Genomic DNA, 112512 nt, shown 5'->3' on the forward strand with positions numbered 1-112512 from the left:
CCCCAAAAACTATTACCCCAATTACCACCACTCAAGGGCAATCGGGAAGAGCCAAGGCTAAGCTCCAGAATTGGCGCATTTAATGGATGCAACATTTCTGGGGCAGCTGAAGGCTGGTATTATTAGGCTGGGAAAGGGTCAATATTCATGAACCTTCCCAGACTATTAGTATCAACCCCCAGCTCTCTGCTTTGCCTTAGCTATTTATTAAAAATAGGGGGGACCTCACCCCACATCATTTTTTGGGGGTTCCACAATTTTTAATAGCCATGAAAGGCAAAGCAGACAGCTGGAGTCTGATAATGATAAGCTGGGAAGCTTCATGGATATTGGTCATTTCACAGCATATTTAGACCAGCTCACAGATGTCTGCTTTCTTTGGCTGGTTATTAAAAATACGGTGGGACCCCACTTTTTTTATTTATTTATTAAGAAGTACAATAAACTGCACACACAAGATAATGCTCCACTTGGACCTCTGCCTCTTGGTTCCAGTTTATTGTTTTTTATATTTTTTTATTCTATGTTATTTTTAAGTAATTTCCCTATCCACATTTGTTTTCAGCGCAGTTGTCCTGCTCTTACCCCTATTTTGATTCCTTTTACAACCCCCTGGCCCTTAATATGATCATTTTACAGCACTAAAGTTTAGGTCCCTGTTGAGTTATCTGGGGTTCGGGGTCACGTTCGGGTCAACTTCTGGAACCCGAATTGAAATTTGGACTAAAGTTTGTCCGAACCCGACGAACCTGAACTTCCACAGGTCTGCTCATCCCTAGTAACCATGCTTTTAGTAAACCAGCCTAAGTTTATGCAAGTTTTATCATTTTTGTAGGATCCCTTTAAATAGAACTTGGTACACAATTCTCGGCTATGTACATATTTGTATAGGTTTCCTTCGAGCCTCTCTTACAGATTCAATCAGATTTCATGGAAAGAATCACGCTGCATGGATAGCTAGTATTCCCATCAAAATGACATCATCAGATAGTATCACTCTTAAAATACTTTTGTCTTTTTGGGCATAAAAGTAATTACATACTGTACATCAAAGTGCCTTAATCCTTTAAGGATGTACTCACACTGAGCTAGTTTTGTAGCATTTTTTTGCTACATGAAAAATGCATCATGTGAGCAGAATAACATGCATACATTACTACATTATGCATATTTTTGATTTTTTTTATGCCTGCAAATGAGTAGGTAAAAATAACGCAACAAAAAAAGTAAAAAGAATTGACATTCTATGGTATAAAAAAAAACAAAAATGCACCGCAGTTCAAAAAACTCAAGGGGAAAATGCTCCATGTGAATGGGATTTTAGAAAGCTAGTTTATTTTGCCGCAATTATAAAATGCTGGGTGGCATTGCCAGAATCGCGTCAGCTAATTTTTGTAATTTTCTTGTATGTAAAAAGCTGCGTTTTTTTCTGCTCAAAAATGCAGCTAAAACATTGTGTGTGAACAAGCCCTTGGTGTCCTATGAAAGTAGCTTTTTTGGTGACCCCCTACTGACAGCCTGCATGTTACTTTACAGCAAAAATTTGAATACAAATTGTATTTATTTGCCTGAATATTAAGTACAAGGCATGTTTTGACTGATTCTGTACATTTTGCTTTTGTGCATGTGAAAATCTGCTGAATCTATTTCCTCTGACACGACACCTCTTTCAGAACAATGCTGGTGATAATCTACAAAACTGGGCACTTTTGGCTTCGTCAGCTTTCAGGAATTTTAACATCCTTGGATGTTCATTAATATACTGAACCAAGAACAAAGATTTATTCCTTTTAATTGCTGAGAGAATTTCCCAGATCAGCTCTATAATGTCCACCGGGCTCCAATGTTTGCATTTGATGTTTATGGAGCTGGAATTTTACCATTTATATAGCCAGTTTTTATTGTTTGGTTTTTTTTAGCCACGGGCCTTTTTTTTTTACTGCACATAACAATTTAAAGCCTAATTCTACGTTCGTTTTTTCATGTTTTCTATTCGTGTTTTTCATACATAAATGTTATCCATTATAATCTATGGGCTATTTTTGCGAACTGTGTCCACAAAAAAATCTATGAGGCATGTCCGTTTTTGAGTGGAGTCACTTATCCACACGAGTTTACAGGTCCACGAAAATCACGAGTAGGATACGGATGCCATCTTGATACAATCTGTGCACTATCTGTTTTTAACATTGAAATTTGCTGGAAAAGTTTTGTAACTTTCTTCGCGAATGAGAACATTTGTGAGGTTAAAAACGGACAAACATTGACGAAAATCCGGCCACTTTTTGCTCATATAGGACAAAAAAAGGTATTTCTGAATAAAGCCTAAGGTTACACTGAGTATTTGGGTTTGCTCACACGAGCGTAAAACTTGGACGACTGCTATGCGATGTCTTATCTGATGACTCAGACCAATGTTATACTATGGAGCAGTGCTGAATCGGCATGAGGAAAAAATCAGATCACGTGCACCCAGTCAAGTCTACGGGTGCGTGGAAAACATCGGACTGAACTCGGATGTCCTCTCAGGGAAATTATTGGAGCATTAAATAAAAAGCACAGTGGCCATGAGATTTCCATAAATCCACCATGAGCTGCATTCCGATCTCGGTCCAATGTATACGGCCATCTGACTGCATCCCAAGGTTGAAAATTGGACGATTTTTCCTACGTTGTCTAAGTCTGGCCTAAGGCTAAATTTAGAGTTCCCACTGATCGACCGCAGGTTTCCTGACTCAAACCCCAATTCTGATAAGCCCTATAAAGCTGATATTACACCTCCGCAGCCCTGACTCTGACCGGGCCTTGCTGTTTGTGTATGGACCATCAAACACAGATGTCTCATCTCAGGCCAGTTGGTCTGAATTGGCAGATCCTAAAATAAAAAATTTCTGTTCCCTGTAACGGAGATGTGGAATATCTGTCTGTAGTTTACACACTATCGTCATTACGAAAACTGATTTCACAAGCGTGAAATCAGTTTTCATGCAGATTGGACAGATCTCAAGCAGAACAATTAGCCATTTACACACCAATTTATAGTGATAAAGGCTCACTGTGTTTGTGCACTCGGCTGAAAGTATACGCCCGGAAAAGATACAAGTTTATACTTTTATGGTTCCTACAGGTCTCCATTCACCAACCAGATGCCAGAACTGCGTTCTTTTGGCCTCCATCTGGCTGGTATACCATTTAAGTGTATATTAAAAATCAGAAAACTGTGGTTTCCTATATAGAGGGTGGCCACAAAAAAAATACTGTGCTATAGACATTATTTTGCAATGAGTTGGTATGGTAGACAGATGCCTAAGCATCGATCCATACTGTGGCCACTGTGGGGCATATATTGTAGCTCCTTGATACCCCTACGAGAAAGCAAATGTGAAACAGGCATTGGGTCTGTCCCCTGGAATTTTGCACTTGCACTTTAAGATGGGTAAGTGTTGTAGTTGTTATTTGTATGCGCATGCACTTTACTGATACAATGTTTGTTGCTAGTTCAGGAACTTATGGGGATTGCAGGATAGCAGTGTGCCACCCCAGGAGTTCAGGTACCACAGTGGTATTGCCTTCCTCTCAGGGAGGGTGATGCTATGCCTGGAGACGAGGAGGATCCCTTTGACAGGTAATCTGTACATGCAACACTTTCTGGCTCCAGGCCAGAAGGGGGAGCTCTGAACCCAGTTTCAGGGGAGCTTCCCTTGATATACATTATGGTCTGGAGGAGGAGTTAGTCTGTAGCAGACAAGGAACAGTGAAGGTGCACAGGAGTGGTCAGGAGCTAGAGGAGAGCTGCGAGTGAGCTCCCTCTAGGCTAGAGCGCAGGAACCAGGCACCGGGAGCCCGAGGCTGTGTGGAACTACAAGTCCCATGGCAGAACCGGAGGGCAGGAAAATGGATTTGACTTGTCCACATTATACCCTGAGGTACATCAACATCCAGAGCCCAGAGTCACTGTGGATAGAGACCCCAAGGAACGGCTCAAGTTGCCTACCATGCAGGAACTGTCCCAGGACAGAGAGTAAAAGAGGACCTTGTCAGGAAGCTCCAGGCAGCAAGGGACTAATATTCAGCGCATAGTGGATGGCTCACAATCTTACCTGGCAAGGGAGATTCTACTTCGTTTTCAAGCTGCCTGGACTTCACTGTCACCTGTTGCTGGTGCCCTGGACTGTGGCTTACTACAACCAGTAAACCAGGTAAAGAGACTGCAACTCTGTGTCCTCCGTTTATTCTGGCACCACACTATCCTTGCCATACATACCGGGAGCCCTGGGGACTCAGCTTCACTTGTGGGAAGCGTTACCATCTTTGCTGCAGTAACATCGCCCCAGAGGACTGGGCACCACAGGTGGCGTCACAAACTTTTATTACTTTTCATATCCCTTTAAAAACATTCCCTTTTACTTGGGCGTCCAGGGCCACGAACCGGGTCGCCGCCACTGTGACCTCCCCTTTAATAACGACCGGACCCGGTACTGAGTACCCCTAGGCCCTGGCGGGCGTTCCAGGAGCATTAGGACATTGTGTACTATACACTTTGAACCATTTATTTCTCTCCCCCACAATTGGTTCCAAAAACCTTTTTGATAATTGATTTATATGTATATTGAAGTCAGCACTCGATTTTTTCGGTATTTAATTTAGCAATTGATTAGGAGTTTCTTCTACTTACATCCATGTTTGAATTTTTGATAGAGGACCATGCTACTTTTCCAATGACCATGCTCCCAGTTAAATTAATTCTGCGTTTTCCTGTGAATTTCTTAATTGTATCTTCTGAGTGTATACACCTGACACTGCCTAGAAGCGCTAAGACTTAGAGAGAATCTGTCAGTAACATTACCCCTGCCAAGCAGAGGTAGTGTAGGTTTGGGCAATGTTTTTTTTAACTACTGTATATGAAAATTAGTTTCTCTAGTGCATTGGTGGGTGTATTAGTGTACTTGCAGTCTGTGGCTCATCTTTGCTTCTCTCCTCCATCTCTGCTCCTGCTTCTTCATTGAGAGTGATGAGTGGTAGTAATGTTATGCAGCGTATCCTCTCTGTCCACCATCAATCAAGAAGTCGGGGCAGTGCGGAGAGGAGAAGCCACTCAGTAAAAGTTTACCAATCATGCCCACCAATGCACCAAATGGCCAAATTTGCATATCAATAAAATCCATATTTTGGTGCAGCAGATGTCGCCGTATTATGTATCCTTTATAATAGTACACTAGCTTATCCTAATAAGTCATTTGGTAGATTGGTAAGATTTCGAATAGATGAAAAGCCATTTGTCCATGGTGTGCCTGAAGGACAGGACTCCACACTTGCACACGTCAATTTACATCTGTGTTGGTCTGATTGGAGAGAAATTGATAAGATACGTGTAGATGCAGGAAGGAAAACTGCAATAACAATAAGCGCAATAGGGTTTTATCCGAGTGACAATGGGGAGACCAAAGGCAAATGGTACTCACCTGGTATGGCTGTGTCACCACAACCACTAAAAGGCTCAAGGCTGCTGCAGCCCCACAGGCTAAAATAACAGCTGAAATGGAATGATAGGGTTAATTCTGCGCTGCCGGTAGTCAAGGATGGAAGAGGAGAGCGGTATTCAGAAAGGCAGTTTATTTGTCAACGCCTTTTGAAGTTCCGAATTTCTTCATCAGGACAAATCACAGTGATTTCTCCTGATGAAGTTTGTAACTTCGAAATGCGTTGACAAATAAACCGCATTCCTGAATACCGCTCTCCTCTTCCATCCTTGACTACCGGCAGCGCAGAATTAACCCTATCATTCCATTTCACTTTATACGTGTAGAAGTAAGCCGGTATAATTACCAGCACTGATGGAGATGTAGAGTTGCAAAATTTGCAACTGAGAATTATAAATCAAAGATTGCATTGCATCCCTAATAGTGATGAGCGGGTGTGCTCGAATAAGGTGTTATCTGATCATGTTCGTGTCCTCATCAAATATTTTCAGTATGCTCGAAAAAATGCTCGCGTCCCCGTGGCTGCATGTCTCGTGGCTGTTCGACAGCCGCAACACATGCAGGACCTGCCTAACAAACAGACAATCCCTGCATGTGTTGCGGCTGTCAAACAGACCCGAGATATGCAGCTGCAGCGACTTGAGCATATGAGTCACACGGCAGGGCCTGGGGTACTCAGTATCGGGTCCGGTGCTTAAAGGGGATGTCACAGTGGCTGCGACCCGGTCCGTGGCCCTGGGCGCCCAATTTAAGGGGAAAGTCTTTTAGGAGTTTTATGAATAAAGTTTATTGTTCGTGACGCCACCTGTGGTGTTCGGTCAGTGGGGACCGACGCTGCTTAAAGGGGTCCCCTGGTGTGATGGTATGCAGCAAGATGGTGACGCTTCCCACAAGTGAAGAGGGGTCCCCAGGGCTTCCCAGGTGTAGGGCACAGATGGTGTGGTGGATGGTATGGCAAAGAACGAGGACACAGGTTTGCAGTCTTTACCTGGTTTACTGATGATAGCAGCCCTCAGTCCAGGGTACCAAGTGCAGGGTAGCTGTGGTCCGGCCGGCTTGGAGGCAATAGGCGATCCCTCTCCCAGGTGAGGTCCGTAAGCCTTTCCTACTTGTGCTACTTTAGTTGGCGAGGTCCCTGCCGCTTGAAGCTTGGTTGCAAAGTCCCCTTTCTCCTGTCCTAAGACAGATGTCTGTACGATAGGCAGTGCAAGCCTGTTTATAGGGTCTCTATCATGACCCGGGCTCTCAGGTTACTGCTTCATCTCAGACGTGATGCGGGCAATTGACATACAGTTCTAAGCCCTCCGATTTTGTTGCGCATCCTGGAGAGCAACACGACCTCGGGCTCCCGGTACCTGCGCTCTGGCTTTGAGGGTGTCCTTCCGCTGTTCCCCTGCTGAGCCTCTTCCTCCACTGTGCTCCTTTCCTCTAAGCTCCTCCACTATTCAACGTCTTCAAATTCTCACTCTTTCCAGGGGTCGCAGCTCCCACGTGGCTGCTTGGCCCCTTTGTCTGTATCTGACGTCCTTCTATCACGCTCTCCTCTAGACTGCCTGACTCCTCCTCCAGACCAGGAAGCCTATAGCTAAGGGAAGCTCCCCTGAATCCTGGTCCTGAGCTCCCCCCTTCTGGCCTGGATTCAGAATGTGTTGAATGTGAGAGCCTTACCTGATAGAGAGAATCCTCCTCGCCTCCAAGCGTGATATCACCCTCCCAGAAAGGAAGGCAACATCACTGTAACAAACGGTTACCTGGGGTGTTACACATATATTTCGAGCACGCCGAAATACTCGATTAGGACACGAGCATAATAATGCCTTATCCGAGCACGCTTGCTCATCAATAATCCCTACATCTCTCCACAGTTTTTTTTATAGTTATACAGGTCCTTCTCAAAAAATTAGCATATAGTGTTAAATTTCATTATTTACCATAATGTAATGATTACAATTAAACTTTCATATATTATAGATTCATTATCCACCAACTGAAATTTATCAGGTCTTTTATTGTTTTAATACTGATGATTTTGGCATACAACTCCTGATAACCCAAAAAACCTGTCTCAATAAATTAGCATATTTCACCCGGCCAATCAAATAAAAGTGTTTTTTAATAACAAACAAAAAAACCATCAAATAATAATGTTCAGTTATGCACTCAATACTTGGTCGGGAATCCTTTGGCAGAAATGACTGCTTCAATGCGGCGTGGCATGGAGGCATGTGACACTGCTGAGATGTTATGGAGGCCCAGGATGCTTCAATAGCGGCCTTAAGCTCATCCAGAGTGTTGGGTCTTGCGTCTCTCAACTTTCTCTTCACAATATCCCACAGATTCTCTATGGGGTTCAGGTCAGGAGAGTTGGCAGGCCAATTGAGCACAGTAATACCATGGTCAGTAAACCATTTACCAGTGGTTTTGGCACTGTGAGCAGGTGCCAGGTCGTGCTGAAAAATGAAATCTTCATCTCCATAAAGCATTTCAGCCGAGGGAAGCATGAAGTGCTCCAAAATCTCCTGATAGCTAGCTGCATTGACCCTGCCCTTGATGAAACACAGTGGACCAACACCAGCAGCTGACATGGCACCCCACACCATCACTGACTGTGGGTACTTGACACTGGACTTCAGGCATTTTGGCATTTCCTTCTCCCCAGTCTTCCTCCATACTCTGGCACCTTGATTTCCGAATGACATGCAAAATTTGCTTTCATCAGAAAAAAGTACTTGGGACCACTTAGCAACAGTCCAGTGCTGCTTCTCTGTAGAAAAAAAGTGGCTTTACCTGGGGAATGCGGCACCTGTAGCCCATTTCCTGCACACGCCTGTGCACGGTGGCTCTGGATGTTTCCACACCAGACTCAGTCCACTGCTTCCTCAGGTTCCCCAAGGTCTGGAATCGGTCCTTCTCCACAATCTTCCTCAGGTTCCGGTCACCTCTTCTCGTTGTACAGCGTTTTCTGCCACATTGTTTCCTTCCAACAGACTTACCATTGAGGTGCCTTGATACAGCACTCTGGGAACAGCCTATTTGTTGAGAAATTTCTTTCTGGGTCTTACCCTCTTGCTTGAGGGTGTCAATGATGGCCTTCTTGACATCTGTCAGGTCGCTAGTCTTACCCATGATGGGGGTTTTGAGTAATGAACCAGGCAGGGAGTTTTTAAAAGCCTCAGGTATCTTTTGCATGTGTTTAGAGTTAATTAGTTAATTCAGAAGATTAGGGTAATAGGTCGTTTAGAGAACCTTTTCTTGATATGCTAATTTATTGAGACAGGTTTTTTGGGTTGTCAGGAGTTGTAGGCCAAAATCATCAGTATTAAAACAATAAAAGACCTGACAAATTTCAGTTGGTGGATAATGAATCTATAATATATGAAAGTTTAATTGTAATCATTACATTATGGTAAATAATGAAATTTAACACTATATGCTAATTTTTTGAGAAGGACCTGTATTTATTGGCAAATATTGCACCTATAAACCCTTCTTGACATAGGATATTCTGGAACATCTCATGTCGGGTGCAGGTGTATAGAGCACCTACTATACATTTCAGGTGCCGACTGTGCAATACAGCCGGCACCTGCCTGGTTCACAAGTCTGTGTAGTACGGATCAGTCATGGGTTTCTTAACCTGAATTCAACAGTTTCATGAATGCCTGTAAGGCAGACGGTAGAAGAAATGAGACCGAAATTGGAACGCAATGAATGGACTGGCCGGCGGGTATTCCAACCTGAAATTGGAACGCAATGCACGGACTGGCTGGCGGTTACACCAACCTGAAATTAGAATGCAATGCACGGACTGGCCGGCTGTTATACAAACCTGAAATTGGAACGCAATGCACGGACTGGCCGGCAGGTATACAAACCTGAAATTGGAATGCAATGTACGGACTGGCCGGCGGGTATACCAACCTGAAATTGGAATGCAATGCACAGACTTGCCGGCGGGTATACCAACCTGAAATTGGAAAGCAATGCACGGACTGGCCGGCAGGTATACCAACCTGAAATTGGAATGCAATGCACGGACTTGCCGGCGGGTATACCAACCTGAAATTGGAACGCAATGCACGGACTTGCTGGCGGGTATACAAACCTGAAATTGGAACGCAATGCACGGACTGGCCGGCAGGTATACAAACCTGAAATTGGAATGCAATGTACGGACTGGCCGGCGGGTATACCAACCTGAAATTGGAATGCAATGCACAGACTTGCCGGCGGGTATACCAACCTGAAATTGGAAAGCAATGCACGGACTGGCCGGCAGGTATACCAACCTGAAATTGGAATGCAATGCACGGACTTGCCGGCGGGTATACCAACCTGAAATTGGAACGCAATGCACGGACTTGCTGGCGGGTATACCAACCTGAAATTGGAACGCAATGCACGGACTGGCCGGCGGTTATACCAACCTGAAACTGGAACGCAATGCACTGACTGGCCTGCAGGTATACAAACCTGAAACCTAAAATTGGAACGCAATGCACGAACTTGCTGGCGGGTATACCAACCTGAAATTGGAACGCAATGCAGACTGGCCGGCGGGTATACAAACCTGAAATTGGAACGCAATGCATGGACTGGCCGGCGGGTATACCAACCCAAGTGTGACAGCTGCATTGTATTTCTAAGCAGCTGTCATGATCGGGTCAGGAGAGCCACCGGCCAGTCCGTGCACTGCTGTTCGATTTATATGGTCGTCTGACTGTGACCTAAGGATGTCAAGTTCGCATCAGGTCACCCATAGACAATCTGTGCATAGAGGTCCAAGTACAGATGTGTTCATCTGAACTAGCAGCAGCTAGTTTAACCACTTAACTGCTACTGTCAATCTCTGAAAACAGCATTTAAAGGGGTTTCCTGGTTTGTCATGAAAGTCTAAAGTCACTCTGTGACCGCAGACTTCTGAACCACACAGTCAGGATTCTCTAGTGTCGGTGAGATCCGTTGGCTCCGATGTGATACACACACTGTGTGGGTTTAGAAGTCTGCGGTCACAGTGACTGTAGACTTTCCTGACAAACCTGACAATCCCTTTAACAAAAGTGAGACTTCACCCTCTCATGAAGCATAAAAGCCCTTCTGCCCCAGGTTTATGACAGATACGGCCAGAAGATATCTACAGACTCCCTTCAGACATTCAGAAGGAGCGCCCCGATGGATTCCTAGTTACGGGGAGTCTCTCGCCCCCAGAAATGCCAATAAAAATGCAGAACTACTCATATCTGTGACATAGCCCCCTATAAAAATCATACTTAACATAAATAAATCTACTTGTATTTAATGTGCAAATGAGGGCTCTTTAGCCACTCCCAAGGTGCACTAGCTCCCTAATTTGCATATTAAATAAAAGTAGATGTTTCAGCAAACATTAAGTCAAACTGTATATGCCTAGTACGATTTTTATATAAATGCCAAATGTGGACCATCCCTTGAAGGGTTATCCCGGTGACTACACCATGCCCGCACACCCGCCGCGGACTCCCGCACGCCCGAGCCTGACTCCACAGCCGGCAGAATCACATGCAGATATGTAAATGTTCGAATTGCTATTCGTCTAACCACGTGACGTCCACACCAGAACCACGCCCCCTCTATATAAGCCGAGGAGGCGGCGCTGTGAACGCGCTTCCTGTGACATCTCCCCGGCGCGATCTCTGCGGCTCAGTGCGCGGTCCCGTCTCCTCCTCTCAGTGTAGTCGGGGGCGCGCCGGGCCGGAGGAGACGCATCAGTCATAACCCGGTCACGTTACCGCTCAGCGCACCGGCCCGGGGCTCCTCCGCTTCTCGTTGGGTCCGGGCGTTGCCCCCTTCTCTCTGGGGAAGATGCCTGCCGTGTCCAAGGGAGATGGGATGCGGGGCCTGGCCGTGTTTATCTCAGATATCAGGAACTGTGAGTATTCGGCAGAGCTGGCCACATACAGAGGAGACATCATTACATAGCGGGGACCGTTACTGGCGCTGATGCCGGCAGGGGGCGCTCTGCTTATGGTTCTGTGCGTACCGCTGGTGCCTGGAATTAGGGGGCACTCAATGTCCAGGCCATTGCATCCAGTGTGCCCCCCCAGAAAAGGGCAGGGCTGTGCAGTGTGTGTGTGCCCCCCAGAAAAGGGCAGGGCTGTACAGTGTGTGTGCCCCCCAGAAAAGGGCAAGGCTGTGCAGTGTGTGCCCCCCAGAAAAGGGCAGGGCTGTGCAGTGTGTGTGCCCCCCAGAAAAGGGCAGGGCTGTGCAGTGTGTGTGCCCCCCAGAAAAGGGCAGGGCTGTGCAGTGTGTGTCCCCCTAGAAAAGGGCAGGGCTGTGCAGTGTGTGACCCCCCCCCCCCCCAGAAAAGGGCAGGGCTGTGCAGTGTGTGACCCCCCCCCCCCCAGAAAAGGGCAGGGCTGTGCAGTGTGTGACCCCCCCCAGAAAAGGGCAGGGCTGTGCAGTGTGTGACCCTGGAGGAGGGCTGTGCAGTGTGTGACCCCCAGAAAAGGGCAGGGCTGTACAGTGTGTGTGCCCCCCAGAAAAGGGCAGGGCTGTACAGTGTGTGTGCCCCCCAGAAAAGGGCAGGGCTGTACAGTGTGTGTGTGCCCCCCAGAAAAGGGCAGGGCTGTACAGTGTGTGTGTGCCCCCCAGAAAAGGGCAGGGCTGTACAGCGTGTGTGCCCCCCAGAAAAGGGCAGGGCTGTGCAGTGTGTGTGCCCCCCAGAAAAGGGCAGGGCTGTGCAGCGTGTGCCCCCTTAGAAAAGGGCAGGGCTGTGCAGTGTGTGACCCCCCTTAGAAAAGGGCAGGGCTGTGCAGTGTGTGACCCCCCTTAGAAAAGGGCAGGGCTGTGCAGTGTGTGACCCCCCCCCCCCCCAGAAAAGGGCAGGGCTGTGCAGTGTGTGACCCCCCCCCCCCCAGAAAAGGGCAGGGCTGTGCAGTGTGTGACCCCCCCAGAAAAGGGCAGGGCTGTGCAGTGTGTGACCCCCCCAGAAAAGGGCAGGGCTGTGCAGTGTGTGACCCCCCCCAGAAAAGGGCAGGGCTGTGCAGTGTGTGACCCCCCCAGAAAAGGGCAGGGCTGTGCAGTGTGTGTCCCCCTAGAAAAGGGCAGGGCTGTGCAGTGTGTGACCCCCCCCCCCCCAGAAAAGGGCAGGGCTGTGCAGTGTGTGACCCCCCCAGAAAAGGGCAGGGCTGTGCAGTGTGTGACCCCCCCAGAAAAGGGCAGGGCTGTGCAGTGTGTGACCCCCCCAGAAAAGGGCAGGGCTGTGCAGTGTGTGCCCCCCAGAAAAGGGAAGGGCTGTGCAGTGTGTGTGTGCCCCCCAGAAAAGGGCAGGGCTGTGCAGCGTGTGCCCCCTTAGAAAAGGGCAGGGCTGTGCAGTGTGACCCCCCCAGAAAAGGGCAGGGCTGTGCAGTGTGTGACCCCCCCAGAAAAGGGCAGGGCTGTGCAGTGTGTGACCCCCAGAAAAGGGCAGGGCTGTGCAGTGTGTGTGTGCCCCCCAGAAAAGGGCAGGGCTGTGCAGCGTGTGCCCCCTTAGAAAAGGGCAGGGCTGTGCAGTGTGTGACCCCCCTTAGAAAAGGGCAGGGCTGTGCAGTGTGTGACCCCCCTTAGAAAAGGGCATGGCTGTGCAGTGTGTGACCCCCCTTAGAAAAGGGCAGGGCTGTGCAGTGTGTGACCCCCCTTAGAAAAGGGCAGGGCTGTGCAGTGTGTGCCCCCCCAGAAAAGGGCAGGGCTGTGCAGTGTGTGCCCCCCCAGAAAAGGGCATGGCTGTGCAGTGTGTGTGCCCCCCCAGAAAAGGGCATGGCTGTGCAGTGTGTGTGCCCCCCAGAAAAGGGCATGGCTGTGCAGTGTGTGTGCCCCCCAGAAAAGGGCATGGCAGTGCAGTGTGCGCCCCCCAGAAAAGGGCATGGCAGTGCAGTGCAGTGTGCGCCCCCCAGAAAAGGGCATGGCAGTGCAGTGCAGTGTGCGCCCCCCAGAAAAGGGCAGGGCTGTGCAGTGCAGTGTGCGCCCCCCAGAAAAGGGCAGGGCTGTGCAGTGTGTGACCCTGGAGGAGGGCCGGGCAGTGCAGTGTGTGACCCTGGAGGAGGGCCGGGCTGTGCAGTGTGTGACCCTGGAGGAGGGCCGGGCTGTGCAGTGTGTGACCCTGGAGGAGGGCCGGGCTGTGCAGTGTGTGACCCTGGAGGAGGGCCGGGCTGTGCAGTGTGTGACCCTGGAGGAGGGCCGGGCTGTGCAGTGTGTGACCCTGGAGGAGGGCCGGGCTGTGCAGTGTGTGACCCTGGAGGAGGGCCGGGCTGTGCAGTGTGTGACCCTGGAGGAGGGCCGGGCTGTGCAGTGTGTGACCCTGGAGGAGGGCCGGGCTGTGCAGTGTGTGACCCTGGAGGAGGGCCGGGCTGTGCAGTGTGTGACCCTGGAGGAGGGCCGGGCTGTGCAGTGTGTGACCCTGGAGGAGGGCCGGGCTGTGCAGTGTGTGACCCTGGAGGAGGGCCGGGCTGTGCAGTGTGTGACCCTGGAGGAGGGCCGGGCTGTGCAGTGTGTGACCCTGGAGGAGGGCCGGGCTGTGCAGTGTGTGACCCTGGAGGAGGGCCGGGCTGTGCAGTGTGTGACCCTGGAGGAGGGCCGGGCTGTGCAGTGTGTGACCCTGGAGGAGGGCCGGGCTGTGCAGTGTGTGACCCTGGAGGAGGGCCGGGCTGTGCAGTGTGTGACCCTGGAGGAGGGCCGGGCTGTGCAGTGTGTGACCCTGGAGGAGGGCCGGGCTGTGCAGTGTGTGACCCTGGAGGAGGGCCGGGCTGTGCAGTGTGTGACCCTGGAGGAGGGCCGGGCTGTGCAGTGTGTGACCCTGGAGGAGGGCCGGGCTGTGCAGTGTGTGACCCTGGAGGAGGGCCGGGCTGTGCAGTGTGTGACCCTGGAGGAGGGCCGGGCTGTGCAGTGTGTGACCCTGGAGGAGGGCCGGGCTGTGCAGTGTGTGACCCTGGAGGAGGGCCGGGCTGTGCAGTGTGTGACCCTGGAGGAGGGCCGGGCTGTGCAGTGTGTGACCCTGGAGGAGGGCCGGGCTGTGCAGTGTGTGACCCTGGAGGAGGGCCGGGCTGTGCAGTGTGTGACCCTGGAGGAGGGCCGGGCTGTGCAGTGTGTGACCCTGGAGGAGGGCCGGGCTGTGCAGTGTGTGACCCTGGAGGAGGGCCGGGCTGTGCAGTGTGTGACCCTGGAGGAGGGCCGGGCTGTGCAGTGTGTGACCCTGGAGGAGGGCCGGGCTGTGCAGTGTGTGACCCTGGAGGAGGGCCGGGCTGTGCAGTGTGTGACCCTGGAGGAGGGCCGGGCTGTGCAGTGTGTGACCCTGGAGGAGGGCCGGGCTGTGCAGTGTGTGACCCTGGAGGAGGGCCGGGCTGTGCAGTGTGTGACCCTGGAGGAGGGCCGGGCTGTGCAGTGTGTGACCCTGGAGGAGGGCCGGGCTGTGCAGTGTGTGACCCTGGAGGAGGGCCGGGCTGTGCAGTGTGTGACCCTGGAGGAGGGCCGGGCTGTGCAGTGTGTGACCCTGGAGGAGGGCCGGGCTGTGCAGTGTGTGACCCTGGAGGAGGGCCGGGCTGTGCAGTGTGTGACCCTGGAGGAGGGCCGGGCTGTGCAGTGTGTGACCCTGGAGGAGGGCCGGGCTGTGCAGTGTGTGACCCTGGAGGAGGGCCGGGCTGTGCAGTGTGTGACCCTGGAGGAGGGCCGGGCTGTGCAGTGTGTGACCCTGGAGGAGGGCCGGGCTGTGCAGTGTGATCCCAGCCGTGTTATTGAGGATGTAGGTGCCATAATGGGGTGATTGTGCAGATATTTCTGTAGGTCAGTATTGGGGAGCGCTGTGTCCACAAGCTAAAACTCATCTTTACCTTTTATTTTCTGATCTATTTGTTGATATAGTGTTTATTTGCACATTTTCTGTACGCACAGATTTATTGCACATGATGTATCGGTGAAGGATAAGATTTGCAACATTGAGGACGATTTTTATGATCAGTAGTGTCTGATCGCGCTCGTATCCACCGCCAGATATGTAGGGTCTGTATGTGATGTCCAGGCTGTGATTGTGAATAACAGCGGAACGCACAGTGGGTCATCCCAACAGCCATAAATCACGGCTAACATCCTGGCCAGCTCTGTACTCCGCCTCGTGCTTCAGCCATATATCTCTTGTATCTGACACTGGCGGCCTGTGTGGGCGATACTCTACGGTGGTGGGCGATACTCTACGGTGGTGGGCTATACTCTACGGTGGTGGGCGTTCCTCTTACCTGGAGTCCTGACTGCCCGACCTGCATACTGATTAAGACCTGTCACTTTTCTCCATATAGTTATCACTGAATTCCAGGTTTTCATTCAGTCCCATTGCCCCCTGGTATAGAGCATCCAGCCCCATTTTCCCCGGTGTATAACCTCCGTCACCCGCCATGCCGTCAGCCATTACTAACGAGACAGATCGGCCGGTGGTGCAGAGCTCTCCAGTGACAGCGCGGCCTGTAATAGGAGCCACCAGGGTAACAAGTCTGTTTAGGACATTTCTTCCCATCTAAATCTTCTTCCATCACCTGTGTGTGACATTGAGAAGTGGAAGGAACCGCAGCAACTCAGCCACGAAAAGTGGAGACCCCGTAACATTACACAGCGGGGGGGGGGGCCCAGTGCTGAGAAGCAGAGGGCAGAAGTCACCACCGCTCTACTGCATCCATTACTGCAGAGTCCAAACCTTCTTTTGCATTAACTTTACCATAGAAGCTATGCCCTCTGCTAGGAGCTTCATGGCCTGAATTTCCATGTCTGGACAGCTGCATTTAAGCCTTACATTACCAAGCACAATAAACGTCGGATGGAGTGGTATACAGAAGACCATCTCTGGGCTGTGCCGTGACGGATCACACTTCTATATCTGGTGTCTGATGGAAGAGTCTGGGTTTGGCAATTGCCATGAAAACGTTGCCCTCCTGGCAACATTGCGCCTACTGTAGAGTTCGGTGGAGGGGGATAAGCTGGGCTTGGTTTTTCATGCTTCGACTTTTTTTGCTGTTAAGGGAAATCTTAATACTTTGGTAGAAGACATTTTTGACAATTATAGCTTCCATCTATTTGAGAACTGTTTGGGAAGGATCTTTTTTGTTCAAGCGAGACTGTGCCCAGTGCACAAACCAGGGTCCATAAAGGTGTAATTGGGGGATTTTGGTGCAGGAGATCTTGACCGGCCGCACAGAGCTTGGACCTCATCCCCGTTCGACACCTTGTGGATGTCCTAGAATGAAGATTAAAAGCCAGGTGCTCCCATCCAACGTCTGCAGCTGACCTCTCAAATACTTTGCTCGATGAAGCGGCAAAACATCCCACCGAGCGGGAGCTGTTATAGCTGCAAAGTAGAGGGGGATGCCTATGGATTTAATGGAATGTTGTAGATGCCGCACCTCCTGAGAATTATCAAAGAAGAAAATTTGGTCCACCCAGTTTTCCCTGAATCAGCCCTAAGATGAGGACAAGTCCAGGACTTGTGATCATGTTTTATTGTAGAGCTCCATCGTAGTCCTAGATCTATGGTTGGAGTTGATGGAAAGTGCTGCATACTTCTGTGGGTTCTAGTCCTACTGGAGAAACTACAATAGCAGAACATAACCCCAGTCCTCTTGGTGGTGATACATTTTAATAAGGCTGGGAAGGAAGGCTTTTAACAGTAGTAGCAGGAAAAGAGTATTGTTGTAAAGTTGGTTTTATAGTAAAGTTTATTATTGTGCAGTTTTTAGCGCTTTTAGGGTATGTGCACATGTTGCGGATTTGGCCCTGCGGATCCGCAGCAGTTTTCCATGCGTTGTACAGTACCATGTAAACCTATGGAAAACCAAATCCGCAGTGCACATTCCGCGCAGAAAGGCTGCGGTTTATTTTCCGCAGCATGTCAATTCTTTGTGCGGATTCCGCAGTGTTTTACACCTATTCCTTTATAGGAATCCGCAGGTGTAAAAACGCATGTGATATCCACAGAAAACCCGCAGGGAATCCGCAGCTGAAACACTGGTCATTTTACCTGCGGATTCTGCCGAATCCTCACGGAAAAATTCGCAATGGAATCCGCAACGTGTGCACATACCCTTAGGCACATGACCTTTCGCTATAAAAAGAGAATATCTTCCTTTTGCTTTCTTGCATAAATCCAGAAAACCACTTTGATGATTCACACATACATTGAGTTATATGGCAAGCTGTTATGCACCCCATCATATGCTAATTAGCAGGGCTGGTGCATTCGATTTTTGGCAAGCGGCCATCCTTAGATCGGATATACAGTGTGGACACAAGTGTGAGCATCTTCTTCTTAAATCAGCACCTCTGGTATCGCCAGTATTAGATCAGATAGACAGGGAGGACAGCAGTGTGAGCAGCCTCTTCTTACTTCAGTACTCCTGGTATCTCCAGTATTAGATCAGATAGACAGGGTGGACAGCAGTGTGAGCAGCCTCTTCTTATCTCAGCACTCCTGGTATCTCCAGTATTAGATCAGATAGACAGGGAGGACAGCAGTGTGAGTGGCTTCTTACTTCAGCACTCCTGGTGTCTCTAGTATTAGATCAGAAAGACAGGGTGGACAGCAGTGTGAGCAGCCTCTTCTTACTTCAGTACTCCTGGTATCTCCAGTATTAGATCAGATAGACAGGGAGGACAGCAGTGTGAGTGGCTTCTTCTTACTTCAGCACTCCTGGTGTCTCTAGTATTAGATCAGAAAGACAGGGAGGACAGCAGTGTGAGCAGCCTCTTCTTACCTCAGCACCACCGGTATCTCCAGTATTAGATCAGATAGACAGGGTGAACAGCAGTGTGAGTGGCTTCTTCTTACTTCAGCACTCCTCGTATCTCCAGTATTAGATCAGATAGACGGGGAGGACCGCAGTGTGAGCAGTTTCTTCTTACCACTGGTATCTCCAGTATTATATCATGTATCTCCAGTATTAGATCAGATAGCGTGGACAGCAGTGTGAGTGGCTTCTTCTTACCTCAGCACCTCTGGTTTTACCCTTCGCCACGACAGCACCCCACATGAGAGAGAGGGATCCGCCCCATAGGAACAGGAAACCTACAGAATAAAAGGAGGCGGTCCCCTCTCCTCCTCAGTTTAGGTTTCCTGTTCCTACAGGGACCCGGCTTACCTACAGATGAAGAGGATCCCTGGGCCATGCACCCGCCTGCGTCGGTATCTATGGGAACGGCAGGGGCTGCGGTTCCAGAAGCAGCGGCGGGGGAGCCCCTGCTTGCAGCCTCCCCCCTCGTCTGGCCATACATCCACGGTCCGGGTCCGGTCACCGTGGGTCCGCCCGGCACCGTGAGGACGCGCGCGCTGCTGCGGCCGGCTTAATATCCCCAGCCGCCGCATGGTGAGTGAGAGCGGCGCGTCTAACCCGGAAGTCGCTGGAGCACTTCCGGGTTGGTCCGGGGAGGCAGGAGAATGGGCGGCAGTTTTAAAAATGCAGCGCTAGCGTCGGGCCGGTGTGTGTAAGATGGCTTCACCGGCCGACGATGCGCACTTGCCCGCGGTGCAACAGCGTTCTCCTAGCAAGGAGAGGAGCGCTAGGAGCAGCACAAAAAGTGGTGATCGACCTCCAGGGAAGGGTTCTACCACCAAACGAAATCCGCCTCCAGAACCGGTACCTGTCAGCTTCACTGGGTGAGTTTTTGAAAGAGTCTCTACCTATATGCTGATATATGTTCCTCCTGTATCCTTCCTCTAGACTAAGAAAAGGACACACAAGTCCAAGCACAAGGAATGTGCTTTATGTACACAGCCCCTCCCGGATGATTATGTCAAAAAACTGTGTTCGGAATGTATCGTGCAAACCTTACGACAGGAAAACATAATGACTCCGTCAGATGTCCGAGCTATAATCCGGGAAGAAATGCAGGGGTTGGCACAGGCTAGTACCACCAGTACCCGTCAGCCTAGTAGGTCCAAATCTCCGGTCAGCTCACAGTCAGAGGACGTATGTATATCCTCAGGCGAAGCGGAATCCCAGCCGAGCTCATCCGAGGCTGAAGGGGGACTTTGTCTTCCCAACAGCAGTGTGGACAATTTGATAAAATCCGTCAGAAGCACGATGGGGTGCTCAGACGAGAAAGAAAGTAAAACGGCTCAGGACATCATGTTCGCGGGGTTAGGACAGAAAAAACGTAGGTCCTTCCCCGTCATAAAAACTATTAAAGAAATAGTAAAAAAAGAGTGGGATAAGCAAAATAGAGGTTTTCTACCATCATCCTCTAAAAGACGCTATCCCTTCAGTGACGAGGAACTAAATACCTGGTCAAAGGTGCCGAAGGTGGATGCCGCTGTAGCCTCCACAACCAAACAGTCGGTCTTACCGGTGGAAGATTCAGGAGTCCTGACAGACCCGCTGGATCGTAAAGCGGAGGCTTTACTAAAAAGGTCGTGGGAAGCCAACACGGGGGCGTTCAGACCCGCCATATCTAGCACCTGCACTGCGAGGTCACTGCTAGTATGGATGGAGCAACTGGAGGAACAGATTAGAGGTAGAACTTCGAGAGAGTCAATCCTGCCGAAATTCCCTCTAATCAAAGAAGCAGTAGCATTCCTGGCTGATGCCTCTGTGGACTCGCTACGCCTAGCAGCCAGGTCAGCCGGCCTAGTGAACACAGCCCGGCGAGCACTCTGGCTAAAGAACTGGAAAGGGGACGCACAGGCCAAAGCAAAACTTTGTGCGATCCCCTGCCAGGGTGAGTTTCTTTTCGGAAAAGCACTGGATGAGCTCCTAAGTAAAGCAGGTGAAAGGAAAAAAGGCTTCCCTAACCAGTATCTTCCATCCTACAGGAGAGCCTTCAAAAGACGTCCCTTTACCAGGAACAAGCCGTTCGAACAAAGGGAGCGATGGGAGTCGAAGGACCCGAAGCAAAAAGGTGCCTTTTTTAGCGGGTCCCATAACCCGAAACGTAAATACCGCTAACCAGGAGGTAGGCGGCAGATTGAAATTCTTCTTCCCCAGATGGGAACAAATTACATCCAGCCAGTGGATTCTGGACATTGTACAATACGGCCTAAAATTGGAATTTGATCGAATCCCTTGGGATTCCTTTATAGTAACATCTCCAAAAGGTCAAGACCAACAAAGGGCTCTGGAATCAGAGATCCTATCTCTTCTGTCTAAAAAAGTCCTGATAGAAGTTCCCCGAGATCAAGAAGGGAAGGGGTTCTATTCCCCTTTATTCTTGATCAATAAGCCTGATGGTTCATTTAGAACCATCATAAACCTCAAGAGGTTAAATGCCTTCCTGCGTAATCATACCTTCAAAATGGAATCTATTAGTTCAACCATAAAACTCTTGTTTCCTAGGTGTGTCATGGCCGGAATAGACTTAAAGGATGCTTATTATCATCTTCCCATACATCCGGAACATCAAAAGTATCTAAGGGTAGCAGTCATCCTGGGAGGACAGGTTCGTCACTTTCAGTATGTTGCAATGCCATTTGGGCTTTCTATGGCTCCCCGCATCTTCACTAAAGTGATATTAGAAGTAATGGCTCATCTACGTCAACAAGATACCTTGATAATACCCTACCTAGATGACTTTCTAGTGGTGGGAAATTCCATGCTTCAGTGTAAAACTCGTCTATCTAATACGATCTCGTCCCTACAGGAGTTAGGTTGGATCATCAACTTCGAAAAATCCCGGCTGAATCCAGAAACCGTCCAGACATTTCTAGGAATCCAGCTAGACTCCGTAAGTCAGAGATGCTTCCTCCCCCAGGCAAAGAAACTGATTATACAATCAAGGGTATCAGACGCAATACGCAACCCCTACATGACACTAAGGAAGAGCATGTCCTTACTGGGGTCATTATCATCATGTATCCCTGCTGTACCATGGGCACAATTTCATACTCGTCAATTACAGTATGAGGTATTGTCGGCTCAGGATAAAGACGGACATCTAGAAAGCAAAATAACTCTTTCCAAAGATGTCTTAGAATCGCTATCCTGGTGGCTAGACATGGACCACCTCTCAGAGGGTGTGCCATGGATAATAGACCCGTCTAAAATAATTACCACTGACGCCAGCCCTATTGGGTGGGGAGCACATATGAAAAACAGTCTGGCCCAAGATACTTGGGACCAGGCAGAATTGTCATGTTCCTCCAATTGGAAGGAGTTAAAAGCGGTAGAGTATGCCTTAAATCACTTTCTTCCGCAGATTCAAGGAGCAGATGTAAGAATTTACTCGGACAATTCCACCACAGTGGCATATGTGAACCGTCAGGGTGGTACAAGATCAGGAAGTCTAATGACCATAGCTGCAGACATCTTTCAGCTGGCAGAGACTCATCTAACATCCCTAACAGCCCTGCATATCAGAGGTGTAGAAAACATCAGGGCAGACTATCTCAGTCGAAACGAGCTACGTCAAGGGGAATGGACCTTAAACAGATCCATATTCAGTATGATAACAGAGTCATGGGGGATACCACAAATCGACCTATTTGCCACAAGAGACAACCGGCAAGTAAAAAGGTTCGCTTCCCTGAACGTCATGGATCACCCAGATATGTTGGACTCTCTCCACCATCCTTGGAGATTCCAGCTGGCATATGCCTTTCCTCCAATGTCTCTGATTCCTCTAGTGATCAGAAAAATCAGGAGGGAACAAGCAAGAGTGATCCTCATTGCACCATTCTGGCCGAAAAGACCATGGTTCTCTTGTCTCCAGACCATGTGCCTATGCGATCCATGGATCCTCCCATCAGACAAGGAACTGCTGTCCCAAGGCCCCTTTTTCCACCCGCAAGTGAAAGGTCTTCACTTGACGGCGTGGAATTTGAGAGGCAACTACTAAGATCAAGAGGGTTCTCAGCAGAACTAGTTAACACCCTCTTATTGAGCAGAAAAAGATCTACCACCCTAATATATAGTAGGGTATGGAATAAATTTTTAGACTTTCACACGGTACCGTTCACTAAGCAAGTTCCAATCACACCTATTTTAGAGTTCTTGCAGAAAGGCCGAGAGTTAGGATTATCTGTAAATACCTTGAGAGTTCAGGTCTCGGCATTAGGAGCCCTATATGGATGCAATATAGCAGCTAATAGGTGGATCTCCAGATTCATAAAATCTTGTGAACGTAGTAAACCGGTCCATATTCCCCGTCTACCTCCGTGGGATTTAAATCTAGTGCTAGAGGCCTTAACCAGCTCCCCATTTGAGCCACTAGATTCAATACCTTTAAAAGTCCTGACATATAAAGTAGCCCTCTTGGTAGCCCTAACCTCAGCTAGACGGGTTAGCGACATCCAGGCCCTATCAGTAGACCCACCCTTCTTACTGATATTCCAGGATCGGATAGTCCTAAAACCAGACCCCTCATACCTCCCTAAGGTAGCGTCCACCTACCACAGGTCCCAAGAGATATTTCTCCCTTCCTTTTTTGATTCACCTGTAACTCCAGAACAGCATAAATTCCACACCTTAGATGTCAGAAGAGCCATCCTGACCTATATAGAAAGGTGTCACACATGGAGGGAGAGTAGGGCTCTGTTTATCTCCTTTCAGGGCCACAAGAAAGGACATGGGGTCACGAGAGCTACCATATCTCGGTGGATCAGAGATGCTATCTGCTTGGCCTATACATCGAAAGGCGAGATTCCTCCAGTGGGTATTAAAGCGCACTCAACACGAGCCATGGCTTCCTCCTGGGCGGAACAAGCGGATGTCCCGATCCATCTAATATGTAAGGCCGCAACTTGGTCTACACCTTCTACCTTTTACAACCATTATAGACTTGATCTATCTGCATCTTCGGATCTGACCTTTGGTAGAGCTGTTCTAAATACAGTAATCCCACCCAAATAATGAATCTCTGAAAATCTCTCATGTGGGGTGCTGTCGTGGCGAAGGGTAAAAAGCCGGATTACTCACCGGTAATGCTCTTTTAATGAGTCCACGACAGCACCCATTTACTACCCTCCCTAAGTTATGCACAGCTCTTCCTTTTAAATTCACAAATAATGGTTGTATAGAGTTTAAGATATTTTGCTGAATAAGAATTAATACTAAAGCTTTTGCGGTTCCCTTTTTGTACTCTGTAAACTAAACTGAGGAGGAGAGGGGACCGCCTCCTTTTATTCTGTAGGTTTCCTGTTCCTATGGGGCGGATCCCTCTCTCTCATGTGGGGTGCTGTCGTGGACTCATTAAAAGAGCATTACCGGTGAGTAATCCGGCTTTTCTCCTGAATTAGATCGGATATACAGGGAGGACAGCAGTGTGAGCAGCCTCTTCTTACCTCAGCACCACGGGTATCTCCAGTATTAAATCAGATAGCCAGGGTGGACAGCAGTGTGAGCAGCCTCTTCTTACCTCAGCACCACCGGTATCTCCAGTATTAGATCAGATATACAGGGTGGACAACAGTGTGAGCAGCCTCTTCTTACCTCACTGGTATCTCCAGTATTAGATCAGGTAGACGAGGTTGGACAGCAGTGTGAGCAGTTTCTTCTTACCACTGGTATCTCCAGTATTATATCATGTATCTCCAGTATTAGATCAGATTTATAGGGTGAACAGCAGTGTGAGCAGCCTCTTCTTACCTCAGCACCACTGAGCAATCCTTTTAGACTAGAACTTTGAAAATATCTTGATCAAACAACCCCAACATCTCCAGCTGCTTCGCAGAACTGTGTATCTCCATAATTATTCACTAATTACTGTTACGATTTTAACTGTTAAGAGCTGTTTTCACAAAAGTTGCTCGGTTTGAGACAAGGTGCATTTTTTGCGTCCGTTGGACCTCCCAAAGTTTGATTACTTGAGCTAACTGCATGATGGGGACCTATGGTCCTTCCAGCTGAGATCTTCAGACTTGAGATGCGGATCTGTAAGGCTGCATTCACACACAGCTGAGGTACTCGCAGGCAGAAATCACAGGAAGGCTGCTGCGGTGGGCTTTGAACTGTGTGATGCAAGCCACTTAATTTTACCTTATGGATGTTGCGATCAGTCGTGTAGTTCTACGGGTAAAACAGCTGTTATTCTCGAAATTAAGTTCTCCTTGACGCGGAGTTCAAGGACTGCAGAACATTCATTGCATGTCAACTCGGCCTAGAGTTTTGTATGCATGAGCAGAAAAAGATCCTTAACTGCATATAAATATATATCTTATTTAGTTTTGTATGCATTTTGCAGTGTAAGCATAAGTTTCACCACACCATGCAAGCAAGCCCTTGGGCAGTGTTCACACTTCAGTACTTTTAGCTGCAGTCATTTACAAACCATGTGGATCTGCTTGTTGGAATATTTTTCAACTGAACCACATCTGAGTTGTGCCGGTGAGGTGGCCGTGTGAACACTGATTTACAGCCATCAGCTAAATAAGACTTAGTGGGGTAGTTCTGTCTTCATTCTCCCAGTTAAAGGAGTTGTCCCGTTTCATGCACCTTTAGCCCTACCTCTTTGTCGCTGCCCTGGTGTTTGGCTGCAGCCAATCACAGATCTCGGTGGCTCTGATGTAGACAGAATGAGCTCAGTGATTGGCTGACAGTATGATGACAATACTGCAGTTAAACACCGGAGGCAGCACTGAACTGTTGAATCTGCAGCATAGAAAAAAATGCTTTTAATCAAAACTGCAGCAAGCAGCTCAGTAAGTGAGACATCGCTGAAGTCAGGATCTCTGCCCCTGCGGCTCTCATGGGTTAGGAAAAACAAGGTTCCTTTAAGTCTTTGAGGAAAACTTGTGCAAAACCTTGACTGATCAAGCATGCCCTGAAAGCCACACTAACATATTTTCACTGCACTTTGGGAATAGGATCCTATTAAAGGCGTTCCTTACAGTCTGATCTGGTCTTTATGGGTTTGGTACAGTGTCAATTTTAATCCTGACCCCAGCTTTTGGTGGTTCACTTACTTCCGAGGTGTCTCCCACCTCCCCCTCTGTGCAGGAGCAGAGCATGTAGCATAATGCTGGAGTGACAAGGCCTTTCTGTTCTACTAAATATTCTGACTCGTGAAGCATGGTGTAATCCCAGATTAGACAACCTAAACCTTGGCACATTATAGCCGGGCTGACCTGACGCCTGTTTGTGTGAGAAGTAAGCGGCCTGTAAGAACCCGGCAGTCCTCCGGGCCAGAGCTCGACCTTCCGGAGCTTTCTTTCCTTTCTTTCCCACTTGTGCCCTAATATTAGAGGGGATCCAACTTTCCATTATTGCTTTGTGATTCTGCTACCGGGACTGTACCCGAACTTGAACCTGAACCCCATTGAAATCGATGGGGGACCCGAACTTAAGAGATGGAAAAATGTTCCCGTCTGCCCTCTCTGCTTTCGCCTCCCCCCGTTTCCCCCCCTCGCCTCTCCCTGGACTCCCAAACTGTAAAACGGACTCCAGGAGAAGTCGAGTTCAGCATCGGACACAGTTGTGATTCCCTCATCTCTACTGACAAGTGCCCACTCCTTGCCTAGGAAACCGTCCACTTCTGAAGTGGTCGAACACCTTGACAACAGGCTGTAAACGATAGGATCTAATGATTTTTTTTTTTCTTTTCTGTTTTTGGATTTTTAATAAGAGTTAAATTTAAAAAGTCTTTATTTTATTTTTTACAAGCACTTTGAAGTTTTACCAGTTTAAGAAGATGAGGTCCCCACATAAATGAAGCTGAATCTTTGGGGAACAAAAACCTTGGTATAAAACGTGCGGCACAGAGTGTGTTACATAGATCTATAATGCAGCCCTGCACTCATCACTTATTTGTAGTATCATATTTCTCCATTTACAGATTTGGTGACCGGACCCCTGTACACTATAGATTGTGCGTCGCTGAGAATGCCTTTGCACTGTAGGTTGGTCTTTCAGAAACCCATCTGTAGTTTGGGGTGGTTCTCCAGATTGTATAGACGCAGATCAGCCATAGCAATATAATGGAGAAGGTGAATAACATAGATGCCATAATGATGAGGAAACCAACCAGGTATTGGGAATATATCAGGCAGAAAGTGATCAGTCAGTTCTTGAAGTTCATGTGTTGGAATCTGGAAAAATGGGCAAGTGTATGTATCAGTCAGTGAGGCCATGTTCCCCCGTAGCGTAAAAGTGGCGTGCTTTTTTTTTTTTTTTTGCTGAAATTCCCTACTTTTAACTAACCAAACTGGATGTGATTTCATAAATTCCCGCCCACAGTGAAGATTCTGTTGAACCGTTTTAATGTTTTTTCCTGTATAGTTGTTTCTATGAGTAGCCATAAAAATTACATGTAAATGCAATTATTAAAGCAACCACTCCAGTGTTTTTTTGTGTTTTTTTTTTTTCCATTACAGCGCTGGAGTGGTGCTTTCCAATCCAAGTTCCCTGTCCCTAGTCTTAGACTTACCAGCCGCCATCTTTGACCTGTGCCACTCCTGTCGGCCTCCAGCATTTTGTGGCTCAAGTCGCATCTCCATATAGACCTATGAGAGGCAGAACGAGGATCTCAGACTTGCACTGAGCTTGTGATTTCCGGTTAATCATAAGTTGTCACAAGATGGCGGTGCGGGACGGGAGATGCGCTGAAGACGGCGGCTAAGTATAATACTACGCTCAGTGAACGTAGTTTAGTAGCACTGCTCCAGCGCTGAAATTTAAAAATGTCAGTGGTGCTTTAAGAGTAGTCTCCTAGCATCTTGCACTAAAAAATCCTCCATTAAAGTTCTAGTTCAAATCTGCACCAAAAGGGGAAAAATGCAAAAAGTAATCCTAGTAGACTACTGCTAATGTGTATTTTGGTGCAACAAAAAACAGTGGAGGAAATACTCCACTTTTGCACATGAACACATGACCTGGCAAGGGCTATATTGTGATGGATAGATGACTGGGTCAGAGCTGTCCCACAGTACGTAGTGCCAGGTCTTTTGGGCTGGATCAGGTCTTCAATGGATTGTACCTTCCAAAAATGGTCCAAGGAAAGGCAACTGGTGAACCAGTCACTGGTCATAAAGCCCAAGGCTCATCGATGCCCATGTCTGGTCCAGCCCCACAAACGCCACTGTAGCACAAATTGGCCATGATATCAGACCATGTAGTGCCTCACCGCTTGGCGAGAACCTGCAGACCAGACCGAGTACCCATGATGACCCTGTCCACCACTGAAGAGCCCAGAATGTGCCCATCACAACCTGACGGTTAATGGAGGAAGGTGGCCTGGTGTGATAAATCTGGATTTCACTCACTTTGGATGGCCAGTTACATGTGGGTTGATTACTTGAGGAAATGATGGCACCTGGTGGAGTAAATGTGATGTTCCGCTCAACGTTCTGCTGGGAACCCTGGTCCTGGCATTCATGTGGATGTTATTTTGACACAAGTACACCCCTTCATAGAAGTAATATTAGCTATGGCTTCCGTTGGCAGCAGGCAAATGCCCACTGTCAGGATTGATATGAGGACCATGATAGCGTTCAAGGTGATGTCTTGTCTCCAAATCTGACAGAACATCTGTGGGTTGTTCTGGAAAAACAAATTACATCTATGGAGGCCACAGCTTGCCGCTTGCAGGATATGCTCGTAATACTTGGGTGGTATGAGGGAGACTTGCACCATATTAGGCAGTTCTTGGGTTATACCATATGGTGTATCTGGCTACTTGTATGATGGCGCTATGTTCGGTGACCTAGCATGGTGTGACCAGATAGCTCCATATCAGCACCGCAGTAACTGGAGACACTGCAGATCTGCCCGAGAATAGAATAAATGATGCCGCCGCCGTACAATAGACTCTGAACACGTAATCTACATCCAGCAGTCAGCAAATGCCGGCTCCTTCTGCCACTGACATTTACAGCAGAGACCAATTATGGGATATTTGCTTAATTCCTCATAAGTCATTCTATAACTCCCCATCTAACCACTGGCAGCAGAGAAAAATATGGTCTAATTGTAGTAATTTATGAGAGCACTTTATCATTAATCTGTCTTGGAGCAGTATTTGCATGGTTGATTGGCATTACGTGGTGCCCGGGCTGTTGTACCCCGATGACGTTGATCAGAGATAGTCCACCATGTCCTACTTTATAATCGATCGCATGGAGGACCATAGAGACATAGACACCAAAGATGCTGTCAGTACATTAGAGCTGCACATGACAGCAGCGGCTGGCACACTGCCCATTGATTAACTCTTTACCCCCTGCTGTGCCCATTGCTCATTTAGCGACTTACAGTGCTTATATCTACTGTATAATTACAATGAGTGCAGCGTATAAGGCCCATATTAGATGCCACTAGTTGAAAATTACATTGGAGATGATGACCTGTCACAATGTCAAGATTGATCTTGTTTTTGCTCATGGAATATTCCTCCTGCTCCCCTGAGAATTATTATTTTTTAATTAAATCCACTATACCTTTCTAGAGGTATGGAGCTTTTTTATTTAAGGCTTATTTATTGTCTTTACAAATAGGTGTTGATCACAGGATCCTCTTGGGCGTGTCTTTAGGCTTTTCTGCATAATTTCTCTGAGCCATGCCTCCTTGTAAAGGCCAAAAAAAGCTTAAAACACATTACTTAAAAAAAAAAACCATACTCAGTGTTCAGATACATCCTGTACCTGGAAGGTTGGCCCACATGGTATATGAGGGAGGGAGCACAGGTGCAAAATACTGATGAACATTCACTAACTCTCCCATCATCCATGTGGGTGGTGGGGTGATGATTAGTGAATTAAATGCACAGGTAAGGCTTCTACATGATGATGATTTTACGTGTAGTGCACCCGTACTGGCTAACAGTTTGATCACACCTCTACTATTAGATATTGGTGGCTATCCTGCTTTCCTGGGATGGTGGGACCGATAACGGTGTATTGTTTATTCCCGTCCTAACATTTTATGCCATAGTCTAGTGATCTGTTGAGATCGGGGCACTTACTCATTTTGACAATTGATTGGGGTCCAAGTATTCAAATTCTCCAGTACATCGAAAATGGGGAAAAAAATCAAGCAACTCCTTTCTAATTGTTCTTGATTTAAAAATCTTAAAGTATTGGTCCTACAGAAGGACGTATGGCTGCAGAGTCGGACTGTGGCTACATTCACACATCTGAGTGTCGCCATCCGAGAGAGACGGACCGTGTTTTTTTTTTTTGTTTGTTTGTTTTTTTAAATCCTCAGTTACTCTTATTTGCATTTTTTTTTCTTAATGCATTGATCCTTAGGGTACCGTCACACAGTGCCATTTTCATCGCTACGACGGCACGATTCGTGACGTTGCAGCGTCGTATGATTATCGCTCCAGCGTTGTAGACTGCGGTCACACGTTGCAATACACGGCGCTGGAGCGATAATTTCATGACGTATTTGCGATGTAGAAGCCGTTGGTTACTGTGCGCACATCGTATACAACCTGTGTCACACGATGCAATCATGCCGCCACAGCGGGACACTAGACGACGAAAGAAAGTTTCAAACGATCTGCTACGACGTACGATTCTCAGCGGGGATCCGGATCGCAGTAGCGTGTCAGACACAGCGATATCGTAAATGCATCGCTGGAACGTCACGAATCGTGCCGTCGTAGCGATCAAAATTGCACTGTGTGACGGTACCCTTAACAAGGTATGAGTTAAAGGGATTATCCAGGACTATTTTTATTTTGCTATGGGCCTAAGAACTAATTGGACAGGTCGTTGGTACCTACCCGCCAGTTATGCCCTGTGCCAATGACTGCACAGAGTGGTCACGTCAGCGATTCAGCGGCTTCTCTTCTGCTCTGTTGACCTGGACGTTACTGCCAACGCCATGCTAACTGACAACCGGCTCCCTGCTGTCTATCTGCGGGGAGCCAGCTAGCAATCAGTATGGCATCTCTGGGTGGAACAGGCAGGTAATTAATGTTAACGCCCATAGTAGAAATCAAATGGTCCTGGAAAACCCCTTTTAAAACCGGCCGGTCTTGTAATTGTGGATTGTTTCTTCAGTTTATTTTTTAAATGCTCTGCAACAACAACAAAAAAAATAGGAAGGGTATAAACTTTATATGAAAATCTTCCCTATGTCACTTTATTGGTATTCGAGGACCATTCACACTCGCTTACATTGTCTGCTGTAGTAACTGATTGTACTCTACATTAAAAAGTTAATTCTTTTCTAATACTCTACATTTTGTGGCTCCAGTCATTCTTAGTAAATTTTGTGAATAAATTGGCATCCTGGTGCTACCAGTTAGAAGTGTTTCCCTACAGACTGACACTGTCCAGTCACTGCTGACCGTATCCGACTCTGGATGGACACGCAACTTTCGACAAGGGGAATGTTAACACCCACTTGTCAATTTATTCCTACATTTCTAGGAGGAATAACGGGAACGGGGCATGATGCATGGGTCTAAGAAAATAAGATCCAGAATTGTTACTTCTTGCAGAACACAAGCATTTATTAAAACAGTTTAGGAGTGGTGACAACTTCTTGAAGGTAATCTGTCAGTAGGATCAACCCTCCTAAGCCGTCTATATGGGCAAGCAGGTCATAAAAAGCTATATGACCGCTAAATATTGTATATTTCATTCATTCATTAATTCATTCATTCATTATTGGACCTGCAGCTACAGGGTGAAAATAGTGATATTCTCCCTGCAGCCACTCGCTTCCGGTCATGGGGGCGGTGCTGGGGACTGTAACACTCACTGCTCTCTACAGTGAGCGCACTGTAATCACTCCCCTGCAGTTTGACTGACAGCCTGCTCTGTACACACATGCGCTGCCCAGCAGGCTGTCAGTCATTATACAGGAGGGTGATAACAGCACTTTTCTCTCTGGAGAAGTTCCCCCCCCTTTCCCTATTGCGGAGTAAAAGGATATTTCATTTATTTTATCCATTGCTGTAGTGTCACATTTATTTTCTACAGACACGCTGAAAAATAGAATCTGAATAGTTCCCGTGTCCGGAGCACACAAGTGCTAACAGTGCGCTGGAGCAGAAAATGCAATTACACCCTGCTGCCTTGTAGCAGTACGGATCATAAATGTCATTGGACAGCACAGTACTGCGCAGTGCGGCTGTGCTCCAGGATGGCCCAAGGAGCCAGGACGTCAATCTTTTTCATTCTTACGTTTTCTCTGGAATCGAATGCCATGTATTATTCCCCGATGTCTGACAGTGGTGTAATCTACTGGATTACTTACCAGACGTTCCGCTAAGTGCCGGCCCGCATGACCACTGCTTTATCTCGCGGTGTGGGCAGGCCCGCTTGTTTTACGGCTTACTTTAGGTGTGGCGCTCCTTCAGATCTATCCTCTGAGCTTTTGACTTTCTTGCGTTGCCTACATTTTACGCTTCCCTCTTGCTCTCCCTCCTTTTTCATATAACGAGTGACTTAAGGGGAGCCAGAAGGAAGCACTCGGGGCCATATTGGCCCTGGGAAATGATCGCTTAGAGTAGCCGTCTCTTCCTTCAATATTACAAAGTGCGACACAGAGGTTTTCTCTCTATACTGTTTGGTATCCAAGCTATAAAGGAAGATTTCAACAGCCCCAGCTGAATCCTCCCGAAGTTTGACATGTGAAGAATAAAACAGGAAGGACTTGATAAGTTTTTAATAGAATTTGTAACTGCTTCTTTTTTTAGTCAAAAAACACTTTGCCAAAAAGGAAAAAAAAAAAGCTGTTACTTAACTCCATAGCAAATTAAGACTTAATCCAGTATCTGGATTTTCTGGCATCTGTGGGGTCACTTTAAATGGAGCTTTCCCTAGGTATTTACCGTATTTATTTTCCCCCCCCTTGGCATTTCTGCTATAGATTTCATTACCTTAAAAACATGCATTTTTTTTTTTTTTTTTTAAAGGAAACATAATAAAAAATCTTGGTGTAGCTAAAGAGGTTAATCAATGAATACAGCACACCTGGGGATATTTATTCTATGTAGCTACAGAGGACCTGTCACCAGGTAAAGATTGCCTTTTATGGAAGGGGTGTGGCTCATAGGGTCATTATGCAGAGCATCCTAAAGACACACCCCCGAGGATCCTGGGATCCTTTGTAATGCACTAACAGTGGCACTAAATAAACCGTATGGTGGATTAAAGTAAAAACAAACGAAAAAGTAATACTTGGGAGCAGCAGGAGAGCAAAAACTGACCACTTAAGTCCTTGTGAGAGATCTTCTTTTTTTTATAAAGCTGAAAAAATGGATGTATGAAGGCGATCTTAAAGGTGTTTATCAGTTTAACCCTATCCATGGCTCATTGATTGTTTGGGGTTTGACAGCTGAGACCCCTGTCATTCCTGAGAATGGGGCTTTGCCTCATCTCATGAAACTTAAAAGGGATTGGCCACATTCTCCTGTTAATGCAGCTTTCCTCATTAATTGCCCATACAATGGCTGCTGGTGGACAGGTTTGATCACAGGTTTTATAGACCAGTGTTGGCCTGCCTAGGAGGATAATCGAACAAAGCAAGAAAGTGTTCAACCCCCTTAAGTGCTCATTCTCCACCTTTGCTCCATTCGTTCTTTATGGGAATGGCAGAGTGGTGTGCTCTATTTACGTCAGTCTCATTGACTTGGTCTTAGCGTTTGTACCCTAGACATGAGGGCTGTGGAGTCGGTATAAAATGGACTGACCCCTAAAATATATAATACATTGGGTACAGTGGTACAATGCAGGATGTGCGGTAAATGTTTTCATAATTTAGGAAATATATGAAATGTGTTATAAATGTCATTTCTGTTCCTGATGTAAGGATCTGGGCTTTTAGTTGAGATTAATCTGTGCTGCACTTTATGTACATGCTCAGTAGTGACCAGTGCTGTGGAGTCGTAGATGAGATGAATCTGTGCTGCACTTTATATACATGCTCAGTAGTGACCAGGGCTGTGGAATCTTAGATGAGATGATTCTGTGCTGCACTTTATGTAGTGATGTGGAGTCGGCGCTTACTGACTCCACAGCGCTGTCAGACATCAATGTTTTTCTCTAATCTAAAGAAGGGACAAACCCTTTTAATGATCCGATTTTTGAGAATCCCCACTAAGAATAAAGCGTCTGGGGCTCTGCTTTATCACTTCGTCCCCTTACGTTTTTTCCTTCGCAATGGCTCTCCTGTCCACCTGTTACCTTTGTTTGTTTTTGTTACCCTTTTAATAAATTGACCTCCCCGATGCTATGGAGGATTGAATATTGGATTTATTTTTTTTCCTTGACCAATGATGGGGATATTCCTTATTTCTCACTTTGCTGAGATCACTTTTTGGTCTGAGGACATTTTTTAGGTTCTGCATGGTCATTACTATCTACTGGTTGCAGGTCTGTTAGTTGGCACTCCGTCTGCCCCATACAATTGTAGGATGTCTCTTTTGGCTTTCGTCCAATTGACAGTTGACTGCACTTATCTATAGGAGCCTTCATGTTATCTCACATGTACATTGCACGCACCAACAGACGTCTCCTAATATCACATCCTCCAAATACACCTCTCTAGTAGTATCAGAGGCGATAACGCAGCGTTGTACGGAGGTAGTGGTCTGTCTTCTGTTCTGTGGTGGCCTCTCTGGTGGGGACCATGCTGGTCCCTTTGTATACAGAACCGTTTCATACATTACCTGGAACCATCATTGAGGATTGCCACAATACAGCTCTAAGAAAAGACGCTCCAGGGTTGTATATTTATGGGGAACACCATTATCTGCTAGCACCGTCATGTGAGGGGAGTTTTTTTTTTAATGAGTTCATTAAAGGGGTAGTCTGAACTGTGAGGTGAGCAGTGGCGGTGACAGGACGTCTGCTGATATCGGCAGGCTGGTGTGCACGCTGTCTTATTCTGATTCATACAACTGATAAGTGATACTTGCCACCAGTGCACCCGACCTGGCCCGCTCACCTCCCTGTACTCCTGTTAAATTAGGCTCATGACTGATCAGAGTTAATATTTATTTATTTTACATATTTATATTTTTTTCTTGTTTCAGGTAAAAGCAAAGAAGCGGAAATCAAAAGGATAAATAAGGAACTGGCCAACATTCGCTCTAAATTTAAGGGTATGTACTGTGTCACTGACACTGTATGCATATGGCGCTTTCTTTTTTTCATTCTTCGTCTCACGCTTTGTCTTTCTATAGTTTCTTATGTCGCGTGCTCGCTCTTGTTCTCATCTGTTCTTGCTTTTTACTCTTTTCTCTAATTTTTTTTGTTGCACTCTTGCTCTCTCTCGCTCTTTCTAGGTTGCGCTTTCTCGCTCTATGCTTTGCTCTTTTTATGTTGCACGCTCTTGCTGCTCTTTCTCTGTTGCGCTCTTTCTCTGTTGCGCTCTTTCTCTGTTGCACTCTTTCTCTGTTGCGCTCTTTCTCTGTTGCGCTCTTTCTCTGTTGCGCTCTTTCTCTGTTGCGCTCTTTCTCTGTTGCGCTCTTTCTCTGTTGCGCTCTTTCTCGTCAGTGTGCGGTAAACAGATGAGCCTGCGAGTTGCCGGATTAGGCTCTATCCTCTGTTTGTGGTCCTGTGTGTGGGTTGTCGCTGTCCCGGCACTCGTCTCACTATGTACCCTCTGCTTGTATTACATGGTTATATGTATATATCTGCGGTGTGAGCGCACGGTAATGTCTGTCATCTGTTGCCTCCATGACATGTGAGCATTTTCAGCAGCTCGATGGGGAATAGAGGAGTTAATCTGATTCCAGAATAGCAGCATCCTAATGTCGTGACAAGAGATCCCAGCGCCATAGCAACGGCGGATGAGCCATCGGCAGCGCTGCAGTTACTCATCCTCCGCTGTCAGAACAAGCTCATTCCTCCACAACACAGATCATATCTGGGGGCCGTGCAGAGTGGATCCCACACCCGGCTGCCCCCTTGATTCCACGCGTACATCTATTGGCCTCTTGGCTTGTTATAGGCATTGATTACAGTGCAATGTGTTGTGCAGAGATCTGTCGAATCTGTCACTTGGCATCACTATATATGTGTGATGTGTATATACGGTATATATCTATAACATGCCAGCTGTTACGGTGTAAACTGGAGAACGAGTGGATTTTCCAGGAGAATAATTGTGTATAATCTGAGTATCTGCAGCGGATACTGATGGTGGTGCTGATCTGTCATCCTCAGCGCATCAATTTCTGAAGCAGATTTCACCCTTTGTGATTTATGACAGATTTTACCTATTGCATAAGTTTCTGCCCTAAAATCCTCACACATTGGTAAAGATTTTGCTGATGTGAAAATCTGCAGTAACTAACTGTACCCTAAAGTGTCATCAGCCCCTTCCCACCCCGTAACATAGTACTGTGTTATGGGCTCCAGAGCTGAGACCTCTCTACACCAAGCATGTGCCCGCTGTGTTATACAGCCAGCTGCTGCCTCCGATCTCTGCTATTTAACCACTTCAATGCCGCTATCATTTTCTGGCAGCTGTGTTTAAGCGCTGTAAGCATGGGGAGACGCCACTTGGTGCATCTGTAGACTAATGGGGAGATGCCGCTTTAGTCTACAGATTACTAATGTGGAGACCCCGCTTGGGGCATCTGTAGACTAATGGGGAGACCCCGCTTGAGGCATCTGTAGACTAATGGGGAGACACCGCTTGGGGCATCTGTAGACTAATGGGGAGATACACCTTGGGGCATCTGTAGACTAACGGGGAGATACACATTGGGGCATCTGTAGACTAATGGGGGGCGACGCTGCTTGGGGCATTTATAGGACCCCATCCATCCGAATAGCGCTGCATGGCTCTGTTCGATGTGTTCGCTGCAGAGTACGGCACATCAGCCGCCATCCTTTTGATTGGCAATTGATCTACAGTACTTTGCAGCAGCCGCATTACAACTCCATCCAGTATTTACATCTGACCATAGGAGCTAATGTCTGACTAGTGGGGGTGCTGGGTGTCAGACCGCGATCGATGTTGATGAACTATCCGTATGACAAGAGCCCCTTTTAAAGGGGTTTCCGGACGTAGGCTACAAGTGCTGTCACTATGTGACTGCTGATTTGTGAGAACTCATGTGGCACGTGCTATGAAGATGCTCTCGTGCCGGCAGCGAGCATGTGGCTGAAGTATGTGATTTGCATACATGCGGACGTGTGCCGACTAGTGGTGCACAAACTCGCTTAATGCAAGTGTATTGACTAAAGCCAGACAAGTCTAGTTGGAATGTGGCTGTAAGGATGTAAATCGTATAGTTGCGGTTGTCCGCCCTCTACGAGCTCTGGAGGATTCTCAAAGCACGCGACGTGAGGATTTATCTGTTGCCTTTTCTGTTTTGCTCTATGGAAAGATGAGTGCAGGAATTGCATAGCCAGAGGTCAGAGGATGTCCACACAGAAAGCTGAGGTTGTACAAATCGGAGCGACACGCAGAGAAGTCCCTCGGAAAATCAAAAACAGGAAACGCTGCTAGATAACCAAGATTTCCTTTCTGAAAAAGTGCAAAGTGAAGTGAAAATGCTGCCCGGCTCGGCGCAATGTCCTGGAAGCCGAGACACTGATGGCTTCACATTATGGATTTTGAGTTTTTGGAACTTTCAACTGTTTCAAAGATAGACAAAATCTCCCTTTTTTCTACACACACACAAAAAAATTAAAAATATAAATATATATATATATATATATATATATATATATATATATATATATATATATATATATATATATATATATATATATATATATATATATATATATATATATATATATATACACACACACACACACACACACACACACACACACACACACACACACACACACACACACACACACACACACACACACACACACACACACACACACACACACACACACACACACACACACACACCTATCTATACACATCTATTTATAGAGATATGTGTGTGTGTATCTATCTAATATATAAAGCTGAATGTGTGTGTGTGTATGTCCGGGATTGGCATCTGAACCGTCGCAGCTACAGCCACAAAATTTTGCACAGTCACACATCTGGACCCCGAGAGCGTCATAGGCTGTGTTGTGAGGCGAAATTTTAACCCTGCGCTTTCCAATTCACCAAACAATTTTGCCCCGATCTACATAATTGGGGAAAAAGTGAAAGGAAAAGTATTGGAGGCAAATTGACAGCTGCCAGATGTGAACAAGGGGGACTTAAAGAATGAGAGCGATGGCGCCAAAGAGTATATACCATACAGTTGCTAAGGTGGGGCCCCGACATGGGATACTCACCACACACGGGGATATGAACACAAACACAAAATGTGCCACACACTACCACGTGCTTGAACACATATACCACCCTCAGCACATATTTCACCACACATACACCAACCTCGCCACATAAAAGTCGAAACACAAAAGTCGCCACTCAAAACTCGCCACGCGCAAAATTCGCCACATGCAAAACACGCCACATGCAAAACTAGGCTCACGCAAAACTTGCCACACGTGCAAAACTCACCTCATGGAAAACTCGCCACACGCAAAACTTGCACACGCGGAAAAATTGCAACATGCACAAAAGTTGCACCACATGCAAAAGTTGCCTCACACAAAACTTGCACCTACTCAAAACGCACCACACATAAAACTCGCCACGCAGAAAACTCGCCATGCGCAAAACTTGCTGCACACAACTTGCTACACTAACCTGTCACATGCAACTCGACACACAAAATGTTGCTACACGCATGTCGCCACACAAAACTCATCTCACAAAAGTCTCTACATGCATGTTGCCACATGCAACTCAACACGCACAACGTGACACATGAAACTCGCCCTAAAACACACACAAGTCTAGTATTATCCTTCAAAAATAAAAATCTGATTAATAAGCAGACAAATTACAAGAGCAACAACTGTACCATATAGGAAATACGGCAGCTGCCAGTCACATGACCTGTCTATTATGTGTATGTGAGCTAATATATACTGCCAGGGGGGAGGGCTTCCTGTTGGCTGGGGATTTATCAGGCTGCCAATTTAGCTTACAAATACTGAGGTAAAAATACTGACCAAATAACGTGTGAACGCGGTCTAATACAGGAGGAGATGACATACAGATATATACTATATACAGGGGAGATGACACACAGGTATATACTATATACAGGAGGAGATGACACACAGGTATATACTATATACAGGAGGAGATGACACACAGGTATATACTATATACAGGAGGAGATGACACACAGGTATATACTATATACAGGAGGAGATGACACACATATATACTATATACAGGGGAGATGACACACAGATATATACTATATACAGGAGAGATGACACACAGGTATATACTATATACAGGAGAGATGACACACAGGTATATACTACACTGTGTTCCAAGTTATTATGCAAATTGGATTTAAGTGTCAAAACGATTTAATTGTGGTGGTTTTCAAATAAACTCATGGATGGCATTGTGTCTCAGGGCTCAATGGATCACTGAAATCAATCTTAAACACATGTGATAATTAGTTTTTCCAGGTGATTCTAATTAAAGGAAAACTACTTAAAAATAATGTTCCACATTATTAAGCAGGCCACAGTTTTCAAGTAACATGGATCTCTCTGCTGCCAAAAAAGCATCAAATAGTGCAATGCCTTGGTCAAGGGATGAAAACATTAGATATTTCTTGAAAATTTAAGCGTGATCATCTTACTGTTAAGAGATTTGTGGCTGAATCTGAGCACAGTCGTGTTCGTGCTGATAAAGGCATAATGAGGAAGGTTTCTGCCAGGCAAGTTCATCGGATAAAGAGAGCAGCTGCTAAAAAGCCATTACAAACCAACAAACAGATATTTGAAGCCGCTGATGCCTCTGGAGTCCCTCGAACCTCAAGGTGTAGGATCCTTCAAAGGCTTGCTTTGGTTCATAAATCTACTATTCGGCCACGCCTAAACAGTGTTCACAAGCAGAAACGGTTGTAGTGGGCCCAGACATACATGAAGACTAATTTTCAAACAGTCTTGTTTACTGATGAGTGTCGAGCAACCCTGGATGGTCCAAATGGATGGAGTAGTGGATGATTGGTGGATGGCCACCATGTCCCAACAAGGCTGCAACGTCAGCAAGGATGTGGAGGAGTCATGTTTCGGGACAGAATCATGGGGAAACAGCTGGTAGGGCCCTTTAAAGTTCCTGAAGATGTGAAAATGATCTCTGCAAAGTATATAGAGTTTCTGACTAACAACTTTCTTCCATGGTATAAAAAGCAGAAACGTGCCTTCAGGAGCAAAATCATCTTCATGCATGACAATGCCCCATCTCATGCTGCAAAGAATACCTCTGAGTCATTGGCTGCTATGGGCATAAAAGGAGATAAACTCATGCTGTGGCCACCATCTTCCCCGTCCTCAACCCTATAGAGAACCTTTGGAGTATCATCAAGCAAAAGATCTATGAGGGTGGGAGGCAGTTCTCATCAAAACAGCAGCTCTGGGAGGCTATTCTGACTTCATGCAAAGAAATACGAGCAGAAACTCTCCAAAAACTCACAAGTTCAATGGATGCAAGAATTGTGAAGGTGATATCAAAGAAGGGGTCCTATGTTAACATGTAACTTGGCCTGTTAGGATGTTTTGGCGTTAAATAGCTTTTTTGTTCAGTGAATGTGACCTTAATGCTGCAAATTCCACAAATGAGCATTTTCAGTTCTTTAAAACCTATCAAATGTCTAGAAATTCTACTGTGCCTAATAATTTGGAACAGTGCATTTTGAGGTTTTATTCATTTTGGAAATTATACTGTTATCATTGGGAGGTTTCTTCAATAAAATTCGATGTATACTCTAAAGGGTGATAACTTTTATTAGACTGACTGTCATTTGCACCGACCATTTAGGAAAATCCGAGAAAAATATCATTTGCATAATAATTTGGAACATGGTGTATATACAGGAGGAGATGACACACAGGTATATACTATATACAGGAGCAGATGACACAGGTATATACAGGAGGAGATGACATACAGGTATATAGTATATACAGGAGGAGATGACACGTGTATATATATATACATACAGGGGAGATGACACACAGGTATATACTATATACAGGGGAGATGACACACAGGTATATACTATATACAGGAGGAGATGACACACAGGTATATACTATATACAGGAGCAGATGACACAGGTATATACAGAAGGAGATGACATACAGCAGGTATATACTATTTACAGGGGAGATTACATACAGGTATATACTATATACTGGAGATGACATACAGGTGTATACTATATATAAGGGAGATGACAAACGTGTATATACTGAGGGGAAAATGAGAGGTGTGAGGTGAAAATGAAAAGGTGTGAGTGCAAAATGAGAGGAGTGAGGGAAAATAGTGGAGTGATCGGGAAAATGACAGATGTGAGGTCGAAATGACAAGTGTTAGGGGGGGAATGAGAGGAGTGAGGGGGAAAATGAGAGATGTGAGGGGGAAAATGAAAGATGTGAGGTCGAAATGACAAGTGTTAGGGGGGAATGAGAGGAGTGAGGGGGAAAATGAGAGGCCTGATGGGAAAATAAGAGAAGTGAGGTGCTATAACTAACCACAGATATTTACTGTGCCCAGGCAACGCCGGGCTCTTCAGCTAGTATATATATAATTCTCTAAGGGGTACTTCCGTCTTTCTGTCCTCAACTTCCGTAACGGAAATCCCGTGCCGCTGATTGGTCTTGGCAGCTGCCTGTCATGGCTGCCGCGACCAATCAGCGACGGGCACAGTCCGATTAGTCCTTCCCCTACTCCCCTGCAGTCAGTGCCCGGCGTCCGCTCCATAATCCCCTCCAGTCACCGCTCACACAGGGTTAATGGCAGCGTTAACGGGCCGTGGTGTTATGCACTCCGTTACCGCTGCTATTAACCCTGTATGTCCCCAACTATTTACTATTGATGCTGCCTATGCATCAATAGTAAAAATGTCATGTTAAAAATAATTAAGAAAAAACCTGCTATACTCGCCCTCGGTTGTCCGACGATGTTCTCGCGCCTGCTGCCATCTTCCGTTCCCAAAGATGCATTGCGAACTTACCCAGAAGACTTAGCGGTCTCGCAAGACCTCTAAGTCATCTGGGTAATTTCGCTATGCGTCCTGGGAATGGAAGATGGCGGCAGGCGCGAGCGCATCGTCGTAGCTTCGCTGGATCCCAGGGGCTGAGTATATAACTATTTTTTATTTTAATTCTTTTTTTTTTTAACAGGGATATGGTGCCCACACTGCTACATACTGCGTGGGCTACGTTATATACTACATGGCTGCTATATACTACATGGGCAGTGTTATATACTACATGGCTGCTACCGTATATACTACATGGGCAGTGTTATATACTGCGTGGGCTGTGCTATATACTACATGGGCAGTGTTATATACTGCGTGGGCTGTGCTATATACTATTTGGCCTGTGTTATATACTGTGTGGCTGCTATATACTGCGTGGGCTGTGTTATATACTGTTTGGGCTGTGTTATATACTGCGTGGCCTGTATTAACGCATCGGGTACTCTACAATATGTATGTATGTATATAGCAGCCACATAGTATATAGCACAGGCCACGTAGTATTTGTCTGCTATATACTACATGGCTCTTATATACTACGTGGCTGCTATATATACATACATACATACATACATACATACATACATACATACATACATACATACATACATACATACATACATACATACATACATACATGTTCTAGAATACCCGATGCGTTTGAATCGGGCCACCATCTAAAAAAATTATATATATATATATTTTTTTTTTTCCTCTCTCTTTGGGATAATGGCTAACCTGCTGACCGCTGGTGGTCTGAGTACTGTGATTTCGGGAACCCCAAGAACAAAGCTGTGCCCTGAATGTGCGGCGTTTGCTTTATTCATTGTCAGTAAGACTGCCGGAGAAAGCGGGGTACAGGAGTCCCATAAACAATGAATGGAGTGGAGGGCGAACATGCACGCCCCTCTGCTACATTTAGGACAAAGTATATAGATGCTGTAGACATGGAGGGAAACTGCAGAAGGAGAGCCTCTCTGGCGCCTCCACGTAAGGGGTCGCCCCTGTATCCTTGTAGCTGGCCATCACTTCCGCTGATTACTGGTTTATTAGCGGTGCAGTCTGGATGTGCTTAGAACCGCCCGGCTTTATACAAGTTCTTATTGCCGGACTACTAAAGATCTCGCAGTGACTCCTGGAGTCGTGGAAGTGAGTTCTGATGTCCTCCATCATGTATCTCCTCCTCCTCGCAGCGGCACATGACTGTCCGTCAGTGATCGGCGTCCCCTGGAGTCTGTAGACTAATTAGCTCCGGGTTATTTTTAGTCTTTTACTTGTACTTTACTCTCACTTTAAATATTCCATTAAAGCCGTGGTATTTCAGATATGACGTGTCTGATAAGTGCGGTACGTGGCGGCCTCCTGACCTTTGGAACCATAAGTTCATGTAGGTAGTGATGTGTGCTGCAGTCAGGAAGGCTTCCCTATGGTAATGGTGGGGCATGTATATATTACCTTAACCCGTTCATGACAAGGGAATTTTCTTTCTTTCTGGCTTTTTCCTTTTCTTTTTCCAAGAGTTGTAAAAATTTTTTCCCCCCATCCATACAGCTGTACTAGGGGCTTGTTTTATATTTTGTCAGATCTTACTTTTACGAAAGCAGCAGTACCAAATGTATGTAATTCTTTTCTTTTTTTACCAGTGGGGCGAAAGGGGGTGATTTGAGTGAGAGAGTAAAAAAAAAAAAAATTAAACTTTTCTTATTTAGTTCCCTTATGACATTTGGAAACTTGAAGCTGCGATCGTCTGTGTTATACGTAGCAGTGCTTCAGCCCTGCACTATGTAGTATAAATCATGATATTCTATGAATGCCGGCGCAGGTCGCCATTCATAGATTTTATAATGACAGGCGTCTTCTTTAGATCCCTCACCCCCCCCCCCCCCCTGCTGTCATGACAACCCATCGGCGCCCCGTGATCACGTGACAGGCGCCAATGTTATGACATGCTTCCAGTTTGCGACAGTTAAATGTCGCTGTCACAGATTTAACATGATAACAGCCGCAGGTGGATTCACGATCCACCAGCAGTTGTTATAGGCACATGATCAGATCAGCTGTCATGTTCTGATAAAGATTCGGGCTCAGCGCCGGAGCCTGCATCACATGCAGGGAGACTACTGTGGACATACCTATGCATCCAGGGTCGTAAAGGGGTTAAAGTAATATAAATATATTTAAATACTACTGTACTTAATAGTTCCCTTGGGGCACTTGAGGCTGCAATCGTCTGATCGCTTGTGCTATATATAGCGACAATCACAATCTCCTATGAACGCTGGCTTTTACATGAGTACTGTCATGACCAGCACTAAGGTCTTCAGCAGACCCCCGGCTGTCATGGTATATGGGCGCAATGCGATCACGTCACAGACTGCCGATGGGCACGTGGAATTAGCTGCCCCTTCCTGCTGGCACTTGTTAAGTGCTGCAGAGATTGAGAGCGGCATTTAATACGGTAACACACACGGACTGAGCACCACTCCACCTGCGACTGTTAGAGGGAAGGGGTTGAAGGAGACCCGTCCTATGGAGGATACACACCGGTACATCGGGTCAGGTCGGCCCTGATGTCAGAGCTCAGTTATAGGACCAGGGCGGATCACTAGCCACTGGAAGAACCAAATGAAGGGATTGTCCAACTTTTCAAAAAATCTTCTCAGGATGCAGGATGTTATAAAATAATGGTAGTCAAAAAGCTGCCAGCCATAATTGCCATCACTGCGGGGCAGGCCGCTCCAGTGATCTCCTACATCAACTGCTTCTACAAGCCGCCGGCCTCAGCGGCCAGGTGACCAAAGAAGAATAATTGTCTGAATTTTTTTTTTTTTTTTTTAATCCCCCTTTATGATGATCTCCATTTCTGGACATCCCCCTTATCGATGGCCCCAGGATGCTGCATAAAGTCCAAATAGAAAATTCTACACTTGTCTCCCGAACCTTTGGTGCTTCTGTGTGCTGATTTATGAACATGAAAGTGCAGCCAAACTCTGCCATAAGAGTTAGAAGCTCACTGACAGATTCTCAGTTAGCTCAAACTACAACACAAAAGCTATAGAACTGTAAAAGAACTTTTCATTATATAAAGAGCGTTAGTACAAATATTTGCTGACGTTGAGATACCAGATTCTGGGTTTTTGCACAGCACCAGAACATTGTACCGGGGACATTCTGTAGCCGGAGACTCGTGCCATTTCCCGCTATACAAGGAGTATAGTCAGCGCTTTATTTCTGTTAATCAGCCAAGCCGACCTCTCCCTGCCGCTCGGTATGTGAGCCGCTCTGTCAGGGGGGCCGCCTGTAATGTGGAAATGCTTAATAATTAATAGTCCTTAAAGGGGATGTTCTGGCTACTTTCCCATAAACTTGTTTAAAATTCTTCTTGTGTCCCCAGTGCTGGTAATCCAGCGCAGCGTGCGATCTGTGCACCACACTTGTATATTTCCAGACCCCCAACCTGTTATAACGTTCATACACGTGTCCCCATCTTCCACAGGAGACAAAGCTCTGGACGGCTACAGCAAGAAGAAGTACGTCTGCAAGCTGCTGTTCATCTTCTTACTCGGCCATGACATCGACTTCGGCCACATGGAGGCGGTAAATCTGCTCAGCTCCAACAAGTACACAGAGAAGCAGATCGTAAGTGGGATTTTTCCTTCTGCATCTTCCCCGTCTGCTAAGATGTTGGTTTTCTGGCTTACGTCACTGTCACTTGGGATGGTGGGCACCTGCGGGGGCCGGAGGCAGAGGCCGGCACAGCTGCTGAGTACCACTAATACATCCCAGATGTCCTCATGGATGACATGTCACACTTTGGTATAGCGCCACCCAGTGGCGTCACTAGAGTCCAATGGGCCTTGGTGCAATATATGGACCCCCACCCCACCCCCTCTGCATGTTGGTCAGATGTATGAGCCTTTCTAAATCCTATAAGGACTATAGTTATGTAGTAATGACCCCCATTCTTGGTATTTATGTCCCCCATCCTGGACCCATCCTTGTATAAATGTCCCCCATTCTGCCGCTTTTCTTTATAGAAAAAAAATAAATGACTCCTCGACCCCGCCACCCAGCGCCTTGTTCTGAAGCCAGCAGCTGACTTCAGCTTGCAAGCGATGTGAGCGCATGACGTCACTGCCACGCACCCCATGGCACGTGCCAATATCAGCTGCTGGCCTCTGATTGGCTGGCAGCGTGTATCGCCGCTCACGGACCCGATGGGTCTCTGCTCCGCAATACACTTCAGCTGAATGTGCTTCTGAGGATGAACATCCTGTTGAAGTTTGCCCTGTTGTCAGTGGACTCATCACCCGCATGGGCCTGGTCGAGATCTTTGCAACCGTGAATGTTACACCCCCGATGCCACCTAACAGCCTTTGTGCATGAATGCACCCTAGATCCACTCTTGGCACACAGAGCATTTCATTTGCGCAATTTATTTACAGGTGGAGTGCAATATCCATCTACATTTAACACCCCAAGTTCATGGGTGCATGAGAGCCTGAACATCATGTATGAACAGCTTTTCTGCACAATCCTGTCAAATGCTTTCATATGGAATAATTAAAGGGGTTGTCCACTACTTTCAATTATCCCCCCAATGTATCCCCCCGGGGCCCCTGATGAATTGTGTAAATACCTTGCGTTGCCTTTTTCCCCTGTGAGCGGCGCTATGCTGGTGGCTGAGTCCGGGTCACGTGACCCCCAGGCTGCAGCCACCGCTAATTTCCGCCGACGTCACGTCAATTTCCAGACTCTGGAAATTGACGTGACGTCAGTAACAGGCGTGTCCCAGCCGCACAGTCAGCAGTCACTCAAGAGTGACTGGGCTGTGGGCGGGACTGTGCTGTGCTGGGGGCGGGCGGGACTGTGCTGTGCTGGGGGCGGGCGGGACTGTGCTGTGCTGGGGGCGGGCGGGACTGTGCTGTGCTGGGGGTGGGCGGGGCTTTGCTGGGGGCGGGCGGGGCTGTGCACTGCAGGTGTCTGGTGCTGGGATCTGCTTGCTGAGATGTGCTGCGGCGGCGGCTGATCCCGTGGCTGCGACCGGTCCCGCGGCGGCTGGTGCGTCGGCGGCCGGTGCCCTGGCGGCGGCGGCTGGTGCGTCGGCGGCCGGTGCCCTGGCGGCGGCCGCAGGTGCTGAAGGTGGCTGTGCGGTGGTGGTGGCGGCGGCGTTGTCTCTGTGTGCAGGCATGTCCGATGGGACTACAAGTCCCATCGGGCTCTGCCTGCTACAGTGACAGTGAGTGACACATTAGCCAATGATGGGACAGTAGTAGTCCCATCATCCGGCTAATGTGTTGAATGTAAAAAAAAAAAACAAAACAAAAAAAAAAACACATATACAGTACATAGAACACATAGACGACATGCGCCATGCGACGACATGCGACAACATGCGCATACAGTACATACGTACAGTACATACGTACAGTACATACGTACAGTACATACATACAGTACGTACAGTACAGTACGTACAGTACGTACAGTACAGTACGTACAGTACAGTACGTACAGTACAGTACGTACAGTACAGTACGTACAGTACAGTACATATAGACATACAGTACATATAGACATACAGTACATATAGACATACAGTACATAAAACATAGAGTACATACTCACCATCACTTGTCACTTTGATCCCCGAAGCCATTGTCATCTGTAAAAAATATTAAAATAATAAACAAACACTATACTCCCTGATCCGCAGAAATCCAATTAAAACGAGTGTCCCACGACGATCTCCCGTGGAGAGCAGGAGCATCAGCTGACGCAACCACTCACCAGGGGCACCAGGAACACAATGAGGGAAGGAAGGTATCCTTCCACAATGTATTCCCCACAATGTATTCCTACGCCCCTGTGAGAAAATAGTCCCTAGTCTCACTTTATGGCATGCTGTATGAGAAAGTTCCCACGCAGTTTTTTGCCATAAAGTGAGACCAGTGAACTTTAGTAACCTCAGTGATACACTGCAGGAGCCATTGCCTCCTGTCAGTGTGTCACTGAGGGTCCTATAGAGCGGTGACATCAACCCTAACCGTAAACGTGACAGAAATATGTGGCACTGAAATCCGTGGCACTGAAATCCGTGGCACTGAAATCCGTGGCACTGAAATCCGTGGCACTGAAATCCGTGGCACGTACATCCGTGGCACGTACATCCGTGGCACGTACATCCGTGGCACGTACATCCGTGGCACGTACATCCGTGGCACGTACATCCGTGGCACGTACATCCGTGGCACGTACATCCGTGGCACGTACATCCGTGGCACGTACATCCGTGGCACGTACATCCGTGGCACGTACATCCGTGGCACGTACATCCGTGGCACGTACATCCGTGGCACGTACATCCGTGGCACGTACATCCGTGGCACGTACATCCGTGGCACGTACATCCGTGGCACGTACATCCGTGGCACGTACATCCGTGGCACTGAAATATCGTGGCACTGAAATATCGTGGCACTATGACTGTCAGAAAATGTTCATTAAACGGTTAGGGGTGAGGTTAGGCTACGTTCACATTTGCGTTGTGCGCTGCAGCGTCGGCGCCGCAACGCACAACGCAAACAAAAACGCAGCAAAACGCATGCACAACGCTGCGTTTTGCGCCGCATGCGTCCTTTTTTTCATTGATTTTGGACGCAGCAAAAATGCAACTTGCTGCGTCCTCTGCGCCCGGACGCGGGCACCGCAGGGACGCATGCGGCGCAAAACGCAAGTGCGACGCATGTCCATGCGCCCCCATGTTAAATATAGGGGCGCATGACGCATGCGGCGACGCTGCGGCGTAGACCGCAAATGTGAACGTAGACTTAGGGGTAGGGTTAGGGTTTGGATCCCTTTATCACCCTGATGGTGGTGGGTGGTGTTTGTGTTTTTTTCTGTTTTTTTCTATAAAAACGCATGCGTTTTTAACACAAACAAACGCATGTGCTTAAAAACGCATGCGTTTACATAGACAGCAATGCATTTTTTTGCCGCAAATAAACGCATGCGTTTTTTGGCGGCAAAAAAAGCCGCTAAAAATTACTACAGGTTGCATTTCTGCAAATGAACGCGCGCGTACAAAAACGCATGCGTTGCCGAAAACGCGTCAAAACGCATGCGAAAAAACGCATGCGTATTTAATGTTAAGTATAGGAAAAAAAACGCATGCGTTTTTTAGCGCTAAAACGCAGCGTCCAAAAACGCAAGTGTGAAACCAGCCTCAGTGCCGGAATTGGCGCATCTTACAGATGCGCCATTTCTGGGGTGGCTGCGGACTGGTATTTGTAGCAGGGGGGGGACCAATATCCATGGCCCCTCTCTAGGCTATGAATATCAGCTGTCTGAATAGCCTTTCTGGCTATAAAATATAGGGGGACCCCACGTCATTTTTTTGGGGGGGTCCCTCTATTTTAATATACAGTAAAGGCTACGCAGACAGCTGCGGGCTGATATTCATAGCAGGCTACAAATATTGGACCCCGGCCGTCGGCTTTCCCCCTCTTGCGCAGAAAATTGCGCGGGAGCCCACGCCGTTTTTTTCAGTTTTTTATTAAATTAAACGCTCATTAAGGCCTGTTTCACACTTGCGTCGGCAGGGGTCCATCGCTATGCGTTGGGCCGACGTACCGACGCACGTTGTGAAATTTGTGCACGTCGTGGGCAGCGGATGCAGTTTTTCAACGCATCCGCTGCCCATTCTGAAGTCCGGGGAGGAGGGGGCGGAGTTTTGGCCGCGCATGCGCGGTAGAAAATGGCAGATGCGACGGACGTGCCAACGGTCCGCCAAAACACGACGCATCCGTTGCACGATGGACGCGACGTGTGGCCATCCGTCGCGATCCTTCACTAATACACGTCTATGGGTAAAAAACGCATCCTGCGAGCACATTTGCAGGATCCGTTTTTTTCCCAAAAAGACGGATTGCGGAAAACGCAAGTGTGAAAGTAGCCTTAGAAACATCGGCCTTTCTATTATATATCTATGGATATATCTATCTATAGATATATTTATCTATAGATATATCTATAGATACATAGATGTATCTATCCATATATTTGGCTGCTTTCACACATCAGGTTTTTGCCGTGAGGCACAATCTGGCGAGTTTTGAAAAAAACGGATCCATTTTTTTCCATCGGATCCGTTTTTTTCTCAGAGTTTCATCCGTTTTTTGCCGGATCCGTCAAAAAAGCTGTTTCCGCACAGCGACGGATCCGGCAAAAAAAGTATGAAACTGAGCTGTGAAATGATGCATCCGGCCTTGGAATCCGTTTTTTCATGCATGTTTCCATTCAAATCATGCACATTTTCCGTTTATTTACTTATTTCCAAAAACGGCATTAAAACCGCGCATAAACCGCACCAAAAAAAGCATCAAAACTGCACCAAAAACTGCATCAAAACTGCACCAAAAACTGCATCAAAACCTGGTGCAGTTTTGCAGTTTTGGTGCGGTTTTGATGCAGTTTTTGGTGCGGTTTTGATGCAGTTCTTGGTGTGGTTTTGGTGCGGCTTTTTCCGCAGCATGTGCACAACAAGTCTGCGGCTCCCATAGACTTACATTGGTTGTACACTACACTGCGGATTTGATGCAATTCAGTGCAGCAAAAAACGCTGCGGATCTGCAATCAGATCCACAACGTGTGCACACAGCCTTACCATTTAGTGAACCTAGCCAAAAAGCCAAGCAAAAAACAAGTGTGGGATTGCACTTTTTTGCCATTTCATTGCACTTTGAATTTTTTTCACATTTTCTGCTACACGACATGCTAAAACCAATGGTGTCGTTCAAACGTAGAACTTGTCACGCAAAAGATCACATGGCCATATTGACGGAAAAATTATGGCTCTGGAAAGAAGGGGAGCGATAAACAAAAACAAAAAATCTCCAGGGGGTGAAGGGGTTTAGAAACATGGATATGGACATATCTATGGAAATAGACATAGATATATAGATATATCTGTATGTATTCATCTCTATCTATCTATCCATCTGTCTATCTCATATCTATCAGTGTGTAATGGAGTGTGGGTTGGACAAATGTAAAAGAGGAGGTTGGACAGAAATGACATCACAAATCTTTCTGAAGCTAGAGGGGGGAGAGGAGGGAGGGGTTGGGTGTGTTTTGGAGTGGGTGTGGTAGGTTCGTGCTTAGTAGCAGTGCAATGGATCATGGAACTTGTAGTATTAGAGCACAATGACTCAGGAGAAAGGAAGTTGTCGATTAACCCCATGAGAGCTGAATCCAGCACTGAAAATGTGCTGCTACAGCATGATAAAAGGTAATATTGCTAAAATAAACACAGTAGATGTTTTCAGTGGCCCATAATAGCAAGATTTATGAAAAAAAAAAAAAAGGTTATAGTAGTGGACAACTTCTTTAACAAAAGAGGGTTGCTGGGTGGCGCCCCCTGGTGGTTGGGTGGCACCCCCTGGTGTTTGCTTTTTTGCCTTCTAAGAACATGCAATGTGTCCAAGATTAGTAAGAAAGTGTCTTCTGATGCAACAGTTCTTACTGACCAGCCTGAAAAAGGAGCAATCTCTCTGCCATCTGTGTCCATGAGTCCAGGTGTTAGGACTGAGCATGTGCGACCACTGGACACATCGAAGCATAAACCCGTCCTTCGGTTTGCAGTTTATAAAAACAAAAAGCAAACCCTTTGTTCTTCTCACCCTCCCCGGGTCAAGATCTGCTTCCAGTGGCTGTGTCAGAGTTGACTGCACGAGACGCTGAGCTCACGGATTGTCTGCAGCGTTGATCTGACATAATTGCTTCAGACAATAACCCATTACGGAGCAGCTGCAGAGACTTGTTGCTGGACCTGGGGAGGGTGAGGGATGTGGTGTTAAACTACAGCCATGTAATGGGTTTTCAGAAACTGGGAAATCTCTTCTAAAGTGAGTGTTTGAGTGGGAATCCAGATGTATTTTTATTTGTTGAATCAAGGGACAGCCGCTTTAAAAATCTAAATTAATATTAAAGAAGTCTGATATTTTGATATTGAAGGTCTCCCCTTAGTATTGTCATATCAGCGGGGGTCTGCCTCCTCGCACCCCCACAGATCAGATCATTGAAGAAGCTGCGTCCCCTTTATTTTCAGGAACAGTGCCATACATATTTTAGTGGCTGTGCCTGGTACTGCAGCGGAAGCACATTTTATTTCCTACAGGTGTACTAACTGTTCGCTGGCTGCTTCTTTCAGGGTTACCTCTTCATCTCCGTGCTGGTGAACTCCAACAGTGAACTCATCCGCCTCATTAACAACGCCATCAAAAATGACCTGTCCAGCCGCAACCCCACTTTTATGGGACTGGCTTTGCACTGCATTGCCAATGTCGGGAGCCGAGAGATGGCAGAAGCCTTTGCCGGAGAGATTCCCCGGATTCTGGTTGCTGGGTAAGGCCTTCCTTGGTGAAGATGCAGTATTTGGATTTTGGAGATTTTTGGTTCTTTCACATTTGGATCGTCTTGATCTTGTATTTGTATTGTCAGGCTATGCTTGGGGTTTAAACCCCCCAAAATTTGTGCATTTTCTTCCACGTTTTAATGAAGGCATCTACGAGTGTAAAGTTCATAAAGTGCCAGGGGTCTAACTTCAGAAAATATGTAGGTATTGAGATAGTGTGGCTCATAGTATAATCAGTATATTTGTATATGCCAATATGTGAAAAGTTGGAGGCCCAAATAAGAACCCAGAAGTCCTAGAGGCAAGGTGTGGGGTGCAGCCTTATCCTGAGAACCTTGGAAGGATTCTTATGGCCAAATACCGTACATCTTTAAATCTATTGTTGTGAATCAGCCGATGTATAACGGATTAGATGTAGTGATTTGGGTCCACCTAATGTAGGACTTTCAGGACAAATCTGCCGATCCATGTGCCCACGTTATACGAGTTTCTAATGTGCCTTTGTGATGTCCCTTCCTTTAGGGACACAATGGACAGTGTTAAACAGAGCGCTGCTCTCTGTCTACTGCGCCTCTACCGCACGTCTCCAGATCTTGTACTCACCAATGAGTGGACCTCACGGGTGGTTCATCTTCTCAACGATCAGCATCTGGTAAGTGGGCTTTCATTGTGATTAGTGACGAGTGAAGGTGCTCGGATAAGGTGTTATCTGCGCAAGCTCCAGTGCTAACTGAGTGACTTCGGTGTGCTCAAATAATGTTCCAGTCCTACATCTGCATGTCTCACGGCTGTTCGACAGCCCCAACACATACAGCCACGGGGACACGCACATAGTATTCGAGCGTGCCAAAGTCACTTGTTTAGCACCCGAGCATGCTCAGATAATACCTTATCCCAGCACGTTCACTCATCACTAATCCCTATCTCTGAAGAGCCCTGTGTGAATGTAGCGGTGGTCTACCATGTGCACTGCGGCTCCATTCATTCTTAATAGGCCGCTGGAGATTGTGGCGCACAGTGTTCTCCCGCTCTTCGACAATCCCAAAAATTGGTCACTGCATTGCACATGATCTCCCACCGCTCTGTTCACACGAGGCTCTTCAGAGCCCTAATTCGTAGGTTGGGTGGCAGTCCCACCAGTTATACTCTCAGCAATCGGGATGTTGTCTCCTATTGTGTGTTTCGGGGATAACTTGTGAATACCCCTTTAATAAACTGGAATGCAAATGGAGGGTGAATCCAGCATCACGTCCAAGGAAAGTAATTAAAATAAACTTTATTTATCCATATTAAAATTCAAACATTTAAAAAAAAATTAAAAAAAAACCTTCCATGTTTCGAGCACTTCAGTCCTTAATCATAGTACAGTCCCAATAAGTGCAGAATCCATTTTATACCTAAGGAAAGGAGAAATGACGTTCATATATTGGAAGAAAAATCCTAATTACTGGATGTAAAGCGCCATGGAATAAATGGCGCTATAATAATTAATAATAGATGATGGAATAAATGGCGCTATAATAATGGATGGAATATGCTGCTTCAATACATGTACCTGAAGTCTGATCCAATATTTATTCCTTTTGGAATATATGCATGTGTGATCCAAGAAGCCTCTATACTCTAAGTCTAAGGGATGAGATTTATCTCCTCCTTTTTTGGGTGTGGATATTTTTTTCCCCGATTGCGTTAACCCTCCAAGTGCTGACATTCCCTTTTGTGGATTTGCAGAAAGTGTTGGGAGGCACCTGAGAAGCTTGGTGTAGTTTTTGTTCTGACACCTATTGTGAGTAAAACCCCCGTGTTGTAATGTGCAGGCTTCACATGTAGTAGCACCCACACCATTTGTCATTACAAGTGATGCAGGAATTAATTTTAGATTTTTTACTGGTGGAAGTCAAAGTGCAGGTTTTGTGCGTTTCCTATACAGACACACACTGCACCATTTTCTTTTACCACAGTCGAAAGAACCAATTTTCATAAATAATCTTTTTATTGGTGTGATCACTTGGTGAAATAATATTGCCTATAGTGGTTCCACATTTACAGACCATTTCATAACCCTTTGGTAAAATATTTGAGTTATTAGTGTACAAAATGGTCAGATATTTTAATGATATTAGTAATTAGACAATTTGACTACTGGGTAGAAATAATTATAGGTGTATTTTCTGTACTTTTTTTTTTTATTTTTACCGTTGTGTAAACGATTGATCACGAGTAGAGATGGGCGGATTCCTGGATGTTCAGGTTCGGCTGGACAGTTACAAAAAGTTGGGGTAGCAGAACAGTACCCTGACCCCATTCACTTGACTGGGAGGCCCCAACGTCCAGTGTTTGTCACTCTGACATGGGGCCACGGGGACTCGGAACATATTTTTCAAGCACGCTGAAGACACTCTGTTAGCACCCGAGCATGCTCAGATAACACCTTACCCCAGTACGTTCACTCATCACATTTATGTATCCACCGAAACTCGGTATGGATGTCTCAGCCAAGCCAAATGATGAGGACATAATCTGTGAAACAGACGCTTTGGGACTAGAGGTATAGATAGATATATATATATATATATATATATATATATATATATATATATATATATATATATATATATATATATATATATATATATATATATATATATATATATATATATATATATATATATATATATATATATATATATATTATATATATATAATGTATGTGTGTATATATATTTTGAAAATTAGGTGAAAATTTTGTAACAATGGAACATTGGCATTATAGAAAAACTTTCATCGAGCAAAGAAAAATAATTGTTCTTCAATAAAAAAAAAAAAAAAGTAACATTGAGTATAGGTGAAGTTCCTCGCAGTAATCAGTATACTTGCGCATTTGATCAGTCAAAGCAACCAATGCGAGATTGTGTGGTTTTGAGTTATCCATCTTTTTTGAAAGAAGATATTGAAGACAAATGTTAATCCGTGCAAAAAAGAAGAGCCAATTCTAAATCTCATGATCAATACCTTGCACAACAAAGTAAGGGAAAAAATGTACAGAAAATAAACGTATAATTTTATGTTATACCCAGTATAACCATATTATGAAATTACCGGAGATGAATCTCTTCCCTCAAAGTATAGAGAAAGCAAAGAAACCGCTAGACATGGGTGTAAGAGGAGTGGCTATGGGACCAAGGGTGATATAAAACACCTTTTTATAATGAACAGTGGGTGGCAGTAATTGGCACTGTGTGCAACAGAGTGCGCCCGCACAAGCTCACAGTGCCAATTATTGCCACCCACTGTTCAATAAAAGTGTTTTATATCACCTTTTGGGCCATATGCATTCCTCTTACACCCATGTCTAGCGGTTTCTTTGCTTTCTCACGTTTCGAATGGTTTTGCCATTCAACCTTTTAGGATGTACACGCCGGTATTGTTCTATATACCTAATATAAACATTCTTTTTAATTTTGTTTGCTTTGTTACGCCTAATCTTTTTGGTTTGTTTCTTAAGGTATAGAGTAGTGATGAGTGACCGTGCTCAGACGAGGTGCTGTCCGAGTGATTTTGACCTGCTGGAAGAATGTGTCCGAGTCCCCGCGGCTGCAGGTCTCCCCGCTGTACGACAGCCGCAACACATACAAGGCCTGTGTGTTAGGAAATCCCTGCACGTGTTGCCGCTGTCGAACAGCCACGAGAAATGCAGCCGCGGGGACTCGAACATAGTATTTGAGCACACCGAAGTCACTCGGTTAGCACCCGAGCATGCTCAGATAACACCTTATTCAGGCACGTTCGCTCATCGCTTGAATTTTTTAATGTATATACACACATTCCAAAAGGAATGAATATTGGATCTGACCTCATGTTCATGTATTAAAGCAGCATATTCCATCATCTATCCAGTAATTGTGATTTTTCTTTCAATATATGATAGTCCCTTCTCCTTTCCTTGGCTATAAAATGGATTCTGCTCTTTATTGGATTGTACTATGATTAAGAACTGAAGTGTTAGAAACGCGGGAGGCCCATCCCTGATTTTTATTTTTATTTTTCTTACAATTTTTTTTCCATGGATTTTTAAAATTTGAGTTTTAATATGTTTCAACAAAGTTTTTTGATCTTAATTACTTTCCTTGAGCGTGATTCTTACATGCTGACTACACTGCTTGTATCCCTGCACCGTCCCAGGATTGTGTCCACAAACTCGGTGAGCTGGATTTCCACTTTCCCTTCCATAAACTGTATCTGATTTGATAGCATCTGCTTCATAAGGCATATGGACCCTCGGAAGAAAGTCTCCCCCATCCTGGACCACCTTTTTATTAGTCAAAACACAGTGATGCTCAGATTTACGCTTGCTCCCCCCAATTACGGCAGGTTGCTGCAGAATTGGACCACCACCATGCAAAAAAACACAAAAAATCAGATAGCGACTTAAGTCCCAAATATAACAAAACTCTAAAAAAAGAGACCCTCTACTATTTACACCAAGGTTAATTGATCAATATTAAAAAGGGGGGCTTATGTCATGCATGGATAGGTCACAAAAATGGGCAATAGGCCATCTGACCCGAATTTGGCCTAATGGTTTCACTACCTTGCCATGGAGCTTGGCACCCTACAAAGCGATATGGCGCCCCCCGCTCAAAATCTGCCTGTGACCCTACATGACGCCTTTTAAGGAAAACGTATATATTTAAAGGGGTTTACAAGTCCTACTATATTGATGACCTATCCATAAGATAATCTTCAGATTGATGTGTCTGACACCCCCCACTAATCAATTAGACCGAAAACCGGATGTGCAAATTGAATAGAGCCGCACTATACAGCTTAATTCGATGTGTAGCAGCCGCTGCCGGGTACTGCAGAATGTTCTCTCCAAGAGGATCCTATGGAGAGGTCCTCAATATCTGGTGACTGGATAGCCCATGTACAAGCTCCTATGTAGAATATAAGCCTGCCAGGGCGTCACTACACCTGAAGTGTTCACGTTTCTATTGGAATCCAGGGCACCATGGATTTGGAATAGCGTTTTGTAGGCCCATGGCGATGGTGAAAGTATGAAGAGCTTCTAAACCTTTTCTGTGGAGTCCTGGAGCTAGGCGACCAGAACTGGGTGGGCGCCTTCATCTAAAGCTGATGCCATCTGGTCATATGGATGTCGTTATCTGGATTTTTCTTTGACTTGCAGGGTGTTGTGACCGCTGCCACCAGTCTGATCACTACTTTGGCACAGAAGAATCCTGAGGAGTTCAAGACCTCGGTGTCCCTTGCAGTGTCTCGGCTGAGTAGGGTAATGATGAAACTCTACCCCCGGTTTTTGGGATTCGTGAGGAGCATAATTTCTGTACATTCTTTGGCGCAATAAACAAGGGGGTGTGGCTTAGAAAATAAAGGGAAATGGCCTAAAGGGGGTTGCAAAATTGTCCAAAGATGCATCAAATTCATCATCTAGGACAAGCAGTTGTAATGATTTTGGGTCATCTAGTCTTGGTTCGGAGCTGTCCAAATCTAAGACTGTTCATAAGCCTCCTCTGTGCAGTATCAGTATGGTGTCGTCATCACACTTTCTCACTTCATGTGTTTCTCCTTGCAGATTGTCACGTCGGCCTCCACAGACCTTCAGGATTATACGTACTATTTTGTCCCCGCTCCCTGGCTTTCTGTGAAATTACTAAGGCTGTTACAGTGTTACCCTCCCCCAGGTAATAATTAGTTCTTACACAGCCGAAGAACATAATTGGATGTGACACATCTGTATGAGGTGTCTCTGCTGCAAACTGAAAACTAAATCCGTTCTTTCTTTCTTTAATACTCCTCTAACTAGAGTAAAACCGAACATATTTGTGCTGAGCGAGGACCTCTGATCTTGGGATGGCATAAATCCAGCCAGCTGTAGTGGCAGTGCTCTCCTTCTGATAACTGCTTTTGCTTGCAGCATCGGAGAGTGCACAGTTCAGGCCAGCGGGGTGTGATGCCTCTGTCCAATCAATGGGGAGCGCACCGCCCTCACGAAAGTAGTAAGAGCCGAGGGGTTGCGGAGCACTGTGCTCTTAATCGATATAATCTTGTTATACACTGTGATGAGGGAACAGCCGCCATCTTGGACGGGCATACTAACACAGATTGGCGTGACTCCATTTTGTTTCCTGGTCACAGGTCTGCAGAGAGGAGTGCTCCTGGCCCCCACCTTTTCTAATGAACATAGTGCCTATTAGTATGGTAATTGGCTGAGCTCAGTGTAGATTGCAGAAGGTACTTCAAAGCTCAGGGAGGAAACCACACCAGCAGGGGGCTTGGAAATGCATGGGGGCTTAATTAAAGCACGCATGTCAAGTAGCCACTGGATACACATCTAGTATGGTCGTCCAGCCGAACCGTCTCTGACATGGAATCGTGAATTATGGACGCATCGTCCGAGGTACCGGCTCATAAAAAATATTCCCCTCGTCCTAAAGAAATGGTGCATCTAATAGTGCGACTCCGGTATCCGTGGGAGGTCTGAAACCCGAGATATAGAGATCAGCCTCCCACAGGGACCGAATGGGTCCAGGTTTGATCCCAGTACGACCGGCAGAACAAACCACAGGCGCTGGTACTGCCCGTGGGCTGATCCGATCATCCTGAGAGCAGTTATCCCATTTATTAGATATTGGAATAAATCTTGCAGGGAGGCAGAGGGGTGGAGATTGCTAAGCCCACCCAGCTACAGGGGGAGGGACACGGCAGGGTTAAGAGCTGGACCATGTGGAGAGTGGGTGACACACAGAAGATGACCGACTAAGAAACAGGGCACACGCCAGCCAGAGGGGGGCAAGCACACGCTTTCTGGGGGCTGCCCGGCAACTAAAGTTTGGACCTGCGGAACGCTGCGCCCCCCGGCTTCCACAAGCGACCTCTAACCTGGTAAAGTGACCTCCAGCTTTATACCTTAAGCCTTGTATCATTGTTGTTATATTGTACTCTGACTGTAACTCTTGATATATTGTGATTGTATATTTCTTGTAATTACCTAGTGCGCCCTTAAGGCAATTAAATCATAAATTAATTTTGGGCTGATCCTTTTACTCTGATTGCGAATCTTAGAATACCCAGTGTGGGTAACAGGGCAGTCTCCCCGGCGGCCCTTTGCTCTAGGTGCAGTTCCCTTACTGACCTGAGAGACAAAGGGGGCGCCGGAGAGCTGGGCCTGTGTAGTGACGTCACGGATTGGTGACGTGGGAGGAACAGGGGCTTTCTTCACAGCAATTAAATCATAAATTAATTTTGGGCTGATCCTTTTACTCTGATTGCGAATCTTAGAATACCCAGTGTGGGTAACAGGGCAGTCTCCCCGGCGGCCATTTGCTCTAGGTGCAGTTCCCTTACTGACCTGAGAGACAAAGGGGGCGCCGGAGAGCTGGGCCTGTGTAGTGACGTCACGGATTGGTGACGTGGAAGGAACGGGGCTTCCTTCACAGTGGTGGCAGCGTACGTGGGATCAGAGTAATAGTGTGCGTGGGACCCCTACTCCCAGACACTAAAGACTACCAGTGGTAACTTTCGCTGCTGGGGTCTTAAGGTCAGCCCAGCACTAGACGGTCAGAGTGTAAATATAATAAGTTGTGTGCAAGGTCAGGGTTACAGCTGTGTCAGTAACCAGAGGTTCCAAAGATGGCAGAGGGCACCAGGAGTGCAGTGAGGGCGCAGGCCAGTGCTATGGTCGATGAGGAGGTGGTGGTGGACTTTACTGTTCAAGGCGAGGGGGAGCTCAGCCCAGACTCCCCAAGGAGCCAGCCACCCGTGCTTAGTCCGGCAAGGGACTACCCACCACCTACCCGCCCCAGCCTGTCCACATCAGAGGCCCTTGTTGCAGCGGCAGTGGCACGTCTCGAGGCGGGTAATGAAGACGCCTATATGAGACTCATGGCAGCTGCAGAGAAGGCAGCGGAGGCCGAGCGTGCAGAACGCCGTGAAGCGGCGGAGCAAGAGCGTGCAGAACGCCGTGAGGCAGCGGAGCGGGCCGAGAAAGCTGCAGAGCGGGCAGAGAAAGCTGCAGAGCGGGCAGCGGAGCAAGCGGCGGCAGAGAGAGCAGCGGAGCGCCAGCACCGACTGGAGATGGCTCAACACGGGCTCCCGCTGGACGCCCCAGCACCACCAGAGTCCAGGGTTTCCAAAGTCCGGGCCGAGGACTTCCCTCTGCTTGAGAAGGATGGAGACCTGGATTCCTTCTTGCTGGCCTTTGAAAGGACCTGCCTTCAACACCATCTGGCCCCGGATCAGTGGGCAAGATACCTGACCCCCCGTTTGAGGGGTAAGTCCCTGGAAGTTTTGGGGGACTTACCTGCCGGGGCGGAGCAGGACTACAGCAGCATCAAGCGGGCCCTGATCCAGCACTACAACCTCACCCCGGAGTCCTACCGCAAGAAGTTCCGGAGCCTGCAGCGGGGCCCAAAGGACACCTGGACCGACCACATGCGGGCGTTGCTGAGAGCTGCAGAGCACTGGACCTCGGGTCTAGTGCTCACCACCCGTCAGGAGGTCCAGGAACTGTTCGTCACGGAGCAGTTCTTGTGGAACTGCCCAGAGGACCTCCAGCAGTTCCTCCGTGACCGGAAACCAAAGGGGGCTTCTGCTACAGCCGCCCTGGCAGATGAGTATGCCAATAACAGGGCGCCTGAGCCGAAGAAGCCTGCCAGCAGCACCTGGAGAGGGGGTAAGCCCAATCCTGCCCCTGTTTCCCCAGCCCCCAGAGTGCAAGGGGTGTACCCCCCTGCTGCCCTCTCCAGGCCAGGCACCGAACCCAGACGTTGCCATCACTGCAACCAGCTGGGACACTTCAAGTCTGCATGTCCCCTGCGTCTTAAGGCCCCATCCCTGTCCCCGAAACCGTCCACTGTTTTATGTGTGGGAGGGGGTGGTGGGAGGTCCCTGGACAATTACCAACCCGTCACTATCGGCCGCACAGCGGTCATGGGACTGCGGGACACAGGCGCTGAACGAACCCTGGTACGTCCTGAGGTGGTGTCCCCTCAAGACTTGGTACCGGGGAAAACCCTTTCCGTCTCCGGAATTGGAGGCGTGGAACCGGCGCTGCCTGTCGCCAAGGTGTTTTTGGACTGGGGCGCCGGGAGGGGAGTGCGGGAGGTGGGAGTAACGTCAAATATTCCTGCCAATGTATTACTTGGGACCGATTTGGGGCGGATAGTGTCTCAGTATGTGGCCACTGAACCCCCAAGTTGGGCTCCCCAAGAATGTCATGACTCTACTGTGAATGTTGATGTGTTGAATGTGCCTCCAACAGTGGAGGAGGGATTGAAACCTGAGGGTAATCCATACACTGACACCACACACACAGGGCTCACAGGGAGGACAGGTGAGGAGACTGTAGGGGAGAGCTCAGAGGAGGAGGAAGGGGCTGCTATGGGCAGTGTAGGGCTCCTAAGTGAATCCAGCCTGCTGAGTCTAGGGCCCCTGCAGGAAGAGGAACAGGCCATGGGGGGAGGAGGCGTCCCAGGAGAGGAGCCACCAGGTAAGACCCCAGGGCAGGAGTTCCCCACACCCGGGATGTCAGGATGGCAGGGAAGTCTGCCTGACCCGGCGGCTTGGTCAGGAGCCGGGGGGAAGCAGGCGCTACCCATGGGCACAGCGGTCGTGGCCGCTGTCACCAGGAGTGGGAGCGCCGGAGCCCAAGGAGCCTTGCAGAGGTCCGTCGGCTTCCCCCTCTCTGACCAAGTGGCGGCCGAGTCAGACAGCGGCCAGGAGACAGATCCCGGGGAGCTGACAGCGGATGTGGCAGTGTCGTCCATTCTCGCCACATCGAGTCAGGGATTTCAGGCAGCGTTGGAAGCTGATGCTAGCCTGAAAGCTCTCAAGGAGCAGGCGGCACAGCCTCCTGGGGAGTCAGACCGCGAGCAGGTGGTCTGGGACCAGGGATGGCTGTTCCAGGTAACGGTCCAGCAGGGTTCACCGGAGGCGTGGCCCAGGGACCGACAGTTAGGGGTACCCTATCCGCTCAGAAAGGGGGAGGAGGGGGCAGAAACAGCCTCAGAGAGGGACAGAGGAGGAGGCAGGGACAGCCTCAGAGACAGAGAGGAGGAGGCAGAGACAGCCTCAGAGAGAGACAGAGGAGGAGGCAGGGACAGCCTCAGAAAGAGAGAGGGAGAGGCAGAGACAGCCTCAGAGAGGGACAGAGGAGGCAGGGACAGCCTCAGGGAAAGAGAGAAGGAGGCAGAGACAGCCTCAGAGAGAGACAGAGGAGGAGGCAGGGACAGCCTCAGAAAGAGGGAGAGGCAGAGACAGCCTCAGAGAGGGACAGAGGAGGAGGCAGGGACAGCTTCAGAGACAGAGAGGAGGGGGCAGGGACAGCCTCAGAGAGAGAGAGGAGGGGGCAGAGACAGCCTCAGAGAGAGACAGAGGAGGAGGCAGAGACTGCCTCAGAGAGACAGAGGAGGAGGCAGAGACAGCCTCGGAGAGAGACAGAGGAGGGGGCAGAGACCATGGTAATGCTGATGGGTTGTCCCGGCAAGGAGAAAGTGCGGAAGGGCGCACGGGGGAACACAGGAATGTGATGCCCCCTAGCGCCCTCTAAAGCAGGGAGGTGTGATGAGGGAACAGCCGCCATCTTGGACGGGCATACTAACACAGATTGGCGTGACTCCATTTTGTTTCCTGGTCACAGGTCTGCAGAGAGGAGTGCTCCTGGCCCCCACCTTTTCTAATGAACATAGTGCCTATTAGTATGGTAATTGGCTGAGCTCAGTGTAGATTGCAGAAGGTACTTCAAAGCTCAGGGAGGAAACCACACCAGCAGGGGGCTTGGAAATGCATGGGGGCTTAATTAAAGCACGCATGTCAAGTAGCCACTGGATACACATCTAGTATGGTCGTCCAGCCGAACCGTCTCTGACATGGAATCGTGAATTATGGACGCATCGTCCGAGGTACCGGCTCATAAAAAATATTCCCCTCGTCCTAAAGAAATGGTGCATCTAATAGTGCGACTCCGGTATCCGTGGGAGGTCTGAAACCCGAGATATAGAGATCAGCCTCCCACAGGGACCGAATGGGTCCAGGTTTGATCCCAGTACGACCGGCAGAACAAACCACAGGCGCTGGTACTGCCCGTGGGCTGATCCGATCATCCTGAGAGCAGTTATCCCATTTATTAGATATTGGAATAAATCTTGCAGGGAGGCAGAGGGGTGGAGATTGCTAAGCCCACCCAGCTACAGGGGGAGGGACACGGCAGGGTTAAGAGCTGGACCATGTGGAGAGTGGGTGACACACAGAAGATGACCGACTAAGAAACAGGGCACACGCCAGCCAGAGGGGGGCAAGCACACGCTTTCTGGGGGCTGCCCGGCAACTAAAGTTTGGACCTGCGGAACGCTGCGCCCCCCGGCTTCCACAAGCGACCTCTAACCTGGTAAAGTGACCTCCAGCTTTATACCTTAAGCCTTGTATCATTGTTGTTATATTGTACTCTGACTGTAACTCTTGATATATTGTGATTGTATATTTCTTGTAATTACCTAGTGCGCCCTTAAGGCAATTAAATCATAAATTAATTTTGGGCTGATCCTTTTACTCTGATTGCGAATCTTAGAATACCCAGTGTGGGTAACAGGGCAGTCTCCCCGGCGGCCCTTTGCTCTAGGTGCAGTTCCCTTACTGACCTGAGAGACAAAGGGGGCGCCGGAGAGCTGGGCCTGTGTAGTGACGTCACGGATTGGTGACGTGGGAGGAACAGGGGCTTTCTTCACAGCAATTAAATCATAAATTAATTTTGGGCTGATCCTTTTACTCTGATTGCGAATCTTAGAATACCCAGTGTGGGTAACAGGGCAGTCTCCCCGGCGGCCATTTGCTCTAGGTGCAGTTCCCTTACTGACCTGAGAGACAAAGGGGGCGCCGGAGAGCTGGGCCTGTGTAGTGACGTCACGGATTGGTGACGTGGGAGGAACAGGGGCTTCCTTCACATACACTTATAAAGTGGTTTCCCCACGTTCTCGATTTTTAAGAGCGCACTGCTCTTAAATCATTGCTTTGAATTGTTCAAAACCATTTAGTACGTTTCTTAACCCCTTAGGTCATGTCCACACAGTATAAATATGCAGTGGAAAAATTTAACTTTAATTTGTTCAGGGGTCAGTGGCCGAAATCCAAAGCAGAACCTCAGATTTCAGCTGCAGATTTGCAGTTTTACTTGCCGGGACCTTCCTTTGATCAACTGTGATCTTTCTGAAGGATTAGACATCAGAAAACCCCGGATTTCCCATTGAAAACAACTAGATGAATTTTGTAGGTGTTTATAGCTGGATTTTGGATGGTCTTTCCACACTTATGCCATATCTGAACCTAATGTGTTGCCCCCAGCTTCTCTTGGGTATAGAAATGCTACATATGGACCACTGTAAGGCTCGTAATGGAAGTGCCGCTTATAGGCTTTTAGAGCTGCCATTTTGCATAGTAGTTTTGCTGAAGTTGTTACTAGCTTTTCTGTTGTATGGTCATATTCATAAATCCCATAAAGAGGGAACAGTTCTCTAGTGGCAGTGGTCTTCAGATGATGGGGAACCCCTATTCTTGGGATTATGCCTTCTAACCTCTCGACCGATCAAATATGTGACACATCTGTGGATATGCCATGGATGTATGAGATAACTATTTAAAGGGAATTTGTCTCCAGGTTTTTGTTGCCCAATTCGAGAATAGCATGAAGTAGTGTCCGATACCCTGATTCCAGTGATGACACTTAACTGGGCTGCTTGCTGCAGTTCTTATTAAAAACTTCTCTGCTGCTGATCTAGCGAATGAATGGTTGCAACTTATCTCTTGTGTAAAGTGGCAGCAGTCTGGGCACAGAAACCCATCCAGATAACTAAACAAGCGTGTGTACATGTGTCCATACAAATGTTGTGTGTGTCAACACGTGCGTTCATGCAGAGGTTTTGCGTGGGGGTGTGAACACACGTGCGTTCATGCAGAGGTTTTGCGTGGGGGCGTGAACACTCGTGTACATACAAAGGTTTTGCGCTGGGTGTGTGAACACTCGTGTACATGGGTTTTGTGCGGGGGTGTGAACACGCGCGTCCATACAGAGGTTTTGCTCTGGGGCGTGAACACCCGTGTACATACAGAGGTTTTGCGCGGGGGCGTGAACACTCGTGTACATAGGTTTTGCGCTGGGGCGTGAACACTCGTGTACATACAGAGATTTTGCATGGGGGCGTGAACACACGTGTACATACAGAGGTTTTGCGCGGGGGCGTGAACACTCGTGTACATAGGTTTTGCGCTGGGGCGTGAACACTCGTGTACATACAGAGATTTTGCATGGGGGCGTGAACACGCGTGTACATACACTGGTTTTGCGCGGGGGCGTGAACACACGTGTACATACAGAAACATCTGAGGACTCTGTATCAGGTGCAGTCTAGATGGAAACGCTGTCACTTGTTGCCGTCGTAGAGCACATTTCCCCCTCACTGTCATATTTGCTCTCCTCACCTGTGACCTCTAAACCTTTATTACACACAGTGTATGGTCAGGATGCGTTCTGATGCCTGCGTTATGTAAAACCCCTTGTGATCTGTCATTTGCACATCATCGCCGACGCTGCCTGTTTATGTTGGAGACGCTGCCTGCTCATAGTGGTAGAATATTCCTTTCCCAGATTTAAGCTGTAAGGCTGTGTCCACACGTAGGAAAAGAGGTGCAGAATTTTCTGCACAAAATCCGCATCTTCTGGCAGAATCCGCAGCCTCGGATTTGCCACGGATTTTGTGCGGTTTTTATGCAGAATTGATGCAGATTTTGTGCGGATTTTCTGCGGTTTTTGCAACTGCGGATTTTTGTCATGGAGGGGTGCAGAAACGCTGCAGATCCGCACAAAAGAAGTGACATGCACTTCTTTGAAATCCGCAGCAATTCTGCACTGATTTTTCCGCACCATTAGCACAGCTATTTTTTAACCCCATTGATTTACATTGTACTGTACATCACAGTGCGGATCTACAGCGTTTCTGCGTGGAAAAATCTGCTGCGGATCTGCAGCAAATCCGCAACGTGTGCACATAGCCTTACTATATTTGGCCCTGTTTCACGGCACGTTTTCTGGTATAGTTGACAGCTGTATCTTAACCCAACACTTTGCCACCACTGTCATTTCTCATTTTTGCGTTTTTACTTTTTTCTAAGAGCCATAACTTTTTTTTTTTAATTATTTTTCTGTCAGTCGCTATATCAGGTTTTTTTTTTGCTGACAAGGTGAAGTTTTTACTGGCACCATTCATTTTACCATATAATGTATTGAAAAGCAGAAAAACATAAAGGAAATTTTATTTTTCACCATTTATTCGGATATTCATTTTACTGTATTAATTGTGCTCTTAAAATGACAAGCGATTCTTTAGGTCAGTAAAATTACAGCAGTGCCATACTTGCATTTTTTTTTTTCTTTTGGTGATTAAAAAAAAATCATATTTTTTTTCTAAATGTTTTCATACTTATTGACTTTTTTTTTACAGATTACATCATTTTCTATTTTGATAGATTGGACTATTGTGGATATGTTGATATCAAACATTTCCTTTTTTTTTAACTTTTATTTATTTTTATGTTATATATTAATCTCCCTAGGGGCTTTTAACCTGCTTCTAACAACTTTTTTTTTGCACCCATGCAATTGTGCAGCATAAAGAAGGCTATGCTGGCCATCAAAATCCACTGCCTAACTGGATATAGCCAATTAGATGTTGCCGTCACTGATTGACAGTGGAATTCGGTGGTCACACAGAAGTAATCAGAGATGGCTCCAGTCGCTGCTGTTAGAGGCAGGTGCTGGCTGTATAATACGGTCGGTGCTGCTGTGTATGATGCAGGCTCAGCTCCTGAGCCTGCTCCATGCATAGGTGCCTGACTTGCAGTTTACCTATCAGGAAGGGATGAAACCTACCTGATGTAGGAAATGTTATTGGCTAGGTCTTGTGACAGTGACACCTGTCATGGGACGGGATATATTAGGCAGCAAGTGACAGTCTGTTCTTGAATTTAATGTGTCAGGAGCTGGAGAATTGGGCAAAAGCGACTTTGAGGGTTAAATTGTGATGCCTAGCTGACTGGGCTAGAGCTGCTGCAGGCATGTGTTCAGGCATGCAGTGGTTAGCACATACCCAATGCACTCCAATAGCTGTGCAATAATAAGAGGGGCAAGAACACCTGAGACTTGTTGAAGCAAAATCTAGCCGATTTGATAAAGGTCACAGGGTTTTTCCACTGCTCAGACAACCCCTTCCTAAATACTAAATTCCCCAGTGTCTAATAAAATAACTGATGCTCCCCTCCACACGGGCGCTGTTCCAGTGATGTTGGGGCCAGGGCTCTCGTGACGTTACGCCACATGAGCACTGCAGCCAATCGGCGTTATCTAATGGGCTGGTTCACTCGCACTTCCTGTGAAGCCCATTAGCAATCGCTGATTGTCTGCAGTGCTCATTAACCTTTGCAAGAGGGCCCTGGGAGACCCTGGAATGCCATCAGTGCAACGGGTACACTACCGTTAAATTTTGGGTCACTTAGAAATTTCCTTATTTTTGAAAGAAAAGGACAGTTTTTTTTCCAATGAAGCCACCATTAAATGATTCAGAAATACTCTATACATTGTTAATGTGGTAAATGTCTATTCTAGCTGCAAACGTCTGGATTGTAATGCAATATCTTCATAGATGACAACATCACTCCAGTGTTCTTATGGTACTTTGTGTTTGCTAACTGTGTAAGAAGGCCAATGGATAGTTAGCATACCCTTAAAAAACCCTTGGGCAAGTATGTTAGCACAGCTGAAAACAGTTTGGCTGACTAGAGAACCCATAAACCTGACCTTCCTTTGAGCTAGTTGAGAATCTGGAGCATTACATTTGTTGGTTCCATTAAACTCTCAAAATGGCCAGAAAGAAGAACTTTCATGTGAAACTCGACAGTCTATTCTTGTTCTTAGAAATGAAGGCTATTCCATGCGAGAAATTGCCAAGAAACTGAAGATTTCCTACAACGGTGTGTACTTATCTTATCAGAGGAAAGCACAAACGGGCTCTAACCAGAGTAGAAAGAGAAGTGGGAGGCCCCGCTGCACAACTGAGCAGCAAGACAAGCACTTTAGAGTCTGTAGTTTGAGAAATCGACGCCTCACAGGTCCTCAACTGGTAGCTTCATTAAATAGTACACGCAAAACACCAGTGTCAACATCTACGGTGAAGATGCGACTCCGGGATGCTGGCCTTCAGGGCAGATTGGCAAAGAAAAAGTCATATCTGAGACTGGCTAATAAAAGGAAAAGATTTATATGGGCAAAAGAACACAGACATTGGACAGAGGAAGATTGGAAAAAAGTGTTGTGGACAGAGGAATCCAAGTTTGAGGTGTTTGGATCACACAGAAGAACATTTGTGAGACGCAGAACTGAAAATATGCTGGAAGAGTGCCTGACGCCATCTGTCAAGCATGATGGAGGTAATGTGGTGGTCTGGGGTTGCTTTGGTGCTGGTAAAGTGGGAGATTTGTACAAGGTAAAAGGGATTTTGAATAAGGAAGGCTCTCACTCCATTTTACAACGCCATGCCATACCCTGTGGACAGCGCTTGATTGGAGCCAATTTCATCCTACTACAAGACAATGACCCAAAGCACACCTCCAAATTATGCAAGAACTATTTAGGGAAGAAGTAGGCAGCTGGTATTCTATCTATAATGGAGTGGCCAGCACAGTCACCAGATCTCAACCCCATTGAGCTGTTGGAGCAGGTGGACCTTATGGTACGCAAAAAGTGCCCATCAAGCCAAACTTGTGGGAGGGGCTTCTGGAAGCATGGGGTGAAATTTCTCCAGATTACCTCAGCAAATTAACTGCTAGAATGCCAAAGGTCTGCAATGCTGGAATTGCTGCAAAGGGAGCATTCTTTGACAAAAGCAAAGTTTGAAGGAGAAAATTATTTCAAATCTTTATTTCGAACTTTGTCAATGTCTGGACTAGATTTTCAATTCATTTGGCAGCCCATGTGATTAATAAAAGTGAGTTTTCATGGAAAACACAAAATAGTCTGGGTGACCCTAAACTTTTGATCGGTAGTGTATATGTTTTTTTTGTTTTTTTTTAGTTATGTATATGGGATGTTTGGCTGCACATGGGGAAGGCTATGGGGTCTTATTGTGGACATGGGGAGGCTTTGGGGGTCTTATTGTGGACAAGGGAAGGCTGTGTGGGCCTCGTGTACTGGACATGGGGAGGCTGTGTGGGCCTCATACGATAAATAGAAGAGGCTGTATTCGAGTTCAAACAGTATATTGGGTAATGTCAGCATATTTAAAGGGGTTGTCCACTACTTTCAATTAACCCCCCAATGTATCCCCCCGGGGCCCCTGATGAATTGTGTGATTACCTTCCGTTGCCGTTTTCGCCTGTGAGCGGCGCTATTCCGGCGGCTGAGTCCGGGTCACGTGACCCCCAGGCTGCAGCCGCCGCTTATTTCCGCCGACGTCACGTCAATTTCCAGACTCTGGAAATTGACGTGAAGTCAGCAGCAGGCGTGAGCCAGCCTCACAGCCAGCAGTCACTCATCAAGAGTGACTGGGCTGTGGGCGGGGCTGGTGGCTGCCTGCGGGGCTGTGCTAAGGGCGGGCGGGACTTGCTGGGGGCGGGCGGGACTTGCTGGGGGCGGGGCTAGGCAGGGAATCCACGATGTGATGTGCGGGGCTCTGCGTGCCGGCGCCGGTATGTGCGGGGGGCGCCGGCCCGCACATACCGGCGCCACCCGCACATACCGGTGCCGGCATGCAGAGCCCCGGCCCCGCTGCCTGCGGGGCTGTGCTGGGGGCGGGCGGGGCTGTGCATGTGCTGGGGGCGGGGCTAGGCAGGGAATCCTCGATGTGATGTGCGTGGCTCTGCGTGCCGGCGCCGGTATGTGCTGGGGTCTGCTGCGGGGGTGGTCTTTGGGGTGTGTGTGTGTGTGTATGTGTGTCTCTGTGCAGGCATCGTCCGATGGGACTTGTAGGCTATGCCTGCTACAGTGACAGTGAGTGACACATTAGCCAATGATGGGACAGTAGTAGTCCCATAATCCGGCTAATGTGTTGAATGTGTACAAAAAAAAAAACACATATACAGTACATACACACATACAGAACATGCGCCATGCTACGACATGCGACGACATGCGGCATGCGACGACATGCGGCATGCGACGACATGCGGCATGCGACGACATGCGGCATGCGACGACATGCGGCATGCGACGACATGCGGCATGCGACGACATGCGGCATGCGACGACATGCGGCATGCGACGACATGCGGCATGCGACGACATGCAGCATGCGACGACATGCAGCATGCGACGACATGCAGCATGCGATGACATGCGACAACATGCGCCATGCGACGACATGCGCCATGCGACGACATGCAGCATGCGACAGCATGCGCCATGCAACATGTGACATCATGCGACATGCCACATACAGTACATACATACATACAACATACATATAGACATACCGTACATGTAACATAGAGTACATACTCACCATCACTTGTCACTTTGATCCCCGAAGCCATTGTCATCTGTAAAAAATATTAAAATAATAAACAAACAATATACTCCCTGATCCGCAGAAATCCAATTAAAACGAGTGTCCCTCGACGATCTCCCGTGGAGCGCAGGAGCATCTGCTGATGCGACCACTCTCCAGGGGCTCCAGGAACACAATGAGGGGAGGAAGGTATCCTTCCACAATGTATTCCCCACAATGTATTCCTACGCCCCTGTGAGAAAATAGTCCCTAGTCTCACTTTATGGCATGTTGTATGAGAAAGTTCCCACGCAGCTTTTTGCCATAAAGTGAGACCAGTGAACTTTAGTAACCTCAGTGATACACTGCAGGAGCCATTGCCTCCTGTCAGTGTGTCACTGAGGGTCCTATAGAGCAGTGACATCACCCGATGTCACTGATCTATAGGGGAGGTCGTCGTGGGACACTCGTTATTAATTGGACTACGGCGGACAGGTAGTATGCGGTTTATTATTTTACGTTTTTTGCAGGCGCTGGAGTATGGTTAAATGAAGAATATTAAAATACTTTTTCCTAATGTTTGCGTGTTTTATTAACCCTTTATTAGTATTGGATTAATAACGGATAGGCGTCTTATTGACGCCTCTCCGTTATTAACCCGGCTTAATGTCACCTTACAATAGCAAGGTGACATTAACCCCTTATTACCCCATATCCCACCGCTACACGGGAGTGGGAAGAGAGGGGCTAAGTGCCGGAATTGGCGCATCTTACAGATGCGCCATTTCTGGGGCGGCTGCGGACTGGTATTTGTAGCCGGGGGGGGGGGGACCAATATCCATGGCCCCTCTCTAGGCTATGAATATCAGCCCGCAGCTGTCTGCGTAGCCTTTCTGGCTATAAAATATAGGGGGACCCCACGTTATTTTTTTGGGGGGTCCCCCTATTTTAATAGCCAGTAAAGGCTACGCAGACAGCTGCGGGCTGATATTCATAGCAGGCTACAAATATTGGCCGTCGGCTTTCCCCCTCTGGCGCAGAAAATTGCGCGGGAGCCCACGCCGTTTTTTTCCTTTTTTTCCGTTTTTTAATTAAATTAAACGCTCATTAAGGCCTGTTTCACACTTGCGTCGGTACGGGTCCATCGCTATGCGTCGGGCCTACATACTGACGCACGTTGTGAAATTTGTGCACGTCGTGGGCAGCGGATGCAGTTTTTCAACGCATCCGCTGCCCATTCTGAAGTCCGGGGAGGAGGGGGCGGAGTTTTGGCCGCGCATGCGCGGTAGAAAATTGCAGACGCGAGGGATGTGCCAACGGTCCGCCAAAACACGACGTATCCGTTGCACGACGGACGCGACGTGTGGCCATCCATCGCGATCCCTCACTAATACAAGTCTATGGGTAAAAAACGCATCCTGCGAGCACATGTGCAGGATCCGTTTTTTTCCCAAAAAGACGGATTGCTAAAAACGCAAGTGTGAAAGTAGCCTTAGGCTGCTTTCACACTAGCATCGGTAAGGGGCCGTCGCGCTGCGTCGCTAATAAGTCTATGGAGAAAAAACGCATCCTGCAGACAACTTTGCAGGACGCGTTTTTTCTCCACAACGACGCATTGCGATGTGCAGTGCACGACGCTAGTGTGAAAGAGGCCTTAGAAACATCGGCCTTTCTATTATATATCTATGGATATATCTATCTATAGATATATTTATAGATAGATATATCTGTAGATACATAGATGTATCTATCCATATATTTGGCTGCTTTCACACATCAGGTTTTTGCCGTGAGGCACAATCCGGCGAGTGTTGAAAAAAACGGATCCATTTTTTTCCACCGGATCCGTTGTATTAGCGCCGGATTGCGCCTGATGGCCACACGTTTCATCCGTTTTTTAGCGGATCCGTCAAAAAAGAGGTTTCCACCGGATGGAAAACACATACAGAGGAACGTTTTTTTCTGTCCGGTGAAAAAACGCACAGCGACGGATCCGGCAAAAAAAGTATGAAACTGAGCTGTGAAATGATGAATCCGGCCTTGGAATCCGTTTTTTCATGCATGTTTCCATTCAAATCATGCACATTTTCCGTTTATTTACTTATTTCCAAAAACGGCAATAAAACCGCACATAAACCGCACCAAAAAAAGCATCAAAACTGCATCAAAACTGCACCAAAAACTGCATCAAAACCTGGTGCGGTTTTGATGCAGTTCTTGGTGCGGTTTTGATGCAGTTCTTGGTGCGGTTTTGATGCAGTTCTTGGTGCGGTTTTGATGCAGTTCTTGGTGCGGTTTTGATGCAGTTCTTGGTGCGGTTTTGATGCAGTTCTTGGTGCGGTTTTGATGCAGTTCTTGGTGCGGTTTTTGCGCGGTTTTGATGCAGTTTTTGGTGCAGTGTTGATGCAATTATGGTGCGGTTTTGATGCGTTTTTTTCAGTTTTGATGCGTTTTTTATGCAGTTTTTTGCACGGTTTTGATGCATTTTTTTATTCGCTTTTGTTTTGTTGCGGTTTTTGCGCGGTTTTTAGGCGTTTTGGTGCGTTTTTGAAAGGTAAATAAAGATGTATTATTGAACAAAAAAAAAAAAAAATTTGATATTATTGTCCAACCTCCTCTTTTACATTTGTCCAACCCACACTCCATTAAACACACAGACAGATAGATGATAGATGAAATGGATAGACAGATCTACATATAGATAGATCTATAGATGCATACATCTATCTATTCATATATCTATCTGTAGATGTGTCTGGATAGATATATCTATTGATAGATGTATGGATAGCGTAGGGTGTGTGTCCACTGTCCGGATTACATCCGAATAAGCTGCAGATTGGATGCTGCGCACTTGTAGTCCCATCGGATGATGCCTGCACACACACCCCAAAAGACCCCCCGCACACACACGAACAGCCCACAGACCCCGCACACACCTGAACAGTCCCGCACACATCCGAACAGCCCGCAGACCCCGCCCGCCCACACATAGACGCACACCGTCACCGCCCACACACTTCCATCCTCCCGAGCTGCTGCGTTTCTCGGACCCACATCCGCAGCAAAACTGCAGATCTTTTTTACACCTGCCGTTTTGCTGTGGATGTGCCCAAGTCAATGAAAGTCTAAAGGTGCAGAAACGCTGCAGTTCCGCACAAAAGAAGTGACATGCTGCGAGAAAAAAAAGCTGTGTTTCGGTGCGGCTTTTTCCGCAGCATGTGCACAACAAGTCTGCGGCTCCCATAGACTTACATTGGTTGTGCACTACACTGCGGATTTGATGCAATTCAGTGCGGCAAAAAACCCTGCGGATCTGCAATCAAATCCACAATGTGTGCACAGCCTTAGCATTTAGTGAACCTAGCAAAAAAGCCAAGCAAAAAACAAGTGTGGGATTGCACTTTTTTGCCATTTCATTGCACTTTGAATTTTTTTCACATTTTCTGCTACACGACATGGTAAAACCAATGGTGTCGTTCAAAAGTAGAACTTGTCCCGCAAAAGATAAGCCCCCACATGGCCATATTGAAGGAAAAATTATGGCTCTGGAAAGGAGGGGAGCGAGAAACATGGATATGGACATATCTATGGAAATAGACATATATATAGATATATCTGTATCTATCTATCTGTCTATCTATCTATCTGTGTAATGGAGTGTGGGTTGGACAAATGTAAAAGAGGAGGCTTGACAGAAAAGACATCACAAATCTTTTTGAAGAGAGAGGAGGGAGGGGTTGGGGTGTGTTTTGGAGGGGGTGTGCTAGGTGCAGAGTTACAGGCGAGTGCAATGCATCATGGAACTTGTAGTATTAGAGCACAATAACTCAGGAGAAAGGAAGTTGTCGATTAACCCCATGAGAGCTGAATCCAGCACTAAAGATGTGCTGCTACAGCATGATAAAAGGTAATATTGCTAAAATAAACACAGTAGATGTTTTCAGTGGCACATAATAGCAAGATTTATGAAAAAAAAAAAAAGGTTATAGTAGTGGACAACTTCTTTAATTCTGCTCAATATTGAGTGATAATTAATATTAATTATATGCTATTAAAATTGTATAGAATTCATGTCAGCCTATTGGTTCGACCCTCCACAACAGTCACGTTCTCTCATGTGGGCCCTTGGGAAAATGAATTGCCCACCCCTGCTTTAGATCACTCAAGCTTGAGGCGGTCCATACGTGCACTCAAACTTGTTTGCATTTCTCCTCTGGATGCCCCTGAAGCTAGGGTTGGTACTTGCATGCCCGACTCTCTGTACCCTCAGAGAAAAGATGCTTTTATTTAAAGAATAATAAAAAAATTAAATAATAAGTTTAGTTATTCTTTTACTCTATCCAGAATGGAAAAGTTTAAAACTGTGAATTTGTCTTTTCTTTAAAAAAAAAAAAAAAAAAAAAAGCATGTAGGGGATTTTGAAACCCTCGCTTTTATTCCACATGAGTACCTGCTGATGCCCGTGCAGATGAATACTGGGCAAAAGCAGGGGTTTGGAGGCTGCTTTTTAATTCCTGGAAAAAAAAAAAGACAAATCCTCTTTATAAAATGACTTGCAAAGTTTCAGAACTTTTCCATGCTGGATAAAATAATTTAAATGAAAGTTTAGATGCGCTTTAATTCTAACTGTAATGGCTACAATGCTGCCATTTTACTGCTTTGTGTGTACTTTATAGATGATGTCTCTCCCATTGTCCTAGATTAGAGTAAGCCAAGCGTTGAGGATGAATCCTCCGGGTATGGATGGTGTGCGAATTATGTCACACATTGTTTAGTGCTGCTGACACATAACTCCCTTGCAGAGGACCCCGCAGTCCGAGGACGGCTGACCGAATGCTTGGAGACCATTCTCAATAAGGCCCAGGAACCCCCCAAATCCAAGAAGGTGCAGCACTCCAATGCCAAGAATGCCGTGTTGTTTGAGGCGATCAGCCTCATCATTTACCATGACAGGTAAGGGCAGCTTTTAGGACAGCTTCCTATTTTCACATCACTTATAGCGGCTGTTCAGAAATGGCGCTTTCTCTTGGCGCATCACATGGCATGTCTTATATACTTTTCCCTGCAGTTATCACTTACTGTATTAGGTTTTGACACTATATTTGATGTGAGGGCTTTATAAAAAAGCACAGACGCCACTCACCACATTAATCCAGTATAATGGATGATGTCCTGCAGCAACATTTGGTGAGTGGAAGGTTGACCAAAACCACTTTACTCCATAGCAATCAACCTCCTGTAATAGCTTGTAAATGCCACCTGCATTCAGGTCTTTCCAATTCTGCAGCTCCGAAGGGAGATTTCAACACTACAGACTGCCAGGCCATTACACATAGCCCATGTGTTTCTTCTGTCCTGCTCTCCAGTGAACCCAATCTGCTGGTCCGGGCATGCAACCAGCTGGGCCAGTTCCTGCAGCATCGGGAGACCAACCTGCGCTACCTAGCATTGGAGAGCATGTGCACCCTGGCTAGTTCAGAGTTCTCGCACGAAGCTGTAAAGACCCATATTGAAACTGTAATCAATGCACTAAAGGTGAGAACGAGCCGTAATTTATTTATTGTCTAGCTGTTCGAGGATCAGGAGAATTTGCTTTTCAGGCTTCATGGTACTCGATGGCCGCCTGCACCAGTGGCACAAGGGGATAATGTACCATTGACTCAATCTCCTAAAGCGGCACTGGGAAAATCTGGCCAGGTACGCCGCCGGACTAGCTTATTTTCCAACTATGGTCCCCAGCCGGCAGTTGTGCATCCAGAATCTGATTCATGCTGCCTGTGGTTTTGGCAGCATGAATCGGGCGACATGTTTCCTTTAAAAAAAAAAATAAAAAAATAGGAGCTGGTTTGTTGGTGTAGAATAGAATATGTGCCAAAATCCCCTGGAAAAAGAGTCTGCTCTCACCATGTCTAAGTATAGTACAAACATTTGGACACACCTTCTTATTTAAAGATTTTTCTGTATTTTCATGACTATGAAAATTGTACATTCACACTGAAGGCATAAAAACTATGAATTAACACGTGGAATTATATACTTAACAAAAAAGTGTGAAACAACTAAAATTATGTCATATATTCTAGGTTCTTCAAAGTATCCACCTTTTGCTTTGATGACTGCTTTGCACACTCTTGGCATTCTCTTGATGAGCTTCAAGAGGTAGTCACCGGGAATGGTTTTCACTTCACAGGTGTGCCCTGTCAGGTTTAATAAGTGGGATTTCTTGCCTTATAAAGGGTTGGGACCATCAGTTGTGTTGTGCAGAAGTCTGGTGGATACACAGCTGATAGTCCTACTGAATAGACTGTTAGCTGCTTTCTTGCCATAATACAAATTCTAAGTAAAGAAAAACAAGTGGCCATCATTACTTTAAGAAATGAAGGTCATTCAGTCCGAAAAAATTGGGAAAACTTTGAAAGTGTCCCCAAGTGCAGTGGCAAAAACCATCATGCGCTACAAAGAAACTGGCTCACATGAGGACCGCACCAGGAAAGGAAGACCAAGAGTCACCTCTGCTTCTGAGGATAAGTTTATCTGAGTCTCCAACCTCAGAAATCGCAGGTTAACAGCAGCTCAAATTAGAGACAAGGTCAATGCCACACAGATTTCTAGCAGCAGACACATCTCTACAACAACTGTTAAGAGGAGACTTTGGGCAGCAGGCCTTCATGGTAAAATAGCTGTTAGGAAACCACTGCTAAGGACAGGCAACAAGCAGAAGAGACTTGTTTGGGCTAAAGAACACAAGGAATGGACATTAGACCAGTGGAAATCTGTGCTTTGGTCTGATGAGTCCAAATTTGAGATCTTTGGTTCCAACCACCGAGCCTTTGTGCGACGCAGAAAAGGTGAACGGATGGACTCTACATGCCTGGTTCCCACCGTGAAGCATGAAGGAGGAGGTGTGATGGTGTGGGGGTGCTTTGCTGGTGACACTGTTGGGGATTTATTCAAAATTGAAGGCATACTGAAACAGCATGGCTACCACAGCATCTTGCAGCGGCATGCTATTCCATCTGGTTTGCGTTTAGTTGGACCATCATTTATTTTTCAACAGGACAATGACCCCAAACACACCTCCAGGCTGTGTAAGGGCTATTTGACCAAGAAGGAGAGTGATGGGGTGCTACGCCAGATGACCTGGCCTCCACAGTCACCAGACCTGAACCCAATCGAGATGGTTTGGGGTGAGCTGGACCGCAGAGTGAAGGCAAAAGGGCCAACAAGTCCTAAGCACCTCTGGGAACTCCTTCAAGATTGTTGGAAGACCATTCCCGGTGACTACCTCTTGAAGCTCATCAAGAGAATGCCAAGAGTGTGCAAAGCAGTCATCAAAGCAGAAGGTGGCTACTTTGAAGAACCTAGAATATGACATATTTTCAGTTGTTTCACACTTTTTTGTTAAGTATATAATTCCACTTGTGATAATTCATAGTTTTGATGCCTTCAGTGTGAATGTACAATTTTCATAGTCCTAAAAATACAGAAAAATCTTGAAATGAGAAGGTGTCCAAACTTTTGGTCTGTACTGTACATGCTGCTTTTTCTTGGCAATGTATGAAGGAATTGATAATTGAGTGTTACTATAATTTGAAAAATTAATATTTTAGTCATTAAGTGGGAACGGTATTTCGACTGTCAATCGATAGTTCAGGGCAGCATCAGAAACTTTGTAATGTATCTCCGCACACATTTGCTTCGTTCTCCTGTCCTTCCTCTACTCATGTGCCTTAAAAGGGACCCCCAAAATCGAAGGTGAGCTAAGCCCACCGGCATCAGGGGCTTATCTACAGCATTCTGTAATGCTGTAGATAAGCCCCCGATGTAACCTGAAAGATGAGAAAAAGAGGTTAGATTATACTCACCCTGGGGCGGTCCGGTCCAGCGCCTCCCATCTTCTTACGATGACGTCCTCTTCTTGTCTTCACGCTGCGGCTCCGGCGCAGGCATACTTTGTCTACTCTGTTGAGGGCAGAGTAAAGTACTGCAGTGCGCAAGCGCCGGGCCTCACTGACCTTTCCCGGCGCCTGCACACTGCAGTACTGTGCTCTGCCCTCAACAGGGCAGAGAAAGTACGCCTGCGCCGGAGCCGCAGCGTGAAGACAAGAAGAGGACGTCATCGTAAGAAGATGGGAGGCCCCGGATCGGACCGCACGCCCAGGTAAGTATAAGGCCTCTTTCACACTTCCGTCGTTTAGGGGCCGTCGCAATGCGTCAAAAAGTTGCCCGCAGGATGCGTCTTTTGCACATAGACTTGTATTACCGACGCATCGCGACGTATGGACACACGTTCTATACGTCGTGCACTGGATGCGTCAAAATTTGGCGGACCGTCGTAGCGAAAAAACGTTCAAGGGAACGTTTTTTATTTCGTACGTCGGGTCCTGCAATTCCTACCGCGCTTGCGTGGCCGGAACTCCACCCCCTCCTCCTGGGACTACACAGTGGGCAGCGGATGCGTTGAAACACTGCGTCCGCTGCCCACGGCGCGCAGAATTTTCACAACGTCCGTCGATACATCGCGCCGACGCTTTGTGATGGCCCCGTAACAACGGAAGTGTGAAAAGCCTTATCTAACCTCTTTTTCCCATCTTTCAGGATACATCGGGGGCTTATCTACAGCATTCCAGAATGCTGTAGATAAGCCCCTGATGCTGGTGGGCTTAGCTCACCTTAGATTTTGGGGGTGACAGGTTCCCTTTAAACGTACTATTCACTCTGGAAATATACAGCTCATTTGTCTTCCTCATAACAAGATGACGTTTCTGCACATTGAGATATGAGGTTACACCTCCTGTTATGCTCTATGGAGAGAGGAGTGGGGAGCAGAGTGAGAAAACAGGCAATATGTAGTTTACTTTGCACCAGAGCTGGATTCAGATCTGCACTGTTCAGTACAACTGTACAATTTCTTCTTTGCTTCTGCTGATTCTAACAAAGCGATGAAAAGACAATTATAAAATATTCCTAGTTTATTTATGCAAAAGAGAAATCTATTGAAAATGCAGGATACAAGTCATATAATGGACAGAAAGTGTTAATCATGTTCAGAGTATAAGTAACCCTTTAAGTTTCTGTCGGCCTGTCCAAGGATCTGTCTCTAGAAGACTAATCTGCATTTTACTCTACAGACAGAAAGGGATGTTAGCGTGCGGCAGCGAGCGGTGGATCTCCTGTATGCCATGTGTGACCGGAGCAACGCCCAGCAGATTGTAGCGGAGATGCTGAACTACTTAGAGACAGCCGATTACTCTATTCGTGAGGAGATTGTGAGTGATCTTTTTTCTTTTTTTTTTTTTTTTTTTTTCTTAAAGCGCCCCTGTCACTTGCTTAAAGTGGAGTTAAATACCTTGTAAAAGTTCTTGAGCTTCCCTGATTCTTCCACTTTTTTTTCTGCTTCACGCTGCGTCGATGCATTGTAGAGATATTCACATTTATTGCTTTTGTAGCACCATATGTGAAATCTCTGCTTATAGCACAACTGGCATTTTCTTCAGATTTCTCTGGGTGTGTTCACTTTCACTGCTCCCTCTCAATCACAGCTGGTCAGTGCTTGAAACTGGTAGATCAGCTGTTGAGCTGTGATTGACAATGTCTGGAAGGGAGGGGTGAAGAATGCTCCCATTGAAGACTGTGATGAAACCCCTAGTTGCACTAGAAGCAGAGATTTCACATACTACCCTCCTAAACTTATAAATGCGGATATCTACGCAATGGAGTAACGTAGCACAAAACGGAAAAAAGCTGCAAAATCAGGTGACCTAATGGATTTTTACTAAGTATTTAACTGAAATTTTTTGGTGTGAATGACAGGTCCTTTTTACGTACCGTATATATGGTTTTCTACACAGCAATTTTCTTCTTATTGCTTATTTCAATCTTTGACCAGTAGATTGCCTCTCTGTATTGTAGGTGCTAAAGGTGGCAATTCTAGCGGAGAAGTACGCTGTTGATTACACGTGGTATGTGGACACTATTCTCAACCTCATCCGTATAGCAGGGGACTATGTAAGTGAAGAGGTCTGGTACAGAGTGATCCAGATCGTCATCAACAGAGATGACGTACAGGGTTATGCAGCCAAGACGGTGTTTGAGGTGAGACCTATGAATATGTGTAACTGTGGACTTGTAACTTGTACATTGGACGGTATCATTGGGTAATGCACATTCAGGATTTCTTTTTTTCACTGTTGGCTTTTTGTCTGCCTTTTTCTTTTTTTTTTTTTCCTGCTTCTTTCATGATTAATAATTCTTACTTGGGGGTCGTCTTACATTTTTTTGTTTTTCTACCATTGTCTGAGATGTTGTTTTTGGATGCTTCCTCCTGTTGTCAATCTCAACCCGGGAGGATTGTGCATGGTTTCCCGTTTTTGTATAGTAGCTTCTTAGTTTAGTTAATGTTTTCTCTGATGTACCGGGGTGGGCATGCTTAACTGACGCTCTTGGTGAATTGGATGATTATCTACTGGGGGAGATGGGTGATGATAAAGGGCACTTTGCCAGGATCTACTCAAAAGGGCTGTAAATTAGTGAGGTGTCTCCTACTTTCGGGGAGTGCGGTGCTTCTGCCGTCTTATCTGTTTTGTACTGACCCTCTGCTGCATATGCGGTGTGCTAATATCATACCCAATGGATTTACACAAAACTGTCTAGTCCTGTGTTGCACATTGCAGAATCTCCCAAATTTTAACCTCGGCAGGCTGATACTGTAGCATGACGGATGTATAGGAAGTGGGTGAAAGCAATGTTAATAGTAGATCTACCACCTGTGAAGATGCCCGAAAAGAAGCCATCGTTATTCTTCTAGATATATATTTTAAGCTGGTTTTCTTATATTCTTCAGGCTTTGCAAGCTCCCGCCTGCCACGAAAATTTGGTCAAGGTTGGAGGATATATTTTGGGCGAGTTTGGAAACCTTATCGCTGGCGATCCGCGATCTAGGTATGTGGTGCCACTCCACTTACTTGTACCAGTGTTTCTGTAATTCTTCAGAAGACCTTTTCATTGCGATTTATTCTAGATTTCCCATAGATTATCTGTTTACAGTATTACTTGCATGGCTTTTGTGGATGGGCAATGCCAACGGGAGTGTTGAGCTGTACAGAATGCCCTCTGGTTGCAGGCGGTAATTGGTTTCTTTTGTCTCTACAGCCCCCTGATCCAGTTCAATCTGCTGCACTCCAAGTTTCACCTGTGCAGCGTCCCAACCCGAGCCCTGCTCCTCTCCGCCTACATCAAGTTTATCAACCTGTTTCCTGAAATTAAACCCACGATCCAGGACGTTCTGCGAAGCGACAGCCAGCTCCGAAACGCTGACGTGGAGCTTCAACAAAGAGCGGTGGAATATCTACGGCTGAGCTCCATAGCGAGTAACGACATCTTGGTGGGTCACGGGAAGCATTTGGGGATATGAAAATTTGGCTTTTATCTGATTCATTTTTTTTTTTATCAACTTACATTAACCCCCATTTTTTTTTTATGCTATTTAAGGCTACAGTTTTAGAGGAGATGCCTCCGTTCCCTGAGAGAGAGTCATCCATCTTGGCTAAATTGAAGAAAAAGAAGGGTCCGAATACAGTCACTGACCTCGAAGACACTAAAAAGGAGAAGAACAGCTCCGACGTGAATGGGGGCACTGAGCCCGCCCCTGTTAGCACATCGGTATGTCATTGTGTAATTCGTAGTGGATCTTGGTTAGGGTCTATGTTCACTTCTTTTTAAACCATACGCCATGTCTCTAGCCAGAAGTTTAATAGTGATGGTGGGAGAATGAATGGTGATGACCTATCCTGAGAATAGGTCATAAATATCAGATCGGTGGGGGTTCGACACCTGGCACCCCCACCGATTCGCTGTGATTAGCATTGAAAGGAGCAGTACTCTGACGTTCAATGTACAGCGACCACCACTGAGAGCTACTCATCTGGTCAGTGTCCACGTCCGGCCCCTGCTGGAGCTAACGGACAATCGGTGGTGGTGTTGGATGTCGGACACCCAATTGATATGCAAGTAAAAGCATAGTAGTTGCTTTAATAATCACTTTAAGTACAGTTGTGTCCTATCTTACCGTACGTCTAAACCCTACATATCCTGAGATTTATGTTGCAAGGATTTTCTTATGGCTAACAGATGGACCAAAGATGCCTCGACTATTGCATCAGTTTCCAAGAGATTCTCACGTGGGAATAAAAAAAACACTCAGTGATCCCATTCATTATCCCTCAGTCTTCCATGTGCACCCAAAAAAAAAAAGTTAAGGGTAATATTTTCTAAAGGCAGAATTTGGTTAAAGCAGGTGGAATGTGCAGATAGATGATGATGCAGGAACGCAGGCCGGATGTGTGTAAAGTGTGCGTTTGTGCTATTAATCTGTGTACATTTCCTATTTATCGTATGTAACTGAACGGCAGCCTCTTTCATCCATGAGCGTCTCTGAGGAGCATCTGGTATGCACGGTGCGCCCTCGTCCAACCTCCCTCCTGACACCCCTCACGCCCTGCAGCCAATACCCGCATTCTGCAATCAGCCAGCACACAACTGCTGTCTTCCAGGTTCTTTCCATTAGTAGGCATGGATTGGTATACTGAGCACGCCTTTCAGGCTTTATGCCTTACGTTTAGGATGATATATGTAAAGCTATTCGGTTTGGGCTCCTTTTCCCTGCTTTCTAATTGTGTTCTGTGTTTTACTGATGAAACTGACACGTTTTCCAGTGCTAAAATGCTTGTTAGCGGCTTCCTAACCCTGCTTTTCCCCCAGTCACTCTGCCTGTCTTCAACTGCATTGATATCCACACATACGCATTTGGAGTACTGATGCTGGCAGTGATGGGTCAGCTCAGCACCTGTCTCACTAACCCTGGAGATGAGCTGCTATGTGAGATTGTTCTGATAAGTAAAACACTCCGGTGAGGGGACTGGAGCGGACCCATCACTGCCATCATCCGTACTCCTTAAAATAAACCAAAAGAGAGGGTGCTCCATGTGAGGACTATGACCACACATATATGGAGGTGGTATTCCACTCCCCTCTGGTAGCTGTGCATATACAACGCTGATGCTAAACAGTGCGTGATGGCGGTCTTGGAGCGCTGCAGGACCTTCTGCCCACTCCTGGTGTCCTGCTCCGGAGCCATGATGCAGAGAACAATGATGAAAGATCGGCGATGGAGATCCACACGACGCCACGCTCTGAGTCAGGGACCACCACGGTCTGGTAAGAGAAGTCGATTTATTTAACACACAACGCATTTCAGGAACGGTCCGTCCCCTTCATCGGGGTAATTACCTGACGAAGGGGACGGATCGCCACTGAAACATGTTGTGTTGAATAAATCGACTTTTATCAGACGTGGGTGGTTCCAGACTCAGAGCGTGGCGCCCTGTGGATCTCCACCGCCTATCTTTCCTCGTTTTTCACATCATCTGTACTCCAAATGAATATGTTGTAATATCAGTGCAGCTAACGGCTGGCAAATAGACTGGCAGAAAAGCAGGGGTATTGGAAGACGCTCGCATGTAATTTTTGTACAAGAATGAAGACAAATCTTCTAAAGTGATTTGCAAAATGTTATAACTTTCAATGCTGGATCAAATTACCGTATATACTCGTGTATAAGCCGAGATTTTCAGCACTTTTTTTTTTGTGTGCTGAAAACGCCCCATGGGCTTATACACGAGTCATTGTTCAGAAAGCCGGCGGCTGTAGAACAGTGACAGCTGCAGCCGCCGGCTTCCAGAAGACACCAATACTCGTGCCGGCAGCTCTTCCTTGTTCCTGTGCTCAGTGTTCAGTGGTACTGCTCATTAAGGTAATGAATATGCACGCGTCTACACTCCCAAAGGCGTGGAGTGCATATTCATTACCTTAATGAGCGGTACTACCTGACCGCTGAGCACAGGAACAAGGAAGAGCTGCCAGGACAGAGATGCAGGGATGCACGATTAGGGTGAGTAGGACAGGAAGGGGGGTATGAGCCATACGGGACCGTGGCAACCATGCATATAACAGCGGGAACCACACATACCGGGAAGGAAGCCACGCATAGCAGGACAGGACGAGTGGAGCCACACATAGCAGGACAGGAATGAGGGGACAATGCATACCCGGCTTATACTCGAGTCGATAAGCTTACCCAGTTTTCCGTGGCAAAATTGGGTGGGTCGGCTTGCACTCGGGTCGGCTTGCACTCGGGTCGGCTTGCACTCGGGTCGGCTTGCACTCGGGTCGGCTTGCACTCGGGTCGGCTTGCACTCGGGTCGGCTTGCACTCGGGTCGGCTTGCACTCGGGTCGGCTTGCACTCGGGTCGGCTTGCACTCGGGTCGGCTTGCACTCGGGTCGGCTTGCACTCGGGTCGGCTTGCACTCGGGTCGGCTTGCACTCGGGTCGGCTTGCACTCGGGTCGGCTTGCACTCGGGTCGGCTTGCACTCGGGTCGGCTTGCACTCGGGTCGGCTTACACTCGGGTCGGCTTACACTCGGGTATATATGGTTCATTTATGGGGGGGGAAGTACTCCTTTATCAATGATTCGAGAGCTTTCTTTGTATGCCCCGCAGCTCTCTGCGCACGGTGTGTTGGCCCCCACACGTTATGTTTCATAGTTAGTTACATGAATCTTACAAGTTGCTTTCTATTGTTTGCTACTTTCTTTTTGACTCTGCGCGACCATCTATTTCTATAATCCATTAAATGATAAAACATCAATAAAAATAGATCAAACATAATAGGTGTCATCTGTTTCCCTAGACTAGTCCCAGCCTTTCGTTCTGTAATCCTACCCATATGAAGTGATTGACGTCTTCATCACTGTGCTCTATCATGGTGTCCACTTCATCATGAGGAGCCACACAACATCCCGCACTGAGGCTGTTACTGGGCGCAGTGTGGAAAATGTTAGTCACGAGTGGGCAAGATTGTAGCTCTCCAAGCCAGACCGATTCCGGGGCACTAGATGCCTCGCTGGACAAGTCCTAGCTATTCATCATGTCATGAGCCGCGAAGCCAGTGTTTTGCCATTCATAGATCTCGAGTTAGATACACGGGGATAGGGCTGTGTGTGGTATTGGTGGCAGTTTGGGGGCCTGAGGGACACTGATAGATTCCCATTAAATTGTGTTTCTTTGATGGTTGAGGTACAGTGGTGTCACTCACCCATAGATTATTATGGTATTGATTTAGAGGGTTATTCTCAAGTTGTTTCTTGAGGAGATCACAACTGCAGTCTCCATACTTTCTGGTTTCTAGCAGTGTGGACGCTCCTCCTCGAGTGACTGCTCTGGTGATTAGCGTTAGTAGAACTCTAACGCTCAGCATAAGTTTTGCTGTAACACATTCAGCAGTCAGTGGTTTGTTCCTTTTTCTTCTCTGCAATTACACATAGAGATAACTGGGCATTTAAACAAGCGCACCGCTCCGGACAGGGAGAGCCCTGATTAGGAGAGCTGCTTTGAAAGCATCGACTGAGTCCAAAAGTACAGGGTTTTTTGACAGTGCCAGGTTAATGTCACCCTATGGACACTTACGTTTTAGGGGTTGGAGGCATAATTTAATTACATATCCTGAATGTACTAGTGGGGCTATTCGTTTTGTATGGTGCCTAATAACACTGCATGGGTTATTGCTGCTGACCCGGCATGGCTTGTTTGCATTTCACCATTCCAGTTTCTCCATCTTTGTTTCCACAGTCCACTCCTTCTCCTTCAGCAGACCTCTTAGGCCTGGGAGCTCCCTCCACATCCAGTCCTGGCGCCCCCCCTGCTGCCACGTCCGGTGGTCTGCTTGTGGACGTCTTTGCAGATTCGTCACTTCATGCTGATGCAGCCGCTACAGGGCAAGAAGAGAACTTTGAAAGGTAAAGTATTAGTTAAGGAAAAGCACTGAATGTAATGGAGAGGTCAACATGATGCTCTTGGATAACTTTTCGTTGCCCCCTCCCAAAGATTAACAGCATTAATGGCTCCATATGATTCTTAAGTCTGGATGTAATTGGCTAGGGAACTAATGGTACTCCGTGTTGCTGCCTCTTTTCCCCTTGGTTTTCTTTTTTTGCCTCCGATGCCTGATACAGCGATGCCCCAGCGTTCGCAGAAGGGGCATCTGGGGAGCCAGACCCTTCTGTTCAGGAGGCCGACGATCTCTTCTACAAGTAAGCAAACCCACCCCGATCAGAAAGACCCATCCGGTTTCTTTTACCATTCCTCTTCCCTTGCTGAAGTCTGGCCTCCTTATTTTAGGTGTCTGTGGTATTAAAGCAGCAGAGGCATAAAAATGTGTGTTTACACCGAAGGGATCAAAACAATTGTGTATCGCTTTCTCTGCAGAATACAGACATTGCCTCGTTCTCGGCGTCGTCTGACTATACAAGCTATTATTATTATACATTTTTATAGCGCCATTTATTCCATGGTGCTTTACATGTGAAAAAGGGGGCAGATATAGACAAATACAAAAAACAAGGCACACAGGTACATAAGGAGGGAGGACCGTTCCCACGGGGGCTCAGTCTGCAGGGGATGGGTGAGGGTAGAATAAATTAGGAGAGGGTAGAGCTGGTTGTGCGGCGGTTCAGTGGGTTGAGGATCACTGCAGGCTGTAGGCTTGTTGGAAGAGGTGAGTCTTCAGGTTCTTTCTGAAGGTTTCTTTGGTAGGCGAGAGTCTGATGTGTTGTGGTAGAGTTCCAGAGTATGGGGGAAGCACGGGAGAAGTCTTGGATGCGGTTGTGGGAAGAAGAGATGAGAGGGGAGTAGAGAAGGAGATCTTGAGAGGATCGGATGTTGCGTGTAGGTAAGTACCTGGAGACCGTGTCACAGATGTATGGAGGAGACAGGTTGTGGATGACTTTGTATGTCATAGTTAGGGTTTTGTACTGGAGAGTCTGGGTGATAGGAAGCCAGTGAAGGGCTTGGCATGGGGGAGAGGCTGGGGAATAACGGGGAGACTGGTAGATTAGTCGAGCAGCAGAGTGTAGAATGGATTGGAGTGGTGCCAGAGTGCTAGAGGGGAGTCCAGAGATTAGGAGGGTGCAGTAGTCAAGGCGGGAGATAAGGGCATGCACTAGTGTTTTTGTGGTGTCGCGGTCAAGGAATGCGCGGATCCGGGAAATATTTTTGAATTTGAGACGGCAGGAGGAGGCAAGGGCTTGGATATGTGGCTTGAAAGAGAGGGCAGAGTCGAGGATCACCCCGAGGCACCCGGGCGTGTGGGACTGGGGAAAGTGAGCAGCCATTGACACTGATGGATAGGTCTGGTGGAGGGGTACAGCGAGATGGGGGAAAGATAATGAGTTCTGTTTTGTCCATGTTCAGTTTTAGAAAGCGAGCAGAAAAGAAGGCCGAGATAGCAGACAGACATTGTGGGATTTTGGTAAGTAAGGAGGTGAGGTCAGGTCCAGATAGGTAGATCTGCGTGTCATCGGCGTAGAGATGATACTGCATACCATGGGATTCTTTGAGCTGTTCCAGGCCGAAGGTGTAGATGGAGAAGAGTAGGGGTCCTAGAACAGAGCCTTGAGGAACACTGACAGACAAGGGGCAAAGTGAGGAGGTGGCATGGGAGAGGGAGACGCTGAATGTTCCGTCTTTCAGATATGACGAGATCCAGGATAGGGCCAAGTCTGTGATGCCAAGAGATGAGAGGATTTGTAGCAGAAGGGAGTGGTCCACAGTGTCAAGGGCAGAAGACAGGTCCAGGAGAAGGACAGAGTAGTGTCGCTTGCTCTTGGCTGTTAGTAGGTCATTGGTGACTTTAGTTAGGGCAGTTTCAGTTAAGTGATGGGTTTGGAAGCCAGATTGTAATCGGTCAAAGAGGGAGCAGGAGGAGAGGTGGGAGGACAGTTCAAGATGGACATGTTGTTCCAGTAATTTTGAGGCATAAGGGAGAAGAGATATCGGGTGATAGCTAGACACAGAGGATGGGTCAGGGAGGGCTTTTTGAGGATGGGTGTGATCTTGACATGTTTGAAGGATGAGGGGAAGACACCTGTTGTGAGTGAGAGGGTGAAGAGATGTGTTAGGGTTGGGATGAAGACCGTGGCAAGGTTAGGGATGAGGTGGGACGGGAGCTGGTCAAGCGTGCAGGTGGTGAGGTGTGATCGTGACAGGAGGGTGGAATGCCCTCCCTGACCTGGCGGGCACATGTGGGGATGATCTATGGGCCAGGCATTAGGGCCACTACTGGTTCTATACTGTGCTGGTATCTAAGGCTATGTGCACACGTTGCGGATTTCCTGCGTATCCGCAGCGTTTTTTTTCTGCTCAGATTCACTGCAGATCCGCAATTGATTGACAGTTCTATGTAAATCAATGGGAAAAAATGCTGTGCTAATTGTGCGGAAAAATCCGCAAGGAAAACGCCGCAGATTCAAAAAAGGACCATGTCCGTTCTTTTTGCGGATCTGCAGCGTTTCTGCACCCATTCCATAATAGAAATCCACAGGGGTAAAAAATGTATGAAATCCATACAGAATCCACAGCAAATCCGCAAAAAAAAAAAAAAGCGCAGATTTTGACCTGCGTTTTCTGCCAAGAAATGCAGAATTTGCACAGAAATTTCCACAGGCTATATGCACACGTTGCGGTTTAGACTAAAGGTTGTGTAGTTCCAATGGCAGATCACATACAGACGGACTTTGCCTTAATGGGATATTCTGGCTGGGACAAGCTGTTCATAGGATAAGTGATGATGTTTGGATCAGTGGGGGTCTATTCACATGTGGTGGGTGCACGGGAGATTTTTTTATGCAACAGGTCTGCAGTTTTACAGTAGCAGCAAATTGGATCTGATTTTACCAAATTGCATCCTCTGCTGAAAAAAAAAATCAACAAAGAATTATTTCCGTACAATGCACAGATTTCATCCTTTACCATGCTGAGGCTGAAATCGGGGGGCAATTTTGTGGCAACATGCATGAGAAGTCAGCTTGCAAATTTTGACAATTTCTTGCTTGTCCGATGTGGAAATTAGGACTTCTAGGTCAACTTAAAGAGGAGATCTGGAAAAGAAGATATAATCGCCCGTTATAGTTCATTGCTCTCTTGCTCCACGGACCCCAATTTTTCTCAGTGATTTCTCCCCTTTAACGCTAGTCAGTAGGTGACAGATGCTGCATGAGCTGCCCCACAAGGCTAAGCTGGGCTCTGTGGTTCCACCAGTTAAAGTTCTTCAATTGGATTTACTTTATTAAACCACAATCCAGTTATCTTTAAAGTCACTAGAACAATTTGAATACACCCCCAGAATCCATCCGTGTTCCCCCTCAGCATATAAAGCGTTTTAATCCCGCTTTATTGCCTTTCTAGTTGCTTTCCAAGAATCGTGAAGAAATCAGAACTTAACAAGCAATGACTGGTGAAATAATTGACATGATGGATTTTAGTAATGTTTGCAAAGGGCCCTTGGTAATTTTACTTGCTAAGGGCAGATTCACATGAGCATACATTTAAAGAAAAAAAAAAAAATCAGGGTTTTGTCCATAAAACTCAATTTCTCCACACTTGTCATCTGCGTGCCATACGTTTTTTTTTTTTTTTTTTTTTTTTTATAACAGTAGCTATTAATCATACACAGGACCATTTACAGTTTCCAATATTACAGACTGCCATGTATCCGTACAAGCGGTTGTGCCTCCGTACGGATATGTATTTTTTTACATATTTTTTTTCTATTCCCCCTTTTCACCCATAGACTTGAATGGACGAATTTCATCCAATTTCCTGGAGAAACTTGTGCATCCTGCAATTTTTTTTTTTTTTTTTCCCCCCCATACACCGATCTGGTCAGTGGGAGAAAAAAAAAATAGTTTATCTGCACGGCTCCACTGAATAACATTGGTCCGAGTGCCATCCGTTTTTGTTTGTTTTTTTTTTCACCCAGACAGCACTTGGACTGAAAATATGGTCGTGTGAACAAGTGGTTATGAAGGTAACTGGGTTGTGGTACCAGGACAGTGAATCCAGGAAGACAACCTCCTGCTTTAGCGTGCAGGAGCCATCGGTGATCTGTTTATATACAGGTGCTTCTCACAAAATTAAAATATCACCAAAAAGTTACGGAAATTTATTTCAATTCTTCAATACAAAAAGCATCCTGGGCTTCCATAATACCTCAGCAGTGCCACAGGCTGATCGCCGCCATGCCATGCCGAATTGATGCAGTAACTGATGCAAAAGAAGCCGCAAGTAAGTATTGAGTGCATTTACTAAACATACATTTCAGTAGGCCAACATTTTGGATTTTAAAATCATTTTTCAAGCTGGTGTTATAAAGTGTTCTACTTTACTGAGATAATGACTTTTGGGTTTTCATTGGCTGTAAGCCATAGTCATCAACAGTAACAGAAATAAGCACTTGAAATAGATCACTCTGTAATGACTCGATCTAATATACGAGTTTCACTTTTTGTATTGAAGAACTGAAATTAAGTTTTTGATGATATTCTAATTTTGTGAAAAGCACCTATACTTATTTATGACCATTATTCCAGAGCGCACTTTCCCTTTTACGCCGGAGTCCGACATACAGGAGCACCCTGATGAGACTGTTGTAGAGAAATACATTTTCTTGTGAGTTGCTTAGATCAGAGAAGTCCCTGCTGCTTTAACCAGGCAACTGTTACATGCAACAATGCCTCATCCAACCATGTAACGAGCCCTGCACATCGGGGGGGGGGACCCTCACATTCTTCTTGGACCACCTGATAATTTTTTTGCATGCATTAAAGTATTGGTTTTGTTTAACCATCTGTTTGCTTTCTGAGTTCATACCGATCAAGGAAAAAAAACATGGGATGTCTGTCCACCCCATTTTCTGCTGAGTTTGGAATGCTCTCCTGTATGTTCTTTACCTTCACCTCTTCTGATTAAAGTAGCTTTTCCCTTTTTTTTTTTTAGTGGATTTACTAAAGTACGCTTTGGGTCAACATGGACAAATGAGAGACTGCATGTTGATCCCTATAAGACTTTGGTCCCTGTGGGGAATACGGTGATGCTACAGTCCTAATCATGGAGGTACAACCATGCTGGAGGGGCTTGTGGCCCCTGAAAAAGCTCTTAAGGATTTAGTGGAGTTTCTGCCCCACTTTAGTAAATTTAGCCTGGTTTTCTACATTTCTCATCTTCATTGGGGGTCATCCGATGACTTTAGGCTGTACTCTGTAAAAAGTTTAATGCTTATTTTATATATATTTTTAGGTTTATCTGCAAAAATAATGGCGTCCTTTTTGAGAATCAGCTGCTACAGATTGGCTTAAAATCAGAATTCCGGCAAAATCTTGGTGAGCAATTCGTTGTATTGTTTTTCGGTAATTGAAGAAGCGATTCTACTCTGCGGACGGTATCCAATGTGAAAACCGCATTGTGGGAACCATGAGTGCAGAATGGCTGTTTCTGTGCTGTGGTTTTTTAAAGCGTTGGTGAATACGAGAGAGGGCGACTATTCAGTAGCTTTAAAAGTAAAATAGATTTTTGGCCACTTTTGTGACCAGGATCTTAGAAGATCGTTTTTGTGGCAATGTAACCTCAAGATGCTTCACACAACTACTGCAGTGACCTAAACGTAAAGGGTTTAGGGGACTGTACATTTCCCCATGCAATCACATGTATTCTTGATCCTTACATTGGGTGAATTTAGGATTGTTTTAGGAAAATGTTCGTCCTGCCATCATTGTGTTACGGCACATAGGAGCATGTGTCTATCATCCTACTAATGGTTTGTGGAAAACCCTTTAAAATAAGTGATAAATATCTGACCGCTGGGACCCCACTAATTATTAGGACTGGGGTCAAAAAAAACCTGATTGTGCAGAAAGGAGGACGATCATGGCGAGGAGTTGGAATGATATGGCTGTCGACCATGTCCTCTCTCCAATCAATGTCTTTGAGCTGATGTAGATGTAGCCAAGCCTTGGGCGATCTCCGTCAGCCCCATAGACTTTGGCGCAGCAGTGTTGATGTCTAACCACTTTTCTATTCTCAATGATTGTGTGCCAAAGAGAAATGGAGGACCATGCACCACCATGCTAGTTATCACCGGGGGGTGCTCACACCTATGGTGTGGATAGGTTCTTGTTTTTGTAAAATTCTCTTTAAAGGGGTTGTCTGGCTCTGCTGACTTCCGCACCCAGGCTTCCCTGAATAGAGATACACATCGCGTCCATGGATGACATGCAATAGTTTGGGAACTTAGTAAATGAAATGTAAGGGTTTGGGGGGCTCAGACCTATGCATTAAAGTGCTGCTTACCATGGCGTGCTTCATGTAGCTTTTTCCTTGTGTATATATGTCTTCTATTTTTCGCAGGTCGGATGTTCATCTTCTATGGAAACAAGCTCTCCAGTCAGTTCCAGAACTTCACTCCGACACTCGTTTGTTCTGACGAGCTAAAGGCCAATATCCTTTTTGAGTAATATACAATGTTCGTTTCTTCGTGTGATGTAGTGATCCACTTATGTTGGGGTTGTCCTATGAAAAACATGTGTGATAGGTAAATAACGTCTAATCACTGTGGTGCTGAATGAATGGGAGTCCGAAGCCCCCCGTTCCTCCTCTCCGCACGTCTACAGTGAGAAGTTCTAATGGAGCAGGTGCCGCTCTGGTCATGGTCACTGTGAGTGACGGTAAAAGGTGAGCGCTGCACTCGCCTTTCTTCATCAGTCCTGTAGACATTGACTGAAGCAGCACTGCGCGCTCGACCACCTCACCATCCATCTACGGTTATGTATTGAAGGATCTGCGGCCTCCAGTACTTGGCATCAGTGAGGCCCCCAGTGATCCCATATTTATACCTTGGATAGGTGGGATTTTTATAGCATAGTCCTTTTAAATATATATTAAAGGGAATCTGTCACCCCAAAATTGGCCTATAAACTAAAGGGTACCGTCACATTTAGCGACGCTGCAGCGATCTAGACAACGATGCAGCGTCGCTGTGTGGTCGCTGGAGAGCTGTCATACAGACAGCTCTCCAGCGACCAACGATGCCGAAGTCCCCGGGTAACCAGGGTAAACATCGGGTTACTAAGCGCAGGGCCGTGCTTAGTAACCCGATGTTTACCCTGGTTACCAGTGTAAATGTAAAAAAAACCAAACACTACATACTTACATTCCTGTGTCTGTCGCGTCCCCCGGCGTTCTGCTTCCCTGCACTGTAAGCACCGGCCGTAAAGCAGAGCGGTGACGTCACCGCTGTGCTTTGCTTTACGGCCGGCGCTAACGCAGTGCAGGGAAGCAGAACGCCGGGGGACGCGACAGACATCGGAATGTAAGTATGTAGTGTTTGGGGTTTTTTTTACAGGTGTACTTTTGTCTGCCCTGTTGTGGGCAGAGCAAAGTACTGCAGTGCGCAGGCGCTGGGTCTCTGACCTTACCCGGGCAGACAAAGCACGCCTGTGCAAGACCGCGGCAGGAAGAAAAGACGAGGACAACATCTTATGAAGATGGGAGGCAGCGGACTGGACCGCGACACCCATCGGACCGCATCGGCTCAGCTTATAGGCCAATTTTGGGGTGACAGATTCCCTTTAAATATTAACCATTACTGAATATCTGAATTCTTCTACTTTAGCATATTATGTATCTGATTATTGACATATATCCACTAGACTTGTACTCATTTTGATCAATGCCCCATTCCCCCACACATTATGTAATAATTTACTTCTTGACAATTGGGTCCATGTCTGAACCTCCAGTCTAAGCCCGTGGAGCCCACTGTGGACGGAGGGGCCCAGGTGCAGCAGGTGATCAATATCGAGTGTTTGGAGGAGTTTGTGGAGGCTCCTGTTCTGAGCATCCAGTTCAGGTGAGAGCTGCGACCACATAATCTGATTCTTCAGTACGATTCATGCAATGTCGATGTAGGTTGTTTTTTTTTCTCTCTCCTGAATGTTTTTTTTTTTTTGTCAGTGGAAAGTTATTTTTTTGGCTTTGTTTACATGTGGTAAAATAAAGAAACTGTGCTGAAAAATATTCCTAGAACTGATTGTATGAAAAGCATGTGTGGGATTATAAGTAAAGGCCATGCATTGGGGGTTTCCTAATGAGGTTTGAATGCTAAATTGCTATTGACTAACACTGTATGGGTCTGTGTGGGGGCTCTTGGTATATAGGGGAGCTGTGTGGGGCCTATATGGTATATACGGGGCTGTGTGGGGGCTCATGGTATATAAGAAGCTTTGTGGGCCCATATGTTAAAAAGGGGCTCATATGGTGTATATAGGGGCTGTTTGGGGGCTCAAATGTGTGTGTATATAGGGGGCTGTGTGGGGGCCTGTATGGTGTATATAGGGGGCTGTGTGGGGACTCATGGTATATAGGGGGCTGTATGGAAGCTCTTGGTATAACGGGGACACTGCGGGGGCTCATATGGGATATAGAGGGCTGTGTTTGGGCTCATATGGGATATAGGGGACACTGCGGGGGCTCATATGGGATATAGGGAGCTGTGTAAGGGCTCATGGGATATAGGGGGCTGTGTTGGGGCTCATATGGGATATAGGGAGCTGTGTGGGGGCTCATGGTGTATAAGGGGGCTGTGTGGGGATCTCATGTGGTATATAGGGGGCTGTGTGGGGATCTCATGTGGTATATAGGGGGCTGTGTGGGGATCTCATGTGGTATATAGGGGGCTGTGTGGGGATCTCATGTGGTATATAGGGGGCTGTGTGTGGGCTCATATGGGATATAGGGAGCTGTGTAAGGGCTCATGGTGATATATAGGGAGCTGTGTAAGGGCTCATGGGATATAGGGAGCTGTGTGGGGGCTCATGGTATATAAGGGGGCTGTGTGGGATCTCGTGGTATATAGGGGGCTGTGTGTGGGCTCATGGGATATAAGGGGGCTGCTTGGGGGCTTATGGTATATAGGGGGCTGTGTGGGATCTCATGTGGTATATAGGGGGCTGTCTGCATAATTCTGCTTACGTTTAAGTGATGTAATTAATATTAATATAAAATAATTATAAATACGGTACTATTGAGTAGAATTAGTTTTAGTCTATTGGTTCTGCCCTCCACAAGTCAGGGTCTCTCATGTGGCCCCTCGGGAACATGAATTGCCCACCCCTGCTTTATCTGCATCCATGTACCCAAGTATGTGATTTTTCTCCTATTTAGATACGGGGGCGCGTTACAGAATTTCTCAGTAAAGCTTCCTATAACCCTGAACAAGTTCTTTCAGCCGACTGATATGGAAGCACAAGACTTTTTCCAGCGCTGGAAGCAGCTCAGCAGGTAGCTACCATTACCAGTCCTGCCATTTCTGTATATTACCAGACGTTGGTTAGTGCTGCTCTTTCATCTTCGGATAGTTATGGTGTGCGTGTATATATTATATTATATTTTATTTTTTTCAATAGCCCTAATCAGGAGGTCCAGAATATTTTCAAGGCAAAAAATCCAATGGATACCGAGATTGTCAAAGCAAAGGTTGGTGATGAAATCTACACTTTTGTTTTCTAGTCCTTTCTAAGAACACTGTACTTTTTGGTGACATTAAAGGGGGTTCCCCTTGAACCCTGGGGAAATGTCTTTCCCTGGTGAACAGCTGATCAATGGAGGTGTGAATAACTGACTTCTTGTTTAACCACGTCACATCCTGCCTGGAGCAGTGAACTAAAGCTGCTACTTTTGATGTACTAATGTAAAGCCAAGTTGGGCGTAAAGAAACGTAGACACTTTCGAGTGACATGTAATACCTTTCAGGATCCCACAGAGGGCAGTGTTCGCTTCCTGATGTTCGATCATAGAAACCTTTTCATCCTTTTTCCTTTCTTTTTGTTTAGACCTTTCTTGCTTGCTTCGTTCTACAGATCCACAGACTTTAGTGAAATATTTACATTCTGTTCCGTCTTTTCTGTTTTTCCCTTTGTATTTTTAGCTCATTGGTTTTGGGCCTGCAGTCTTAGAAAACGTTGACCCAAACCCGTCCAATTTTGTGGCAGCTGGGATTATTCAGGCAAAATCTCGACAAGTGGGATGTCTGTTACGCCTTGAACCAAACATGCAGGCGCAGGTATGTGTGACCTGTGTATTGTAGGACACGTCTTTACACTGTGCGTAGCCTGTGGTTTGGGGACAGCAGCCTGAGCTTGTTAAAAAAAAGACCGGTCACCAGGTCAGGGGTGTCCAGTTTTTGCTCTTGTTATTCCCCCTGCATGTCCTTTTTATTTATTTTTTCAAATCTGGTTGCAGAGATTTGGGCTCTTTCTTTAGCTACTGATAATTGTTATAGTCCTTTACTAAGGAGGGCTTGGCTAGAAAAATGATGTCTAAATAAAAAGGCCCACCTCTCTGAAACCTTTTGTGGATTGAAATAAAATCATTCAGTACTCGAGGGGAACAGTAGGAATAAAAAAGAGACTAAGGCTACTTTCACACTAGCGTCGGGAACAACCCGTCGCTGTGCGTCGGGCCGAGGTTCCCGACGCTAGCGTGGTCTCCGCCGCACAACGGGGGCAGCGGATGCATTTTTCCCACGCATCCGCTGACCCATTGTGAGGTGCGGGGAGGTGGGGGCGGAGTTCCGGCCGCGCATGCGCGGTCGGAAAAAGCGGACCGTCGGGAGCAAAAAACGTTACATGTAAGGTTTTTTTCTCCCGACGGTCCGCTACCACACGCCCAAGCGTCGCAAAACGGACGCGACGTTTGGCAATGCGTCGCAAATGCGTCGCTAATGTTAGTCTATGACGAAAAAACGTATCCAGCAAGAACTTTTGCTGGATGCGTATTTTCGGCAAAACGACGCATTTGCGACGTATTGCAGTTAACGCTAGTGTGAAAGTAGCCTAATACCCATGGAAGCAGCAGGAATAATAGTAATAAAAATACATCCTGAAATACTTAGGAGCAGTGGACATAAAAGAAGATCCTGGAGTATTTGGATGAGAAGAAAAAATGAAATGAAGAAAAGAAAAATAAATAATCCTGGAATGCTCAAGGGAGCAGCAGGAATATGAAGAGGGGGGGAAGCAAAAGTTTCCACTTTTACCTGGTGCAGGCTTTAAATGCGAGTTCCCTGCCCTTAGTCGTATACTCTTCCTCCGTCACCTTCCCCCGTTTTTCGGCACCGCTCCTGTCCTGCGGCGCCATCTTGTGACGGTAGCTTCTGATTGGCCAGAAGTTACATCACAAGCTCTAAATACGAGTCTGAGGCCAGAACGAGGCTCTTGTAGACTTGTGTTGACACGTGGTCTTTGCGCCACTACTTGAAACACTGGAGCGCCACTGTAGGTCACTTTTTTTTTTCCTCTGGAGACCGATGGGAGCAATGCTGGAAAACTATGAAGGTGGCAGTGAGTATGAGATGCTGCAGGGGAGTTTCACTTATAGAACCACTCCAGTTGTGCAATAAAAAACCGCTGGAGTGGTGCTTTAAGAGGATTGCACCATCGGAAGAACTTCGTATTAAAAATGAAGATGAGACCCGCCTGTATCTGATTGCGATGGGCCCAGCCTCTGAAACCCTGCTGGGGAAAGTTAGTGGCCACAAATGAGTAGCTGACCTTGATTACATCTTTGTGCTGTGTTCTCCTCAGAGTTCCACTTTAGTGTGGCTGATATTGGGTGGTCCTGAGCATAGGACCCCCCTTTCAAATGTCCTTATAAACTTGCAAAGCATATGAAAAGAGATTGTCTTATAAATGCATCTGAGCAGAAGAAAAGTTTATTTTTTTTATTTTTACGTAGCAATAAGGGAGGATACAGAAGTGACAAACTAGTTAATGTATTTAAACTTTTCCACTTTCCTTGCAGAAGATAATTCTAACTTTTTTTTTTTTCTATAATTTTCTGTCCGACACAGATGTACCGACTCACCATCCGCACAAGTAAAGAAGAAGTCTCCCAGAGATTATGTGACCTGCTCTCTGAGCAGTTTTAAACCCAAATCATGCTGGTCCCCAAATCCTTGTCTTTGTGATCGTCCCTTACTGCCAGGTCCTTATCATCTCAGTGAAAATAAATATTACTTCCACATTGTGCATGTATTGTTCTTCTTGTCTCAAAGGCTCTACAGTGCAGTGAAGGCCTAAATTAAGTTAGGGTGTCATGTAGGATTTTGGGTGCGCCCAGGGGTACCAGGTATCATAGCTTGCGACCCTGTCATTAAACTTGAGGCAAGGTTGTGTTCGGCGCAACAGTTATTGCAGTTTGATAAATGTGGACGGGAGAGTAGTTGGAGTACAGAGCTTGTATTGTTAGGCTGTAAAAACACCCTCCTAGATCTCAAATCGAGAGGGAGAGTGAATTCTTATCAGCTTAAAAGTTGTGGGAGACAATCAATCTTTCAGGAGGGGATGGAAGGAAAGGTTGGGAGTTATTTCAGTTGGAAGGTTGGGATGGGGGGGTAGAGGTGGGAAGGTGGGGGGGGGAAGGGCAAGGGGGGGGAAGGACAGAGACCTTATTTATTACGAGTCAAATGTTTGGTATTGTGACATATCATGGGGGGTAGAATTAAAATTCTAAGCTGGAACGTTGGGGGTCTCGCCAATGTCTCAAAGCGGGCCGCAATTCTACAATATCTGCTGAAACTGAGGCCCTCAGTGATATGCCTTCAAGAAACACACCTGGTAGAAGACAAAGTAGCTATGTTACAAAAAAGATGGGTGAGGAAGGCTTATCACTCAACGTACTCAGCCTATGCTAGGGGAGTGTCGGTATTAATCCACACTTCTACTCCATATGAAGAAGTGGAGGTTGTAATAGACAAAGACGGGTAATACCTGTTTATTGTATGTAAGATATTGCATAGATTATTATGTATTGTGTCTTTGTATATCCCTCCACCGTTTTCTGGAAAAAAGATACAGGAAATTCTAGACATAGGGAAATGGACTGGGGTCCCGTTGCTTGTAATGGGCAACGTGAATAATATTGCAAATGACCATTGGGATAAAGGCAAACATACAGGGAACAGAGAGGAGGGGAATGTGACACCTTTTGGAAACTACATGAGGGAAATTGGATGGATAGAATTTGGGAAAAGTGCAAAATATGGAGAACTACACTTACTCGTGCTACTCGGCGACGTATGGTTCCTTGTCTCGCATTGATGTGGCTCTGGGAAACGTGGGGAAGGATTACTTGGTGCAGGAAGTGGAATATTTGCCCAGAGTCCTATCGGATCATTGTCCACTTGTGGTATCTCTACAATTGGGAGAGCAGGGGAGGTTGGCAGGTATGGGATGGAAAATTCACCCCTTTTGGTTACGGTTCTTGGATATGGGAAAGATAGGAGAAAAACTGGGAGAATTCTTTAGGATAAACGAAGGTAGTGCAGAGGGTCATATAGTTTGGGATACTATGAAGGCATTTTTGAGAGGGATTTTATTCAGAGAAGTATCCCGATATAAGACTAGGTCTCAAAACTTAGACAAAGCTGTGATGGAGTAATTAAGGGCAGCGGAGGAGGCACTGGATGCGCAGTGTTCAGAAGCTACGCAGACCCGCATGAGAGTGGCCCAGTCGGAGGTTAATAAACTTCACATCCGTAAGGCAGAGGGACTGCGGGCATTTCAGAAGGAGGCATTCTATGCAGAGGGTGAAAAAGTGGGGCACCTGCTCTCAGTCGTAGCTTCGGCACAACGGAAGTCCTCGCATGTGTAAGCAATTAAAACAAAGGTAGGTAATGTGGTCACACAAGGGGAACAAATTTTGGATGTATTTAAACAATTTTAGATTGAGTTATACTCCTCTAAGATACATAAAGGTCAAGAGGAAATGGACAGGTATATGAGTGCGATTAAGCTTCCTAGACTAGGTGATGAAGATAGAGAATGGATGGATAGGCCGCTTGCAGCGGAGGAGTTGAGGGTGGCACTGGCGGACATGGCGGGTAATAGGGCCCCGGGGGCGGACGGCATTCCTGCAGAGGTGTATAAAATTTTTAATGAAATAATAACTAAATTGGAGAAGGTATTTAATGAGTCATTGGAGAGGGGAATATTACCTACATCTATGAGAGAGGCCATTGTTGTGGTCATTCCTAAAGCTGATAAGGATCCGTTGAATCCGGAGTCCTACAGACCAATCTCACGCCTTACGGCGGATATAAAGATCTTGGCGATGGTCTTGGCCAATAAACTAACCCACGTGATTGATAAAGTAATCCACCCAGATCAATCTGGATTTATGCCCAATAAATTTACAGCAATCAATTTAAGGAGACTATATTTAAATATGCAAATCCCAGCCGAAAATGCTGGAAAGAGAGTAGTAGTGCCTTTGGATGCCCATAAGGCCTTTGATTGTGTGGAATGGAATTACTTGTTGTGCCTTGGGTTCGGGCCTAAGTTTATATCTTGGGTGGGGTTGCTATACTCCTCTCCAATGGCAAACATTAGAGTAAATGGTAAATTATCTGATAGTTTCTCTTTGCATAGGGGTACAAGGCAGGGGTGCCCTTTGTCTCCATTGCTGTTTGCCCTAGCCGTGGAACCCCTGGCTGCTAAAATAAGGGATGCACCAGAGAAAAGGATTTGTCTATGGAATGAAGGAGGAGAAGATGATTGTGATGCCACAGCTGTTATACGTACTGCATAATTCTCCAATTTGGATTATCCAGAGTAGGTTCTGCAAAATTAAATCGCTGTTTGACGAACTAATATGGGGGGGGGAGCCCATGAACCTTTGCAGAGGCCAAAGGCGGAAGGGGGCTTGGCACTCCCCAACCCTTGGGTATATTTTTTATCAGCACAATGCCAGCATATTGGAGGATGGGGGGAGGAGACGGGAAAGGGGCAATCGCCCAGTAGTTTGAGAGATTTGATGAGAAAATGGCCTCTGGGTGAGAGTTTGGAAGGGCGGCAATTTTTAAAACTGGGTTCACGGATTCCTACTGTTCTCCTAATTCATAAGGTATGGGTAAAAGTCAAACAGATTAGGGGTGTCACAGGCCTTACCAAATACCTATATGGGATAATATAAATTTACCAGAATTTAAGCAAATGGAAGGATTTGGGCCCTGGAGAGAGGGAGGAATTAGGATGGGTCAGCTAAAGGGTCAAGGGAGACTTAAGTCATTTGTGGAGTTACAAACAGAATTCCAGTTATAAATTTAAATGTGATATCATTATAAAAGAATTCAGCATGCGTATCAGTCGCAATGTCGGAGAAAACTTATTGAGATCCAGAATGATATCACGCTTCCATTTTGGAGAACAGCGGGACAAGGGGGGCAATTTCAGAAGTGTATAGAGATTTATTATTCACTTTTCTAGTCAAACATCCCATCAAGTCTAGAGTGAAATGGGAAGCTGAATTGGGAGAGGGAAATGATGATAGATGGGAATCCATTTTAGAATATGTGCCTAAGATCTCTATGAGCAAATCTCAAGGGAGGATGTCTCAATTATGTGATTCATAGAGCTTACAGAACTCCCGATAGACTGGTCAAGATGGGTTTGAGGTCTGATTCCGAGTGACCTCGATGTTCGCAGGAACAGGCGGACATGTTACACATGCTGTGGCACTGCCCTAGATTGTCTGCCTTCTGGACAGTTGTATTGAATCGGATTGAATTGGTATATAGGTGTGTCATTCCCAGAGACCCTTTGGTCTGTATATTAGGTTATGTGGAAGAAATAGCAGCGGTATCTATGGTTTAACTGGCGATTGCTAGATTGTTATTCATAGCAAGGAAATTGATAGCTCGGTTCTGGATCAGGGAGGAGCCTCCGACTAGAAGAGACTTTCTTACGCAGGCGGATCATATAATTTTATTGGAAAAAAGTATATATACTAAGAGAAATAAACTTGACGTATTTCAAAAGATATGGCAGCCATGGATAGAATGGAATTAGATATGTGGGCAGGATGCATTGTATTTGGATTGGGGAAAGAATATCGGATGGGAAATGAGGAATGCACTAAAGGGGTCTCGAAGGGGGGAGTTTTGTTCATAAAATGTATGATTATATGTGAACAATAGCCTGATGTCATATTTGTTATATTGTTTTCCATAATAAAAATGTATCTGATTAAACTTGAGGCAGTAGGGGGGTATCCTGGAGATGGTGACTAGTACAACGTGTAATGTATGGAATCGGGTGAGTTTGGTGTGCAGATAAACGTGAGATTACCGTATATGTGAACCTTGATAATTTCAGGGCTCCCTGCCTTTATTTCCACACCAAAGCAGCATGTAATGAATCGGGCCTTGCATCAGTGGTGATTTTGGCATATGACCATACTTGCCAAATTTTTAGACTCTATTGCATTTAGTACATATGCCCCAATAACGGAGAAAATGGAACATGTAAAAAATGTAAGATCTCCATGCAACTCCTATGGTGGCCTCTACCAGCTCCGCGTGGGCTAACCTGGCCCTGGCATCAGGCTCTGGTTGCATTGTCACTACGATCATTACCTGAAATACTTTTTTTTTTTTTTTCGTGGCGCCAAACTAGATAAGGAAGTGGAACACAAGATGTGAAGGAGCTTTGGAGTCATAGGGGGTAGTCATGATGCGTAATCCCTGCACTGTGCGTGCCTTGGCTACTTATGGGAAAACTGGTGGCCCAGGCAGAGACTTGCTAAGATCTTCTTTCTTTACTGTTAGTGTGAATCTCGACAGCAGCATTGGGACAGGGGCGTCCTTCATCTCCTAGACATGGCAGCGGATGAACTGTGGGGTGTGTGGCCTAATAGGCTACCGGCATCCCAGTGTTGGTTCCAGTGCTGGTAACAATCCATCTCCCCTTGGTAATACTTTTGTACAAGTCTTTCTGTCTTAGCCCCCTTTATGCCTCTTTTTATGTCCCTATTGGGCAATATCCCTCATTTTTCATCAGAAAATGACCAAATTGATACTCTCCCTACCCTAATACCACATCGACCAGAGCGTCTAAGGCCTCTTCTGCCCTGTGAAGTCAGTGGTATGATGTCTGAGGAGCACCTGCTGAAGAACTGAAGAGGAATTTCTGAAGTGAAGACAAGCTGACAATGCACATTTTAACACTCTACTCAATTTATAACTCCAGAAGTCCCAGCATACCATAGACATCCATATATGCACACAATACAGGTAATGTTCTTCTGGTATTCGCCACATCCAGACTTGTCTATCAGATGTGATCTGTCAGTCCACAGAACACGTTTCCACTGCTCCAGCTTTACACCACTCCATTTGACACTTGGCATTGTGCTTGGTGATGTAAGACTTGAACGCAGCTGCTTGGCCATGATGTTCCCGGTTCTGTTTTCCTCCAATGTTATTACCAAAGGAGTCAGCAGAGTGTTGGGTGACTCTTTATCCTTTCTGTTCCTCAGTGACCCTGCTGAATTTTACATGTTATAACACGTTGTGGCCAAGTTGCTGTTTCATTAATATCACTCACAGGTGATGAGGGAAGATTTAGGAGGGAAGAAATGTCCTGAATGGACTTGTTACACCGGTGGCTTCTATTACAGGACCGCGCTTGTATCAAGGCTCTTACCACCAGCCTATGTGACATGTTGGTAAAGGCAGGGTGAGTTTCAAAAGATCCATTCCTGCGCTAAGGTTGACTTTAATGCAATGGCTTTGTGAGCTCCAGTGGATATGCCAACACAAAGGTATTTGTGAGACTTAGGGTACCGTCACACATTGAAATTTTCATCGCTGCGACGGCACGATTCGTGACGTCGCAGCGTCGTATAATCATCGCTCCAGCGTCGTAGACTGCGGTCACACGTTGCAATCACGGCGCTGGAGCGATGCCGAAGTCCCCGGGTAACCAGGGTAAACATCGGGTAACTAAGCGCAGGGCCGCGCTTAGTAACCCGATGTTTACCCTGGTTACCAGCGTAAACGTAAAAAAACAAACCGTACATACTCACCCGTCGGTGTCCTTCAGGTCCCTTGCCGTCTGCTTCCTGCTCTGAGTGCAGCCGTACAGTGAGAGCAGATCACAGCACCGCTGCGCTCTGCTCTCACTTTCCGGCCGGCACTCAGAGCAGGAAGCAGACGGCAAGGGACCTGAAGGACACCGACGGGTGAGTATGTACTGTTTGTTTTTTTACGTTTACGCTTGTAACCAGGGTAAACATCGGGTTACTAAGCGCGGCCCTGCGCTTAGTTACCCGATGTTTACCCTGGTTACAAGCGAACACATCGCTGGATCGCTGTCACACACAACGATCCAGCGATGTCAGCGGGTGATCAAGCGACGAAAGAAAGTTCCAAACGATCTGCTACGACGTACGATTCTCAGCAGGATCCCTGATCGCTGCTGCGTGTCAGACACTGCGATATCGTATGGATATCGCTGGAACGTCACGAATCGTAACGTCGTAGCGATGGAAATTTCAATGTGTGACGGTACCCTTAAAGCGAACCTGTCAGAGGAATTTGCTAAGTAAACTACAGACACTGTCAGGTTGGTGGTGTTGTGTTGATTTAAAATTATACCTTGGGTGAAAAAATCTGTCTTGTGGTTCTTGTGTATCAGTGTTAAAGTTTTCAGTTAATCATATGCCCATGCCCCGGAATAGGACTGTAGGCAGTGTCTTATCTTCCTGCTCTAAGCCAGAGAAACCAATGAAAGACCTGCCCACAGGCTGCACCGAAGAACAAGACCCACAAGAATGATTTCTTCACCCCAGGTATCATTTTAAGCAATGTAACGGCACCAACCTGACCGTGTCTGTAGTTTACTTAAAGCGGACCTCTCGGTAGGATTTTGCCAAGTCCTGAATCCCCAGTGATGCCCACAGTGGAGGCGCAGAAAACTGCTTTTCAAGCCCAATAAAGTGAAAGTAGAAAAATGCAGAACTGAAGAAGGAAAAGATTTTATGGAACTTCCATCCGTTAATTTAATCTTTTTATTAGAAATTCATTTAAAAACCGGAGTATTTATCATCGGAGTAAAACCTTACACATTTATAGCGTACACTACGCCCTTAGTCATAGGAATAGCAAATTGAAGTATACTTGTATAGTACGAGTACATTTTTGAACAGTTCGTCAAATATATTGAAGTATAAAAGGGGAAAAATATTTACTGAGTGATTCTTAAAAAAAAAAAAAAAAAAAATTAATTTGGATGTACTTTACTTTTTACTATGGGCATTTGTATGAGTATCGCGTGATGAAGTTTACCTTTCAGAAGAAAAGTGTGACCGCCCACTAACAAATTAATGCAGTAATCTGCTATTGACAAGAAGGTTTCTCCAGTTAGGATGATGCCTTTAGCTGTAAGGCTGGGGCTACGGCTCTGCGTTTTGTGACCAAAGATCGTTTTGTGCCGCTATTACATAGCAGCGTAATGCAGGCCCTTGGGTCACACAAGAGGCAAGCCAGAACCACATGTTTTGTGTCTTTTGTTGTTTTTTTTTTCTTCTTCATCTTGCTTGTCGCGGTTGTTGCCCTATGCATTTACAATGCGACCCCCCCCATTAACTTGCATTCTGTGCTGTACCGGCAGCACATGGTAATCTGTGGCCACATGACACGTGTCGTAGACAAAATTGCCTTATATCTCCAGCCTATGAGAACAAAGAGATGCAATAAATATGTAGATTGTATTCAGATTTTCTCCATTGTTTCATAGTGTCGAAACGAGGCAGATGCTAACTGCCCCATATTTGGGGAGAATTCCTTCCCAACTCCACATATAGCAATCACACTAGTTCCCCATCACAGAATCTAGTACCTACAGCTGTAACAATACATTTTTTGAAAGAAAGGCATTTAGACCTTCTTGTACTATAGTAGTGAATCAGCCATTACAGCATCATGTGGCAGAGAGCTCCATAGTCTTATTGCTCTTACAGTAAACAATCCGTCTGTGATCTTGATTAAACCTTCTTTTCTCTAGAGCCTAGACGTATAGGATGCCTCATTGTATTAGTTTCAGGCCTAGATGTAAAAAGCTCATTAGAAAAATCTCTGTACTGTCCGCTTAGATTTGTATATTTTATTAAGATCGCCCTTAAGCAATTGTTGTACAAAACTGAATAGCCCCAAGTTTAATAACTAGTGATGAGCGAATATACTCGTTACTCGAGATTTCCCGAGCACGCATGGGTGTCCTCCGAGTATTTTTTAGTTCTTGGAGATTTAGTTTTCATCGCTGCAGCTGAATGATTTACAGCTACTAGCCAGGCTGAGTACATGTGGGGGTTACCTGGTTGCTAGGGAATCCCCACATGTACTTATGCTGGCTAATAGCTGTAAATCATTCAGCTACGGCAATAAAAACTAAATCTCCGAGCCCTAAAAAATACTCGGAGGACACCCGAGCGTGCTTGGGAAAACCCGAGTAATGAGTATACTCACTCATCACTAATTAGAAACAATGGTTTGTCTATCATGGTACTTTATTGCTTTGTCACTAACTTTTTGGTTCAATTTTCTAAACGCTTTTCTTTTGTAATTTATTGTCGCCCCCTTAGGCCACGTGCACACGTTGCGGAAAATGATGCGGATTTTTCCAGAATGATTTTGGTAAATCCGCAGGTAAACCGCACTGCAGATTACCTGCGGAATTACCGTGGATTTACTGAGTTTTTGTGCGGATTCCACCTGCGGTTTTACACCTGCGGATTCCTATTATGGAGCAGGTGTAAACCGCAGCGGAATCCGCACAAAGAATTGACATGCTGAGGAATAAATAATGCTGCGTTTCCGCATGGTTTTTTTTTGCAGCATGTGCACTGCGGATTTTGTTTTCCATAGGTTTACATGGTACTGTAAACTCAGGGAAAACTGCTGCGAATCTGCAACGTGTGCACAATCACATAGTCTTACATCTCCATTCACCCATAGAGGTTTCCTCCTATTTCTAGCTTGTTTATTACTTTAGGACAAGGGTGCATAGAAATTTTTTTGGTCCTAGGGTCACATTGCTGCACTGAACCATTTCCAAGGGCTGTAAAAAAAAATGTAAAGGAGAATTTACATGAATACATCACCCAAACCACCATCCGTACATTAATAAATCACCAGACCCATTTTCAGTATTTGAGGAGGACCTGGAACATTTCTGATCCTGAGACAATCAGTGTAAAAACAAGCTAACAAACTGAATTTTTGGAGCAAAAACGCGCCAAATCCTAAAAATTTAGAGATTTGAGATAAGCAGGGCTGTGGAGTCGGTAAGCCAAACCTCCGACTCCTCAATTTCCATGACACCGACTCCACGACTCCCTCGTACATGGCTCATGTTTAAGTGATAAATTTACTGTAGTAAAATGGTAACATCAGGCCTTTAATCATTATTATGATACAATAATCAAGCCATTAAGGCTACTTTCACACATCAGGTTTTTGCCATCAGGCATAATTCGGTGAATTTTTTAAAAAACGGATCCAGCAAAAGTTTGTCTGTCTCTCTTCCTCGCTCTCCTCCCTGGAACAGGAAGTCCAAACTCTATCCCTGGGTAAAAAAAAACGGATCCGTTGCATCAGTTTTTTACAATTTGAAGGATCCGTTTTTTAAAAATTTCACCGGAATGTGTCTGACGGCAAAAACCTGATGTGTGAAAGTAGCTTTAGATAGAACATAAAATATGTTTATTGGAATACAACTTTAGAACAAAAAAAACTTGCATATTTACTAATTATACACTATGCAGTAAGTGGAAAAAAGTTTTCAACAAAAACGTACTGAATAACATTTGTGCAGTTTATGAATTTGTTCTGAGAAATAATATCGCCTCCATCAGATCTTCCTTTATAGATGACCTCAAATCTTACCTAATTATTTTAAGGCTAAAGAACAACCTCTCTACACTAACTTGGGTTGGTGGCAAAGCAGTAACCACATGGACAACATCTCTAACAATTTCAGGGTATGAAGGAATTGCCTCGTGCACAGTCAGTTTTGATGAACGATTGAACTCTTCTACTTCTTCGAGAGCAAGTAAAAATTTTGCTGAAATATGGTCAATCTGTTTTCTATGGGAGTGGAATCTTTTTCCCTGCAGCAACGCTTTGCCTGCTCCATGTCGTCTAAATACTTTTTTAAATCAAACTCCTCATCTGATGAGGATGAAGCAGCAGCAGCACTGGCAGGACCCGAGTCCTCTTGCTCTTGGCCGTCCTGTAGTCCACTCATCCTAACTACTACCTCAATCAGAGCTTCTTTTCCTTTAGTAAGCTGTTGATCATCCATCATACGATGACTCGGGTCAACATAAACAGCTGCCAGAAAAAAATTATTTTCCAATAGCAGTGTCCCTCTTCATTTCATTGAAGCAGCAATGCCATCTGTGATTAAACCTCCTCTTTGGGACAGGCAAAACATCAAGTTCTTCCACTCCTTTATAAAAATGCTGGGAGATAAATCCTCAGCTTGTAACTTTTTAGTCACTGTAAATGGGTAATGAAATTCCTTCAATTCAGCCACCTGTGTCCATTGACCTCCATGCAGTGTTACCTGAGGGTTGGCTATATCTACAAGGAAGGGTTTCAGCTCAAGCAATCGATCAATAAATAGGTGCTGCCCCACCGAGTGACGTGATCCTCAATTGCCCCTTTTCCAGCATGTCTCTTCAAGATTGAACCAATTTTAGGAGTTTTGGCAGCAATAGCCAATTTCCTTACTTTGCTATTCAGAGTTCCAGCATGTCCCTCTTGCAGACTATCTCTTATATTCTATGTATAGTGTATATAAGTCATCATAGCATCTAATGTCTCCAAACATGAGCTGAGAGGAAAAACAAACTAAAACATCAAGCATACAGAGACAACATATACTGGACTATTGATTTATGCACAGTTTATTGAAAGTTTAGATATGCTTTAAGAAGTACTTACCGTATTTTTCGGCATATAAGACGCACCGGACCATAAGACGCACCCCAAATTTGGGGTGAAAATTGCAGAAAAAAAGATTTTTTATAAGATGGGGGTCCGTCTTATTGTCCGAATTTACAGTATCTTACCTGTGGGCTGGTGGTGGCAGAGCAGGGTCACAGGAGGCATGGTGTCGGCAGAGGTGGGGTGAGGCGGTACGGCGTGCACCTGAGCAGGGTCCCTTCCTGCTTAGGTGGGCGACGCCACGGCCTGGTGTCCATGGGAGGGTGGCAGCAGTGGTTACCGGCAGAGGTGTTGGGATGAGGAGGCACAGTGAGAGGTATGGCGTGAGAGGGGTCCCTTTCCCCGGTGAGGTGATGCAGCAGCCCGGTAATGCAGCAGAGCCGGGTGAATCCTGTTGTTACCGCGGTGGCAGAGGTGTGGAGACGAGGAGGCGCAGTGAGCGGGGTCCCTTTCCCTGGTGAGGTGATGCAGCAGCCCCGATAATGCAGCAGAGCCGGGTGAATCCTGTTGTTACCGTGGTGGCAGAGGTGTGGAGATGAGGAGGCGCAGTGAGCGGGGTCCCTTTCCCCGGTGAGGTGATGCAGCAGCCCCGGTAATGCAGCAGGGCTGGGTGAATCCTGTTGTTATCGGTGCGCACGGCCATCTTCCTGAGGCCGCGCGTTCACAGATGGAGCTCTGCTGCCCGGGGCTTCAGGAAAATGGCGGCCACGATCCCCATCTGCGCACGCGCGGCATCCCGCGGCCATTTTCCTGAAGCCCCGGGCAGCAGAGCTCCATCTGCGAACACGCGGCCTCAGGAAGATGGCCGCGCGCACCGATAACAGGATTCACCCGGCTCTGCCTCATTACCGGGGCTGCTGCATCACCTCACCGGGGAAAGGGACCCCGCTCACTGCGCCTCCTCATCTCCGCACCTCTGCCGCCACGGTCCACGGTAAGCCTGCATTGCGAATATAAGACGCACCCCCCATTTCCCCCCCTTTTTTGGGGGGGAAAAAGTGCGTCTTATATGCCAAAAAATACGGTACCTTCCTTAATCCTGCTTTCCTGTTCACTCCAGAACTTCTGAGATGAATGTAGGCTTTCCTTCCCTGTGTGTTTGTTATTTTTTTGTAGAGGAGGAGCTTCACTACTTATGAACAAACTGCAGCACAGATTCATCTCAGCTAAAAGTCTAGACCTTAGATCAGGCATAGGACAGACATTTCTTAACTTTCCCAAATTCTTATGAAAAAAAATATTCATCACAAACTGCATTGAACTACTGTACCCAATTTATTATATATTTTAGGAGGCGGTCCATTTTATACTGTCTCCGACTCCACCAAAATGGGCTCCGACTCCACAGCCCTGATTATAAGTTGTAACATAGCCATGAAGTATTTTATGGACTGCTACATGTGTACAGAATCAGAACCACTATCGATACATGAATGCAGCATCAAAACCATCAGTACATGACTGTCTTGAGAGATGGTGAGTTCTCCTTCAATGGACGTCTTCAAACAGAGGCTGGACAGACATCTGTCTGCGATAGTTTAGTGAATCCTGCATTGAGCAGAGGGGTTGGACACGATGACCCTGGAGGTCCCTCCAACTCTAACATTCTAGGATTCTATGTAGCTCTAAAGCCATCATCGGTTCATCTGTCAGTTGCAATATAATTTCAGCCCCATATACATATTGTATCGCACGAACCTACAACTCCCAGTATGTTCTAACAATGGGGAGGAGATAGGGGAGTTTTTGCTACCAGCTATCATCTGATTACGGATCCTGCAAGAACCACAGTACTGTTACTGCTTTGCAGGCCTGTCTTAGGGCATAAATTCTGCACTAGTCCTAATCAGTATCCTTATAAAAGCCTCCCATTTACTTCATGTATTTTTATTATCAAGGACATTGACCCATTTTATGACCCTAAGATCATCTTGGAAATTTGCCTTATTGAAGTCTAAAGTCCTCCATGAAAACAGAAGTAACTTCATGTTCATAATGTGAGGTTTAATCATGTAATCATTAATTACAGGTCAATTTTAAGAAAATGTTCACTACAGAACAAGTTGTACAAATTCGCATCATACATTTAACATAATGTGAAATTTGATGAAATGACAATGTTATCGCCTATTGAATCCCATTGCGAGAGATCTGCATCGGATGCTGCGGTCACGACTCGTGGTCTCAGGATTTAGGGTTGATGCATGGCTGGTAGTTACAGACACATTCCATGAAGACCTTGATGGTGACGGGGATGTGGGAGTTTGTTTGAGGACAATAAAGATCTACTTTCTTCTCAATAATGGAACTAGTCACTGGCATGCAACAACTGCAACTGCCGTTGACTAAATCCAAGCCATCATCAAACCTAAAACGAAAAAAACAAAACCATAAGTAATACTGATATAGCTGCATTACTATAGGTCCATAAATAGCAACGACATATACTGTTTTCTGTTGAAATGGCCATGGGATGAAGGCATTTTCTGGCTTCAGAAACCTTTTTTCCAGGCATAGTTTGTAGAAAGAGAAAAACAAACAAATTTGTTCTGTACTCGCCCTCCCTTGGTCTAGCATTGCGTCTCCCCCTCTGCACCCGTTATCTGTTATTGTTTGTAAGGCTATTGTCCCGTTGACAGCGCTGTAGCCAATCGGTGGGCACAGCAGCTGACGCAGTCTACTCAGGCATAGATGCTGAAGTAACTGATTGGCTGCAGCGCTGTCGACATCACATTGGCGCTGCAGACAAAAACAGATACGGAGCAGTCTGGTTGTTTGTTTTTTTTAAAAACTCCTTTAAGATGCACCCACCTACCGCTACTGTCAATATGTAAATTTTAGTAAATACTTTTCATGGAATGACCATTTTGAAATTTTTTTTAATGTCGTATCGTTCCCATTATTCCAACTGGAAAGTTATTAATAAGTCGATAACTGTTGGCAGTTGAGGGGGGTGTGTCCAAACGCACTGATACCGTCCAATCATTGCAGACGGTGTAGGGCACGCCCACTTTGACATGGGGAATGGCAACACCTGGTTTTCACGTTATAACTTTCCAGGAGGAATAACTGTAATAGCAGAACGCGGAGGTTTTAGAAATAATCCCTTACAGATTACAGATCCCCTGTAAGAATGTGATCGCACAGGATCGCCCAGCACAATGTGTATTCCTAATAAGAGAAACTGATTAGGGCCAATGACCTGTTCACACCACCTTTATTCTGCAGTTATGTCGCACTTACAATATGGCGACTTGAAGAAGAATCTCCTCCTATGTGTGATACACAATGATTCATTTGCATGTGACATCTGTGGTGCATTCTGGTATGATGGGTCACTACTAGTGATGATGAGC

The 112512-nt window shown here is 46.3% G+C and overlaps 1 protein-coding gene across 2 annotated transcripts; it reads left to right on the forward strand.

Moving 5' to 3' along the window:
- Positions 1 to 11128: 11128 nt before the first annotated feature.
- On the forward strand, positions 11129 to 98396 carry AP2A2 (adaptor related protein complex 2 subunit alpha 2). Of its 2 annotated transcripts, XM_077287841.1 has the most exons (23): positions 11129 to 11388; positions 34386 to 34454; positions 44962 to 45104; positions 51676 to 51869; positions 52402 to 52531; positions 57068 to 57169; positions 57473 to 57581; positions 75227 to 75377; positions 75791 to 75959; positions 79556 to 79693; positions 80337 to 80519; positions 81268 to 81365; positions 81576 to 81807; positions 81915 to 82085; positions 86110 to 86276; positions 86493 to 86570; positions 91612 to 91694; positions 92719 to 92808; positions 94096 to 94219; positions 95533 to 95649; positions 95775 to 95844; positions 96296 to 96430; positions 98219 to 98396. In XM_077287841.1, the coding sequence occupies exons 1-23, from the start codon at positions 11322 to 11324 to the stop codon at positions 98294 to 98296; spliced, it is 2898 nt and encodes a 965-aa protein (XP_077143956.1). In that variant the 5' UTR covers positions 11129 to 11321; the 3' UTR covers positions 98297 to 98396. The 2 variants fall into 2 exon arrangements, with proteins under 2 accessions (XP_077143956.1, XP_077143958.1); XM_077287843.1 differs by lacking the exon at positions 86493 to 86570 and having other exon boundaries at positions 11130 to 11388.
- Positions 98397 to 112512: the final 14116 nt, after the last annotated feature.

The sequence above is a fragment of the Ranitomeya variabilis genome, chromosome 2, assembly GCF_051348905.1.
Source record: "Ranitomeya variabilis isolate aRanVar5 chromosome 2, aRanVar5.hap1, whole genome shotgun sequence".
Lineage (NCBI taxonomy): Eukaryota > Metazoa > Chordata > Amphibia > Anura > Dendrobatidae > Ranitomeya > Ranitomeya variabilis.

Bases quoted from the DNA above. Each gene is read 5' to 3' on its own strand.
- AP2A2 (XM_077287841.1), top strand. From the start codon at position 11,322: ATGCCTGCCGTGTCCAAGGGAGATGGGATGCGGGGCCTGGCCGTGTTT. The intron at 11,389-34,385 runs GTGAGTATTCGG...TTCTTGTTTCAG, and splicing joins TATCTCAGATATCAGGAACT to GTAAAAGCAAAGAAGCGGAA. The intron at 45,105-51,675 runs GTAAGTGGGATT...TGCTTCTTTCAG, and splicing joins AGTACACAGAGAAGCAGATC to GGTTACCTCTTCATCTCCGT.